We start from the raw sequence: 121,896 nt of genomic DNA, 5'->3' as shown, positions 1-121,896 counted from the left end.
TTTCCCAAACCTAAAAAAAGAATTGAGAAAATTGGCATTGTTCTACATTTTTCAAATTCTTCAATATCTGGCTTAGTAGAAGACAACTGGATTGCCACATCTGCTTCTGATATTCAATCTGTTGAGTTATCACATATCATCACGTAGCCTCTGAAAATTTCTACAACACATTTGGGGAATGAGAGTGAAAAGGGTCACATATTATTATGAAAAGTTTTAATCTCCTGGACCCACTGAAAGAGTCTCTATTTTTAGAATTACTGCTTTAAGAATCCAATAAAAATATTTGAGAATAATGAATTCCCACAAGATAGTTCCCTGCCTTCGGGAAACTTAAGTGTTTCCTTCCACTCTCATTTCCAACCAAATCTCATTGATATTTCAAGACTCAGAGTTGTTCTGCTTCCTCTTTATCTCTGATGACCCCATTAGATGAGTTGATCTTTCTTTTCTAGATGTATGTAGTAATTATCATCTGTGCAATTTACTTGGCATTTTATCATACACTGCAGTAAAACTTCATTTTTTTTTTTTACAGAGACAGAGTTAGAGAGAGGGATAGACAGACAGGAACAAAGAGAGATGAGAAGCATCAATCATCAGTTTTTCTTTGTGACGCCTTAGCTGTTCATTGATTGCTTTCACATATGTGCCTTGACCGTGGGCTACAGCAGTCTGAGTAACCCCTTGCTCAAGCCAGCGACCTTGGGTCCAAGCTGGTGAGCTTTGCTCAAACCAGATGAGCCCATGCTCAAGCTGGTGACCTCGGGGTCTCCAACCTGGGTCCTCCACATCCCAGTCTGATGCTCTATCCATTGCGCCACCGCCTGGTCAGGCCAGTAAGACTTCTTTATTGTTGGTCAAACTGTGACTTATTATTTAATATTTTGTGGTTGTATCTTGTCTTTGTTATTGATGGTAGGCTCTTTGAAGGCACTAACTTATTTTGCTTATAGTGCCCAATGTATGTATTGAAGACTGTAAACCTTAAATATATATATATATACATATGTATATGTAATAATTTGATTTGCAACTTAAGAAGTATAGCAGAGATAATGCTTTGTGTTCACCAATCCTGTTTCCTTTCCCTATCCATGGGCACTCAGGAAGACTCTACTTCCTAATCTCCTCTGCAGTTGGGTTGGGACCTTGGGTTTGGTCAAATGGGTGTCAGTAGAAATAATGTAAGCCACCACCAAAAGCCTGGCCCTTAAAGAGAGCCCTCCTATCTACCTTCCTTTCTGGTAGCAACTATGGTGGTTGGGTGCTGAGCTGGCAGAACCACAGGGTGAAAGCATCTGGACCCCTGAATCAGCACATGAAGGAGAGCACTGGAGAGTAGCCCAGTCCCACACATGGTAAGTTACTGATATCTCAGGCATTATCTATTACTGCAGCAAAGCCTAGTTTACCCTGATACAGGTATACTTTGCAGATATTGTGGGCTGTTTCCAAACCACCACAATAAAAGGAGTTGTAATCTTTTTGCTGCTGGAAGGTCTTGCATTTAATTTGAAAAAAACCACCACCATAAAATCTGTGAAGCACAATAAAGTGAAGAGCAATAAAACAAGGCATGCCAGTACATGAGGAAAGAGAATGTTCACAAATGAAACAGGAAATAATGTGAGATGTAATACCATATGTTAGAAGTCAGAGAGCGCTATGGAAGATGAGAGTGGGGAGGAGCTAAGTCTGGGTTTGTGTGCTGGGAGAGATTTCTGGAGAAGAAGGGGAGAGAGAATAAGTAGAATTTGAATTGGCAGTATAAACTCAGTAAGGTGGGAATGAGCAGGAAACAGTGAAGACAGCCTTGATGTTATTAAGTTAACACGAGGTGAAGCCTGAAAAAGGAGGCTCTACTAAATTATTAAATTGTCCAAAACCTTTTAAGTGGGAATATTACTAAGATTGTGAGGTTTCTTCAAGTCAAACTGTCTGAACCTCAACAGATAACATTCAATGGCTAACATTTGCTGGGTGATTAGCATGTTTTGAACTGTGCTGTGAGTGTCATATCATTGAATCTTCATAGAAATCCTGTGAAGTGTATAATTCCCCTTTTAAAGATGAAGAAACAAAGGTTTAGAGGTTAAGCATCTTGCCCAGTTTTAGTCAGGGTTCTCCAGAGAAAGAGAAGCAAAAGGATATGTGTGTGTGTACATATACATTACATATATAAATACATACTATATTTCCCCATGTAGAAGACGCACCTTAATTTTGGGGCCCAAAATTTGAAAAAAAGACAAGTGCAAAAAAGCGGTAAATGCAAGTAAAAACTACAACCACTGTATAGGACGCACCCAGATTTTAGACCCCAAATTTTTCGAGAAAAAGGTGGATCTTACACATGGGGAAGTACTATAGATCAGTGGTCCCCAAACTTTTTGGGGCTACTGATGTCAGAAAATATTTTCACGGACTGGCCTTTAGGGTGGGACGGATAAATGACCGAGACAAACTTCAAGAGTGAGTCTTATGTAACAGAGGGAATGTGGTCATTTTTTAAAAATAAATCATTCAGACTTAAATATAAATAAATGGAAATAATGTAAGTTATTTATTCTTTCTTTGCGGACCGGTACCAAATGGCCCACGGACTGGTATCGGTCCGCGGCCTGGGGGTTGGGTACCACTGCTGTAGATAGATAGATGTAGGAGGGGTTGATTTACTTTAAGGAATTAACTCATGCAAATGTGGAGGCTGGCTAGTCTAAAATCAAATGGGGAAGGCAGCAGGCTGGGGACTCAGAGAAGAGTTGTAGTTCGAGTCCAAAGACAATCTGCTGGTAGAATTCCTTCTTGTTCAGAGGAGGTCTGTGTTCTATTCATGCTTTCAACTGATTGAATAAACTCCCCCAACACACCCATATAAACTATGGAGAACAACCTGCTTTACTTTATTCATTAAAATGTTAATCTCAAATAAAAATACCCTTGTAAAACACCCAGAAAAAATATGAAGTATCTTAGTACCCTGTGGCCCAGTCAAGTTTGCACATAAAATTAACCATCACAATTATTTTTAAATACATCAGGCTATTCACAATGAATTTTATATGGATACTGATGAAAAGGATCCTTTAGTAATCCAGAGAACTATAATAGACAAACCTTTTTTTTTTTAGTGAAAGAGAGAGAGGGCAGGGGGAGACAGGAAGGGAGAGAGATGAGAAGCATCAAATCATAGTTGCAGCGCTTTAGTTGTTCATTGATTGCTTCTCATACGTGCCTTGATCAGGGGGCTCAAGTCAAGCCAGTGACCCCCTTGCTCAAGTCAGTGACCTGGGCTCAAGCCAGTGACCTTGGGCTTCAAGCCAGCAACTTTTGGCTCAAACCAGTGACCTTGGGATCATGTTGATGATCCTGTGCTCAAGCCAGTGACCCTGCAAGCTGGAAACCTCCAGGTTTCAAACTTGTGACCTCAGCATCCTAGGTTGATGCTACATCCACTGTGCCACCATCGGTCAGGCCAAACATTTTTTTCAAAGCTTACTATACTTATAATAATGAAGCTTTAAAATGGATTTATGTATATTTACATTCTCGTGTCTATATTCTACACATTTAATATTATTCTTCACATTAATAAAATCCAGATATCAGCTGGGGGCCTTACTCCACCCCATTGAGGTCTAAGAAAAAGTGTTTCAAAACCTCCTGGTCCCCAGCCTGCAGAAGTTGAAAGTCTGATTCAATATTTCTGCTAATTTCCAATGCTTATACCAGGGGTCGGGAACCTTTTTGGCTGAGAGAACCATGAACACCACATATTTTAAAATGTAATTCCGTGAGAGCCATACAACGACCTGTGTACATTATGCATTATCTAATAAAAATTTGGTGTTGTCCTGGAGGACAGCTGTGATTGGCTCCAGCCACCTGCAACCATGAACATGAGCGGTAGGAAATGAATGGATTGTAATACATAAGAATGTTTTATATTTTTAACATTATTATTTTTATTAAAGATTTGTCTGTGAGCCAGATGCAGCCATCAAAACAGCCACATCTGGCTTGCGAGCCATAGGTTCCCGACCCCTGGCTTATACTCTCCTAGCCTCTTGTGCTTCTTGAGCTCTGCTGTGGTTCTAGACCAGGGGTCCCCAAACTATGGCCCGCGGGCCACATGCGGCCCCCTGAGGCCATTTATCCGGCCCCCACCGCACTTCTGGAAGGGGCACCTCTTTCATTGGTGGTCAGTGAGAGGAGCCTAGTTCCCATTGAAATACTGGTCAGTTTATTGATTTAAATTTACTTGTTCTGACCTGTGGTGGCGCAGTAGATAAAGCGTCGACCTGGAAATGCTGAGGTCGCCGGTTCGAAACCCTGGGCTTGCCTGGTCAAGGCACATATGGGAGTTGATGCTTCCAGCTCCTACCCCCCCCCCCTGTCTTTCCCTCTCCTCTCTAAAATGAATAAATAAAATAAAATAAAAAAACTTAAAATTTACTTGTTCTTTATTTTAAATATTGTATTTGTTCCCGTTTTGTTTTTTTACTTTAAAATAAGGTATGTGCAGTGTGCATAGGGATTTGTTCATAATTTTTCTTTTATAGTCTGGCCCTCCTATGGTCTGAGGGACAGTGAACTGGCCCCCTGTGTAAAAAGTTTGGGGACCCCTGTTGTAGACCATAGTGACCCAACATGAGACTTTTTTGATCTCCACAACAACAACAAAACCCACACAAAGCCTGAGTCTGGTAGACTTTACTGGAAACATTGGGTTGAGGAAGGTGTCATAATACTTATCCCATATCCTCTTGCCACCTGTCAGGTTCCCTTTCCTTTATACGTTTCACCTTCCCCTTTCCTGAGTGCCTCAAATTATAATTTTTGTACCTCTTTTATGCACAGCAATTTTAGAACCCAGATCAGTTAGCTGTGTACTCGCCAGATTTTGTTACTGGCCTTTTCTGGACTCTCTTTTGCAAGGGAGAGTAATTTGCTCAAACTAGTTAAGGCAAAAGGAGAATTTATTGGCTCACAGAATTAAAAGGCAGGTTTACCAACCAAATTGCAGGAAGAAGGATTTTGCTGTACTCAAACACTACTGAACCAGGGACTTAAATCTGCTTCTCATAGCACACTGGCAACAAGTCCACTCTTGTCTTTCAATTTTTAAACAAACACCTGGGAGGGGCTGGTTTATTTTCCTTATGGTTTGAAGTTCAAAAGGCTGGGCAAGGACTGTCATGGCTCAATGTGCCCAGATGTCCAGCCTTGTACCAACTGTCTATAGAATGTGTGCTCCTATAAAAACACAGCACCTCCCAGGGAGACCAAGCATGTGAGAAGGGGCTGTTTGGCTGTTTCCAGGAGAAATGAGGGAGTATACCATGGATATAATACTCTGAAATAGTTTTCGCTGTCCTTGAGTAAAATATGGGTTAACCATTTCTCTAATTTCCATAACAACAGTTTAAACAAAGTGTCATCAGACCACAGAGGAGAAGGCAATGAATACTGCATGCCAGGTATCATGGAGAAATATTTTCATGGAGGCCTCTTGAGGTGAGCCTTCGGGATTGAGCGTGATTTATCAAGCCAAAAGGGGATTTCAGGGAGATAGACTTCCAGGCTTGAGCAAATGGATATAAATACATTCTTTTCCAGATCTCTCTTTTTATAAGCTGAAATACATATCTGAAGATACCAGAAAACAAAGGATAAAAGTATACTGTTAGTGCAATGACAGGATTAAATGATCTCCACTTGGACTGAACCACTAACTGTGTGAATAAGTGACTTAACTCCCCTACAACTTGGCTCCTCATCAGTTACCTGAAGATAACAGTTCCCTCAGAGGGCTCAAGTGTCGATTACAGGAGACAATTCCTTAGCCAATGCTTTAGCATAGTGTAAGCGCTCAAATGCTGGAGGTTAACATCAGCAATTATTTTATATTCATAAATGTAGCTGGAAGGTTAAATTAAATAATAAATGCCCTCCTAGAGTCCACGTAATAGCTAAAGTTTTTTTATGTAAACCATCCGTCATTAGTGCAAAACTTAAATAACCAGTGATTTTAGATGCTTTAATTCTACTGAATTGAGAAGGATGAGGAAGAGGTCACCAAACCCGCTAGGACAAGCTCCCCAGAGGCCCTCCGGGCGCGCAGATTTCCACCTACGGGAGACCGAGGGCGGGGCGGGGGGCGCCGCACCGGCACCACCGAGATCGCGCGCGCCCACCGAGGCTGGCCCAGCCCTAGTCAAACGCTCCGCCGCCAAGCTCCACCTCGGACAACCCGCGGGGCTGCACTGACACCTCCCTGCCCGGGCCTGAGTCTCCTTCCCAGCTTCCCCGGCGGCGGTGCCCGTGACGTCACTTCCTGTCGCCGGCGCGCACGTGGGAGGAAGTGCTAATGCCCGCGGCGGCTGCTCCTTCTTGTCTCTTGGGCTACGTTAGTCCCGGGCCCGGCCGCTGCCTCCAGCTGGGTCACCGTTATGGGAGTCCCGGCGTTCTTTCGCTGGCTCAGCCGCAAGTACCCGTCCATCATTGTCAACTGCGTGGAAGAGAAGGTGAGGGGGAGCCGAGCGCCCTGGCGCACCTAGACCGCGGCCCTGTGGCCGGCCGCCTGCTCTGGAGCTCCGAGCCGGGGGTCTGCGCCACCCCGTGGGCTCCGTGAGCAGGTGCGGCCAGACAAGCGGGGGAGACACGGTAGTCGCATTCCCGGTTCCCGGAGACCGGCCCTGGGCGGGGCTAGGGCCGAGCAGGCCCTGAACTCGCGGGAGAGGGCCCTCCCTTGCCCGCTTTCTCCAGAACCGGAAAGCCCCGCCCACGGCTTTGTTCCTCCGGGCGCCGCGCAGTTTGGGTTTCCGAAGTGGCACCAAGGCGAAGCCGCCGCGCGGGGCGGGTCCGCGGAGTTAGCTAGTTAGGGACACGGGTGCTGATCCCAGCCTTTAACAACCTTGTGATGTAACCCCCGGCGGCGAGCTCTTTGTTGTTTGCTTGCGGGGCTGAAAGCTTTTTCCCTCCGTGGGGGCCCGTCTGTTGTTGGCAGGTCCTACGGTGGGAGCAGCACCTTGGGAGCAAGAAGAGTATCCCTTCCTAGGTGCCCGACTGCTGGACGACATGCTCGCGGGGAGCACCTGAACGTTACGCTTTTGTTGTTAGTTTGTTAATGTGTATGTAGACTTGTCCATTTTTTACTTTTGTATTTGTCGTCTCCGTGATTTCTTCCCAGTTCGATTTTGTGCTCTAAATTAGAATTTCTGGATTGGGAAGGGTGAGGGGCATATTATGTTCCCCACTCCTTCGTTTTTGAAGGAAGTACCCGTCTGTCACTGTGAACTGATTTTTGCTAAGATTGGTGAGATCTTGACTTTTGTTTATGTCCTATTCAAGGCGGAACCGAAAGCCTGTTTTGATGGCATTCTCAGTATTCCTTGCATTTTTCTTAAAGAGAAACTCAACTGTTACCTGTGCTTTTAAAAACTAACTGGATTGCCTTTACTTAAACTTCATCGCATTTTTACTGTGCAGTGATAACCACTTTTAATTCTTTTGGTTCTGTGTCTAAATATCAGACTTTTGAATCTTTAATTCTAGCGATGATAAAAGAGGTTTTGATCACTTACACAGCCCCCCTTCCCAATCTCCAAATCTCCTAAAAATAGGAGATTTTCTGTTAGTAAACTTTATACTTTTAAGTAATTTGCTTATTTTTTTTTTAAATTCCATCTCGGATACAAAGTACCCCCTGATTTTTCATCACTTTTTGAGGTTAGGTATTACTTTTTCTAGCCTGGTCACCCTTACTCTTCACCCAAAGCTTGTCAGCTGTAGTTTTGTTTTGTTGGCATCTAATACAAAATTGTCAGGGCTTTGGCTATGCAGATTTGTTTTATTTATTTTTTATGTACAGGTTTGTTTTAAAACCTGTTGATTACTGTCATTTTGCAGATTGAGGTTATATACTGTGATTCTGTTTCTTTCCTTAATGCTACTTTTGTCTTTTTCTTGGTGTTGCCTTTCTCTTTTCCTCTTTATGTGGACCCCCCTGCCCCCACAAAAAAAAAACCGCTATATTTTACCAGGTATTCTCCAAGATCGTCTTTGTTTTTTAAAGGCTTCTTGAAGTCGATTTCTGTTGCTCTCACACTTGGTTACTTAGGCTTGCTGGAAAGCTGTTTCTTAAACTTATTTTTAAAATTCCTTTCCTCAGTAGGAGGTTCTGTTTTCTGATCAGCTTTCTGGGCTTACTTAAATTCTTACGTTTTTATTCTCAGTTGAATCCTCAGGAAATGCTATATGGGATATGCGTTTTCTGAGTCAATTCTACCCTTGTACGCATGAACGATCAATAGCTAGGCATAAAGTTTGAGTTTGAAAATTAATTTCCTTCCAACCTTTGAAAGCATTTTTCTTTTGATTATTGTCATGTAGTATTGTTGATGAGAAGTTGAACGTTAATGTGATTTACTTACTTAACCAACACTTAATCTAGTGTTTACCACTTAACCAGACACTGTTCTAGGCATTTTACAAGTTAATTTATTCCTATAACAACAACATGACTACTATTATGAACCTATTATTACTATTATTGATGAAAAAACTTAAATACTTAGGGGTTAAGTAATATACTGAAGCTCACTTGTCTCATACCTGTCAGAGCCAGTGTCAAAACCAGGAAGAACATGCTTTTAATTTCTCTGTTCTAGTTTCATTCTTTTGTAATTGGTCTGTCTTTCTTTCTGAATTTTTAAAAGATCTTTATCCTTGGTAGTGTAAGTTTTCATGAATCTATACTTAAGTATAGATTCTTTTAAACTTTAAATTTATTTTTGGTTAGTACTTGGCTGACTCTCGAGTTTGGAGACTTCTGTTCTTCAGTTCAAGGACTACCCTAATATATAATATAATAAGTATGTAAATAAAATATATATAAGTAAATAAAATGTGTATGTGTATATATATTTACCTCTGTTTTCTTTGTTCTCTCTGAACTCTGGATACTGACCCTCCTGGATTGATTTTACTTATTTTTTTGCTCTTTCTCTCCTCCCCTTTCTCAGCTCCTCCTCTTCCTCTTTTATAGCTTTATTGAGGTATAGTTGATCTACAACAAACTGCACATATTTAACGTATACAATTTAATACATTTAATATGTTATTTGTGAAACCATCACCACAATCAAGATAATGAACATCACCCCTAAAACATTCCTTCTGCCTCTTTGTTATTCCACCCTACCCACCCCTACCTGTCTTTGGTCAACTACTGATTTATTTCTGTCTCTCTGGGTAAGTTCATTTTCTACAATTATATATAAATGAAATTATACAATATCTATACTTTTTTAACCTGACTCCGTTTCATTCAGAAAAATTATTTTGAAATTCGTCCATGTTGTTACATGTATCAATAGTTTCTATTTTTGAATAATATTCTGTGTTGTACATATATCACATTTTGTTTATCCATTCACCAGACTGATGAACATTTGGATTGTTTTCCAGTTTTTGGTTATTAAAAAAAACTTCTATGAACAGTGATGTGCAAGTCTGTGTGTATATGTATGCTTTTATTTTTATTTTTTTATTTTTTAATTCAGTGAGAGGTGGGGAGGCAGATACAGACTGCCACATGTGCCCCTACTGGGATACACCCAGCAAGCCCACTAGTATGTGGTGCTCTGCCCATCTGGGATGTTTCTCCATTGCTTAGCAACCAAGCTCTTCTTAGCAGCTGAGGCAGAGGCCATGGAACTATCCTCGGCGCCTAGGGCCAACTTGCTCCAATTGAGCCATGGCTGCAAGAGGGGAAGAGAGAGAGAGAGAGAGGGAGGGAGGGAGGGAGGGAGGGAGGGAGGGAGAGAGGGAGAGAGAGGGAGGGAGGGAGGGAGAGGCGAGAAGCGAGAAGTGAGAGGGGTAAGGGTGGAAAAACATTTGGGCGTTTCTCCTGTGCGCCCTGAGCAGGAATTGGACCCAGGACATCCACACACTTGGCCTGCTGATGCTTTATCACTGAGCCAACCGGCCAGGGCCACTTTCAGTTTTTTAGAGCAATGATTTTCAACTGGTGTGCTGCTAGAATTTTTAAAATGTAATACCTGACTCAAAGACACTGATCTCCTTTCCCTTAGATCAGCGGTTCTCAACCTGTGGGTTGCGACCCCGGCAGGGGTCAAACGACCAAAACACAGGGGTTGCCTAAAGCAATGAGAATACATTCCGAATCATAACTGTAGCAAAATTACAGTTATGAAGTAGCCACCAAAATTATTTTTTGGTTTGGAGTCACCACAACATGAGGAACTGTATTGCGGGGTCACGGCATTAGAATGGTTGAGAACCACTGCCTTAGATTGTCAAATAAAAAAGTGACAACAGCCAATATAAGAATAGCCATCCAGTATGAATGGATCAAAATTATATCTATTTTAAAATCAGATTGGCAAAATAGATCATCTTATTTGATGTGCTACAAAAAAACAGTTTTAGTTTATGTGTACTATGAGATAACAAAGGTTGAAAATCACTGCTTTAGAGAGAATAGCTAAGAGTTAAAAGTTATATTGTATGGTAGGTGTGTAATTATTAAAAAGAGAAACTTGCCAGAATGTTTTCCAAAGTGCTTGTTATCTTTACTTTGCCACCAGCAGTGTAGAAGAGTTCTAGTTGCTTTGTTTCCTTGCCAACACTTTAGTGTGGTTAATCTTTAGTTTTAGCCATCCCAGTGTAGTGTTGTTATGGTTTTAATTAGTATTTCTGTAGTGATAAATGATGTTGAGCATCTTTTTAGGCACTTACTTGCCTTCCACATATTTTTTTGAGTGAGGTGTCTATTCAGATCTTTTGCCCATTTTTAAGTTGGGTTGCTTTATTGAATTGTAGAGTTTCTTTGATATTGATATATCTTTTGGAAATATTTTTGTTTAATCTGTGGTTCGCCTTTTTACTTACTCGTGCAAAGAAGAGCAAAATATTTTTAATTTTAATGGTCTGATTTATTCTTTTTTTTTTTTATGTTCCTGCTTTTTGTGTTGTATTAAGAAATATTTGCCAAGCACAGGTCATGAAGATTTTCTTTTATGTTTTCTTAGAGCAGTTGTATAGTTTTAGTTCATCCTGTGGTTTTTGCTTTTAGTTTTTTAATATGGTGAATTACATAAATTTTTTTTTTTTTTTGTATTTTTCTGAAGCTGGAAACGGGGAGAGACAGTCAGACAGACTCCCGCATGAGCCCGACCGGGATCCACCCGGCACGCCCACCAGGGGCGATGCTCTGCCCACCAGGGGGCGATGCTCTGCCCCTCTGGGGCGTCGCTCTGCTGCGACCAGAGCCACTCTAGCGCCTGGGGCAGAGGCCAGGGAGCCATCCCCAGCGCCCGGGCCATCTTTGCTCCAATGGAGCTTTGGCTGCGGGAGGGGAAGAGAGAGACAGAGAAGAAGGAGGGGGGGGGTGGAGAAGCAAATGGGCGCTTCTCCTATGTGCCCTGGCCGGGAATCGAACCTGGGTCCCCCGCACGCCAGGCCAACGCTCTACCGCTGAGCCAACTGGCCAGGGCCGAATTACATAAATTTTAAAATGTTAAACCTACCTTGTATTACTTGGGTAGATTCCACTTGATCATGGTGTATTATTTTTATGTGCTGTTGAATTCAATTTGGTGATGCTTTCTTGAGAATTTTTACATTTATGTTCAAAGAGGATATTTGTTTTGGGATTCTTGTTATATTTGTCTAGTTTTGGTATCAGAGTAATGTTGGCCTCAGATTGAGTTTTGAAGTGTATATACCCTCTTTAAATTTCCAGAGTTTGTGTAGGACTGCTATTATTTCTTCTTAAATATTAGTAGAATTCACTAGTGAAGCCCCTGGACCTGAAGTTCTAGGGCAAGGTTTTTAGCTATAATTTTAGTAGATTTAGAGGTATTCAGATTATCTGTCTTTTTGAATGAGCTTTTTGTCCTTCACAGGTTTTGTCCATTTTATCAAAGTAGTCAAATTTGTTGACATAAAGTTGTTTATAGTATTTCTTGTATCCTTTTAATATTGATAGAAAATGTAGTGATGTCACCTTTCTCATCCCTGATACTAATTTTGTCTTTTCTCTTTTGTTTGTTATGTATGGTGTTTTCCATCATCAGTCTCGTTACACTGATCTCAAAAAAGTGGTTTTGGTTTTGTTGATTTCTCTGTTTTCTATCTCATTAGTTTCTGCTGTTTTTATAATTTATTTCTTATGCTCACTTTGAGTTTAGCTTGCGTTTCTCCTCTTTGTTTCGTAAACTGGAAGTCATTGCTTTGGTACATTGCTTCTCTTCAGTGTTGTACCTGTGACTGGTCCTTTCTTTCTTTCACTCCTTTTGGGTTATATACCTATGAGTGGAGTTGCTGAATGATATGGTGATTGTGTTTACTTTTTTGAGGAATTGCCAGACTTTTTCCAGTTTCTGCTTTGTAATTGGAGCAGTTAGAATATTTACATTTAATGTGATTACTGATATGTTTAGATTGAAATTTATCTTATGTTTGTTATATGACTGTCTCATCTGTCCTTTGTTTCCATTTCCAGTTCTTCAGCTTTTTACGGATTGTTTTTTGATGATCTCATTTTATTTCTCCCTCCCTCCCTCCCTCCCTCCCTCCCTCCCTCCCTCCCTCCCTCCCTCCCTCCCTCCCTCTTTGGCTTTTTAAAAATGATAGACACCGCTCTAACGGCAGGGAGTACTCTTTTAAGAGTACTTAAAAAGTATTCATTCAACCATCAGTTTCTTCAGTTTGTGTCCTTGGTTCATCCATCCATTCATTAGCTTTCTGATCTTGGGAAAATGACTTAAGCTCTCTCCAGCTCTCAAGAGCTGGAACTTCGTGATTTACACTGCGCTGCTTCCTGTTGTCTATATATTCTGGTCATTTCTGTATGAAGGCTAAAGTAAAGCAGAGTGTCACCTTGTTTGACCTCAGCTAGGAGTGGTTGTGTATTCTTGGACTGAGATTTTTTACAGCTTTGCTCATGTTTGCGAATGACCTTGAGAGAGCCACAATAATGGTTTTGAGGTTACAGAAAATTTTTTGTAAGTAGGTGAATATGCAGATTTAGAATTTGTGAATAATGAAAATCAGCTGTAAATGTACTAATAATAGGGTGGTTGTGTGGAATAAGTCAGTTAATACAAGTGAAGTGCTTCCAACAGTGCCTTGCACTGAAGTACCTGATATTTCAGAATTTTATTTGGTAGGTTAACTTTCAGTAGTTTATATATCCTGGTAAAAGTGGGGATATTTTTGTATCTATCTCTTGGTAACATTGCGTAGTGTAGAATTGTGCACTGTTTTCATGCAGTGAAATCCAGTTTTCCTACCCTCCCTCTTTCTCTCTCCTATTTCACTGAACATTTTTTGTCTGTCTTTCTTTCTTTTTTTTTTTCCTTTCTGAAGTTGGAAATGGGGAGGCAGTCAGACAGACTCCTGCATGCGCCTGACCGGGATCCACCCAGCACGCCCACCAGGGGGCGATGCTCTGCCCATCTTGGGGCATTGCTCTGTTGCAACCAGAGCCATTCTGGCACCTGAAGCAGAGGCCATGGAGCCATCCCCAGCGCCCGGGCCATCTTTTGCTCCAATGAAGCTTTAGCTGCGGGAGGGGAAGAAAGAGACAGATGAAGGAGAGGGAGAGGGGTGGAGAAGCAGATGGGCACTTCTCCTGTATGCCCTGGCTGGGAATCGAACCCGGGACTCCTGCACGCCAGGCCGATGCTCTACTACTGAGCCAACTGGCCAGTGCTTCACTGAACATTTTTTAAATGATAGGTACTGCTGTAAGGGTAGTGAGGATATAATGAATTGGGGGGTGGGCCCTGAGCTTGCATTTTATTTTCTTAAATATGTTATTTTATGGAGCTGGCTGCTGTATATTTAAGGCATTTTTATTGAGATATGGTCTGCATTTTATACAGTTCACCCATTTAAACTTTATAATTCATTGTTTTTCCATATATTCACAGATGTATGCAACCACCACCACAGTCAATTTTTGAACATTTTCATCACCTCACAAAGAAACCTATACCCTTTTAGTTATCATTCCTTTATCTGCTGTCCCCAATTTATCCCTAAGCAACCACTAATCTACTTTCTGTCTCTGACATTCTTATCAATGGAATCATACAGTATATGGTTTTGGGGTTGGTTTCTTTCACTTGAAAACATTAGATTTTCAAGGTTATATCTATGTTGTAGCCTGTATCAGTACATTTTCTTTCTTTCTTTTTTTTTTTGACAGACAGAATCAGAGAGGGACAGATAGGGACAGAAAGGAAGAGAGATGAGAAGCATTGTTGTGGCATCTTAGTTCAGTGATTGGTTGTTCATTGATTGCTTTCTCGTATGTGCATTGCTGGGGGGGGGGGGCTATAACAGCGACTGACCCCTTGCTCAAGCCAGTGATCTTGGTCTCAAGCCAGCAACCATGGGATCACGTTTATGATCCCACGCTCAAACCAGTGAGCCTGTGCTCAAGCCAGTTGAGCCTGCACTCAAACCTGTGAGCCTGCACTCAAGCCTGCAACCTTGGGGTTTGGAACCTGTGTCATCCACGTCCCAGTCCGACGCTCTATCCACTGCTCCACCGCTTGGTCAGGCAGTACTTCATTTTTTTAATGACCAAATAATATTTCATTGTATGGATATACCCCATTTTGTTTATCCATTTGTGTTTCCATGGACATTTGGGTTGTTTCCAACTTTTGACTATTATGAATATGCTGCTACAGTTAATGTATAAGTGTGTGGACATGTTTTCATTTTATTGGGTGTATACCTAGAAGTGGAATTGCTGAATAACATGGCAACTCTATGTTTAATTATTTGAGGAATTGCCAACTATTTTCCAAAGTGGCTTCAATATATTACATTTCCACCAGCTGTGTTTGAGGGTTCCAGTTTCTCCACATAAGTACTAACACTTGTTTTCTCCCTCCTCCTCCCTTTTTTTTGGCCATCCTGGTGGGTGTGAAGTGTTTCATTATGGTTTTGACTTGCATTTCTTTTCTGGCTAATGATACTGAGCATCTTTTCATGTGCTTATTGTCCCTTTTTGTATCTTTGGAGATAACATTTTTTCAAATACTTTGCCTAATTTTAAATTGGGAGGTTTGTTTGTTTTTTTAATCAAATTGTAGGAGTTTTTGAGTGTGTGTGTGCGTGTGTGTGTTCTGAATATGATTCCCTTGTTAGATACATGATGTGCAGGTGTATTTTCCCTGTTCTGGTTGTTTTTCTACTTTCTTGACAGTGGATGAATACAAGTTTATAATTTTGATGTTGAAGTTAATTTTTGTTGTTGTTGCTTGTGCTTTTGGTATCATAAATAAGAATCTGTTGTTAAATTTATGCCTGTGTTTTCTTCAAAGAGTTTAACAGTTTAAGCTTTTAAATTTAAGTGTATGATCCATTATGAATTAAATTTGTATATGGTGGGAGGTTAGGGGCCAACTTTATTCTTTTGTGTGTACCTCTCCAGTGGTCACAGTATCATTTCTTGAAAACTGTTTTTTTCCTCTTTGAGTGATCTTTGTGCCCTTGTCAACAATCAGTTGACTATAGGTGTATGGGTTTATTTCTGGTATTTCAATTCTATTCCTTTGATCTATATGTTTATCTTTGTACCAGTACCACACGGTTTTGACTGTTGCTTTGTAGTAAGTTTTGAAATTGGGAAGAATGAGTTTTCCTATTTAGACTTCTTTTTCAGGATTATTTTGTCAATTCTTTCTCCCTTGCAATTCCATATGAATTTTAGAATTAGCTTCCAAGTACGTATAGGTTTTTCATTTCTTTGATTAATTATTTTAATAACGAATTATTTTTATTTTGGATAAATTGTGAATGAAATATTTGTAGTTTTATTAGATTGTTTATTGCAAGAAATTAAATTGGTTTTGTATATTGATCTTGTATCTTGCAACCTTGCCAAACTCATATACATGTTTTTATAGTGGATTCCTTAGGATTTCCTACATACAAGAGCATGCCATGCAAAATAGAGATAGTTTTACTTTCTCCTTTCCACTATAGATGCCTTTTACTCTTTCTTTCTTTTTCTTCTTTTTCTTTTTTTCCCCTAATTACCCTAATTGGAACTTTTACTACAGGTTAGAATAGAAATAGCAACACTGGACATCCTTCTCTTACTCCTGATCTTAAAGGGAAGCTTCCATCCATTGTGTTGTCAATAAAAAATTATGTGGACTGTGGGTTTTTTGGTAGGGAAGACTTCCCTTCTATTTCTATCTTCTTCAGTATTTTTTTTTTCTTAAATCATGAAAGGGTGTTGGAATTTGTCCAGTATGTTTTTACATCCATTGAGATGGCCATGTGATTTTTGTTTTTTATTCTATTAATTTGATATATTACATTAATTGATTTTTTTATGTTAAAAAAACTTTTTATTCCTAGGATAAATCTCACTTGGTCATGGTATGTGATTCTTTTTATATATTGCTGAACTCAGTTTACTAGTAGTTCATTGAGGGCTTTTATATCCACGTTCTTAAGAGATATTAATCTATAGTTTTGTTGGCTTGTGATGCCTTTGGTTTTGGTATCAGGGTGGTATTGGCCTAATAATATGTCTTGTAAAGTGTTCCTCTTCTGTTGTTTTGTTTTGTGTTTTCGTTTTTTGGTAAGAATTGATATTCTTCCTTAAATGTTTAATAGAATTTAGAGGTGAAACCTAGGCATGGGCTTTTCTTTGTATGTAGTTATTTGATAACTGATTTACCTCTTCACTTCTTATATTTTTATTTAAGTTATCTTTTGATTCTGTAGTTTGTATCTTTTCTAGTAATTGTCCATTTCATCAAATAAATACATAATTTATTTGTTGATGTATATAATGACGGTGGCCGAGGCCAGAGAGATTCACACTGGATTCAGGCAAATGGAAGAGAAACTGCAGAGCTGGACTGCGGAGCTGGACTGCGGAGCTGGAAAGCTTTGGGCCATTCCCTTTTAATAGCGTCTCACAACAGCGGATAAGTAAACACGGAAAACCACTTCTCATAGCAGCAGGCAAATGAACAACAAAACGGTCCCTCACAGTGGTGGGCAAGTGATTCGCCCCAAAACTGCCTTGAGTCAAAGGACTAGAAACATGATCTGGTTTCTAGACCATGCTCTGCCACATGGTCACACGCTAATCATGCAAAGCTAGGTGAGCAAGCCTAACACTGCTCTTTCCCTACAGTTTATTACTGTAGTATTTCTTTATAATCATTTTTGTATCTGCAAGATTGACAGTAGTGTCCTCTTTTTCTGATGGCTAGTAATTTGAATCCTTTCTTTTCTTTTCTTTTTTTTTTTTTTGGTCAGACTGACCAGAAGTTTGTCAGTTTTTTCAAAGAACCAGCTTTTGGTTCACAGAATTTTTTTTTTTTAAATTTTTTTTGTTGTTTTGTTACCTGTTTTATTGATTTCTGCTGTAATGTTTTTTGTTTCCTTCCTTCTGCTTGCTTTGGATTTAGTTTGCTTTTACTTTTTTAGTGTCTTTTTTTTTTTTGTATTTTTCTGAAGTTGGAAATGGGGAGGCAGTCAGACAGACTCCTGCATGCGCCCGACCGGGATCCACCTGGCACACCCACCAGGGGTGATGCTCTGCCCATCTCGGGTATCGCTCTGTTGCAACCAGAGCCATCCTCAGTGCCCGGGACAACTTTGCTCCAATGGAGCCTTGGCTGCGGGAGGGGAAGAGAGAGACAGAGAGGAAGGAGAGGGGGAGGGGTGGAGAAGCAGATGGGCGCTTCTCCTGTGTGCCCTGGCCGGGAATCGAACCTGGGACTCCTGCACGCCAGGCCGACGCTCTACCACTGAGCCAACCGGCCAGGGCCTACTTTTTTAGTGTCTTAAGGTAGAAGGTTGTGGGAACTATTCCAGTGGAACCTCAGGCATGAATCGTGATTTTTCTAATGTTGTTAAACAAAAATACATGTACTTAGCTGTAAGTAACAGTAGTGGTTTTTGCTTCACATTTGAGGAGCCAGAAAGCTTTATAAAGTTGACTGGAACAGTAGGTTGGTGTATTTTTTTTTTTTTATACAGACTGTATATTTGTACCTTCTTTATCTTGATTCCTTGTTTGTTTGTTTTTTGTTTGTTTGCATAAATAAATTTTCCAACTGCTTATTTGGAATACATACATCCCTCCTTTTTACATGAAATGGAGGAGTGTGCTTCCTGCTGGGCAGAACTACCTGACTGCCAGCCTTCTGGGTAGTCTGGGGAACTGCTAGTAGGTCAAGGTGCTTCATTGCCATTTGTACTCAAGCAGCCATGTTCTCTGGGAACACCTCTCTCAGGCTGCCTTGTTCATGTGGAGCTGGAGGGTGAGGGGAAGGACGTGTGGGGTGATCTACCTGGCTGCTGCTGCTGCTGCTGCTGAATGACCCTCCAGAGGCTGTCCCTCGAGCCCCTCTCTAGGCCTCCGGTTTCTGGCAGGTTGTGCTCCGTCTCATCTGATCCACTAGTTTTCCACAATTCAAGCCTCAGAGGGTTCTGGTTTTCTGGCACACTTAATGCAGTTGTGGGTATTTGTTTGCTTTAGTCTTGTGGTCTTGGGGTAGAAAAGGAAGGCTGCAGTGTGTGCTCACTTTATCATTTGGAAAACCCAGAAAATAATAAAAAAGTTATTTCAAATGAATTTGCTTTAGGGTTCATAGTGGCTTTCCTTTTAGCTGCCCTTTGATTGATTAATGATCTCTCCTTAATCCAGCCACATTGGTATTATTTTTGGCAGGGCTCTTCAGTGAGTTCCTTCATCTAGCATCAAAATCTTCTCTTAAAGAAAGAATGTCTAGATTTATATAATGTGTTAAATATATTTGTAGTACTTCTGAAAGGAAAATATGTTTACTTTTCTTATTGCGAATGCCTGGAGTGCTTATTTATTATTTTTTATTTTTTTTTTGTGACAGAGACAGGGACAGATAGGGACAGAAAGACAGAGAGAGATGAGAAGCATCAGTTCTTCATTGTGGCACTTTAGTTGTTCATTGATTGCTTTCTCATATGTGCCTTGATTTGGGAGGTGCTATAGTAGACTGAGTAACCCCTTGCTCAAGCCAGTGAACCTTGCTCAAACCAGATGAGCCCTCACTCAAGCTGGTGACCTCGAGGTTTCGAACCTGGGTCCTCCGCATCCCAGTCAGTGCTCTATCCACTGTACCACCACCTGGTCAGGCTGGAGCTCTTATTTTAAATTAGGACCCACCTTGACCTCTCCTCCTGCTGTGCTTTCTACATAGTAGAAGTTTTCCTTCAGCAATACTCAACGTTCATTGAGGAGCTGTAATATGCCTCCTGCTGCACTAGGACAGAGTTGAGCAAGCCAGTGACTTCCTTTTGTAAAAGTTTTATGGGAATACAGCCATACTCATTCATGTCCCTGTTGTTCGTGGCTGCTTTTACAAAGGCACATATGAGTTGTAACAGATCATATGACCAACAAGTCTAGAATACTTATTAACAGGCTTGCTGGGGAGCATAAAGAAAGTGGGTCTTGATTCTCTTGAGTGTGGTGTCTTGTCTGCTTGGTGTAGGAGAGAGGAAAATGTGGAGCTGGAGTGTAGAGGTGTAGAGGTTAGAGCAGGGGTCCCCAAACTTTTTACACAGGGGGCCAGTTCACTGTCCCTCAGACCGTTGGAGGGCCGGACTATAAAAAAAACTATGAACAAATCCCTATGCACACTGCACATATCTTATTTAAAGTAAAAAACCAAAACGGGAACAAATACAATATTTAAAATAAAGAACAAGTAAATTTAAATCAACAAACTGACCAGTATTTCAATGGGAACTATGCTCCTCTCACTGACCACCAATGAAAGAGGTGCCCCTTCCAGAAGTGCGGCGGGGGGCGGATAAATGGCCTCAGGGGGCTGCATGCGGCCCGCGGGCTGTAGTTTGGGGACCCCTGGGTTAGAGGGAGTAGTAGCAAGCCTCCTGCCTTCATAGAGTTCGTTTTTGTTTGGGGGTCATCAGGTTATCTTCAATAGACTCCTCAAAATTGACCTGCTTTCCTTACCACTTAACCATTCACTGCTTTTTATTACTCTAATTTTTATTTTTTGATTACACATTACATTCAATAATATTTTGTATTAGTTTCAGGTGTACAGCGTAGTGGTTAGTCATATACATACTTCCATTCACTTCTTTTGATCAAGCCTCTTTTCCTGATCCACAGAATGTTTGTGTAGGACACTGTCTGGTAGCCTTTTCCCCATTTTGCCTTGAAATCCCTTTTGATAGTAGCCTTTTCCCATTTTGTCTTTAAATCCCTTTTGATACCCCTAGTCCCCACTATAAATATAAAATGAAGCCCAGTCTCATTCCTGTCCCTCTCAGAGATACCACTGTCCTGACATTGGTGTTTGTCCCTTCCTTTTCTCTGTGCTTTCATCGTGTGTATTCATTCCTGAACAATACCTCATGCTGTTTTGTCTGTTTTGTACTTTATGTGGTATACTATTTTTTTCTGCATCTTGCATTTTTGGCTCAGCAATATATCTGTGATTATCTTGCTCTATTTCTTTGAATCTCACTTGTTTCTGGCATTTCAGTATATGAACATACCCGAATAATACATTCAGTATTATACAAGGGGTCCTTGGGCTACAAACAGTTCTGTTCCTATGATAGTGACGCAACTTGAATTTTGATATAAGTTGAAACACACCCTAGCCTAAATCACTTACCTATCCTAACACAGTTGTAAAATCATAATCTATAACGTAAAAACAGCTAAGCCAAAAATGGCATAGGTAAGCATACTGGGGGACGCCAGCTCCCTCACTTATACACCATATTACTGCATATTCTGCTGTGCGCAGCCGAACTAGTTTGCCCATCTAATCTGTAAGTACGACACTAATGGTGTAAGCTGAAACACTCACATCTCAATTTTTAAAAAATTTTTATGGGAGTGAGCATTGGAAACTTGAAATGTTGTATGTTGAGACTGTCGTAACCCGAGGACCCCCTGTATTCAGGCTCTTCTTTTGCTAATTAAGTTGACTTTTTCTTTTTTAACAGCTTTGTTAAGATATAATGTATATATTATAAAGTTCATTTAAATTATAAAATTCAAGCCTGACCTGGTGGATAAAGCATTGACCTGGAATGCTGCTGAGGTCGCCAGTTCGAAACCCTGGGCTTGCCTGGTCAAGGCACATATGGGAGTTGATGCTTCCTGTCCCTCCCCCTCTTCTCTTTCTTTCCTCTCCAAAATGAATAAATAAAAAGTTAAAAATTATATAAAATTCAGTGGTTTTTAGTGTATGTGCAGAGTTGTACAACAATTACTATTATTTATTTTTAGAACATTTTATATCACTCCCAAAAGAAATGTTTTACCTTTATCTCCCTTCCCCTTCTCTCACCTTCAGACTGAAGCCAGTCTATTTCTGTTTCTAGATTTGTCTTCTACATCATACAAATGAGATCTTTTATGATCTTTTTTGACTAGCTTTTACTGAGCAGGATGTTTTTGAGGTCCATCAATGATGTAGTATATGCACAATGGCTTTCAGATAGTTGATTTTTTTTTTTTTTTTTGCTATTGCTATTGCAAATGATGCTTTATATCTATTGGGGAACTTACAGTTTTAAGTGACTTATGTTAGTAATGGTAAAAGCCTAATCTCATGTTCTTATCATTTTCTGAAACTCTATAAGAAAAAGACAAAGGTTATGTTTATTACAGAAATCTAACAGTGCCTTTAGGAGTAAGTAAGGCATAGTCCATACCTTTTGAAGAACTTACAGTGTAGTTGGATTAGAATGATAAATTAATTGTAAGACCATGGAAGAGCTACTAGTGAATAAACAATTCTGAGGAAGTGCAGGAGGAGATCCAGTTAGTTTTGGGGGTGGTGTGTACAAAATATTATAAAGTTGAATGACATTTGATTTCAGTTCAGATCTTGGAAAATTAGTAAGATTTTAGGAAATGGGTGTTGACAGGGAAAAAGAAGGAGAAGCAGTATGTACAGGCCTTGAGAAATGAAAGAGTATTTTCCAGGAACTCAGAAGAGGTTAAGTAGACCTGATCGATGGTATGGCAGGATGGGAGATGAGGAAGGCTCCAGGCTCATTGGCTTGCAACTGCTATGGGAATCAATTGGAAAAGTTGGGCAAGCTTACGACACAGCCACATTTATATTTTAGGAAGAAAACTGAGAGCACTGAGGGTGGGCTGGAGATCGAGTCTAGAGGTGGGGCAGCCCATGTGGATGTTGTTTCGATCTTTTAGGTGAGAGATGATACTCAGATGTTGGGAATGGTAGTGAGAATGAGAGAAGATGGAGAGGCATTTTCAGGTTAAATTGACAGGACTCATTGATAATGGATGGTTAAGGAAAATAATTCTAAGATGATTCCTGTTTTCTCACTTGGATAACTGAGTGAATTGAGAATTTGAAAGTATCTCCCAGGTAATTAAGATTAATTTGTTCCTTTGTATAATGCTGGTGGCCAAAGTCAGGCAGGTCCACATTGGATTCGGGCAGATGGTAGAGGAACTGTGGAGCCTGAACGCTTTGGGCCAGTCCCATTTATTAGAATCTCGCAATGGCAGACGAGCAAACAGGCAGGGGAAACCTGCTTCTCATGGCAGCAGATGAATGAACAGCAAAACTGCCCCTCTCAGTGTCGGGCAAGCAATCCCCCAAAAACTGCTCTGAGGAAAGTACCGGTAGCCTTATGTAGGTGTAGGCTACACACATGTGGTTCTGCCAGGTACTCACACACTAATCATGCAAAGTGCAAGGGAACAAACCGAACACAGCTGTTTTCCCAACACTCCACCCCTTTAGAGTTGCTCGCCTCACATTCTACAATACAAGTGTCTTTTATGATGGTTCCTGTGCGAGGAGTGAGGTATATTACATAAACAGTACAAACTGCAGCAACAGCATTACAAAGGCACGAGCTATACCAAGAATGACAATTACAAAGGTGACTTTCACAGTATCTCCCTGAGCACTATATCCAGGGACTTAACTGGAGGCCCACCTCTAGCCCCTTACCCCACGGTAGGTGGGAGAGCCTGTACACTCTAGGGCTATGTTCATTGAAGAAAAGTGTCCTTTGTGCATCTCTGCAACTGGATGGGAGCAGCTTCCTGGTGCAGGAGGGCTTCCACAGGTGCTGCAGCCCCCCATCAGGGTCTCCGACCTATAGGACTGTGCAGAAATGGCATGTCTTTCCAGCAAGGGAGCTGGAATCCCCTCTTGTTGTAGTTACTGTTTCAAGAGTCCATTATATCACTCTGATCAGTCCATGATAGCGCAGCTATTTGAACAAATCACTGAAGGTGAAGGTCCATTATAGGCAACTAGCCACACGGCTCAATGATAATAGACCTCCGCACCTTTCCATAAGCACTCTGTCCATTGCCTTAGGACCTCAGATGCCCAAGCTCACAGGACCTGGCAGGGCCAAATACATTCAAGACCTGTGCCGCCTTGGCAGTTCTCTTAGCTGCTGCAAAAGCACCTTCTGCCTGCTAAGGCCAACACCTGCTGCACATTAGAAGGAGATGAATGGATTGCCAGTTCCACACGGGCTCTCCAGCTCCCTGCTCATCCCTGTTAGACGGGTCCCTTGACCTTCCTCCTATTCAAACTTGGACAACGGGTCTTGGGGCTCTTCCTCTCCCTCAGCTGCCTCCAACGTGTAATTTTGCAACCGTGCAAATTGAGTACCAACTGTTTTCTTGGCAGCTGCTGGGGCTGCCTGCTTTCCTTGCCTTTTTAGCGGCTGGAAACTCTGTTCTGGCTTAAGCTGCCACCAAAGCTCTAACAGAACTTGATCAGACCTGCCATCCTTTCTCTTTGTCTGCCCCAGCCACAAGCGAGTCTACCCATATCTGTGTTCAGGTAACCCTGACAGGTCCACTTCTCTTGTTAATCGGGGTAAGGGCAGTATGGGCAGGAGCCCACACAGCCTTATGGTTCCACACTGCCTCCCTCTTCCCAAAATCTGCCACCATCTGTGTAACAGTGTTGATGGGCTCCCCCACATAGGGGCTTAGGATAGCCACTAGTGACCCATAAATTACTGAAAGGATGCTACAGAGAATAAGGTCCCTCATCCCTGCTGTAAATATTTCCTCATCTGGTCCACGAGACCTCAGGTTGAAAGCAGCATTTCTCATACCTAGTTGCCGTAGGACTTGCTGAAGCTCAGTATACGACTGCCACTGACTCACTGACCCTGTCAAGTCTCCAGCATTCTGCTAGACCATGATGTAATACTGGTGGCCAAGGCCAGGCAGGTTCACACTGGATTTCGTTAAATGGTAGAAGAACTGCGGAGCCGGAAAGCATTGGGCCAGTTCCATTTAATTGAGTCTCACAACAGTGGACGAGCAAACAGGCAGGGGAAAACCACTTCTCACGGCAGCAGGTGAATGAACAGCAAAATGGCCCCTCATAATGGTGGGCAAGTGATTAAAAATTGCCCTGACGGAAAGTATGTATAGCCTTATGTAGGCTACACACACATGGCTTTGCCATGTGCTCACACACTACTCATGCAAAGTGCAAGCAACAAAGTTATTTTCCCAACACTTTGGAAGCTATCGCTTTCTATAGATGAAATATCTGCTTCAGTTTGCTCTAAGGAGTAAAATAACTTCTTATAATCCAATTCAGAAATGAAATAGGTTTATAATATGCGGCTTAAGTGTCTGTTTGTCGCCGATAGCTTATTGGTTGCTTGCGTAACTGTACTAGCCAATGGGGTAAAGTTGCCACGGCTGAACGCCAATTGAGCGGGTCAGGGGGAAGGTGAACATTTGTTTGCATTGGCAATCATCTGCTTTTGAAACAATTTAAGGCTGAATGCAAATTGAGCATGTCAGGGGGAAGGTGAACATTTGTTTGCATTGGCAATCATCTGTTTTACATAAAAACTACGTCTTAACGTAATTTCTTTTAAGAATGCCTCCTAGAAAATACAGCACTGAAGAGGAGAGAAAAGGAGCTAAAGCTGCACAAAAACGGCTTTCTTGACAAAAAGAAACCACTGAGCAGAGAAAGACAAGGCTTGCTTCAGTCGCAGAGCAAATGCGTCTTTCTTGGCAAAATGAGACTGATGAGCATAGAGAAACAAGGCTTGCCTCAGATGCAAGACAAAAAAGCCTGTCTCGACAAAATGAATCCCTTGAACAAAGGCAGGAGAGAAGTGCAAAAAAATGACAGAGTAATGCTGACTGAAACGCAAAAAGGATTAAAACAGTTTCAAACGGAGAAACTTTAATTTTTGAGCATTCCTCTGGTGACATGAATATTAAATGTGAACACTGTCAGTCCTTAAACTTCAAGTTAGAAACTAATCGATTTGACCGTGGCAAGAAAGGATTTTCTCAATGTTGCAAGTACGGAAACATTGTAGTTCCACTAATTGAGAATTATCCACCACTCTTGAATAAATTATTGACTAATCAGCATCCAAATAGTTGGTATTTTTTTACCTGAGCCTGCATTTGGACACGGTCAACTTTATGTTGTCTGTTCAAGAGTTAGTGAAAGAACGGACGTAAAATTAAAAATAATTGATGGTCCTCTGCAAAGCGAGCTTAAAAATGATGGAAAGATCTACACAAGAAATGTTGTGTACAAAGAGATCTTTGACATGTGAATTAACATTTTATTATTTAAATCACCTTTATTTATTGAGCTAGTGGTGGCTCTTAAGAAATGTACCGCCAGTGGTTTCCTTCATTGCACTCTACTTTAAGCAATTAAGCAAGTAGAAGGGGGAAACCCCGTGGGGCACTAAGCAAAGGGGCGTCCTCACCCCCTGCCCTGGGTAATTCAGTTTGAATTAGCAGACACCTTTGCACAAATCATTTTAATTACAGTTTATAATATCTAGAACAGCGGTCATTTTGTATGACCGCCGGGCTTTCTAGTAGGTTTATATTGAGCCTACAATATGTTAATTTAGACTTGAACAAACCACTATTATCACTTCCTCATAGGCAAAAGAATGCAATGGTGTAAAGATTCCTGTTGATGCCAGTAAACCTAACCCAAATGATGTGGAGTTTGATAACCTGTATTTGGATATGAATGGAATCATCCATCCTTGTACTCATCCTGAAGACAAGTACGTAACCCATTTTTGTCAGGGATATCACAAGTTACCGAGCAGTATACAGTATATAGTACAAAAGGGGTCCTCAGGTTATGACATTGTTCCATTCCTACAATAGTGATGTAACCCAAATTTTGGTGTAAGTCGAAACACATCCTAGCGTAAGTCATTTACCTGTCCTAACACAGTTGTAAAATCATAATCTAGAACATAAAAACACAGTTAAGCCACAGAAAAAGAATACTATGTATTCTTCTGGTGTGCGCATCCAAACTAGTTCAGCCACGTAGTTCGTAAGTACAGCGCTGAGGGTGTAAGCCAAAACACTCACGTCTCAATTTTTTAAAGTTTTGTTTTTTTTTTTTTTGCATTTTTCTGAAGCTGGAAACAGGGAGAGACAGTCAGACAGACTCCCGCATGCGCCCGACCGGGATCCACCCGGCACGCCCACCAGGGGGCGACGCTCTGCCCACCAGGGGGCGATGCTCTGCCCATCCTGGGCGTCGCCATGTTGCGACCCTCCTGGGTGTCGCCATGTTGCGACCAGAGCCACTCTAGCGCCTGGGGCAGAGGCCACAGAGCCATCCCCAGCGCCCGGGCCATCTTTGCTCCAATGGAGCCTTGGCTGCGGGAGGGGAAGAGAGAGACAGAGAGGAAGGCGCGGCGGAGGGGTGGAGAAGCAAATGGGCGCTTCTCCTATGTGCCCTGGCCAGGAATCGAACCTGGGTCCTCCGCACGCTAGGCCGACGCTCTACCGCTGAGCCAACTGGCCAGGGCAATTTTTTAAAGTTTTTATAGGAGTGTCATAAACTCGAAACAGTGTATGTTGAGACTGTCCTAACTTGAGGACCCTTTGTATATTGTTACATTATTTGCTTGTTATTACAGACCAGCACCAAAAAACGAAGATGAAATGATGGTTGCAATTTTTGAGTACATCGACAGACTTTTCAACATTGTAAGACCAAGACGACTTCTCTACATGGCAATAGATGGCGTGGTGAGTACTAAATAAATAATTTAAGAGTACTTAATTTTTTATTTTTGCTGTGTTCCCAGTGTCTACAATGAAAGTCAGCTAGGTATTAAGTTCTTTGGATTCATAGGATGTTTGTCTATTTGACTGAGCTCAGCTTTTAGTTAGGTTTTTGGTCCAAATTTGAGTTCTCAGGGTCCGTTATCTGTTATGAATGGATTGTTAGACGTATTACATAACCTTTTGCAGCTTAGTGTATTAGTGTATTATTTTTATAAGAACAACTGATTTGAAATAATGTAAGATTTGGTTGTGAATATTTTGAATAGTATTATTTGAATATGAAATCCATGTTTTCAGGCACCACGTGCTAAAATGAATCAACAGCGTTCTAGGAGGTTTCGAGCATCAAAAGAAGGAATGGAAGCAGCAGTAGAGAAGCAGCGAGTCAGGGAAGAAATACTGGCGAAAGGTAAAGAATATGCCTCTTGAAGTTGGACCTTCTATAATATCTATGGAGAAGGGGTGGGGTGGCAGCTTTTTCTTATGAATAGGCACAGTTAATTTATTTAGGATCCCAGAATATCCAAGGAAAACTTATGTTTATTGTTGAAGAATAGTAGTTCATGGAACCCTTCACTCCCATTAGTAAGTTTATTCATCTCCACACCCTGTAGTCAAAGGGAAGCTTGGAAATTAAAAGGGAATTCTGGTAGGGAGAGTGAGCACATTGGCGACACCTTTCAGGGAGTGTGCGGCTCTTTCACTAACTTATACATCTGTTGAGTGCTTTTTTTTTGGAGGCTATTAGAAAGCTTGCAAAGCTACATTTCTGTAAACATCTTCCTCAGATCAGTCTTCATGGCTTGCTTATTGCTTTCCCTAAGAACTCAGAGGTCTGAGGAGGCCTGGGTGATGTGATCCATACATACAGACTTTCACCAAGTCATACACCTTGTCAGCATAAGTTGATGTAGCAGATCCTGAAGCAGTGAGATAGCCAGGGTTTTCCCATTTGGGGAAATGAACTACAGTCATCTTTGCAGTTCCCCAACGCTTTGCCTTGAAGTTCCTGATAGGTTTATAGGTTGGAGCTGACTAAGTTTCAGAAGGAGGAAGGTCAGGGTCTTGATGCCCACTGGGAATGGTTTTCTCCCAAGATGCCTCTGTGAGATGGTGCGTGATTATAGCAGGATGATTTGTTTGGTGTTTTGATATAAAAGGCAGAATGATAGTCCAGGAAAGCCATAATTTAATGGTGGGAAATACTGCACTTAGCAGTAGAAACAAAAGATACTATAATGTAGTCAGCTCAGGCTTGCGATTATGATTAATTTTTATGTTGTTTTAATTTGCTGAAAGTAAGTATGTAGTTATTTAGCTGCAACTTGTAATTAATACTCTAAAACTTGTTTGCATTTATAACAGATTGTCTTTGATTTTGAAGATGTCTTTCTTGAAGATGTTATGAACTATATTTGTGTCTTGAGATAAACTAATCAGTGATATAGAGGAAAAATAGGATTTTTATAGCTGTCTTGTTGACAGTTTTATTTCTTATCATATAAAGCTGTGATAAAATCAGCATTTTAATTTTGTTTTACTATTTTTCTTCCAAAAGGGAGAATATTATTCCTCTGGTGACAGTACTTCTCTTTCTTTTGTATTTGAACTTTTTGTTATTGTTGTTCTGTCTTAATATTGAGTAATTAACCTCGCTTTTTATGGGGAGAACAAAACATTACCTCTTTTCCTTTAGGTGGCTTTCTTCCTCCAGAAGAAGTAAAAGAAAGATTTGATAGCAACTGTATTACACCAGTAAGTAATCTCATACTTTGCTAGGTATTGCTAACTCTTAGGTGATAGGTTAATTTATTTTCTTTTATCATTTTAGGGAACCGAGTTCATGGACAATCTTGCTAAATGTCTTCGCTATTATATAGCTGATCGTTTAAATAATGATCCCGGGTGGAAAAATTTGACAGTAAGTTTCACATTTTGGCACTTCAAAAAGATTAGGATGATCATTTGAGACTGTACTTTGGTATGATTGATATTATTTGTCCTTTTCCTCCCATAAAATACTAGTTGACTGTCAGAGGAAAGAGAAGTTTCCAGGGTTATTGGAACTGGGATGCCTTCCGTGGTCCAGTTTTACAGTTTTAGATAGCTGAATTTTCTCTCAATGTCAATTTTGTCCTCTTATTATCACTATGAAGTCATCAAATGGCACTTATGATTTTAAGATTGTATGTGTATGTATATATGAAAGTAATTTTTAAATGAAAATTTCTTGTTAGAATTGAATTACAGCAAGATTAAAGTTGCGACTCTGCCTTTAAAGAATGGCTGTGTTCTCTTAAGTATTTAAGTAAAATTTAAATGAGCTTTTATATGTAATTTTAGGTTTATAAACTAGCTTTTCCTTATTAATTAGATACTGCAAATTGTATTTGATGGATATCTTTTATTTATTATCCCCTGGTCTTATATGGTTTGATGCTATCTATATTTTCGGGTAGTCGTGAGAGTAGTAGAAACTTACGAACTGGTCAGATTTTCTCATGACTAAGTTTGACTCAAACATTTAATTTTTGCTATTCCATGTAGTAAGATAATCAACAAAATAGTTAACCCAGATTTTATTAAGAAAAATTTTCAGTTAGTAATACTATCTTATTAGAGCTGTTTCAGTTAATTAATTAATTAAAAATTTTTTTAAGTGAGAAGGAAGGAGGCAGAGACAGACTCCCACATGTTCCCTGACCAGGATCCACCCTGCAAGCATCCTAATGGGCGATGCTCTGCCCATCTGGCGCATTGCTCCTTGCTCCGTTGCTTGGCCACGGAGCTGTATTAGTGCCTGAGGCGAAGCCATGGAAGAGCCATCCTCAGCACCCAGGACCAACTTGATCCAATGGAGACATGGCTGCAGGAGCAGATAAGAGAGAGATAGAGAGAAGGAAGAGGGAAAGGGAGGAGAAGCAGATAGTTACTTCTTCTGTGTGCCCTGAAAATTGAACCTGAGCTATCCGCATGCCAGGCTGACACTCTAGCACTGAGCCAACCTGCCAGGGCCTCAATTTATTTTTAAGATATTAAATTCTGTTGATTTTTTTTGTGTGTATGTGTGCTAGAAAATTGTGGATGAGCTGAAAGTGTTAAAAACTTTATTTTATAGGTTATTTTATCTGATGCTAGTGCTCCTGGTGAAGGAGAACATAAAATCATGGATTACATTAGAAGACAAAGAGGTAAAACTTACTTGTAAATATTCAATTGTATGTTCTATTAGAAAGAAAGATAAGCCATTATATAGAAAATATTGTGGTATAAAATATATTTATATAACTATGCATTTTGCCCTTTTTAGCTCAGCCTAATCATGACCCAAACACGCATCATTGCTTATGTGGAGCAGATGGTAAGTTTCTTTTTGGGGATTTGGTTCTTGATGGGTTGCCTGGAATTCTAAAGTGCCTTGCTTATTTTATGTTTGAGAGGGAACTAGTATTGAATTGTTTAATTTGCTTATGTTTAATTATTTTTTACATTAAAAACTTTAATACTGTTGCACACACCTTTAAAATGGAAGCTCTCCCAAGTGTCCTGAGTGGTTGTCTCGATTCTAGGCCCATGTATCAGGAGGGCATTTTGTTGCCTGAGGACTGCTAGGAAGTGTTGGGCTTTATGGCTTTGCTGCGTTTGTGTGCTCCTTTGGACTTTCCTTTGTGTTGATGTCTTATTTTGGTAAGGTCCTTTGTCTTTCTTTATGATAAGAATCTTCTCAAAGTGCTCACTGTTAAGTATTTTGTCATTGTTGATAGCTGATCTCATCATGCTCGGTCTTGCTACACACGAACCCAACTTTACCATTATTAGAGAAGAATTCAAACCAAACAAACCCAAGCCATGTGGTCTTTGTAATCAGTTTGGACATGAAGTTAAGGACTGTGAAGGCTTGCCAAGAGAAAAGAAGGGAAAGGTAAGAATTTGAGGTGGTAATTGCCTCATTAAAATTTTTATTTAGGCCCTGACCGGTTGGCTCAGTGGTAGAGCGTCAGCCTGGCGTGCAGGAGTCCCGGGTTTGATTCCTGGCCGGGTCACACAGGAGAGGTGCCCATCTGCTTTTCCACCCCTCCTCCTCTCCTTCCTCTCTGTCTCTCTCTTCCCCTCCCGCAGCCAAGGCTCCATGGGAGCTAAGTTGGCCCGGGCACTGAGGATGGCTCTATGGCCTCTGCCTCAGGCGCTAGAATGGCTCTGGTTGCAACAGAGCAACACCCCAGATGGGCAGAGCATCACCCCCTGGTGGGCATGCCAGGAGGATCCCAGTCGGGCGCATGCAGGAGTCTTTCTGACTGCCTCCCCGTTTCCAACTTCAGAAAAATACAAAAAAATATATATATATATATAAAATATATAAAAAATATATAAATAATATTTTTATTATTGTGATAAAATATACACACATTTTTATTTAAACAAAATATAGAATGTTAATCATTTTAAGTGTATAATTTGATGGAAAAACGTATGTTCAGGTTGCCTCGTTTTTAAAATGGAGAGAATTAAAATGGTTCATTAGATTTTTTTTACCTACATCCCTTAAAGAGATGTATCTTTTAAAGCTTTTTATTTAAAAAAATATATTTATTTTTACCTTTCAGTTATAGTTGATGTTCAATATTATTTTGTATTAGGCAGTTATATAATTTATAAACTGATCCCCCAGATTCATTCTGATTACCCAGCTGGCGCCATACATAATTATTACAGTGTTATTGACTATATACTCTATGTTGTACTTCCTATCTGCTGACTGTTTTATAACAACCAATTTGTATTTCTTCACCTCTTTCACTTAGCCTGCCAATCCCTTGCCCATCTGGCAATCCTCAGTTTGTTCTCTGTGTCTATGAGTGTTTCTGTTTTGTTTGTTTGTTTATTTCTTCAGATTTCATATATAAGTGAAATCATATAGACATGTTATAAGTCTGTCTGACTTACTGCATTTCGTGTAATACCCTCTTTGTCCATCTACGTTGTTGCAAATAGTAAGATTTCATTCTTTTTTTTATGCCTGAGTATTGTATGTATGTAGCACTTCTTTTTTATCCATTTGTTTATGGATGAGCACTAGGGTTGCTTCCATATCTTAGCTATTTATTGTAAATAACACTTCAGTGAACATAGGGGTGCATATACTCTTTCAAATTAGTGTTTTGGATTTCTTCAGTAGTTATCCAGAAATTGAGTTGCTGGGTCATAAGGCATTTCTACTTTTTATTTTTTGAGGAACCTCCATACTGTTTCCCATAATGGTTGCACCAATTTGCAATCCCACAAACTGCTTGAGGGTTCCCTTTTCTCCATATCCTCGCCAACACTTGTTTGTTGATTTATTGATGATAGCCATTTTGACAGTTGCAAAGTATTGTCTCAGTGTGATTTTAATTTGCATTTCTCTGATGATGAATGAGTTGAGCATTTAAAAAAAATTTTATTTAGAAAATTAACAGGGTAACATTGATCAATAAGAGCACATAGGTTTCAGGTAGAGCGTCTTTTCATATGTCTATTGGTTATCTATATATCCTCTTTGGAGAAGTGTCTGTTCAGGTCCTCTACTCATTTTTTAATTGTATTGTATTTTGGTGTTGAGTTGCCTGAGTTCTTTATAAATTTTGGAGAGTAACCCCTTATGAAATGTATCATTAGCAGATATCTTCCCCCATAAAGTAGGTTGCCTTTTTGTTTTGTTGATGGTTTTATTTCCTTTACAAAAATGTTACAGTTTGATATAGTCCCACTTTTTCTTTTGCTTCCTTTTCCAGAAGAGATATATCAGAAAAAATATTACTTAGAGCACTGCCAAGAGAGTTTACGGCCTATTTTTTCTCCAAGGGTTTTTATGGTTTTAGATCTAACATTTCAGTGTTTACTCCATTTTGAGAGTTTTTTCTTTTTGTGTGTATATGTGACAGAGACAGAGAGAGGGACAGATAGGGATAGACAGGAAGGGAGAGAGGTAAGCCTCAATTCTTTGTTGTTGCACCTCAGTCATTCATTGATTGCTTTCTCATATGTGGCTTGACTGGGAGGTTATAGCAGAGTGAGTGACTTCTTGCTCAAGCCACCACCTTGGGCTTCAAGCCAGAGACCATGCGGTCATGTCTATGATCACATGCTCAAGCCAGCAATCCTGTGCTCAAGCTGGTGAGCGCACACTCAAGCCTGATAAGCCCACACTCAAACTGGCGACCTTGGGGTTTGAACCTGGGTCCTTGGTGTCCCAGTTCAATGCTCTATTCACTGTATTACTGCCTGGTCAGGCAGAGTTTATTCTTATGCATGGTGTAAGAGGATGCTCTAGTCCGTCCGTCCGTCCGTCCCTCCCCCCTCCCCCTTCTTTCCTTCCTTCCATTTAATTTTACCAACACCATTTATTGAATAGACTGTCTTTACCCCACTGTATGTTTTTGCCTCCTTTGTCATATCTAGTTGACCATATAGGCATGGGTTTATTTCTGGCCTCTCTACTCTGTTCCATTGATCTATGTGTCTTTTTATGCCAGTACAATGTTTTGATTACTATAGCCTTATAGTATATTTTAATAGCTACTAGCATGATTTCTCTCCCACTTTGTTCTTCTTTCTCAAGATCACTGTGGCTATTTGTGGTGTTTTGTGGTTCCATATAAATTTTAGGATTATTTGTTCTATTTCTGTGGAAAATGCTGTTGGTATTTTGATACAGATTATATTGACTCTATATAGAGTTCTTTGAGTAGTATGGACATTTTAACAATGTTGATTCTTTCTGACCGTGAGCATGGTATGTTTCCATTTATTTGTATGTACTTCAATCTCTTTCTTCAGTATCTTATTTTCTTAGTATAGATCTTTTACCTCCTTATTAAGTTTGTTCTTAGGTTTTATATATATATTTTTGATACAAATGTAGATGGGATTGTTGTCTTAATTTCTGTTTCTGATAGTTCATTATTGGTATATAAAAATGCAATTAATTTCTCAATACTAATTTTGTATTCTACTTTACTGAATTTATTAGTTTTAGTAATTTCTTTGGTGTAATCTTTAAGGTTCTTTATATTTGGCATGTCATCTGCAGATAATGACAGTTTAACTTCTTTCCAATTTGGATGCCATTTATCTATCTATCTATCTATCTTGTCTAATTGCTGTGGCTAGGACTTCTAATACCAATATTGAATAAAAGTGGTGAAAGTGGACATCCTGATCTTATGGAAAATTGTTTTAATGTTTTTCTGTTGAGTATGATGTTGGCTGTGAGTTTGTCATATTTGGTCTTTATTATGTTGATGAATGTTTTTGCTATTCTCACTTTGCTGAGAGTTTTTGTCTTAAATGAATGCTGGATATTATCACATGTTTTTGTGCATCTATATATATGATCAGATGTTTTTAAAGTTTTTAAGTAAACAAGCATTCTGAAAGCATGCACACACTCTTTTTCTGTTTGTACTTTCTTTAACATATCTACCTGAGACTTAGAGTTTATAGGTAATAATGCCTGTTGCACATGATTTATTTGTAGGAGTTGTTTTGATAGTCTTCTGAAAAGGAACTGCAAATCAACTTTTAAATATATTAAAGTTAATACTGAACATATTGTATTAACTTTCAAGTTAATTCTTGTTTCTATATATTTTGAGTTACATGATTATATTCAGTCCCCTTTAAAGGGGTTTCTATCTGTTTCAAGATTGTGGAACCTTTCTAAAAGACATGCTGAGTGAAAAAAAGCAGGTAAGAAATAATACTATATATTCACAGAGAAGTATCTGGAAGAATTTACATCAAAATGTTGATATTGGTTGGGTGTAGGCCCTCGGATTTGGCCTGTGAGTTAAGAATGATTTTTACATATTTAATGGGTTGTAAAAACAAAATAAAACAGAGACTGTATGTGACCCCTGCCCCCAGGCTAAAATATTTACTGTCTTCTTTTCAAAAACACTTGCTACTCCCTGGTGTAAGGGTGACTGGGATTATGGATAATTTTTAATTTTAAAATGTTTTGGTGACTTCTTTTTTATTATAAAAATTATGGTGTTAAAATGGTCTTGCTTTAGAAAAAGGTGTACTTGTTCTGTTGAAAAACTTACAGGGTTTACAGTTTGTTCCATCTTGATTCCCTTTCTTGTAGCACGATGAACTTGCAGATAGTCTTCCTTGCGCAGAGGGAGAGTTTATCTTCCTTCGTCTTAATGTTCTTCGTGAGGTATGTAACCATAATCATTGGAATTGGCACTCTAAAACCAGGTGCTTTTTAACAGCTTTAATGGCAGCATTCATTTTTGGTTGTAGTATTTGGAAAGAGAGCTCACCATGGCCAGCCTACCATTCACATTTGATGTTGAGAGGAGCATTGATGACTGGGTCTTCATGTGCTTCTTTGTGGGAAATGACTTTCTTCCTCACCTGCCATCGTTGGAGATTAGGTATGTGTGTTTCTGTGGGGTTCAGACTACGGCTGTAGCCTCCTCACCTGTACAGTGCATGCTGGTCCTAATGCGTACTGTTTGTTTCCTGGTGGCAGGGAAGGTGCAATTGACCGATTGGTTAACATATACAAAAATGTGGTACACAAAACTGGGGTAAGTTCTTTCTTGAATAATTTCAAAACAGAAATATTTGCTTTGATAAGAAGGTCATTTTACATGTATTTTATCACTTACAGGGTTACCTTACAGAAAGTGGTTATGTCAATCTGCAAAGAGTACAGATGATCATGTTAGCAGTTGGTGAAGTTGAAGATAGCATTTTTAAAAAGAGAAAGGATGATGAGGTAAAGTGTTTCTATTGCAGTAGCTAATTGTTCCTGTCTTTAATAGGCTATGATGATCCTTTGATTGTACTTTTAACCTCTTTGAGTGGGTTGATATATCATCATAGTGTACCAAACGTCAGTGTAATCACGAATGGTTAGTGCTTTCATTATTTTATAAAAGTTGTGATGCTTGCTTTGTGGAACTATATATTGTACACTGTGTGAGTCAAATTATAATTTTTTTCTCCCTTCATAATATTAAGATATAAATCCAAACACCTGTCTAATCAATAGAATATGAAATGAGGGTTCCTAGGCTGCAAGAATGCTGGGATTGAGCTAGTAGCTACCATGTTTTTAGGAAATCTGTGTGCTGTGGAAGACAGGTTAAGAGCTAGGAACTTTAGACTCGGGTAGTAGAATGTAGGACATCTGGGATAGATTACATCAGCTAAGGCGGGGTTGCAGCTGTAAGAAATTTAAATGTAAAAAAAGGAAATAAAATAACAAAACTCTTAGAAGTTGATTACATCTGCTAGGTTGAAGGCTTAGGTTAGAAGTCCAGCTTTTTACTTGGGTAATTGGAAGTTTGCTGGTGACATTCACTGAGATAGCAAGTGCTGAGGGTAGAGCGGGGTAGGGTGGTGACAAGGTAGAAATCAGGCTTCATTTGAAAGATTCTGAGTTTGAGGGACACCTCAAGCACTCAGAAACCTGAGAGGAGAAAAGTCCGAGAAGCAATTTGATAGATATGTGTAAAGCTCAAAGCAGAAGGTTTTTGAAAGGAGATTGGAGAAACATTAGCAACTGGGAGATACTTCCAGTTTTGAGTGTGAACTTGAAACCCTGGGAGCTTAAGTGGAGTGAAAGTGCCTCCCACAGAAACCTTAAGAAGCATGGACAGTTAAGGAGAAAGTGGAGCCAGTTCTAGAGAGGTAGGAAATGCCTGAGGAGAGTAGAAACAATCAGTACTGCCTGAAGTGTTGGAGCGATATGGAGAGGCTCCTAGTCTGCATCCAGGGGTCAGAGGCCCTAGGGTGTTGTGCTGGATAAGGGCTGCAACCTGGAGGCTGAGTGGGTTGGAGGGTGCTTGTGGGGGACTGATAAAGGAGGCAAGTAGTGGGTAAAATGAACATAAAATAGTAGCTTCTTAGAGAGTGAAGGAAATCCTTTTGGAAACTGATTTTAGAAAAAGTCATGGCTATTTTGAGCAAATAGCAACATAGTATTGAATTATTGTTTCATAATCTCACAACAGATTAAACCATGTCATTGTATCTGGCAAAATCATATTTTCTTCTAATTTGTATACTGTAGCTAGTGTTTTCTTCTTTTAGAACTGGACTGGAAGCATTCTTTCCAAAGCTTTTAGTAGTTGGTAATCGTACGTGATGGCAAGAGCTTTTCACCTTAAGTTCAAATAACAGAACTAACTTGGGGATATCAAATGTCTACCAGAACAGCCATTTCTAACTAAGTCTTTATCAATTATAGTGGCTCCACTTGAACTGCTGCCATTTATGCTTAAGAAAAAACATATATAACATGTACTACTTGATGTAAAAAGCTCGTGTTAGAATAGTCCTTTTATGTGGCTTTAGCAGCCTCCATAGTATATATTAAATATTAGCAGTATTTGTCATTAGAGATTGTGTGGGATTTGATAGATACCACAGAGCTTCAGATTTAGGTAATAATGGCTTTTAGATGGCATGCAAAAAGGGCATTTTAAAACTTGGGATCCTTTTTGGTGTCCTGGATATCATATGATGTCCATCAGCATGGTTGGGCATGGGAGTGGGATTTCTTATAAACCCTCAGAAATTCAATGTAAAAGTCCATGGTGGTATGTATTTTCCTGGAAAGTGTGTCTACTTTTCACAGATTTCAGAGGAGTTGATGTGTGTTTATGTGTGACTACCATCCTTAGAAGTAGATATTTAACCGATCAGCAAAATGGATAGTAAAAGAATACATCAATATTTGTTATTTAAATTGAGCAGTTAAGTCAGAAGAGTGATGATTTTTATTTTATGAGCTTTGAGGTTTGCCTTTTATCTTGCAAATATTGTTTACTCAACCAATATTTATTGTTACCATGTGCCAGATAGTGTCCCTAGTATTACTGATACAACTAAAACAAAACAGAATAAAAGACACAGTAATTCCCATCCTTGCAGAGCTGACATTTTTCAGGGGGAGATGGATGATAAACACAAAAACTTAGTAAGTAAAGTGTGTAATACATTAGTTGTAAGTGCCATGAAGAAAATTAAAGCAGGTGAGGAAATACCTGGGAAGGTGGTGATAGATAGTTTGCAATTCTAGAAAAGGTTACTAGAAAGGGATGTGCCAACAGATAACTTTGGATAAAGACCTGAAGGTTGTGAGGGAGTAAACCATGCAGATGTTTGCGGGAAGAGCCAGTGGGGAGGCTGTGGGCAGGAGCGTATGGAGATGTTTACTGATCAGCAAGGAGCCAATGTGGCTGGAGAAGAGGTCAGAAGGATGATGGGGGCCACATCTGGTAGGACCCTTTAGGTCATTTTAAAGACTTTGGCTTTTATTCTGGAGGGCTTTGAGTATAAAAGTGATAAGATCTTGCATAGGGTCACTGGCACTGTATGAAGGCAAAGATAGAAACTTTAAGCCCAATTAGAAGTGTAGTATGGAGGCAAATATAGAAGCAGTAAGCCGAGTCCAAGGGTACTATAGTAGTATAGTTGTAGTAATGACGAGAGGAGTTGGATTCTGCATGTTTTGAAGATAGAACCATTGCGATTGGCTAATGGGTTAAATGGTAGGTGTGAAAGAAGGAAAGCTATCAAGGATAACTCTAAGGGCCTGACCAGGCGGTAGCGTAGTGGATGGAGTGTTGGACTGGGATGCGGAGGACCCAGGTTTGAGACCCCAAGGTCACCAGCTTGAGCTCGGGCTCATCTGGTTTGAGCAAAGCTCACCAGCTTGGACCCAAAGTCGCTGGCTTGAGCAAGGGGTTACTTGGTCTGCTGAAGGCCCACGGTCAAGGCACATATGAGAAAGCAATCAGTGAACAACTAAGGTGTCACAATGAAAAACTGATGATTGATGTTTCTCATCTCTCTCCATTGCTGTCTGTCCCTATCTATCCCTCTCTCTGACTCTCTCTCTGTCTCTGTAAAGAAGAGGAAAAAAAAAAAGAATAACTCCAAGACATTTTGTCTGAGCAATTGAAAAATGGTCTGAGCAACTGTGATGAAAAAGCCTGGGAGGTAGAAATCTGGGGATGGGGATTCTATTTTGGAGGATACTGAGTGAGTGGAGGGTGATCCCGATTGGACAGTCATAAGCATATAGGTGGTGTTTAAAGCCTTGAGGCTAGACAATTATTTCCATAGAGTAGAGAAGTAGAGAGATCTAAGTATTGGAATTAGAGGACACCAACATTAAGAGGTTGGGGCGTTGAGGAGCTAGAGGAAGCAGCAAGAGTGAAAGAGGGAACCAGGTGACTAGTGTCCCGGAAGCCAAGTAAAGAGCATGATTCAAGGAAGAGAGTTATAGTCAGATAAGGACTGCAAACTGAGTAGTGGGTTTGGTAGTCTTTAAGTTATTGATGAGTTAGATAAGAGAAGTTTCATTAAAGATGGGGGGGGAGCTTGATTAGATAAATTGCTGGTTTTCGTATCTTAGGAGGTTTTTAAGGTAGTCACTGTATTCAGTATTAAGCTCCTCTCCTGGAAGAAAGCACAAATTTTAAATTTTGTTAATTCATACTGCAGTTGGCAGTACTGACTTGGAAGGGGTAGCTAATAGAATGACAGTATAGTATCAGCTGGTCCCTGTTTTAGGCCACAGTTGCAGTCATGGCCACTTCAGCTGTCATTTCAGTGCCTTGATAGTCATAGAATCTTGGGTATGCCAGAAGTGTTTTCAGGGGTAAAGGAGGCTTTTGACTGGTCCAAATAGTTAGTGAGGAGCAAGATCAACCCCGAATCCTATGCAGTTGAAACCATGGCTGTGTTTTGAAAATTTATCAATACAAATTGGACCCTTTCCTGTGAGTTAAATTGGCCTAATTTAAAGTACTGAGGACATCTGAATTTCCTCTGTCATTGGGTTGACTTTTTAGAACCCCGGGTGTGTAGAGCTCACTTCTTTTTCTACCCATTTGTGTGCTACATGTTGCAGTTAGGAACTGTGAAGCTCTTTTCAGGCAACAAGCTTGTTATTAAATTGTCTCATCAATATTTTTAAAATTCACATCCTGATTATTAACTGAATTCAGCTATAAGTTAAGAGTTCTTTGTTTTCTTACTGATTTGTAGCTTCTGCATACTGGCAGCCTATTTACTCCAGGGCAAAAACCATGGTCTTTGTCATGCATTTTTTCTTCTTTCCTGAAATGATACCAACAACTATCTGAAAAAAAATTAGGAGTAGCAATGAAAGTGTATCTAAACTCAATATAGAATGCTCTCTGCCCATCTAAAGTTCTGATAAGCAGTCCTTGAAGCATATAGTCCTTGCCTAGTTTTTATGTACATAGGTTTATGGGCTCTTCCTTTAAAATTGTAATTGTCTCCGCGGTCATTCCTGGTAATGTTTAACTCTTACATTTTTGTGTAATTATTTGACAGAATATGTGGATTTTATACTTTTAGGACAGTTTTAGAAGACGACAGAAAGAAAAAAGAAAGAGAATGAAGGTGAGTTTTAATTAATTTCATAAGATTGGTATTAGCATAACTTTATAATTTGGGAGGAAGATGTTTGTTACAATAGCTTTTTGTTCCTTATCCAGTAGGAGTTGGTCAGGGACATAGTGCTCACCCAGCTGCCTTCTTACTTGGAGAGGGAATGCTGGTATGGATTTTAAAGAAGTCCTTTTTCAAGTCCAGCATCAGAAGCGATACACTAGATGGGCAGGAAGATGTGGGTGGCACTTAGCTATTTGAAATTTTACACTAATCAGGTCTTGTTTTTGTAATAAAAACAGTTAACTCTTTGTGTTCTCTTGAAAGTTACTATACTTTCTGTTTACATTTCTGTCAGGTTAGTCTTTTCGGACCACGACACTTGAAACTTTGTTGTTTCTCTGCTCAGAAATTACCAGGGACTTCTTAGTCCCCTCAGAATACAATTTTGTCTTCGACTGGCATGAATTCTAGCTGCTCAGCTTTCCCCCTTCTGCCTTCTAATTACACCATGTCCCTCCAGACTCCAAGCAGTGCCTTCATTGGTACCTCCAAATGGATTTTTGACTTCACAGCTGCCTCACATTTACCTTTTCCACAAAGTCTCTGTTGCTTCTCCTCGTAGTCCAGGTTGAGCAGTTCTTTCTTATAACTGGTGCTTCTTGCTGTGATAATTTTTTTTTGATAATTTGTTTTCTTAATTGCATGCTTTAGTCACTTCTTCAGTTCTTGTTTTTCTTGTCTTTCTCATTAGATTTTAAACTCATGGAGTTTAGGGACTGCCTTTTATTATTTTATTTTATTGGAATTGAGCATTTTTAGAAACCTAGAAGAGAGAAAAGTAGAGTTTGTTATTGTAGATAGGTTCAGAGTCACTTAGATTGGGAAGGGCATATTTATTTTTCGCTTTATATATAATTATCTTCCTTCGGTCACTATCTATTTTAAAAATCTCTCTTTTAACCATCAGCTATGACTGTTACCTATTGTAGCTCTAATCATAGCTCTAATTAATTGGAAAGAAAGAGTTAAATTCTAGCAAGGTGAAGAGTAAATAAAAGTTGTACTCCTAAGTATAAATTAAATTCTTGACTTGTTTTTTAGTTATACTTATTTGCCTGAAATTGTGTCTTGAATGTGTTCTGAAATTGTGAGTAAACAGAATAGCCTAAGGAGTCTTGAATAGATTCTCTGTGGACATCAGAACAGTGAATATATGTACTTTAGAGCAGAGTTATTAAATATTACAGGCTGTTGATTATAGGGTAAGTTACAATCAAATCAAAGTGTCAAAAATCCTGTAATGTTAACAGAAATCCATTTTTATTCTTTAAGTGCTTATAGTGGGGACTATTTTGTTTCCCTCTTTTTTCCCCTTATGTATATTGTGGTTTAATTTTAATTTCTATATTTATCTCCATTTATGTTAGAGAGATCAACCAGCTTTCACTCCTGGTGGAATACTAACTCCTCATGCTTTGGGTTCAAGAAATTCACCAGGTTCTCATGTAGCCAGTAATCCGAGACAAGCCGCCTATGAAATGAGGATGCAGAATAACTCTGTAAGTGACTTACTTTTATGTGGCGTTGAAGAGTGGTGATTATCAGATGCACTTTGCAGTTGTTTGTGAATTTTATCACTTAACCTGGAGTTGTTTTATAGTTTTTTTCAACTTATTTTGCCTTGAGATAATTTTAATTGTTAAGTTCATTTTTATCAATATGAAAATACTGAATGATGAGAAAGAAAGAAAATGTATGTAAATATGGATAGCTAAGTGGGCTGCATGCAATGACTCTGTCATGCAGATGGGCCCCAGGTCCTGGGTGGTGATGGTGCTGGAAGCATGATGTGGACATGCAAATGTCTCATAGCTGGGGCAAGAGAGGAGGGTAGGTTTTGCTGCCCGTTTCCCCTTTCCTTCCAGGGATCAGTCATGGTCATTTTGCAGAATAGTACTGCTAAGTCTGTCAAAGACGAGGGCTCTTTACTGCCTAACTTTCACTCTCCAACTCAGCTTCTGTTAATAGTGGCAATAGACCATGAGCTCAGAGCATATGGCAGGGCAGCAGCAGGGGTGACGGAACAGACCATCAACCAACATTCGGAGACAGCGGGTGATCCAAGCTATTGCTTATCATCGCTTAGGTTCCAGAACGTCTTCCTTTAACCAAAAAGAGCTTCATTTTTTTTTTTAGATTTTTATTTATTCAATTTTCAGAGAGGAAAGAGAGAGAGAGAGAGAGAAAATGAAGGGAGGGAGGGAGAATGGAGAGGGGAGAGGAGAGGAGAGGAGAGGGGAGGAAGCATCAACTCCCATATGTGCCTTGACCAGGCAAGCCCAGGGTATCGAACAGGCAACCTCAGCGTCCCAGGTCAACACTTGATCCCACTGCGCCACCACAGGTGAGGCAAAAAAGAGCTTCCTTTTGAACTGCACCGTTACCAGCATATTGAGCTCAATATACAATCAGATTCCTGATGGTAAAATGTGACATCATTATGTAAACAGAGTTACGAACCCTTAAGAAAACACAAGTTAACCCCAAATTTAAAAGTAACTTCAATCATATAGTAACATTAACAGCAAGTCCAACTTAACTGCACATGTACAGGAAATGTTACACTTAGTTAAAACTAAAGATTTACGCTACATTTCACACAATACTTGGAACAAGGTATGTGCGGTATCAGGACCGTTGTCAACCAATATGTGTCCTGTTATGTTTACCCTCAGCCTGGACCAAATTCTAGATAGCTAGCTACAACCTAAATTGAAATACGTACCTTAAAGATGACCCCAGATGTATTTTAACACTGAAATAAAATGTTTTTCTAAGCTTTCCATAATTCTACCCCTAATGTCAAAGGCTGGTAGGCATGAGAGAGAGTGTTATAGAGGCTGGCACAATAGTATGTAAGGTTTTGTAAGGTTTGGTATCTTACACAAACCATTCTATGAAATATCCAAGGAAATGGCCTGAGTTTGAATGTTTAAATCTCATTATTCTGATAGCTATCGTATTGATGCTCAAATCCCTTATTATAGGGCAATCCTATAGGCAGAATTTTTTGCCATATCTAGAGAGTGATTGGATTTATATTGCTGTCATTTTACACCTAGATGTTTTAGGGATCTTAGATTTGGAATTTGAGAACTGAGGTTTTTCACTGCTTGAAAGATGCAGTCTAGGTTTCTGGTGTGTTTTTTGTTCTGTTTGATTTTTGTTTTCTTGTCTTATTCCTTACAACATTAACAGTGGGATGTGGAGAGTTGGTGAAAGGGACACCATGCTGATAGAATATTTTTCTCTTAATTTCATGGAAGCAAGAAGATTTAAACTTTGCCAGCTGTAGTGATTTGAGAATGATTCCACAAGACTAGACCCATTGTTGATTACTAATGTCAGCCGTGGGACTAGGAGTGGGGAGATTGGTGATTAGGTTGTTTATTTGATCCTATCTTAATTCCTGTTGACAGTAATTTCTCTGGGAGTCTTTGCTTAAAGGGATTTTCACCTAGGTAGGATGTCCTAAATTTAAGGAAATCATGAAATGAAATTTTTTTAAATCATGAATTCATTTAAAGGGAGTCTTTAAGATCATGTTTTATTTTTTCTGAATGTTTGGGCATGTTAGTCTCCAGTAGTTGACTAATATCTACTGATAGTCTGCATTATTAATGTTCTATTAGATAAGCTTTTGTTTCCTCATAAATGTTTTATTTATTTACTTAATATAAATAAGTAAAAATGTTGCATTTTGGAGTATAGTTTTATTATATATGTGACCAGTCTCAGTTTAATAATTTTGAGTGTAAAAATAGCTTTCTCAAAAGCAATTGGTAGAACTTGAGAAGAAAGGAGGGCTGAGATTTTATGTTAAAGAGCAAATATCTTTTTTTTAAATTAATTTTAATGGGTGACATTGATAAATCAGGGTACATATGTTCAGAGAAAATGTCTCTTTTTTTTTTTCTCTTGAAGGTATATTATTTTTGTTATCTAAAGGTAGAGTTTGTATTTAGTCTGTCAGTTTGGGAAAATTTGTTTTTTATAACAACTTAGACAATTAATAGGAACATCACTCTCATTTGATCCAAATGGATTAGAATTGAGTTTAAAAAATGATGATAACTTATTGAACGATTACCTTGTGCCAGTCAGGCAGTATGTTATTGATCTTTCACACATATTGTTTTATTTAATTCTTGCAATAACCTGGAAAGAGATAGAACATTATCATCCCCATTAGAAGCTGAGGCTGACAGAAGTTAAATAAATTGCCCAGAGCTATACAGTCAGTAGTAATTGGACTTGAATTTTCAAACTCAGATCTGTCTGACTAAAATACCTATCTTATTTTCTAAGTACAACAGCTCCTTCCTGAGTGTATTTTTATTGGTAGTGTTGTTGTTGTTTTTTGTATAGGGACAGTATTGATCATATAGTATCATGCTAACATTGACATTATGCATTTTAAAAAGAAAAGTATCATAAGCTCTGTGAAATATAGTTTTTCTTTTGCCTATGGTGTGAACTACCTTTATGCCAAGGTTTTATAGTATGAAAAGATCCTCCTCAGCTTTCAACTTAAAAATAATTCAGTTGACTCGAACTATCTAATATACTGCGTATAATAGAAGACACCCTTTATCATGAAAACCTTTTCTGCCACTTAAGTTTTTGGTCATTTAACATAAAACTCAAGTTTCAGAAGATTATACTTTTTAGATTAAATATTAAAATACTTTACGGTGTTCATTGAGTTAGGTACAGAGGTAAGATAATACTGATAATACTTTAAATAATAATTTAAAGGGAACTTAAGTCTGAAATAATAAAATATGCATTTTTGTAAGATGACTAATAAATTTTTATTTGTACATTGAATATTTTTTGTGACAGACAGAGACAGAGAGGGACAGATAGGGACAGACAGACAGAAAGGGAGATTCTTTGTTGTGGCTCCTTAGTCTCCTTAGTTGTTCATTGATTGCTCTCTCATATGTCCCTTGACTGGGGGCTGCAGCAGAGCAAGTGACCCCTTGCTCAAGCCAGCGACCTTGGGTTCAAGCCAGTGACCTTTGGGCTTAAGCCAGCAACCATGGGGTCATGTTTATGATCCCACGCTCAAGCCAGCAACCTCGCGCTCAGACTGTATGAGCCCGCAACCTCGGGGTCTCGACCCTGGGTCCTCCGCATTCCAGTTTGATGCTCTGTTCACTGCACCACTGCCTGGTCAGGCTGTATATTGAATTTTAAAACAGTAGATTTAAAATAATTTAACAGTTATCTGGCAAAGTCTCATTAAACAGTTGCTTTCCAGAGTGGTTGTACTAGGTCAAACAGTTACCATTTAGCTTCAGTCTCACCAGTATTGACTTTCTAATGTATTGTTCACTTACAACTTTGTTATGTAATAGGTGAAAAGTGATCCTGGATTTGTAACATGTGAGAACCACCAAAGGAAAAAATATTCAAGGCCTATAATTTTAAAACTATAAAATTAAAATTTTCTTTTGAAGCAGTTTCTATCCAAGAATGTTCAGTTGTATGTGTAAACATAGGAAGCTTGGTATTTATATTTACTTGTTTGGAGGGGGGGGGAGTAGGCTAAAATTGATCTTTGTACTTTCTAAATATACTTACTGTATCTATTTGATAGCTTTAAAAAATGGCGTATTGTGAAACATGGTAATAGCAGTTTAATGTAACTTCTTGTGTGAAGTGAATAATTAAATCCTTTCTCTGTAATGTAATTTTCTGCAGAGTCCTTCAGTATCTCCTAATACAAGTTTCACTTCTGATGGTTCTCCGTCTCTGTTAGGAGGAATTAAGCGAAAAGCAGAAGACAGTGACAGTGAACCTGAGCCAGAGGATAACGTCAGGTGAAGACATTTTTTTGGTAGCACTTTGTTAGCAAATTGCTGAAATAGTTGTGGATTAATTAATGCTGTTTAGCTTAGAGCCACAGTGCCTTCAGGTGCTTGCCTGTGATCTTTTCATCCGCTAGTAATTAATGTGGAGGGTTAGAATAGTCAGTAAATTGCAGTGAGATGTGTAAGCTATAGCTGTTAAACCTCTAGATTAGTATGCATGCAGCTTTTTGTTCTCCAAACCACTTTTCCCTCTGAGACCAAGCACTAGATCTGGTAGACATGAGGTGTTTAGCTCTGACTATGTGATCTGAATGTTACCATTTTGAGATTAAATTTTCAGGCTGCTTAACCTAGAAAGTTCAGTTACATTTGGATATTTAATATACTTTGCTTTAATCTTCTCATTTGAAAAGATTTTTCAAAATGAAATATTCAAAGGACATTTGATTAAGAGATAAATATGTATATTTTTAAAACCACAAACTTGGATATTCACAGTTATATTTCATGGCAGAGGAGTTTCCCTTTAGCTGTATATTTAAAATTTATAGTAGTAAACTTTGCTTAATTAAGTAATCCAGAAGTTTGGTCATTATAGTAAGATTAACAGCCTCTTGTGTAATAAAATCCAGTTTGAAAGCTTGGGCTCCAAGTACAAAAGACCAACAATCTCAATAATTGTAACTCATCATGAATTTTGAAAAATGATATTTTTATAGGATGTGGTTGGTGTGTTTGTATGTATGATTAGAAAACTACAGGTGTCGTGTATGGTGCATTTTCTTAATGTGCTTTGATGTGAGTGAGATTCAGAGATATGTGGTGACTTGTAATTGAACATTTACCTGATCTGAGTTTTTATTTACTGATTCTGTAACTCTGGACTCTCCTGTAAGAGTTCTTTTTGTTTTACTGTGTAGTATCATGATCAATTCCAGCTTAATAGTTAACTTGATTTATTTAGTACTTTATTTCTAATCCTGTTGCTGAGGGTAATCAAGGTAGAAATGCTACTACCAAGAAATGTTAACCCTGGCCAGTGGCCCAGTGGATAGAGCATCGGTCCTGTTTATGGATATCTCAAATTTGATTCCGGTCAGGGCACATAGGAGAAGTGACCATCTGCTTCTCTCTTCTCTCTCTCCTTTCTCTCCCTCTTATTTTCCTGCAGCCAGTGGCTTGATTGGCACGAGTATTAACCCTGGTCACTGAGGATGGCTCGGTTGGTCTGAGTGCATCTGTTTCAGGCACTAAAAATAGTTTGGTACTTGAGCATTAGGTTTTCCAGGTGGATCCTGGTTGGGGTGCATGCGGGAGTCTGCTTCACTGTCTTCCCTCCGCTCACCTAAAAAAAGAAATGTTTGGAGATTTTATTAGCATTTATTTCATTGATATTATCTGTAAAATAGTAATATAGTGCTAATCTACATTGTGGATAGTGAATATTTCTCCTGCTTGATGTTTTATGAATCCTTTGTGTGTGTGTGAAATTAAAATTAGTATGGTGTGTTTTGAAACATGACTGCAATTGATTCATAAGATCTAGCCCTTTAATGGAGAATCATCTTGATGTCCTGGGTCTTCTGCTCTGGGTTTTTGTTTTTTGTTTTTTAAATCATTTTTGGCTTCTTTGTGTTTCTTCAGTAAAATGTTTAAATCTTTTAGAGAATGAGAAATGAGTATTTTTAAAAATACTTTGGGTGAAGATGGGGTTCTTTACATTGTATTTTTGGTGATTAGTGAGTGATATTTTAGTGAATTGATTGACTTGCTTCTCAGTTTAGTAGAACATATATACCGTACCTTAAGCCAACAGCAACTCTTGTCTGAAAGAGGAATAAGGCAGCCCAACAATAGAGTAGGTATACACATAATTTCTGCTTGGTTCATAGATTATTTTTTAATAACCCATATTCTACCTTTTAAAAAATTAATTGTGCAAGTCAATTTTTAAAAAGTAATTTGACTTTTTTGTATAGTTTAAATATATTTTAACAAACGAGGGGACTTAACAAATGTAAAATTATTTCAGTATTTGAATCTTAAAATACAGTTTTAGAATTGTTCCACAATCAAAAACAGTATTAAAATTTGAGCAAACAAGTATTATTAAAGTAGTTTAGTAAATGGTTATTCTCTTTTTAAAGTGTAGTTTTATAATAGTATTACTAGTTTGTGTTTGGGTTTTTGATGTTTATCTTTAAGTTGATAATAACATGTGGAAGTGGACTTTTTAGAAATAACTAAAGTTGTGTCAGCATTACTGTTTAACTCATTTACCTTTCACCTGGATATTAAATATAAGTGATTTGGGTGATAAATTGATAGACAGTTATTGGCAGTATTTATCCAGCATAAACTGGCTCTGACTGGTTTTAGGCTGTGGGAAGCTGGTTGGAAGCAGCGGTACTACAAGAACAAATTTGATGTTGATGCAGCTGATGAGAAATTTCGTCGTAAAGTTGTACAATCTTACGTTGAAGGGCTCTGCTGGGTTCTTCGATATTATTACCAGGTACAAAAAGAATATTTTCCTTTATATCTCCAGCTAATTATTTTAGGATATAGCAATTTCTATAATAATATGTATGTATTATTGAACTAAATTCTGAAATTAAACCCAGACTCCCTTTTTAAAATTTCCTATTTAGACGTTTATTACCTTAAATAACATTTGTTTATATAGTTCCTTAAATGTTAATATTTAAACAAAGCTAATTTTTGTTGCTTTAAAGGATTTTAGCATTAAGTTTTGTGGTTGAGCATGCTTTGTCTTTCATATGACTAAAGTTTGGCGTTTTTTTTTAATTGAAATAAAAAAATAACTGAGTAACTAATAATAACTAAATGACAGAACAAAAGACAGTGACTGGGAAGTGTCAGTAAGAGGTTGAAAGGAATTTGAGTGATATCATTTCCTCTGTGTAATGTAGTGATGTTACATGAGGTACATTCTAATTGGAGTAATCTCTACCTGACTTAAAGCCTTTGATGATTAAGATGTCAGACGGGTGAGAGATTAGGTAAACACTGTTAGACAATATCTGGTGTTGAGTGTCCCATAATAGAGGATTGAATAAACAAGATGTGGTACATATGCACAATTGAATACTACTCAGCCATAAGAAATGATGACTTAGTGCCATTTACGACAACATAGACAGACTTTGAGAACATTATACTAAGTGAAATACGTAAATCAGAAAAAGCTAAGAACTATATGATTTCACACATACGTGGGATATAAAACTGAGACATAGATTGATTCATGAACATAGATAAAAGTGAAGTGGTTACCTAGGGGGAGGTGAAGGGTTTCCTAGGGGAAAAGGAGTAAAGAGGGACAAATATACCGTGACAGAAAATGATTTGACTTTGGCTGATGAGCATGCAACACAGTTAACAGTTCAGTGCTATAGAGATGTTTACCTAAAACCTTATTAATCAATGTTACCCAAGTTAAATTTAATTTCTAAATAAATAACAACAACAAAAAAGGATAATATCTGGTTTTGTGCTGATAGAGCAAAGCAAGTTAGGTTTGGTGTGACCTGGGAATGGATGAAGTTTGTTGGGAAGTAGAAATTAATTTAATGCAATATTGATTGTCAGATATTCTAATTTCATGGATGTTTGTTTTTTTACTCCTACTCTTAAGATTTTAATTCTCTAGGCACAGAGTCAAAACATATCAGGAATACTCTTCTTTTTTATTAGTATAACTAGCTTTTGTTTTCTTTTTCGTGGATTTACTTAAGTATTTTTATAGTGAAGGGAAAGTTGTCACATGAAAATATAATAGGGAATTGTAAAATGAAACTTCTGGCTGTTTTGCTCTCAATTTCTGTTTCAGCAATGTCCCTTACCCACCTAATAAGCTCAGTGTCAGCTACAGCTGCTCTTCATTATATTTGAAAATGGCAGCTCTTGAGCTGGAGAGAATGTTATGAAACTCATTTTAAGGATAAAAGTTTTGACCAAATTGTATCTTTATAATATAAAGTTTGATGTTAACTAATTATGAAAGATGTTTGCAGAAAATTCAGATTTAATCAAAACAACTTAGGATCCCGGATGAGCCCCCAAAAGAAAATAAACAACAATTTAGGACTGTGGGGAAAAAATTAATATATGGAATATACAGTATACAGAAGTTGTGTGTTTTATAAATAGAATATGGTAATTTAATAGTCTAATTTTTTGGTGTTTTTGTGCTGTGACTATCATTAACATAGATGTTTTTTGTTGTTGTTTTTCATGATTGTAGGGCTGTGCTTCCTGGAAGTGGTATTATCCATTCCATTATGCACCATTTGCTTCAGACTTTGAAGGTATTGCAGACTTGCCTTCTGATTTTGAGAAGGGCACTAAACCGGTAAGCCTGATTATTTAGAGCCATTAAATTCATAGAATTTTGGCTTAGATAAAAATTGTATGTCTTAAATGTTTTTCTTCCTTGCAGTTTAAACCACTGGAACAACTTATGGGAGTTTTTCCAGCTGCAAGTGGTAACTTTCTACCTCCATCATGGCGGAAGCTGATGAGTGACCCAGTGAGTCTTAGTATTTTGAGTGTGTTGGTAACTGGGCTTTTGTCATATGTTTTATTAACATTAGTCACAGTTGCTGTTGCATTTCAGTTGAAATAGTGAAGTATAGAAACAAAGTAAACATGTTTGAGTCTACTGTATATTTTTCACTTTTTTCCCTCTGCTTTCCTTGTCATCAGTACCCTGAATAAAATTGATTTGTGTTTTGGAGAAATTCTTATAACAAGTTGTTTTATTCTCAGCTTGTTTTTACTTGTTCCAGCCCTGGCTGGTGGTGATAAGAGGTCAGAAGACTGACCTACCTGAAATCACCTCTGAGCTTGTTTTGTACGCTTGCTAGCAAGAGGGAGACCAAGCTGCGAAGTAGGAATTATTAGTCAATAAACTTTGCTCACTGTCTTGGGCTCACAGTTGTCAGCTCTACAATTTTATAATGCCTCTTTTTCACCGTTTAAAATAACATTACTAATTTTGTTTTACTAGACCTGGGATTAATGACCTGATAACTTAACAATTTTTAAAAGGAATGAAATGTCATTTCTCATCAGGCTTGATAACTTGAACAAAAATTATATCAAATTCTATATAACAGAAGCATGTAACTTTTGTTTTGAACCTGTACTTTTCTTCCTGATACAGGATTCAAGTATAATTGACTTCTACCCTGAAGATTTTGCTATTGATTTGAATGGGAAGAAATATGCATGGCAAGGTAAAATTTAGACATTTATTTTTGTTAAAATAATTTCAGTTTTTTGGTAAAACTGAGCAAACATGGTTTATGGGATGAAAGAATTTCTGTAAAAGATAAATATTTTAAGAATTATGTGTGAAAATATGCATTTTTTTCATTGAACCTGGGATTAGCAATGATTAATAGTGAATTTAATAGTAACATTCTGATAAGCAGTAAACTGGGTTCAAATAGACTAACCATCATATCTTTTGTCTCCGTTGTGATTAATTTATCAGACTTGGGACTTACTCCTTCTAGTTAGCAGCTCATTGACACCTGGTTAGGTTACTGAGAGACAGTGCCTGTAGAGAGTGACTTGTACTCCACTTTTGGAAAATGTATTAGAAATTTAGTTTAAATACTTGACACTAATTATTATTTAAAAATTTTTTATTTATTCTCATTCCTCTGTTTACAGATTTTGTAAGAATGGTGATTTAAAATTAGCACTAAATTCAAGGTGCTGTTTACCACTCAAATGTGTGATGATGACTGATTGTAAAACACAGTAAAGAGTCTCTCTTTAGTATTGTTTCACAACAAAGCCCTCTTTCAGCAAATCGTTTTAACCTTTCTTTCACCATATATTTTTCTAGGAAATTAGGATGTTTGCTAAAATGTTCTCTCGTTTCCTTTGATTATTCCCTGTGGGATGGATACCAGTAAAATGACTCAAAGAGAGTTATGAGGCAAAGGGAGATAATGATTTACAATTAAAAATCTTTATTTTTTGAGATTTTTAGGGCCGACTTTTAGTTTACGCAGCAACAGAAATTTCATATTACTTGAATGGAATGATGATGGAAAGGCAACGCATTGATTGGGGTTGAGTGCTGTGCTCTGTGGTCATATTTTGTTATATGCAAGTGGGTTGGGGTATTAGGTGGTTTCTGAGGGTGCTTTGTGAAGAGAGCAAAGGTATTAGAGAATATGAAGTGGTAAAGTAAAAATGTACATAAATATATGTTTTAACTAAGTCCTTTTATGGGTTTGTTAAATAAGTAAAATAAGTAAATGTGCAGTTGACTTGCTGATTATACCCTTGTACAATAGTATAAATTGTCTAGGGGAAAAGCAAGGCAGTGCACTGTAGTTAGAAATTCTCCACACCTTGTTAACACTTACTACTTTCCGGGTGTTTGTTTGATAGTAGCCATCCTAATGGGTGTGAAGTATTTTTTACTTTAGTTTTCTTAATCATTATCGATAGTGAGCATTTTTTTTAATATACTTATTGGCTGTTTCTATATCTTCTGTGGAAACATGTTTATTCAAGTCCATTGCCCATTTTTGAATTGGTTTTTTGTTGAAATACTTTATGTATTTGGGATACTGATCTCTTAAATTTGCATATATTTTCTCATATTCTGTGGGTAGTCTTTTCACTCTGTTGATAATGTTCTTTGATGCATAAAAGTTTTTAATTTTAATGAAGTTTAATTTTGTTGGACTATATTACTTTGTTGTTGCCTGTGCTTTTGGTGTCATATCCAAGAGATTATTGCCAGATTCATTGTTACGAAGCTTCTTTATGTTTCCTTATAGTTCTAGCTCTTAAGTCATTGAATTGATCTTTGTATATGGTGTAAGGTAATGGTCCAGTTTCATTCTTTTGCAAGCATTTTCCAAATACAATTTATTGAAAAGACTGCCTTTTGTTCATTGAATGATCTTAAACCCCGTCTTTGAAAATCATGTGACTCCATATGCAAGGGTTTATTTCTGGGCTCTGTTGCCCATTGGTCAACATGTCTGTCCTTATTTCAGTGCCATACTATTTGAATTAGTTTCTGTGCCAGTGTCATACTAATTAATTACTGTAGCTTTATAATAAGTTTTGAAATCAGGAGCTACAAGTCTTCTAACTTGATTTTTCTTCTTGAAGATTATTTTGGCAATTTAGAGTCCCTTGAGATTCCGAATGAATTTTAGGGTGGGTTTAAACTTGGACCTTTAATATTTCTATATTTTTATAATAGTTTATATAAATTAGTTACTAGACTCAGTAGCAAGAGTGCACCTTTCTTGAGGTAAAATTTGGTACTATTAGGAGATATAGTTACTTCTTCATATGTCTTTATAACTTATTGAAAATAATGACAGTACTTGAAGTTCTTGCCTAAGTTGATTACATCTTCAAATGGTAGAAGGTAAAATGTATCTGGGTACTTTTTCCACATTTATTAACGTGTACTTACCAACATTATGTGTAATAATAGCAATATGTTTTTTTTCTTTTTTTTTCTTTTCTTTTTTTGTATTTTTCTGAAGCTGGAAACGGGGAGAGACAGTCAGACTCCCGCATGCGCCCGACCGGGAACCACCCGGTACGCCCACTAGGGGCGACGCTCTGCCCCTCTGGGGCATCGCTCTGTCGCGACTAGAGCCACTCTAGTGCCTGGGGCAGAGGCCAAGGAGCCATCCCCAGCGCCCGGGCCATCCTTGCTCCAATGGAGCCTTGGCTGCGGGAGGGGAAGAGAGAGACAGAGAGGAAGGAGGGGTTGCGGGTGGAGAAGCAAATGGGCGCTTCTCCTATGTGCCCTGGCCGGGAATCGAACCCGGGTCTCCCGCACGCCAGGCCGACGCTCTACCGCTGAGCCAACCGGCCAGGGCAGCAATATGTTTTTATAATATTTACTTAGTATATATAAGTAGGATATAGCATAGACATTTTGAATGTGTATTTTATATATGAACAGAGAATTTAAGTAATTTAACCAATTACACAGTGGCAGAATTAAGATCTAAATCCATACTCTAACCATTGTATGCCTTAGTGTTACCACTAACTGGACTACCTATAGGTTGGTTAGAGGATTAAATGAGCTAATTTATAACATACAAAATAAGTGCTCAGAAAAAAAGTGACTGCTGTTATTTTTATTATCATCAGCTCACTCTCAAGCCACTACCCTTATCACATCTGGCAGTCAGGAAGGCATTCCTTCCTACCCTGGCCAGGAGGGCTGACTTCCTGCTTAGTAACCTTCCTGCTGTCATTAGCACTGCAAGTTGCTTACTGTTTGGAGTTAGCTTCTAGAGTTGGTATTGTAGGGAAGTCTTTCTGATAATTTGTTTAGATTCCGTATCTAGTAGACAGTAAACAAAAGCTAGATAATGTAGTTGTTGTTTTTGGGTTTTTTTTTACAGAGACAGAGAGAGGGATAGACAGGGACAGACAGATAGGAACGGAGAGATGAAAAGCATCAATCAGCCTGACCAGGCGGTGGTGCAGTGGATAGAGCGTCGGACTGGGACACAGAAAAACATCAATCATTAGTTTTTTGTTGCGCATTGCAATACCTTAATTGTTCGTTGATTGCTTTCTCATATGTGCCTTGACCGTGGGCCTTCAGCAGACTGAGTAACCCCTTGCTGGAGCCAGCGACCTTGGGGTCAAGCTGGTGAGCTTTTGCTCAAACCAGATGAGCCCGTGCTCAAGCTGGCGACCTCAGGGTTTCGAACCTGGGTCTTCCACATCCCAGTCTGACGCTCTATCCACTGCGCCTCCGCCCAGTCAGGCGATAATGTAGTTTTTCATGATAAAAATGTTCTTAGGTGTATGACTAAATAAAACTTGAACAACTACTGAGGCTTTTTTCCATGTAAGTGTTTACTGATAATTGAGATAGCCTGACTCTGATGATAGTATTTTTATCCTTGAAATCACTTGTTAGATCTTTCAGAATTCACATAAAAATTTTGTTTCTTTTTAACTTTAGACAATATTTATTCTTCTAGGTAATAAAATTGAACATGTTTTCTGACGTTGAAGATACAGTAGCTAAATAATTACTGACAGCTTTGGAAAGCTTTCATTTCTTATTTAAAGGCAATAATCACAAATATAGCAGTTCTGAGTGACAGTAGTTTCAAAATTATTTAGCTGTATTTAGCATTTTTCTTTACTATTGATCTTAAAATTTTTATTTAACCAAAATACTAGTTATAGTGTATATAGTAGAACATATATAGCTTTAATAACTTTGTATATTTTTCTAATGATAGATACTAGACTACTAGTCTAAATAAAACAATGGCCTTAATTCCAGCACACTTCAGAGGACAGTTTTCAGCCCTAAAATGAATAGCTAGTATTCTGTCTCTCAGCCCCCTGCAGTTATTTAAGCAAGTCTCTAAAATGTTTTGTATATTGTATTTTTAAAAGTATACAATAGTAAACAATTTTAGAACTAGAAGAGATACACAGTATTCTAGTTGAACAGACCTTCACAGTATTTGTTGTGTGGTCTTTCTCTTTTTTTCTCTCTCCTTTTCCAAGTGAGAGGAGGGGAGATAGACAGACTCCCGCATGCATCCCAACTGGGATCCACCAGGCAACCCCGTCTGGGGCAGATGCTCTGCCCATCTGGGGCCCTGCTCTCAACCAAGCCATTTTTAGCACCTGAGGCAGAGTCTCCATGAGCCATCCTCAGCGCCCAGAGCTGATGCCCTTGAATCAATCAAACCATGGCTGCAGGAGGGAAAGGGGGTGGGTGGGGAGCAGATGGTTGCTTCTTCTGTGTACCCGGACCGGGAATAGAACCTGGGACATCCACATGCCAGGCTGATGCTCTACTGCTGAGCCAACCGGCCAAGGCTGTGTGGTCTCTTTTTACAAAAGAAAAAACCAGGTCCTAGAAAGATGAAAAGAGAAGCTTAATCCCTTAGGAGAATAACTGGCTTGCCCAAGATCATCATAGGTAGTAAGGCCAGAACATAGACCAGTGTTCAGGTGGCTACTTGTTCATTCAGAAATTTATCAGAGAGTTAAGATTCATCAGACATGATGAATCTTTCCTTATGAGCCATGTTAAGGATGGAAAATACAAAGAATCTTTTCTTCTACCACCACATCAAAAGTATTTACACCTTAATTTTGGCTAAATGAAGTTCAGTTCCAAAATGTTTTGATATTAGTAGGAATGCCCTACCAGACATGTTTATTGGTAAACTGATAAGTTGGAATTTCGATGATCCTAAATGCTGGGGTGGCTGGTGTGCGTTTGTTTCCCTAGGTGTTGCTCTGCTGCCATTCGTGGATGAGCGAAGGCTGCGAGCTGCCCTAGAAGAGGTATACCCGGACCTCACTCCAGAAGAGAGTAAGAATTATATACTTCCACTTGGTCAGCATTGAGTTTGTATAATGCAGACTTCACATTTTCTTATACAACTCAACCTTTTTGTCATTTGTCCATTTTCCATAAACAGGATGTAATCATTTATTTTACCTCTTTATAACAAAAGTTAACTTCGCATCTTAAAATTTATTATCCATAAATTCAATAGTTAACTAAGTAAAAAATTTTAAGTTATGAGTATTAAATTTATAAGAAAGCACCACCTTAAGAATATCCTTTAACTTTTTGATTATTTTTTTATAAATAAATTTTTATTATAATGGGGTGACATCAATAAATCAGGGTACATATATTCAAAGAAAACATTTCCAGGTTATCTTGTCATTTAGTTCTGTTGCATACCCATCACCCAGAGAGAGATCATCCTCCGTCACCCTCTATCCAGTTTTCTTTGTACCCCTCCCCCTCCCTCCCCCCAACCCCTGTAACCACCCCGCTCCTGTCCATGTCTCTTAGTCTCGTTTTTATGTCCCACCAATGTATGGAATCCTGAAGTTCTTGGTTTTTTTCTGATTCACTTATTTCACTCTGCATACTGTTATCAAGATTCCACCATTCTGCTGTAAGTGATCCGATGTCATCATTTCTTCTAGCTGAATAGTATACCATGGTGTATATGTGCCCCATCTTCTTTATCCAGTCTTCTATTTTTTTTTTTTTACAGTGATTAAAAGCCTTTAAGCAAACTCTTGGCCAATACAGCAAGAATCCCTAAAAGAGTAGTGTCCTTAACATGTTCACCAAGTCCAAGTTGGCCCCATCACCATGCCAAATCCCTGGAAAATGCAACTTTTTGATTCTTATATGACATGCACACACACAAAAGTATTTGTGTGTGTTGGGAGGGTATTGTTTTTATTATTTTTTTTAAGAGAGAGAGATGAGAAGTATCAACTGGTAGTTGCTTCACTGTAAGTTGTTCATTGATTGTTTCTCATATGTGCCTTGACTGTGGGGCTCAAGCCAACCCAGCAACCCCACGCTCAAGGTGGCAAGCCTGCATTCAAGCTGGTGACCTCGGGGCATTGAACCAGGATGTTCAGCATCCCTAGTCAATGCTTTTATCCACTGTGCCACCATGGGTTATGCCAGAAGGGTTTTAATTTCTTCCCTCTCCCTTTTTCCATCATCTCCCCCAAACAACAGTATTTTTGCTTGAGAGGTTAGGTTGAAACAAAAGTGTTTGCCCTCAGAGTGATAACCTTGAAATGTTAGTTTGCACAAAAAGTGGTATTTTGTCATACTACTGACAGTAAAAATATAGGGAAGTTGCAAAGCAGAGCTCTACTGGGAAATTTATATAATATCAGTATGATAAAGCTATAGAAATAATTTATCAACCATCCTTTGAATAACTCTTTGTTATTACATGATACAATTTGTGTTTTCTCAGTGATGTTTATTTCTTATGGTAAGAAATTGAATTCTATATAAATAAGACAGCCTTGTTTCATCTTGTAATGCTATATTCAGTTATCTCTTAGCAATAATTTTTTGTGCTAGTATTGATCTTTAAAAACCTTATTGTCGAATTTCCTTTCTATAGAGATCACACCTAGTAGGTCTTACTGCTTTAAAATTATTCTTTATGAACTTACATGTTTTTAAATTTAGATGCTTTTTTTATTCTTATAAATATTGCTCTTACAGATATAATTGTTTGATCTTGATTCTTTTCTTACTTTCCCCCCAGCTAGAAGAAACAGTCTTGGAGGTGATATCTTATTTGTGGGGAAGCATCACCCACTCCATGACTTCGTTTTGGAGCTGTACCAGACAGGTTCCACCGAGGTATGTGTCTGTGTTCATCATGAACTGTTTTCACACAGTATATTTATTTGGTTAATTAATAGGGAACATTTTCTAAGATTTAGTAAATTATAAGCAAAATTTATTATTTTAACTTAAGATCATATGCTATATTGTGCAACCATAACCAGTATCCATTTCCAGGACATTTTTGTTTTTCCAATTAGAAATTCTGCACCCATTAAACAATATTGATTAACAATGCCTCCCTAGGCTCTAGTAATCTCTCGTTTATGTTTTGTCTCTATGAATTTATCTATTCTTAGTACCTCACATAAATGGAATTATACAATATTTGTTCTTTTGTGTCTGGCTCATTTTACTTAACATATTTTCATAGTTTATCCATGTCATAGCATGTGTCAGAATTTCACTTTTTTGTGGCTATTATAATATTCATTGTATGTGTATATCACGTTTTGTTTATCTATTCATCTGTTGATGGAAACTTGGCTATTAGGAATAATGCTCTATGATTTTGGTGTACAAGTGTATGTTTGAGTCTCTGCTTTCTGTTCTTTTGGAGAATGTAATCAGGAATGCATTTTTCCATAGCCAGTGGATGTGCCACCTGAACTATGTCATGGGATACAAGGAAAATTTTCTTTGGATGAAGAAGCCATTCTTCCAGATCAGTAAGCATTCTTTTGTGTGTAATTGGAGTGGCTGGGATGAAGTTTAGTTAGCATTTTTATCTTGTCATCTAAATGTTTTATTTTCTAGTAATAGAAAGCAAAACAACAGAAAACCAGTTGGGTGAGAAAAGATTTGAGGTCAAAGCCCAGCTCTTTGACAGAATAGCTGTGTCATTTTGTGCAGGGAGCCAGGGGGGGCTCTGCAACCCTTTTAGGAGAGCCATAAGGTAAAAACTATTTCTGTAATAATACAAAGTTATGGTGTTATTTACTGTTGTCACTCTTTCTCTCTTGAGTGTGCAGTGGAGTTTTCCAGAGGCTAAATATAACATGATATCTCAAGAAATTAAATCAGAAGCATACAAGAGAATCCAGCTGTTAGGATAGATATTGAAGAAATTTTCAAAAATGTAAAACAATAATGCTCTTATTTATTCTGGTTTTGCTTTGTAAAATGGTTGTTTTTCATGTTATTTAACTTAACATGTAATAGGTGTATTATTGGTATCTTTAAGTGAATAACTTTTAAATTTCTTAGTTTTAGTTTTTAGTAGGTAAATATTGAAAGCTATAACCACCGTAAAAACTCTTTGGAGTTCTCAGTTTTTCAGTTGTAAAGGGTTCTGAGATCAGAGTTTGAGAACTTGCTCAAGAGCAAATCCAGAAACAGGATTTGCTGGTCATAGGAATGTGCATCTTCATTTTTTCCAAATAATATTGGATGGTCTTCCAAAGTGATTTCACCATTTTAATCTCTATGGCAGTTTGTAAGAGACTTGTCCTCGGAATTGTCACAGCCCTAATTTTTGTTAATCTGATGGATGGTTTACAGTTGCATTTCTCTGATTACTAATGAGAATGGAGCCATGCATTTGGTTTTCCTCATTTATAAAATACCTGTTGTACTTTTCTATTTATCTGTTTCCTCATTTTCCTTTTTGGCTTGTACATATTCTACATATTCTTTATAAATGCTGATATAAGCCCTTTCCTTTCATTGTTGTCTGTTGATGAGATTACAGATAAAAAGACAGGGTCCCTTTTTTAAAGATGTAAATGATTGTATTGTTTTTTTGGTATGTTTTAATGATTTCTCTTTCATAAAGTGTATCAAACATAGCAGCATCTTCCACTTACCTGAAAGGTTACACTTTACAAATAGAGGCTTCTGTTCTTGTTTCTCCATAGAGTAGTATGTTCTCCTGTCCCCATGTTACGGGATCTGACACAGAACACTGCAATCAGGTAAGTTTTCCAAGATTCATAGCATTCAGAACACAGCTCTGAACTTGCAAGTGAGTTTAAGAATTCTGATTTACGAGGAAATGGCAGCTGTTACTCCACCAGTGCTTTGAGAATGGAGAAGTCCCTGTGTTGCAGACTTCAGAGCAGAGCCTCTTGACTTTAAATTAAATACATTGTTAGGTTACTGATTTAACAAGATTGTTTTTCTGCTTTCTGGTTTCCCCTGACAACCTCTAATTCTTCCCAGATTAGGAAAGTGGGAGCCAGAAAGTAGGAGTTTCTAGGAGTAGCGTGCTGTATGGGAGCAGATCTCGGTGTGCCAGAGGTCCATGCAGCTTTACTTTAAATAACAGATGATTTAATTTTATCTGTAATTGTGGCCCTTCAGTGTTGGAAAATACCACTATTGCATACTTTATTTTGAATGAGATGAGATGGAATGAATTTGTGGTCATTCTAATCAATAGTTACTATAAACTTTAATTTCTGCTATTTGGAAAACTTATATGTTATTTCCTCAATGGCGACATTTTTCTGTTGAGTAAAATAATGTAAAATGCAATATGACTGTTTATAATAAAAACAAATTTACTAATTTGTATAATTGTATATAGTTACTAATCTTGATGTCAGGGTGTATGCTGTCATTTTCTTCAGTCTTAGACGGGAGTAAGACACATCCTAGCAGTTCAAGGATTTTGTAAAAGCTATTGCCTAACCTGCTGTCCTACTTGTTTTTACTATTTCTCTCGCTCTCAGGAAATATTTTAGATTTTACTTAGATTTCTCGTTATGAAGTATAAGTGTGTTTATTTTTCTATATTTAATGGATTTAGATAGTAGCTGGCTTTTATTTAGAGAAAACCAGTGTGAATTTGAAAAATCTTCCTAGGTTAGTTGCGTTTGTTTATCTTGACACATAGTTTGTCCTGACATTTTGCTGGGCTCTTTTGTTAAGGGTGAGGTTTAGCATTGTAAGCCATGCTCCTATGCTCATTACAAACAGGCTGGCTCCCACAGACCCAGTGTGGACGTCATGGTAACCCTTAGGGTCTCTGGCTGGTCACAGTGCTTCAGGCAGTTAATCCTACCAGTTCTCTCTGGATTGTCATGTGTTTGCTTGTGCTCCTCAATTTTTGTGCATCTTTTCAAGGGCCTCCCAGCCCAGCCCTCTGAAATAGTTAACTCTCTAATTAGGATAGAATATTGCCCAGTAGAAGAGTTACAGAATTGACAAATCCTAGAGATTTTGTTTGTATGGTGGTGTTGGTTGGTTCTGATCATGAAAGGGGCCGTTGGTATTATTTGGTATCTACTGTGTTCACAAAATTATTGTTTAGTTTATAAAACAAATCTCAGATGCAGGTGCTTACTTTAGTATATGTGGGAAATAACTTCAAAATAAAATTGATTTAAGTGAGTTAATATCCTAGAGATTCTTGAGAAACCAAAAGCCTGAACAAAGTGGAGTGAGTCCGTGGAATCAGTACCAGATTTAATGAGTGGAAACACATGGGAGGGGCTACCTTTCACTGCCTGTCATAGTTCATCGGACACTGCACTAGCTAACCTCTTTTGATAGGCTGTCAGAAAAGATGTTTTAACTCCTTTAAACTCTTAGTTTTAAAATGTCAAGTATATAAATCAGAATTTTCTCTGCAAGAACAGTTTGTATTGGTGTGCTGATTTAGCATTATGAAATGTGTCAGGGAAAGGTAGAATAAAAATTAAACTTGATATTTGGACTTTTCTGCTTTCTTTGTAAAGTGTGCTAGCACTCTCAAATAATAATATTGAAAGTAGCATATCTGAGGACAAGTCTTAATGTGAATTGACTTGGAAAAAGGTGTGCATTCTATTCCTTTTCTGTTGAGACTTTGCTATAGTATTTGCTTGTTACAAATAGTTTTAAAGTATCTGCTTATGGCAAAGATAAAAGCACTATTTCGTTTCCTTCCTTTCAACCACGTTTTAAATTTATATTTATTTTGACTTTGGTGTGTTTATGAAGACAATTAGGTAATTAAAATAATAGGGAGGTTACCTGCCAAGGAAGGACTCCATTCTGATGCACCTGAGTCAGAGCTGACCTTGTGGACAGAACTTTATAGCGGATATGTCAGCACTGTTCCATCTAAAAGAAATGATTAAAAATACTTATGTTTACCGGATTAGATGAGATAATATAAAGCAAGCACAAGTCTTTTACCTCAGCTGGCCAGCCTGCTGGGTCCCTAATCTGTTTAGTGACTCATTTCCTCCCTGAGGGTGCTTCACCTCAGTGTCACTGCTTTCCCTCCCCCAAGAAGTCCTCCAGAACTTTTTGCTTTTGTTTCTGGTGGTAGAAATCGGGTAGTGAGTAATCTGTATTTTTCCCCCTCTATAATTTCCAGTATTTTTATTATTTTTGATCCTCTACCTATTTATGTAAGAATTTGAGTTACATAAATATGAAAAACGAAGGAACTTCCAGAGTTTGGGTCAAATGAAAGTTACCCTTTGGTTTTTGTTCAATGGGTTTCCACTTAGTCTGTCTCTTTCGCTTTTAAGAGGTTTAAGTTGTGGCTTAAATTATCACGTTGGAAAAGTATAGTTGAGCCTGACCTGTGGTGGCGCAGTGGATCAAGCGTCGATCTGGAAAGCTGAGGTCACTGGTTCGAAACCCTGGGCTTGCCTGGTCAAGGCACATATGGGAGTTGATGCTTCCTGCTCCTCCCCTACCCCCCACCCCCGTCTCCTCTAAAATAAATTTTAAAAAAATTTAAAAAGGTACAGTTGAATTGTGCTCTAGCTTTTGTTATTTCTAAAAACAATAATCAGTCTTAGTATATATTTTTGGGAACAAATTAAAATACTAAAAATCTCTAAACTAGTGAAATCTTAACTCATTTTAGTAGAGAATAAGTAAGTCTTCAAATTGTTTGTAAAGATCCAATGGAAAAGAATGCTTTGCGCTTTGGGATCATTAATCATGTTCCTTGTCCCTTCAGTGGGGATCTCCAGACTTATTTTTAGATACTTGTGTCTCCTAATGGTATGTACTATATTAAGTGTATAGGTCACTGTTGAGCATGATTCTGGAGGGAACTAAGGGAGTTCTTAGAGGTTATTTTCTTATTAGCTTAGAAATATTTCTCCTTTCAGAGCATAAGCTTAGATAATTGAATTTTTAAAACAACTGTATTTAGGAATAATTGACATACAGTTAACTGCACAGATTTGACAAATTAATGGATATGTTTTAGCAAACATTAGTTTCAGTTGTCTTATTAAACCTGTTGCTGTAACAATTGTCCTTCAGAGGGACGATCCCTTTGACCCCAGGATCATCTATTTTCGCTGGCAGCTTGTTACTTTGGCTGTTACCTTCATTATCTAGCTCTTTCTGTGTATGTCGTGCGAATCTTCATCTTGAGCCCTCGCCTGCACGTGTCCTTTATTTCATGTCCCAGTCCTGCCGCTTTTGCCCGCCCAGTATTTCCACCTCAGGCACATGTTGAAGCTCCATTTGGTTCTCTGCCCTGTTCTCTTAGTCGCTGCTGTTGCTGGTGGCTCTTTCTGCATTGCATCTTTGATTGCTTTTACTCCCTTATGACATCTTAAAGTGGCTTCACATTGTGGTTAGAACATGGCCTTCATGACAGTATCCCAGTTCAGCCATCCTGTCTTACTGTCCACTTGTCTTCACATGCGTGGGCACTCCAGTCCAGCCCTTCACAACTGGGGTCCCACCTGAGAATTGTCTGAGAACTTAAAGCGTTCACTGTATGTAACAAATCAGTTTGTGTCTTGTGCCTTTAGAATGATACTAGTTATGTATCTTCCTTGGGAGAACTGAGAATGTAGTCAGTCAAATCCTTTTTTGAGGTCTTAATTCTCTCCCAGACCTCTATTAAGAAGGCTACTCTAATTGAACTGAGCTACTGCTTGGTCCTAAGACCCCTTTCTGTGTCCTTGTTCCATTATTTCCTCTGCCGTCCTGTAGCCCTACCTTCTGCGTTAGGATGTTTTCTTGGTTCGAGGTAAAAGAATCCCCTTGTCCCACCCCCTTCCACGCATGCTCTGTAGCCCACACTTAGAAAGGCTTGCGTGGGGAAGGTGTGTGCAAGCAGACACTTTGACACAGCATCGTTTCTGTGCCCATTGTTGCCTTTTCCACTTTATTCCTTATAAAACGAATCAAGCATTTCCTATTCACTGTATTAGAGGGGGAGGCAGGCTTAATGTATTAGACCTCCACTCTCACTGTGGGACCATGTATGTACTGGGCACTCTAAAAGTCTGTTTGGTAAACTGGTAAAAAGCCCTGCTGACACAGATTACTGCTTTGAGGCCCTTTAGGTGCAAGTCTTGCTTTATTACCAGTATTCTCTCTTTACTTTGTGTTTGCAAAGCACTAATGAGCCCATATGCTTAACTGCTGAGTTCTCTATCATGCTCCTAAACCTTTAGCAGTGCCTGTCCTGCTGCCTCAGCCCCCTTGCCCAGTAGAGACATTGGAGATAAAGACAGTTGCCAGTGAAAAGTGAGTTGTAAGAAGAGCAGATTGAGTAAATGAAGTGTTGCTCAGCTGTTTTTGAGCTCATAGCATTTTTATTATAAATGAAGCTATTTTTGTGTGCTTAAAACACAGTTAAATCCTACTACAAGGAAAATTTCTCTATAACAGTGGGCCCTAATAAAGTGTCTGTATTTGAAGAGAAAGAGAAAAGCCATCTAAAATGCCAACTAGTGTATTAAAACCTTTTTAAACTGTAATTTGTAATCATTGGAGGAATTTTGGAAAATATAAAAAGCACAAAGAAAGAAAGGGGATGGTTGATTGTACAAAGAATATCACGGATGACCTTTTCATAAATATATGTCTGGTGTCTTGTAAATACATTTTTCCCCATGCCATTGTTACTAAAATGTTTAAAATACCAGTAAGTATTTAGTATTTAATTTTTTGGAAGAACCATCTTTAACCAGTCCACTGTTATTCACATCCTTGGGTTAGACAGTTTTTCAACATTATGAATATTGATATTATGAGCCTCCCTAAGTATAAATCAGACACATGTCCAGAGTCCTAGAAAGGCATTGCCACGTCAGAAGGAAGACTTGTGTACTTACCAACCCTTGAGGTAGACACATACACGTACCACCAGATAGGAAGTTTGACTCGGCTTGTTTTGTTAGTCTGAATGTACAGCCTTATAAAATAAGTCTGTGTAATTTCTTTCCCCTCCCCTCCCCCTTCCCTCTCTCGCTTTCTCTTTCTCTCACTTCTTTTTTTCTTGCTTTCAAGTGAGAGGAAGGGAGATAGACTCCCACATGTGCCCTGACCTGGATCTACCCAGCAACGCCTTATGTGGCCCATGTTGGAATCAATCAAGCTATTTTTAGTGCCTGAGGCTGACACGCTAGGACCAACCAAGCTATCCTCAGTGTCAGGGGCCAACGCTTAAACGAACTGAGTCACTGGCTGGTGGAGGGGGAAAGGGAGAGAGAAAGGGGAGGTGGAGAAAAGCAGATGGTAGCTTCTTTTATGTACTGTGACAGGGAATTGAACCTGGGACATCCATATGTGTAATTTTCAAATTGACTTTTCCATTATCAAACACACCTAAGTACAGCAGGATACAGGGTTTAACTGGGAAGTTTAGTGTTTTTTTTCTTCCACAATTTGTATACATTTTTTTATTTTGCAAATGTTTCTTTTGGTATTTACATCTTTTCCTTACTGCAACAAGAGCTGGTCTTCCCTAGAATGTTAGAGGGAGAGTCTTTGCCAGGAACTGAACAAAATGAAAGCTGTTTTTTTGTTGAGTTGTAAACCTCTTCAACCTGTCTCTAATATCAGAATTTCTTGAGAGTTGAGGCATTGTCTCCTATATATCTGATCACCCACGATTAGCGAGAACGTGGCTCTTCCCACAGAAAGTTACATGAAAGGGTATATACTAGGAATTAGCAGCAGTTTGATGAGAAAGATAGTCGTTAACTAAAATAATTTTTGGAGAAGACTTTAGACTTTTAGTTAAATACTGTTTTAACGTGAAAAGTAACTTAGTTTATATGGTGGTTAAGTCAGGCTAATCTAATAAAATCATTAAATTGTGTATTGTTCTTTTCTAGTATTAATTTTAAAGACCCACAGTTTGCTGAAGATTACATTTTTAAAGCTGTGATGCTCCCGGGAGCAAGGTAAAAACAATACAATTATAAAATATAAGCAATCTAGATTTGTGCCTTATAAGCAGTTTTATCCCTGTAACCCTTGTATTTTCAAATGGTCAGAAAACCAGCTCCTGTACTGAAACCTGGTGACTGGGAAAAATCCAGCAACGGACGGCAGTGGAAGCCACAGCTCGGCTTTCACCGGGACCGGCGGCCTGTCCACCTGGATCAGGCAGCATTCAGGACTTTGGGGTGAGTGGTGGGTTTCTATCCTTTCTATTAAGTCAGTATTTAAGCCGTAGATACTTAAGAGACTATTCAATACAACTTTTTTTGCAGATATTTTAATGACTTTTATACTTTCTGCTTTTCTTCTGTTTTTAAAATCCACTGCTCTTTTTTTGGGTGTCACTTCATTTGTTGCTTGAGAATTCTGTTTTCTCTTTTAAAGTTTTGCTGTCTTTCTGACAGTTATTTCAAGAGAATAAAATACTCTTAACTCTCAAGAAAGTTTTAGCTAAATTAATGTATGACAGAATTCCTTTAAAGTGTTAACCAGTATCTTACTGCATAGAGCTACCAACCAGTCTCCTAGATGTTTGCTTAACCAGTATTTGAACAGTGATGTTTCATTGTTGCTTGAATTTTCATTTCTTTGCCTCTTAGATTGAGTCTCTTAATATACTGGTAATTTGTATTTCCTCTTCTGTGAATTTCTGATTTTTATCCTTTGCCCTTATTAGCTATTGGATTGTCTTTTTCCTAGCTACAGAGAGAAATATAGAGAAGGGACTTTGAAACAATAACAGGTAAAAAGCTGGCATAAAAAGAACAACAGGCTAGAGGAAATGTCAATGAGCTATTATTTATGAAGTAATGATAACTCATAAATAGATATTTCAAAGTCATAGGAAAATCTTAAGATTAAAAACACGATTTAGGCATTAGGTTGCCATCAGCATGTACTTTATACGGTGAATGGGAAGCGACAGTGAGTGTGGCATACAGTTAAGAGCATGGGTTTTGGATCCTAATTGTCTGGATTCAGATGCCTTTTTTACCACTTGGATTTTTGTACAGATCACTGAACTGCTCTCTTTACCTCTGTTTCCTGTGTGTAGAATGGGACTAATAATTATACCTGCTTTATGGAGTAGTAATGAGGATTAAGTGAACTAATGTCTATCAAGTGCTTAGGATAGTTCCTCAACACTGTGGAAGTGTTAGCTCTTACTGTGGTTGGCTGTTTTGGGAATCTTTATTCCTAATAGTAAAAGAAAGGCAAATTTAAAATACTCTTAAGATGTTTTTTTCTTTTTTGCGTTATTTCACCTGTTTTCTAAAGCAACATAGAAGTACCTCTACATAGTGTTTTGAGTTCTTAAGATACTCTTAACTTTGATCCAAATTTATAATTCTTACAATTTATCCTAAGGAAATAATTTAGATGGGCATAAAGTTATATGCCTAATTATCTCTATAGAGCATTGTTACCTATAATACTAGTACTAAACAAGAGGAATGGTTTAGTAAAATAAAAGACACGATCATCATAAAGTATTCTATAGTTACACGTTTTACAATTGTGAATACTATGAAAGATATAGGGAAATGTTTGTTATAGTACAGGTATATTGGAAATAGTATGATGTAGCGTAGTAGCGTGCACAGTCGGCCCTCAGTATCTACAGGTTCCACATTGATGACCAAAAGTAATTGTGGGGAAAAATGCCCCCATATTCCACAAGGCAAAACTTATTTTTCACATGCTAAGTACTATACTAAATCCATGTGAATGAAGTGATTGAAGGCATACCCTGCTATAGCTTATGTGCAGATATAGGTTTTGTACAGCTGTTACACCATTTTATAGGACTCCTCAGCTTTTGGTATTCCCAGGAGGTCCTGGACCCAACCAATACCCTAGATATCAAGAGACAACTGCACAGTGATAGCAACAGCATAGGTTTTTTAGGACACAACTGAAATATAATGCCAAGAAAAATAGACTGACTTCTTTTTGCTTAAAATAATAAAAATTTAAATGATTATGCATTAAGAATCTTGGTGTGACAAATGAACATTTGCTGTCTCCATTAATATCGGGTACTGTTCAAAACCTTGGGCTTGCCTGGTCAAGGCACATATGGGAGTTGATGCTTCCTGCTCCTCCTCTTTCTCTCTCTCTCTCTGTCCCCCCTCTCTCAAAAAATCAATCAATAAAAAAAAAAAAAAAATCTTTTGGCCTGACCTGTGGTGGCACAGTGGATAAAGCGTCAACCTGGAAACGCTGAGGTCGCCGGTTCAAAACCCTGGGCTTGCCTGGTCGGGGCACATATGGGAGTTGATGCTTCCTGCTCCTCATCCTTCTCTCTCTCTCTCTCTCTCTCTCTCTCTCTCTCTCTAAAAAAAAAAATCAATAAATAAAATATTAAAAAAAAAATATCGGGTACTGTTTTAAACTTTGTTACTAATCTTTTAAATTGGTGTTATCTTCATCAGCTCTGGTAGTACAGAGAAGGCTGCTAGCACTTGTTTACTTAGTGTCAGCTGAGATGTGCTGGATAACTCTAGATTATTTTCTAATTGTTTTCCTGCTTCTGTCCTTACAGCCACGTTATGCCAAGAGGCTCAGGCACTGGGGTTTACAGCAATGCCGCACCACCGCCTGTGACTTACCAGGGAAACTTATACAGGCCGCTGTTGCGAGGACAAGCCCAGATTCCAAAACTTATGTCAAGTACGTTTTTGCTGACTGGTTATTTTTCATGCTAAATTAAATTTTACAGCAAAGGTTGGTTTCTAATCTTCATTGCTAAAGAATTTATTTTATCCATTCAGAGATAGTGGACTTAAAACATATAATTGAGAAGAATTAAAGAGAGTAGTTCATGCAGTCTTCAGATATTTTTACTGTGTATATATAGTTAATTGAATATATGAATTGACTGTCATATGAATTTACTGTCTTAATTTATAAATCTTTTGAGTGAGCACATGCAAAAAGAGGTATGTGAAGTGTGTTGCTGTTTATTCTATTAATACAAGTAGAAGTAGTAGGGCACTTAAATCGTGTGCAGTAGATACATAATTAACAATCACTTAATTGAAAGACAACAGTAACCCTTTCTTGAATAAATTGTATCTCAGAACCACAAAAGATAAAGCCAGGCATTGCTTAGGTAGGAATGAGCCATTAACCCCCTGGTTCTCAGAAGACCATGGTCCTTTCCCTGAACCCTTATAACTTGTTTTGTGAACAGAAGTGGTTCAGAAATGGCAACCATGAAAATAATTACATGGCATTTGGATTGCAGTGAAAAGGGGACAAAATTGTGGAATGTTAGGCTTCATAGACTTTTGCATTAATTTTAAATTTTATCTTCATGTAATGTTTTTTTGGGCTCCATGGCTGTGCTCTTTTATCAAGAAAGTCTACATTATGTGCCAAGTTTTCAGAACCACTTTCTTCATGAAGCCCTTTCTGCTTCATTCCTGGTTGCCTGGTGTCTGGTTGTCTGGACATTAGAATGGCAGGGGAAGAGAGTGTGGCAAAATGCTAACGTTTGTTAAGTATGGTATTTCAATATTTTTCTAAGTCTTTAGAATATTCCATAAATTTTAAAAAAAAGAGGGAGGGCTGTGTTCCCTCCGTTGTACATTACATTCCTGTGACTTATAAACTGGAAGTTTGTACATCTTAATCCCTTTTCTTTTTCTGCCCACGCCTCCACCCCTCACCCCCCAACCCCTACCCCTCTTTTCTCTGGCAACCATTAGATTGTTCTCTGTGTCTGTGAATTTGCTTTGTTTTTTAGATTTCACATGTAAGTAAAATCATACAGTATTTGTCTTTCTCTGTCTGACTTATGTTGCTTAACATCCATGTTGTCTCAAATGGCAAGAGTGTATTCTTATTTATTTATTTATTTATTTATTTATTTTTGTATTTTTCTGAAGCTGGAAACAGGGAGAGACAGTCAGACAGACTCCCGCATGCGCCCGACTGGGATCCACCCAGCACGCCCACCAGGGGCGATGCTCTGCCCACCAGGGGGCAATGCTCTGCCCCTCCGGAGTGTCGCTCTGCTGCGACCAGAGCCACTCTAGCGCCTGGGGCAGAGGCCAAGGAGCCATCCCCAGCGCCCGGGCCATCTTTGCTCCAATAGAGCCTTGGCTGCGGGAGGGGAAGAGAGAGACAGAGAGAAAGGAGGGGCGGGGGTGGAGAAGCAAATGGGCGCTTCTCCTATGTGCCCTGGCCGGGAATCGAACCCGGGTTTCCCGCACGCCAGGCCGACGCTCTACCGCTGAGCCAACCGGCCAGGGCTAGTGTATTCTTTTTTATAGCTGAGTATTATTTGTTGTGTGTGTATGTGTGTGTGTGCCAAGTCCTCTTCCTCTTTATCCATGCATTTATCAATGTATCTCTTGGTTAATGTAAACATTGTTATAGTGAACTTAGTAGTACATATATCTTTTCAAACTATTTTCATTTTAATCAGATAGATACCCAGAAGTGGAATTGCTGGGTCATATGCTATTTCTTTATCTATGCCCTGAGATTTTATCAGTAAATGGTGAAATCCAAAATCCACATTATTGTTAAAGCCATCTGTTTATTGACACAGTCTTTATCAGTTCCTTTTTTCTTATCACTCTCTGACGTTTACTTCTGTCCATAATGGTATCATAACTTCCAAATAGGAAGAAAAATCAAGATGCTGAGTATCAGATACATGTATAATCTCTGTGGGTTGTTTTAGCACACTTTCTCAAGATGATGGTTGTGGAGAATTCCTGAGCATTGAGTACACTGAGGAGAACTGCAGAGAAGTTTGATTAGCAAAGGTGAAAGCAGGCACCCTTTGTTAAGCAGCTTCCTTTCATCTTGTGTTTCCTAATGCCAGCAGCGGGGTAGGAGCTCTGCCACCACAGTCTATCTCAGTGTCACCCAGACAGCTGCTTACTAAATCCTTGACATTTTTTAACTGAAATTAGGCTTTTTAAAAATTATATCAATACTATGACATTATGGATTTGATGTGCTTGTATTTTTTTCAAATATACATCAAAATAAATATAGGTATGAAGGTAAGTTTCATGGCCCATAAGTTTGCTGGACCCCCAGAAAATCATCTTGAGTACCAGCTGTGGTAGGAAGGGCACACTTTGGGAAATTCTGCCTCCATCAGTGGTTTTTACATGTCATCCTTGCGCAGGGGCCATGCTAATATTCTCTGTATCGTTCCAATTTTTAGTATATGTGCTGCCGAAGCGAGCACTCCATCAGTGGTTTTTAGCTTTTAGGGAATCACGGGCCCATTTGAGAATCTAAAAGCCCATGATTTTTTCTGCACTGTGGGGTTCGTATAACTCTGAGTACTTCATTTGAGGTCCCCTTCCAAGCCTGTGGGATCCTGCTCCAATAGTCAGAGAAAGGAAAAAATCAGAAAGTTATTAAGTTTATCAGGATTACACCAGAGGCAAAGAATTTCATGCCTTTATGGGCTTGCAATTCTGTAGTTTTTATTTGCCTTCTTTGGAAAAAGACAATTCCTCTCAGCGTCTGGTATTTCAAAGTGGGGTCCTCCTCTTTTATTATTATGTGTAACTCATTTGCCATTGTTTTAGCTCTTTTTTTTTTTTTTTTTTTTTACAGAGACAGAGTCAGACAAGGATAGACAGACAGAAATGGAGAGATGAGAAGCATCAATCATTAGTTTTTCATTGCGCATTGCATTGCAACACCTTAGTTGTTCATTGATTGCTTTCTCATATGTGCCTTGACCACAGGCCTTCAGCAGACTGAGTAACCCCTTGCTCGATCGAGACAGCGACCTTGGGTCCAAGCTGGTGAGCTTTTGCTCAAACCAAATGAGCTCGCGCTTAAGCTGGTGACCTCGGGGTCTCGAACCTGGGTCCTTGGCATCCTAGTCCTACGCTCTATCTACTGTACCACTGCCTGGTCAGGCTGTTTTAGCTCTTATTAGATATAATTTTTTATACTTAAAAAGAAACTTTGATTAGATTCTCTTTGTTAGAATATCTTTAACTATGTCATTACCAAATAGGAAATGGGTTCTGTAAAGTAGGGATTGACTTAGAGCAAGTGGCCCTCTCTGCCTGGTAACTTGTAAACATTTAGTCACCCAAGGATTAGTACTGCAATTCTAATTATACTTAACATCTGTTCAAAGGAGGTGGAGATGGGAGGAGTAAAAAGTCTATAGAACCACCAACAATAAAACTTCAGAAAATGAACTGAAAAAAAAATTACTTTTACAATTGCCACAAAAAAATAAAATACCTAGGAATAAACTTAATAGAGGATGTGAAAGATTTATATACCGAAACTACAAGATATTGTTGTTATACTTTTTTTAATTTAGTGAGAGGAGGGGAGGCAGAGAGACAGACTCCTGCATGTGCCCTGACTGGGATTCACCCTGCAAGCCCACTAGGGGGATGTTGCTCTGCTCGTCTAGGGCATTATTCTGTTGCTCAGCAAATGAGCTTTTCTTAGTGCCTGAAGTGGAAGCCATGGAGTCATTCTCAGTGCCTGGGGCCAACTCGCTCAAATTGAACCAGAGAGAGAAAGAAGCAAAAGGGGGGAAGTAGAGAAGTAGATGAGCATTTCTGAGTGCCCTGACCAGAAATAGAACTGGGGACATCCACACACAGAGCCTATGCTCTGCCACTGAGCCAACTGGCCAGGGCCCAAAGCATTATTAAAGGAAATTGAAAATGACACAGGTAATTGGAAAAATATTCCATGTTTATGGATCGGAAGAATCAACATAGTTAAAATGGCCATATTACCTAAAGCAGTATACAAATTTAATACAATCCCCATTAAAATCCCAATGTCATTTTTTAAAGAAACAGAACAAAATATCACCAGATTTGTGTGGAGTCATAAAAGACTCCTGTTGCCAAAGCAATCCTGAGAAAAAAGAATGGAACCAGAGTCATCACACTATCTGACTTCAAATTATACTATCTAGTCATAATAATCAAAACATCATGGTATTGGCAGAAAAACTGACATACAGACCAATGGAACAGAATTGAAAGCCCAGAAATAAAACCACATATATATGGACACATCATCTTCAACAAAGGAGCCAAAAACACACAATGTAGAAAAGAAAGCCTCTTTAATAAATGGTGCTGGGAAAATTGGAAAACCACATGCAAAATAATGAAACTTGACTACAGTTTGTCCCCCTCCACAAAACTGAATTCAAAATAGATCAAAGACCTAAATACAGTGTGTCCGTAAAATCATGGTGCACTTTTGACTGGTCACAGGAAAGCAACAAAAGATGATAGAAATGTGAAATCTGCACCAAATAAAAGGAAAACTCTCCCAGTTTCATACCTATTCAGTGCAGTTCGATGTGGGCTCACGCACAGATTTTTTAGGGCTCCTTAAGTAGCTATCCCGTATAGCCTCTACAGACTTGTCACTGACTGATGGCCTACCAGAACGGGGTTTCTCCACCAAACTGCCGGTTTCCTTCAACTGCTTATCCCACCAAGTAATGTTATTCCTATGTGGTGGCGCTTCATTATAAACACGCCAATATTCACGTTGCACTTTGGTCACGGATTTGAATTTAGCAAGCCACAGAACACACTGAACCTCTGTACCGTCCACATCTCGACTGACATGGCTATGGGCTGCTCCGCTGTATACACGGTGTTACATCATCATCTGTGCATGCGCACATGCTGCCACATCATCCTACAGAAACTGGGAGGCTTTTCCTTTTATTTGGTGCAGACTTCACATTTCTATCGTGTCTTGTTGCTTTCCTGTGACCGGTCAAAAGTGCACCATGATTTTACGGACACACTGTATAAGACCTGAAACTATAAATTACATAGAAGGAAACATAGGTACTAAACTTATTAACCTTGATCGTAGAGAACATTTTATGAATTTGGCCCCAAAGGCACGGGAAGTAAAAGCAAAAATAAATGAATGGGACTATATCAAACTAAAAAGCTTCTGCACAGCAAAAGAAACTGACAAAACAAATAGGCAGCCAATTAAATGGGAGATGTTTGCAAACAACAGCTCTGATAAGGGGTTAATATTCAAAATATATAAAGAACTCACAAAGCTCAGCAGCAATCAAGCAAACAATTCAATTAAAAAACAGGATAAGACCTGAGTAGACACTGCTTTCAAGAAGACATACAAATAGCCAACAGATGTTCTTGTCCTTTGCTGATTTATTAATTTGTGCAAATTTTTCTCTATTTGTAAGAGCTTCTCAAGACTTTTTTGAAACAGAAGAGTGCACAATTACAGCTCCTTTCTAGAACCCAAGTCTGTTGGTTATAGAGGAGGCCTGATGGTGTTGTAGGTAGGGAGAGGTGATGGATAGAAGTCAGGAGTGATGTGTGGCAGAGTGGATTCAGAGTGGAGGCGGTGGGAGAGGGGGAACTGAAGGGCTGGATAATTGAATGTGATTAGTGAGGGACACAGAAGGTTCAAGATGAGGCTCACATGTGCACTGTGACACCCTGGTGACTAATGAGGCCTTGAACAGAACTTGGAAACCTGGGAGGGTGAAGGAATATGGAGGAATCTGATGTATCTGGATTTTGTGGAGGTTGAAGTGCTAAGACATTGAAGTCACTGCCAGGAGTTAAATATAGGTCTGATACTTGCTGAAGACAAAAGACAGCTGGAGAGAAAATTGGGAATTACCTGTATATGACCCAGAAATGTAGAAGTTCAAGAAGGATTTGGATAGGTTAATGAATTTTAATTACCCTTGCTAGTAAGAGAACCTAGAAAAACTTGGGGTTGCCAGGTTGCATTTCCTAGAAGGTAACCATGTCTTATATATCAAAGATTATTCCCTGATAACCTTTGTAGGAGAAATGTTGGATAAATAATCGGCCTAATGTGAAATGGCCATTGCCAGTAGCAAATGGTGACAGTTGTGTGATAAGCGCAGACAATGCTGCTGATTATCGAGAAAGGAAATTTTGTTCTGACCAGTAGTGGCACAGTGAATAGAGTGTCAGCCTAGACTGAAGATCCAGGTTCAAAACCCTGAGGTCACTGACTCGAGCATAGACTCAGCCAGCTTGAGCGCAGGGTCACTGACTGGAGCATGGGATCATCGACATGATCCCATGGTCGCTGTCTTGAACCCAAGGTCGCTTAAGCAAGGGGTTACTGGGTCAGGTGGAGCCCCCCATCAAGGCATGTACGAGAAAGCAATCAATGAACAACCAAAAAATACGACGCAACTATAAGTTGATGCTTCTTATCTCTATTCTTGGCTGCTTGTCTGCCTGTCTCTCAAAAAAAAAAAAAAAAAAGAAAATTCCATTATCTGTGATTTTTCTCCTCATTACTTTTTTTTTTTTTTTTAACTGAAGCTGGAAATGGGGAAAGACAGACAGACTCCCACATGCGCCTGACCGGGATCCACTCGGCACGCCCACCAGGGGGCGATGCTCTGCCCATCTGGGGCATTGCTCTGTTGCAACCAGAGCCATTCTAGCGCCTGAGGCAGAGGCCATAGAGCCATCCCTAGTGCCCGGGCCAGCTTTGCTCCAATGGAGCCTTGGCTGCAGGAGGGGAAGAGAGAGATAGAGAGGAAGGAGAGGGAGAGGGGTGGAGAAGCAGATGTGCGCATCTCCTGTGTGCCCTAGCCAGGAATCAACCCCGGGACTTCTGCACACCAGGCCGACGCTCTACCACTGAGCCAACTGGCCAGGGCCTCTCATTACTTTTTATACATAGTCAACATATGATTTGACTTTTGTTTTTATTATTATCATTTCGACTTTTCTGGCGTGTTTCATGGTCTGTTGTGACCTCTGTATTTCATATTTATGCAGGCAGAACTAATCCCTGCCCGTCAGTCAATCTATACATTGATCTATCCATCTATAGCTCTGTGTGTATCTTATAATTTTTATCTGATGCCTTATATTTGTTTTTTTTGAATACTCAGTGTTGTAGGGTAATGTAACCCTTTTAAAAAGGACAGTGATTTCAAATATTTTAACCAAGATCTTTTTTTTTTCCTCCCCACGAATCTGTGTTTGTTAAGGTCCTTTCTACCAAATTGTAGTTAAGAATGTTTATTTTTTCTTTCTGTCTTCATTAGGTATGCATAATAATGTTAATTCCACACTTTTGAAGTATTAAAAGTTTTCAAATTCCTAATGCTGTCTTCTTGAAAAGCCCTAAGCTTCGGAGCCTCCTGATCGAGGAGGGGGTTCTGCTCTGGTCCCTCTGAAATAAAAGAGCGTGAGATGTCGTCCTGTCCAGGAGCACAGTGGAGCAGCAGTGTCCGGGGCAGTGGCTGAGAGCCCATCCTGTGGCTTCCACTCTGCCCCTTAATAGCCTGTGATCTCAGGCAGGTTTCTGTCTGTAACCTTGTTTCCTCATTTCTAAAATGGTACAGAGAATGCCCATCTCACAGAATATTCACAGTAAATGAGTTATCAAGTACTTGAAACATTATCTGGCACATACTAATTACTATAGAATTATTAAATGACAATTAAAAGATCTGGTTTTCTCTTTATTTCAAAGTTTTGAACTTTGAAATATGATGAGAAATGGTTTGTTTTAGTAAAATTGACATCTAAGCCATTTTATTAGTCTTTTGAAATATTTTTAGTATTGTAGCTTTTTTTTTTTTTTCCTGTGATGCAAAATTATGCTCAAGAAGGGCCATTTGGTCCAGCTGCCAGCTCTGTCAAGTGTCTGCTGTAGGTGTTTCTCACTGGTGGTCTTTGATTTATCTGTGATGTGTCAGTTTTGGGCTGATGAGTAATTGTCCAGTCACTGATAGCTTCTTGGAGTCAAGTGCAGACCTGAGTACTCGGTGTGAATAAAGCATTTTATTCCTACAATCCAGAGAACTGATAGGTCTCTTCTCTTAATTTCAGTCGGTAAACTTGTCAATTAGCCCCATTTGAAATGTGATTTTTGATTAGTGCAATCAGTAAACAGGGAAATTTTTCTGTGATTGTCACACTGATTAGGTAAATTGTCACTTGAGTTATTTGCGAAGCCTTGGTTTGTGTGGCCTTAGAAGCTCTAGAAAAGGGATATGTTTTTAAACCAAAGGAAAAATTGTCATTTTTTCCTCTGTTGCCCGTACCTTCTGAAGTGCAGTTCAGTATTTCTAATTTTTTTTCTCCCTCTCAAATGGAACTTTTGTTAGAGCCATACAAATGAAAGATAGTAAGTTTGTTTCACCTTCTACTTTATTACTTACCGGCCAGGAAATACTTCTTTTTTGTGAATACTTGAGGGCTGTCTATAGTTTGTTCAGGGCCACATGAAGATATTTGTTTAAAGGTAGCCTTGATGTTTGTCTTTGATCTTTTCTATTTTTCTTTTTTTGAATTGAAAGCAGGAGATGTTTTAATAATTATGTGACACAATTTTTAAAGTCTTGGAAAATTTTATTAGATTTTAACAAAGAACTGTAGTATTTGCATGTGCTGAGTCTGTTTGCAAAAGATTGTTTGGAGGTGAGAAATATCAAAAGCAAAATAGAATGGAAAGTATGTGGCATACTAGAAGTGATGGAGTGAGGACTTCTGCCATATTCCTGGTGACTTTTAGGTATACAGGCAGATTATTGAAAGGTTCCCCCTCCCCAAGTAAAGCATTTATACTTAATGAACTTGACATTCCAATTCTACCTAGCAATATTGTTGTGTTTAATCTAACATGTAGTATATTTGAACCTAATAAATATGTATTCCTGATGGTAATGACTTTCCCTCTACTTGTACGCTTCCTAGGAGAAAAGATACAAACTTCTTCTGCATTTATGTTTCACAGAATATTAAGATAAGTAGTTCTGAGGGCTATTCTTAATGCAGATGCATTTTTAAAAAAATTATCTTCATTCGATTTTAAAAGTATTGGTGACCCGGTATGGAAGCTTCTGTAAGTGTCATGTAGAGAATGAATCCCTTGGCAATGCCTGTAAAGAGACACTGGGGAGCCAAACTCAAGGTATACAGTCTGAATGGTGAAGGGACATGTACCCGCTGAGCTCCTCAGGGATGGCGACACATGGGAAGTGTAGTGCTAGATATTTGGCTTCTTATATTAGTTAATGTTATGTCTGTATCACACTAAAATAAAATAGTTCTGGGAACATTTTAACCAGTTTTCACTAACCTAATTTTTGTACAATATCTGAATAGACCAGTAGACTTTAACAAAGTAATGGTCAGAAAAAGTAGCCCAGATGTTGATTTTACTTTCAATAAATAGGTTGCTTTCTCATAAATGGTAACTCACTGAAATGATACATGGTGTTTTATAGTAAGTGTACCTGGAGTTTTTCCATAGAAATAAACCACACAGATGAAATAATGGCTGCCTTCTAAGAATTTCTGGGTCTACCTTCTGTAATATGATTTTCAGGTAGTGTATAGTCTGTAGTAGTGAGTCAGAAGTCATTCTGGGGCTAGACTAGAGATCCTTTTTGCCCTGCTTTTATAGATTGTGTGGTGACCAGCTTCCTGAGTCTACTCAGGCTTTGAATATATAATGACCACCTGAAAACTCCTTAGCGTTATTTCCCAGTTTGGCTGCACTAGCTTGGTTTTTAAGAGATTAAAAAGGGACTTAATTCAAATCAACTGGAGATCCCACCTCTTTCAATATAGAATAGGATTCTTCTTGGACATAATGGCGGTGAAGGCAGATGCTGCTTGTCATGGCTCTCCCCACCCCCCAAGAGTGCTTGTCCGTGTTGGACTCTTTGGTCTGCACGGTCAGCTGGGCGGGGGGTGGCGGGAGCCGGGCAGCAGGGGCCAGTGTCTCATGCTGGAACCACTGTGAGCAGTCAGGTGTTTCACTTGTTCCATATTTTCCTTTGCCGGGCTCTTAAAACACAGCTTCACTTTTCTCTCTTTCCTTTTTTAAGTAAACCAGATTGCATTTGGGATGGGGGCAGTTCTAACCAGAGATAAGCTTTCATTTTTTTCTTTCCTTTAAGAAAGTAATTTTGAAAAGCTTGTTTCTAGTTTGTGTTTCCGTTAAAATGTGAGCCTGAATACATTATGGTAAGCCTGTTGTCTTGGGTCTCAGGAGTCTGGAGGAGGTTACTGTCCTCACACAGTGAACTCATTAGACAACTCCTGGAACCAACTGTTTTAATTAGGTCACACACAGACCCTGTTGAAGGGTGGCCAAGGTGATTGCAAGGCTGGAGACCAGAGTGGTGGTGGTTGATACCAGCCTACTGAGCTACTAAGCTCCCCTGCTGCCCAGTGCTATGGAGTGTTCTGTTAAACCCGCATGTGGAGGAGGAGGAGCCATTTAATTGTTTCTTATATTATACTTAGGTGTTGCTAGTTCAGCTTTGTGTTAGAGGAAGAGGTTTGACTATCGGAAAACAACAGAAAAGTAGGTCGTCAATTTATTGACACGTCTTTCTGGCCTGTGTTGGAGAGATTGTATGCTCTCTGCTTTATGTTGTGATAGCTAGGTAGGTGATGGTTCCTTTCCACTTAGGTAGAAAATTTCAGTATTTCTATTATTAAAGTCACCATATGTTAAGTTTGTATTAAGGGGAAAAATCTAATCCCTTCCTTTAGCACAGCACTTAAAATATAACTGTAAAAAGTACATGTACATATCTGCATATACATGCACACATACATAGCGTGCGAGAGAAATGTGTAAGTTTAATGACCAAGCTTACTAAAACTGTTTCATTATCAAAGGAAAACTAATAAAATGAAAAAATTTACTGACCCTGTTGGTTTTGTAAAATCTTTTTGCACCTCCAGTTCGTGTAATTATGCTGGTTTATTTAGTTTATATTGTCTCTTTTTTTTTTTTTGCAAGAATTTTTAACTATAAAATATGTGAGTAACTGAATAGTGATTACTTATTTAAAAACTCCTGTTTAACTCTCCTGTTTTCCAGATATGAGGCCCCAGGACTCCTGGCGAGGGCCTCCTCCCCTTTTCCAGCAGCAACGATTTGACAGGTAATAATAAAGCAAACATCACTTTAAAATCTTTTCCCACATCATTTGAGACATGAGCTTTCTGGCTTGAAATATACTTTCTTCTCTCTTAAAGGTTTTTCAGGTGCCTGTCTTTTGGGAAAATAGATGGTTAACACATTGAAGTAGAAGACTTGTGTTTATATACTTTCCTACTCTTCTTAGTTCTTGGCTTTTATTTTATTGAAGCTTTTGAGCCCTGAAAAATGCAGCACAGAAAGCTTAAAATTGCATTAGGTTTTGGTAAGGCTAAACAAATTTCTTTTTAGAAGGGTTGTGCAACTTAATGAGGCATAACTAATGGTGTTCCACTTTTATCATTTCTGTGCTGGCAACGTAGCATTAGTACAGACCCACCATTGATTCTTGCTACAAACCTCTTGAAGTCCTAATCAGCTTCTTTGGTACAACTTTTTCAGGGCTGACAAGCCTATTGTAGGGCAGTGTCACTGTAGGTCAGTAGTTATTCGTTGCCACTGAAAACAGTTTCTTTAACTACTTAAGACTGAACTGAATTAAACGCAGAAGGGACTCAGAAGAGGATTATGGGATCTGCAGTCTAATAAGTACCAGGGTCTAGGAAGAATGTGACATGGTTTAATAACAAGGGATGTTTGACATGTGTTCTTTCATTGATAAGTTATGTGCTTCTAAGTCAGTTGGCTCTACATGACAAGGCAGCTAGGCATGTTATGAATAATTATATTAACATCTAGAGAATAATTTTTTAAAGGGCAGCTTTAAAATCTATCATTTTATGCTGGTTTTGCTGCTTCAGTTAGTGTTAAAACAAAGTAAGTCCCATCATAGTAAGGCATCCTTCTTTGCCAGCCTAGTGCTAAGCTGTTTTGTTCCCTTCTCCTCCAGTGTTTTAGCAGTCTGATCTGTTCACATCTAAAATGAATCAAGTGTTATGAACAGGGTTATAAAGGCTGCACACCCTTTTAAGAGAATTCATTCTTTAGAGACTATAAAACTTCATTATTTTTTTCAGAAAGATGAATGAAATCATGTTATTCAATTGTTTATTGATAGTCTTAAACTTTTTAATTATACTTAATAATTAATACTTATTGAAAGCTGCATTTTAAATTTAAGACAATTAATGATGCCTGTATTTGTTTTATTTTCCATGTAATTGTTCAGTACACACTGGATGTACTACTGCGACATACTCAGAGTTGCACTATTTCCAAACAAATTAGTAAAGAGTAAATTTTTTCTATATTGCGTATTACCACGTAAGGGTTGATCTCTTTTTAAATAACTGTCTTTCTCAATTACATTTGTCAAGTTTGATTTTAAGACTTAGTTTACACACTTTGTTGCTGTCCTCTTTCCCATATTATTAATTGCTAACATTTATTATCTGCTCACAGTGCCAGCACTATGCTAACATGCTTTTAGAAAATGACTTTGTTAATTCCTCCTAGCAACCCTTTAAAGTGCTGTTATTTTTACAGATGAGGAAACAAAGGCACACAGAAGTTAGTGGCTTATTTAAGGTCTTCCTTTTGTACTGTTCTTTTTTCTTTTTTTTTTGTATTTTTCTGAAGTTGGAAATGGGGAGGCAGTCAGACTCCCGCATGCGCCCGACCAGGATCCACCGGGCATGCCCACCAGGGGGCGATGCTCTGCTGCAACCAGAGCCATTCTAGCGCCTGAGGCAGAGGCCACAGAGCCATCCTGAGCGCCCGGGCCAACTTTGCTCCAATGGAGCCTTGGCTGCGGGAGGGGAAGAGAGACAAAGAGAGGAAGGAGAGGGGGAGGGGTGGAGAAGCAGATGGGTGCTTCTCCTGTGTGCCCTGGCCGGGAATTGAACCCGGGACTCCCACACACCAGGCCAACGCTCTACCACTGAGCCAACCGGCCAGGGCCCTGTACTGTTCTTTACTAAGAAACTTTTCAATTCAGATAAGACTCATCAGAATGCTTCCTCTGAGCATAACATTATAGTGAAGCCATGAGGACTTCAAAGGGTATAAAGAGTCTACTTCCTCTTCTTTCCCTGTAGCTTTCCTTTCTCTTCCTCCACACATTAAAACTTTTCCAAAGATTATCACCATTGTCCTGACATCCATCATATTTTTGCTTTTTCTGCCCTAGTCAGAAATTGGTAATACCCTGACTGACTTTGTGAACTCAGTAGATTAGGGGCAGGTTTTGTGGAGCATTTTTGGTTTAGTTTTAGTCAGAAATTTAAAATCATGCCTTAAAACAAAAATTTAATGTTGAGTGTAATAGAATTCTGTCTTATGTCTTAAATCATGGTCATGTAAGAAATATATCATTTATTCATATACCTAAACTTCAAATCTTAAACTATAGCAAATACAGTGCATCACTTATTTTGGTAGCACTTGTCATTCCAATCATCCTTTTTTTTTTTTTTTTTTTTAATGAAGTTGGAAACAGGGAAGCAGACAGACTCCCGCATGCGCCCGACCGAGATCCACCCAGCATGCCCACCAGGGGGCGATGCTCTGCTGCAACCAGAGCCATTCTAGCGCCTGAGACAGAGGCCACAGAGCCAACCTCAGCGCCCGGGCCAACTTTTGCTCCAATGGAGCCTTGGCTGTGGGAGGGGAAGAGAGAGACAGAGAGGAAGGAGAGGGAGAGAGGTGGAGAAGCAGATGGGCGCTTTTCCTGTGTGCCCTGGCCGGAATTCGAACCCGGGACTCCTGCATGCCAGGCCGATGCTCTACCACTGAGCCAACCAGCCCGGGCCAATCATCCTTTTTTTTTTAAGAGAGAGAGAGAGAGAGAGAGAGAGAGAGAAACACACACAGACAGGAAGAGAGAGAGATCAGAAACATCAACTTATAGTTTCGGTACCTTAATCATTTATTGCATTCCAATCATTCTGACCTTAGAATACATAGAGGACAAAATATTGGTTTAATACTTTTCCACTGCACTGTTTTAAATGTTTGGTTGAGAACCCTATGGAAAAGAAAATTTTCAGTGTACATTTTATTTTCTAAACTATACTTTAAAAAAAAATTATTTTCACCTGACTGGGCGGTGGAGCAGTGGATAGAGCGTCGGACTGGGATGCAGAGGACCCAGGTTCGAGACCCCAAGGTCACCAGCTTGAGTGCGGACTCATCTGGTTTGAGCAAAGCTCACCAGCTTGAGCCTAAGGTCACTGGCTCAAGCAAGGGGCCACTCAGTCTGCTGTAGTCCCCCTCACCCCCCCCCCCATCAAAGCACATATGAGAAAGCAGTGATTGAGCAACTAAGGTGCCACAATGAAGAATTGATACTTCTCATCTCTCTCCCTTCCTAGTCTGTCCCTCTCTCTGACTCACTCTGTCACAAAATAAATAAATAATTAAAATTTTTAAAAATTTTCCTATTTTGAAGTAGTATCTACAATTCATGTTTATTTCACTTAAAAGTACAACAGGAACACACACACACACCACCTCCTTCCTGACACAAAGACAGTCAGTCTAGTGTCACACACGCAGAGATGTGCAGTGCTCTACGCCACTTGAGTTTTGCGCCTTATTTATGTTCTTGCCAGCGGAGGCTGCTGTGCTGCCCATATTCAGAGTGTCCGTTTAGTCTTTTCTTCCAGGTGTTAAACTCAGCCGTGGAAAATCTTTAAAAACTTTGATTTGCTTATGTATAGATTAAAAACATCCAAATTGGAGTCATTACTTTAGGTTCCCAGCCACTTTCCAAAGCAGTGATTTAGCTACTTAAGAATATTGTTGCCATCCATGGTGCCAGATACTTCAGATTAGTTGCCTGAATCAGTAGCTATTCATTTTTAAGTTGAAAGTTGTTAACCTCAACTCTCCCATCCCATGTTTAAAATGTATTTTCCCAAGGCAAATTCAGTTTGTAAGTATTTACAGATTAATGTAACTAGTATAGAAATATAACAAAGCCCTTTCTGTGAGTAAAGGGCAAAAAAAAGAGCATGCATGGCCCTTACTTTGTTCTTTCTCTTTAATTTTAATTAAATTATTTTTATAAAATTTTTCAAAAATACTTTAAATAATCATTTCAAACAAAAAGGAGAACCTTGTGTTTTTGAACTGGAGCTTTGTTTCTAACCTATTTTTAGAACAAAATAATTTAAAATTACATTTGTATGTGTATTATTTATATTATCAGATTTACCTGTAACTCAGTTGAGTGAATTTTATCATTAACACAGAAGAAAATTGATCACAGTCAACACAATGTCTGAGTTGCACTTTTGGTGTGTGGGTTTTGCATTAATTGCCCAGTTTTGATGAGCCTCTTGGGTCACAGCACAAATCTTATCCCCTCACTCCTGCGGAGACCAGAAGAGACCGTTCTTGTCTGCACAAGGAGCTATTATTACTAAACGGATGAGGCAGTCTTGCTACAATATATATGTGTTCATAATGAAGCCCAAAAATAATTCAAGGCCCTAAATATATGGGTATTTTTTCTGAGATGTAGTTTGTTTTTTTAAAAATTTTGATTCACTTATAGTGATTTACATTATTAGAGCTCTGATTTCACCACTGACTGAAGAATAGCATCGGCTTGTTTAGAGTTTTTCAGCGAGCCATCACACAAAAATAATCATCTTTAGTGTTTAAGAAAAATTAAGGCAAGCCCACGTGAAGGAAGGAGATGGGGGGGGTAGAGAGCATGGATTCAGGCTTGAATAGCTGTGAGAAGAATTCATTATCCAATAAGCCCAACTTTGGGCTGTTTTCCTAAGACCCAGGAGGTGAAGTTTGTATACTGATAACAGTTACATAATTCCCGCTTGTCAGTGCTTTAGCAAATTTAAAGATTTATTGTAATTCCTCCTAACATCTTTAATGGCCCCAAAGCCTCTAATGTTAAACTATACTGGAGAATTTTGCTTTTGTTTATTATTTGTAGTGGCTGTTCTATAAAATTGAAGTTGAGGAAAATGCCCTAAGGAGAAAGTTAGGTTTTAAATGTTGATTGCCTATAGAAAGTACATCTTTGCTACGATGTTTATGTGACCGTTTTAAATGAAGTTATGATTTCATAAATCATACCTGTTGCTTTGTATCTGTAAAGTTAAAATAGGCACTTGAAGACAATTAAAACATTTCTTTTGACTAGTAATGCGGGCCGGCAAACTGAGTTGTAATAGCTGTTGAATCTGTGTTCCCATGTAAACTGTACACCAAATGCCAGTCAGCCATGCCAATTAGTGCTCATGTTGCTAGGTCACCGTGGTCAATTGAGAGCTGCATCAATAGAACTTGAAAAGGTTTCCTCCCGATCAGACCTTCTGACATATTGAGCAGAATAATGGATGGGAAAAAACAGCCAAGTCTCCTACCCTAGATTCAAAATACTCAGCAGTAAGAATTCATTTGCAGTCTGCAATTAACTAGAAAGAATGGACTCCAAGAATGAGTCTGGACATTTTAAAAAATAAAGCCTCATTCTCCTGTCTTGTACATGTTTACTCTTTGGATAGCATCTTAAATGTACCCAACTTGGAGATCTTGGGTGCAGATCTTTACATGACTAAAAAGGAATTTTCACAATTGAAGAGGAACAAAATATATATATTTTAAGTCAGGCCTTTCTGAATCAGTTGAGTTTTAAACAATCTTTTTTAATAAATGCTGATACTTCATGATACATTACACTACACTGGATATGTGGGATACAGAGGCCACTTTGATACTATACCCATATGACAGTGCAGCAAACTTGGATTGTCCTGTGTTTAGACATGATACCTGCCAGTGTTAGAATTTGGCTGTGTAACATGCTTGACTTCTGACACACATACGGTGCTTCTCCACAGAGGCGTTGGGGCTGAACCTCTACTGCCATGGAACCGGATGCTCCAAACCCAAAATGCAGCCTTCCAGCCAAACCAATACCAGATGCTCGCCGGGCCTGGCGGGTATCCACCCAGACGCGACGATCGTGGTGGGAGACAGGTGATGTGGCGTGGGCTGTGGGACGAAAAGCACGCTGCTCACTTAGTACTTAGCCATGCCTCTGAGGGCTCCGTATTTTCCTAAAAACATTTCTGGATAAAATATCGATAGAGTAACTCAGCTGAACTTCAGTCCCTCATTAAAAATGTATATAGGGCGAGTTTCTGCCTCATTGAATAGGTTATACCTTGATGATGCTGAACAAGAATTCTAGACCGAAAGCCCTTCAGACAAAGTAATCAGTGACATTTAGCACAAATGTGGTCAGTTACCAAAACACATTGTTTATTCTTTAAGGCTATTGCTTTTTGTTTTACTACAAATTAGTCTCATAATAGATGATAATTTCCTAGAAGATGAAAGCAGGAATACCTTTTCAGTTATCTTTATTTATCTTAGAAGTCTTGTGTCTCGATTGATACGTCTCCTCATGGGAAAAATATCCATAAAAAAATTTTTCACATATTTTCTACCATATTTAAACAGCTAGATGTTGAATGAGTAATATTTTTAGATGCCTTTAGTAGATGTAAGCTTGATTTCCATTTCTTTATAGCATGTAGTTTTTAGCAGTATTTAAGACAGGTCTGTTTGCTTCATTCTATTTGTTCCCTAGCATTTGACGCCTTATTCAGTACTTACATGTACTTTAGTCAGCTCCTTGCCCGTGGACAGGACCAGCCTGGTTCAGAGAGCATAGTGTTTGTGGAGTCCGGCACCTGTTCTGATGTGAAGGGGTTTAAATTGCTTACCTGGTGTTGCCTACAGACCTTTGTTCACTTTTTAAGAAAATATCATAATTATCTTGAGAGAATTTTGTTGCAGTTTATTAGATTCAGTTCATAGAATTGTACTTTGAAAACAGTATCGTATCGTGGCTTGAGACTGTTTATACTACTAGAGTCGGTGATACTAGGCCATCTAAATAACGTTATTGAAATGAGGACATACTTATAACCAGAAGACATATTGGAGAATGTTTAGTCCAGTCACCTCCTTTTCTTAGTCAGGAACTGAAACCCTACAACACCTGCAGTTTGGCAGCAAAGCTGGGAACTTCTCTCTTTCTGACCCCAGTTCATTGTGTCTTCTGCCTCCTTCAGTGGAGGAGAGCTTCCCTTTAAAGGAGCTCTCTGCTGTTATAGGAGGTGAGGTTCTTCCTCATGTAGGAGATCAAAACCACTTGGTAAATCTATAACTCTTTTAGGACCTTTTGGAAATGCATTTCTTTTTCTGTCTCTTTTCCACTGATTTTTATTAAATCACAGTTTTTGAAGTACTACTGAATTTTAGCAATTCATTGTTAAAAACAATATTAATGTGATTTCACTGTATTTTTAGTGAAGTTTATACGACTAAACAAGGCCATGGCCTTACAGTGTCTTTGAAGGATCTACAGGAATGTTATTGGCAAGCATACTAGCTTATGTTATGTCACTAGTAATTGATTATGTAATAACCTAATATCTTACTTAATGCTCTACTATATAAAGCCACCTCTAAAATTAAGTTATTTATGCCTTAACTGACTTCTTGTCTTAGTTAAGCAAATTGACTTTTTAGTGTAAATATATCTAAAGTTGTGGGCACCTTAGCACAATATGGTTTGCTGGGGGCGGTAGGGAAGATAGAGAATTTCAAGGGTTTTACACAAAACACTTAACTAGAATTCATTTGCTTGGATTTTAAGGAATTTTTTAATTGCCTGTTAAGTCATGTTTGGTTAGTTGTCAATAATAGCATCTGTGGTATGATTGATGTCCCACTTTGCAACAAGCTTTGAATGAATAAAGCTACAGACCAAAAAAAAGCACCTGTGAATTTATGAAGACTTTCCATGGTACAGCTCTAAGACATATTTACCTTCTTTTTATGCTGCAGCCTTTCATAGAGATGAAAAATTAATTTCTTTGCCAGGGGTGTTAATCAAGAAAATAAACTCTCTCTTCTGCTTATTTTCAGGGATATCCCAGAGAAGGAAGAAAATACCCTTTGCCGCCACCCTCAGGAAGATACAATTGGAATTAGGCTTTTGTAAAGCTTGCCCAAATCCTTTCATCGGTCTACAGTTTTATGCTATTTGTGGAAAGATTTCTTTCTCAAGTAGTAGTTTTTAAGAAAACTAAAGTACTTTGTGTATTTCTTTTACCTGTATATTTCTACTGATCTGGTCTCACTGTTTTATGTTGCTTTCCAAAGATGTATGTTGCATAATACAGTGGATCTGAATTTATTGTTGCTTGTAAAACACTTTGCTGTAATAGGAATACTGGTTTTTCATTATGGTTAAAAATCAAACCAGCTGTGGATTTCAAAACACAGTGTATATTCTCGATCATCTAAGATCCATGCTGATTTTTAATGCACAAGAATTAGGTATGAACTCTTGAGCTGGAACCTGCAGCCAAGTAGAGTATATATTGTTCAGTATTTCTTTGGAAACATTTCATTAATGTACTTGTCTTATGGAAATTTCTGGACTTTAGTAAAAAAACCCTTAAAACTCTGGTCTCTTGTGTTCTTATAGTTTTACAGTATTTGAACTTTGACAATCCTGGCCAAGCATGTTGGTTTTTTTAAATCAGTTTTTCAGAAAACAGTTTATTTCTACAATTGGATGTCAAAAGAAAATCAGTGAAGTAGCAAGACCACCCAACCAACCCATATATTAGTATGTCTATCTGCTGTTGATTTGGCTAAGTACAAAATCTTTGTGAGAATAAATTATTTACATTTTACAGATTTTATGTAGACTGTACCAGTCTTAAGGACTTTTAAAATTTTTTAAAGAAAAGTTGAAAAGTGAAAAGTTTAATTCATAGCTAAATAGTCTATGCTACTTAGCATATTTTTTGTATTATTTCATAATAGATTCCACTTTGTACTTTTTTTTGTTGCTTCTAAGCACACTATAATTCCTAAAATTGATGCTTGGTGTTCACACACAGCTCTTCCATATGCCTTTTCATTTGATTGCCACAACAAATTTAGATACATTATAAACACTTATTGCTTTGTTTCCTTTCTATTCTAGCCTAAGGTGGTAGGCTAAAATTCTCTTTGACCTTCTGATTTAGGACATTTTTGCTTTAATATTTAACCAAGGCATACTTGTTAATCTTAGTTTAAGTGGAAAAATATCCTGCCTTTAGTAAGATATTTTGAAGCTACTCAGTTCATTGCCAGGATGGGTGAATAAAGCAGGGTTCTTTATTGTTGAGACAAAGTCTCTCCACTGGGAATTAACACCACCACCATTATGTATTACCATCACAATGTATTAAAATGCTAGTGCCTTCTGTTAAATTTCTTTAATTTCTTTTCCAAATATTAAAATGTATAACCACCTAAATCAAGGATTGCATATTCCAAAGGAGCTTATATAAATGTCTTAACTGTGTATAGCTTCATAGGGACCCAAAGCCAACACTGCTGCAGAACCCATGTTTTCTCAGACCTTGAGTTTTGCTTTAATTTAATACAGTTTTATACTATCATGAGTGTCTAATTCCATTTTGACTTGGCTAAACTACAATTGCATATAACTGTTCAAAACAAAAATTTGAACAGTAGTGTTTAAAGTTCTTACAAAGACGCATAAGCAAAAAGCCTGGTGGAAAAGTGAAGACGTGGATTCCACCAAACAGGTGGGTGTCCCTTGAGGGACCCTTCTGCCGCCTTCTCTCCTTACTCTTACCTCCATCTCTTTTAAACTTGTCCCCATCTTTGAGTGTTCCAGAAAATGTCTTATTTCAACAAACGAAAGCATTTGAGAACTTTAAATGGAATGTTTAAAACCATAAATATCCCTCTGCACATTCAGATGTAAATAAAGTTAATTGGCCAATTTTAAATAACTAACTGTAGTCCATTATATAAATATCTTTAGGGCAAAGTTTTTCAGGATCTTTAAAGATGCTTAAAAAATCTTAGATCCTGAAAATGGCCTGACTGTATTGTGGCGTTAAGGACCCTTACCGAGCGGTGGTCTTCCCTTTAAAGGTCAAATTAGGTAATGCACATTAAAATACAAAGCCATTTGCAAATGACTATTAGATTGGCATTTAGCGTTACAACGGCAAATGGGTGTCGAGACCGGTAGGTTAACCCTACTGCGATGACGCAGGGCGTGGTGGGGGGTGGGGGTCCGAGCTCGCGTTTTTATTGGGCGCACTGGAAGTCGGGCGCACCCCTACCGAGGCAAGGGCCCGTCACCCTCCCGGCGCAGGCTGGAAGCTCTCGGCGTATTTGGGGCATGTGTGCGGCGCCCAGGCTCCGTCCTCGCTCCGCTGCCCCGCCCGTCCAGCGTTCGGCCGCAGCCCCAGGAGCCCGCTCGCTACAGTCGTGGAAAAGGGTAGGCGTGGGAAGGCTCAGATCAACTCGGGGTGGTTGTGTCTTGGCTACTGCCGGGTCCAACCGAAACTGCAGCAGCATCCTTTGGTTTTTCCGACACAGCGCCGCAGCTTCTCAATGAGTTTCATCATCTCGACTCTCTGCTCGAATGCACCGAACCTGAAAGGGAAGAGCGGAAATTGTTCTCCCTTCCGAAGCTGCTGTTTTAAGTTCTGAGTCTGAACATAACCGAATTTAGCTATGCTTAAACATCTGAAATATAGACAATCTCGGGGGGGTCCACTAAGATTCTCCATTCCTAGCGAGCAGAGCGGCTGCCTGGCCCAGTTGCGCTTGTCCTGCCCACACCAGAGAGGGTCGTGGAGTTGGGATTCCGCCGGACGCTTTATTCCTCGCGACTGACTGCTCAACTAATTCTAACCAGGAAAAATGTCAGCAAACTAATAAAATAATAAGTGGCACATTCTCGATGAATTTTTCCTCCACTCAGAATCAAACTGAATGTTTGTGCTGCTTGTTTCCCAATACCCTATTAATGGAATGAGGCCAAGATAACATGCTTTGATTTTTGTGTATGAAATGGAATAGAGCTAGCTATTCACTACTGCAAAATAGTTTGCACAACTTAAGAGTTCAGCAAATTAGTGATTAAACTCTTTTTAGAGAGGTCACCTAATTGCTAAACTTAGGTTTCGTGAAATTTACAATACACATTTCGTTCAATTCCAGATAAACAATCCAAATAAAAAATAAATGTAACCAAAAAAACCTCTCCAAGAAACTTTCATTATCTCCTAACTTTAAAATAATAAAATCAAAGTGATCTTGAAATCACAAAGTTACCTCAATATTTGATGAAGAGAGCCAGTTCCTCCTGAACAGATAGATGTACTCTCCTCATCTGAGTATGAAGTCTCACTAATAGTAGAGGGCTATTTCCATAATAAAATCTAGTTTCCTGTCTCATTGGTTTTGAGCATGGCAAGTAATAGTATTTAAAAACACACACAAAAAAACTGGACTGAAATAATTAACATACAGGGCTTTACCCATGTGTTAGAGTTGGCATGCAGGCTTTGAACCATATCTGAAATTTATATTGCCTCTATATAATTCATTGTTTTCTCTTATATGTAAAAGTGCAATCTTTGAGTCTTTAAATGATTATGGTGCACAAATGTATTCTAAAAGTCTAAACATCAGTATTCAATGCAGTTAACAAAGCAAGTGTTTGGAAGGTGCTTGCACTTAGTGAACAGGATTGAGCCTCCTATTTACTTTAAATTGAATGTAAACAGTCGCTAGCAGAATGAGTTCAAACACGACATCAGTTGATAAAAGACTGACTACTTGTTCTGAGCAAAGCCTTAAAGAGAAGACAACTGGGTTACACCACACCCTCCCATACACAAAATACCCTCCTCCTCTACTTCAACACACACTCACACACACACACACACACACACACACACACACTTCAACTTACATCCCAATGTAGATTACAGAAAAGTACCTGCAATCCCTGCTGTTCCTCTCTGCAATTTTGATTCTGGGTTTGGGTTCCTGTTTCAATTGGAAAAGGTAAATTAGATTGCTGTAAAACCCCCAAATATTTAGGTAAATGTCCCATCTGCAGTTAGCATTTCTGAAACTGAGTTTGGCTGTGGCCTCTGCTAAACTTTCAGGGAGCTTTGTTCCACTGAGACCCTGTGCCAACCCTCCCTCTTGGTTGTGAAGACACTTATCCTCCTCTCCAGTTAATGAGTTTCACCTAGTCTGGTTGTGTTTTTACAAAAGATCTGCAAAGCACTAATTGAAAAAGAAAAAGAAAAAATCTTGTTCTGCATTAATCAGAATGTGGAATTCTATAATAAAAACTTTTTAATTTTCATGTTTCAAGAATCAAACCTTATTCTAATTTCAGGATGTACACACATGAACTCAGTAGTGCTGGGTGCAGAATGTTAAGCCCTCTGCAGCAATTACTTGTGGCGTGGCTCCTTTACTACTTAAAAGAATGCTGAAAAGAAAAAGGTATGCCTGTACCAAATACACTTTCAGAAAATATTGTATAAAGAGGCTGTTTATTCTTAATAATCTTTTTGACACAGAGTCTAAGGGGATTCTCTGCTCCAGAAATAAATTATAAAGGAAAAACTATCCATGCAGGTTTACTTTCTAATATGTTTGTTACTTGGAGCCCTTAGTCCATAAGCTATTATTGTGCTTAAGTGTTGGCCTGTTAATATATGTATCTCAAATCATGTGGACTTTTTGTGACATTACTTACTACGAGGGAATCAAATCAATATAAACAGCATTTTGAAATTTGGCACATCAAGAATAGTTCTTACTTTGTTAACATTTTAAAAGTCTATCTACACGCAAAAAAAAATGGGAGAATTTTTTTGGCATATTGCATCACTACATACTTTTTTTTTGCTTAAATTATTTATTTTTACATAAAATGTTTTAAAAATTAGTTCTCATTTTCCAAAAATGCATCCACCGCCGGGTGACAAAGGCCAACTTAACTCCCTTGCTGCTTTGGTGTTTTTCCCCTCTGTGAAAGCACCTGGAGCTTTCTATATTTTTGTTACTTACTATATAAATACAGTTCAGAGGAAGTGCAAGTCTAACTTCTACAACACCTTCCTGAAGATTCACTTAGCGCATTCAGGGGAAAAAAAGCGAAATAAAGTGTTACAAACTCAAACTGTAATTCTTAACATGTAGAAGAGGTTTAGGGTCTCTGGTAACTATTTTGATCATTTATAAATCATGCTTTATCCATGTTACGACTTTCATTTTCCTTAATTTGAAGTTCATGGTTTTTTAACTTTTAGAATTTTTACTCCAACTCCAGTTATTTCAATTATAAGTAAATTGAACTGTCTTGTACATCAAGCCAACTATTATTTTTTTAAAAACCTATAAAACTTAGTGAAAGGAATGACCACTTGACTTTCACAGTAAAATTCTTAAGTTTCTTTTGTTATATTTAAATATCCATTTGAAACATAGGAAATATAAATTGGCATATTAAAGAGTAAATACATTATTTGTAAAATAAAACACCAACAAAATCGGTGTGCAACCTCTATTAAGTTCTAATATGATGGAACATTATAAAAATTTTAGTTACTTAATCTTTACATCCTGACTACAATTCAGTAAGTCACCTTATTCTCTTCCTTCTTTTTGGCGTACTTTCAAATATAGAATGAGTGATATAAATTCTAGCAATTTTGCTTGCTTGTTCTAGAAAAAAAACCACACTTGTTCTATTATCAAGGTATTGAAAATTAGACAAGCAAATACCTTCGAAAGAGTAAATAACGTATCTGCAGAAGAATGGGTGTATTTATTTTATCAATTGATTTTGGGAGACCAGATTCCATATAAAAAGTAGTTTACAACCTTTCTTTCTAACAAGGAATTGCATGGTTGGGGGATCCTCCTTTAGGGTAATATACAAACACTCATTTGCCAAATAATGACCAAAACATTTAAAACTCAGTATTGAATTTAAAAAGCTATATCATTCCATATAAGCAGTATTATGATTAATTTTATTCCGTTTCTCTATTATCTAAATGGCAGTAATTCCTCTGCAATAATGTTGCTATGTGCATGATCCACCAATTTACTTTCAATCAAACATTAATGAAATTGCACTTAAGGGGGGGTGGGATCTTCGAAAATTAATCTCCCAAGATAAATTCCACCTTCAAAAGGATTCATTGTTAAAGCTGGGTTGACTTTTAGAGCTACAAACACCAACAGTTTCCAACGATTAAAACTCAGAGCTTTGGCTAGGAATGTGGTGGACATGGACTCAGCCAGCTTTTCGCATCATTTGGAACTTCTGGAAAGAGGAAATCACCACCTCAAAGCCTCTGGGTTTGTCACAGTAGCTGGTCCTAGGGCTGGTGCTGTCTCCCGCCCCAGCAAAGAGGTTGAAGCCTGTCCCGCTCCGCGACCCGCTTGTTCGCTGTGAGAGCCGCACACACAGAAACCGGCTTGGTTGTATGTTTCCTTCGTCCGTTCTCGCAGTTTCTGCAAACCCTTCGGGCCTCAAGCAGGACACCGCCCCAGGGCACCCACGCGGTCACCACGTCCTGCCATAGAGCAGGTTGGCGCCGAGCACGCCGCCGCCGTAGTCCCCCGCGGCCGCATCCAGGGCGGCCAGGCCGCCCCCCGGGCCGTGCAGCGCGGGCGGGCTGGGCGACAGCTCCTCCAGTTCGGGCGCGGGCGTCGGGGCCGGCGGCTGCGGGCCGGCCTGGCCGGGCGTCGGCGTGCCTGCGCCGTTCTGGCACGGCTTGCCGTCCTTGACCAGCACCGGCACCGCCACGCGGCGCGGGGACGGCGGCGGCGGCGGCGGCGGGGCCAGGCCGGCCTCCTGCTGCAGCTGCTGCGCCGCCTTGTCCTTGGCCTGCCGCTTCATCTTGTAGCGGTGGTTCTGGAACCAGATCTTGACCTGCGTCGGCGTCAGGTGGATCATGCTGGCCAGGTGCTCGCGCTCGGGCGCCGACAGGTACTTCTGCTGCTTGAAGCGCCGCTCCAGCTCGTAGACCTGCGCCTGCGAGAAGAGCACGCGGCGCTTCCTGCGCGGCGCCGCCGCCGCCGCGTGCAACGGCGCCAGCGCCTTGGCGGCGTCCGCGATGCCCGCCAGCGCGCCCATGCCGGCCACGTTCACGCCCGCCGACGGCCCCATGAACCTGGAGACTGGGAGGGGCCGAGGGAAGCCCGTGAGCGCCAGGCCCGCTCCGCCCGCCGCGACCGCGACCGCGACGCCGGGGGGAACCCGCGGACACCCCCCCCAGCACCCGCGCCTGCCCCGACCGTGTCCCGCGACGCCCCGCCGCCCCGCGCCCAGCCCCGCTCACTTGACGAGTAGCGCGGGTCCGGGCTGCCTCCGTACCAGCCGGCGGCCGCGCCGCCCCGCATGCCGTCCGCGTAGGCGGGCAGCTCGCCCACGCCGCCCAGGCCGCCGTTGCAGTAGCCGCCCACCGCGCCGTGCGCGAACTGCGAGACGCCGGGCGGCATGTGGTAGGCGGCGGCCGCCGCGCCGGGCCCCATGGAGTGCGGCGGCTGCACGCCCGCCACGGCCGCCCCCTGCGAGGACGGGCCGGGCGGCGCGCGGTAGGCGCCCGCGGCCCCCAGGGGCGCCCCCAGCCCGTGCGGCGCGCCGTCCATGGCGCCGCCGAACTTCTTGTAGGTCTCCTCGATGGGGCTCAGGATGTCGGACACGGAGAAGGGCGTCGTGTGCTTGGGGCTCAACGACATGGCTCGGCGCGCCGCCGGCTAGTGGGGCCCGGGGCCGGGCGCGGGCGGGATGCGGCGGTCGCCGGTCGCCGCCACCTCGGCCGCGGCCGCAGCGCCCGGGAGCAGGAGTCGGAGGCGCCGCGAGCCGGGGAGCCGCGGACTGGGTTTATTTTAGTCCCGCGCCAGGTTTACGACAGACTCGAGGGGCGGAGCAACATCCCAAACGAGCAAACAATGGTCATTGGCATCTTTTTCTCTCGCCCCCCTCTTCTCATAACGGAGGCAGAAAAGGTAACGGGGGCAGTTGGATGTTTCTTGACAAGATCACCCCCCTTTGCCTTCTCCATGCTCCCGCCTCTGTCCCGGCAGTTACCCCCGGTCCTCGAGCGCCAGACTTAGGAATTCCCAGGCCGGCGTCCAGGGAAGTGAAGGACTGCGAGCTGCTTCCACCCAGGCTCCTGTGTTCCTACAGTGACTTCGTAGCGAAGTCCAGTGTAATTGTGGATGGGGGCTGTGGTGCTGATTTGGGGTCGGGGGCGTGCAGGGCTTGTTTCGCCTCCAGCTACCCGCCCCTCACTCGCTCGATCATCTAAAGTGTTAAAAAAAAAAAAAAAAAAAAAAAAAAAAAAGAAAGAAAGAAAAGGGCCAGCTCTTGGGTCCCACCATAAGAGCGCGTGAAGAGAAGAGGTACAATGACCATCCTTTGCCATTGTAGGGCTCCTAATTTGCATCTTAGACCCTTAAGCATCATTTTGTGGGCAACCAAACGGGCACTTCTAAATTAGCTCAAAGTATCCAAATCCAAAGAAGAGAGAAAACATGCACACAGAGACAGTCACAAATACACAGATGCTAACTTGTAAGTATTCTGTTTTTTTACTCTGTGGGTATGGAGGTTGACACTGGTTAAGGGAAAGAGACTAACCTTTATTTACTAAAATGTTATGCGTTCAGTTTGCAACTGTAAAGTTCTGTAGAGCTTTCTTTCCCTTGCTTTTTCTATTCGCAGCCCTATAATTCTTAGGGATTATTTTCTTATCACTTTCCATGATCTAAAAAAAGAAGAAAAAATCCCTGAAAATGTAAATATTTCTAGCTGTTTAAAACGGGTCTTCTTGTTTTCAGAAAAATATAACTTGTTCAAGGAAGGAATATAAAATGGATGCAGAAATCAGGTGAAATGGTAGTTTCTCTTTAAGAAAGGTAGTTTTTTTTCTTTAAAGTCATCATCTTTGATTTGCAAATATGCCTGCATGGAAAAGAATTTAGGTGAACTCTCCACCAGGTGCTTGAACACGACAAGTAAGACAAAAGAAGTGTGCACAGCATACTTTTGTGACTACATTTTGAAAATAGCCTTACATTTAATGATAAAGGGGACATAAGAATACACTTTTTAAGTTTTTCTGGAGACTGGGATGGGAGAAAGAAACGAGCAAGGAAAGTGCTTTCTAAAGCAAGATTTTATTGTTTAAAAAAGAAGAAAAGGATGTATGCAAGTCATTTCAATTTAACCTAACTGCATGTCTTGAAGACAAGACAGTGTTAACCTCTTCCTTTTCCTGTTTCATTTCCACCCTTTGATTGGAATGTCCTCTGAGATTTTGCTTTTATCATTGTTCCACTCTTCCTTTGTACTTCTGTAAAGAATCTGCCCTTGGGTTGTGGGGGGTGGGACTAGTATAGTCACCTATGGGAAGAAAGTATCAACAAGGCAAACGCACAGAGTAGTACTTTGAGATACTGAAAGAACAAAACACAAGATTACATGAATTCTTTGCAGTCATCAGTTATGACTCTACAAGATTAGTATGGCTTCAATTTTAACATGATGTTGCTTTTACAGGTCTTTCCTGAACTTGAAACATGGGGCTTGTTCTTCATTCTCACCTGCACTGGAATTGCCTAATTATTATTATTACTAATTAGTGATACACAAAGAAGCATTTATGCATGTATTGAAGTGGTTGCTGAAATCCTGAAAACAGTAGTTTGGGTTTTAAGTTTTGATTTAATTCAATATTGTTTACTTGTGTTAGCTTAAATAAAGGGTAGTAGAAAGTCATTTCAGACTTTCCTCACAAGGCAAGTAAAAGTAGTTGTTACATTTGTGGATATAAAAGTCACTTGTAAACCATTATATTTTATTTTTGAAGTTCAAACATGTTTCAGCAATGAAACTCATGATCATAACCTTCATGTTGATTAGTTATTCAAATCGAAAATATGTTTATGATTATAGATTATCCCAGACTATTATTATTTACTGTTTTCAGCTTATACATTTTATCTTATGTAATTTTTAAAAAATAGAACTTAGGGATAGCGGTTTACATAAGTGGTTAGAGCATAAGTTGTTGTTTATTTTGTTTTTCAACACTGTTGGGTCCTGCTGTAGGTACAGACACATCTGGAAGGGTTTGTCTTGAAGTAAAACAGCTCTTTATCATATCTGGAGGCTCTCTGCCGAGAGTTGCCTTTTGACTGCCTGGGAACTTGATACCCTCAATAGTCCTCCCTCAGTGGTGGACCTCAGTGGTGAGCAGTCCTGAAAAAAAATTCACAATTTTTAACATTTCTCCCTATCAATTATTTGGGTCTTATTCTAGAAATTCTATTTCTCCATGCTGGACTATTTGGTTGTATGCAAATGACTCTGCAAACAGATGTCTGGAGAAACATGTACATTTATATATATCCAGACACAAATTAAAATACAGTTAGCATTCTATTAAAGCTTTAATTCAAATTGATTTAATCAGATTATTGTCTGCTTGAATTATGTGTGGAAATTTATACTCAGTAGATTTCTTAAATACTATTGACAAATTAGATTTCATAAGAACTGTATTTCTAAGGAAAGTTTTCTTCCTTAAAAACAATGTTGCCACTCAGCCAAAAAAAAAAAAAAAAAAAAAAGCAAATACTGTCAAAGGGAACACAAAGAGGTTTCCCTCCCACTCCCGTCTCCCATCCTCCCAGCTGCCCTCCTCAGAGACACCCTTACTTACCTGTTTCTTCCGGGATGTCCCGTGCTCTGGGAAGCCTACTGCCATTTTTTACACACAGGGGTAGCACTTTCATATTGTTTGGTACCTTTTCTTATAGTTTAGGTTTTTGTAATTTTATATAACACACTTAGCTCTAAAAACTTAATAAAATGGGTTGTGACACATACAGAAAATGTTCATGATTAAAAAAGATTCAGTAAGATTTCTTGGCTTTCTGGTAAAAATGTGGTATTTGTTGAAAATTTCTGATATTTGTCAAAAAAAATTCTGAAGTAGGAGCCTTCCCTGGATTTGGGAGTTACTGTTGTCAGATAGATGCTCAGAGAAAGAGGTCTGAGGAAACCTTCTGACATACCCAGCCAATACTTAATGGGAAATGTTGTCTTTCTAGGGTAGCAAACATTTATAATGTGTAATGAATTTCTTTATAAAGACAAACTGTGTATGAAAACATAACCTGCTTGATACTAAAGAAGGTAAGTACCTTTTAGAAAAGAGAGACTAGAAATATTTGTGATTAGTTTTAAACAGTTGTAATTTGATTAATAAAATCTTCATTTTAAGTAGCTTTAACTTATCATTTTTGAAGTTGGGAGGGACTAAAGAACTATGTCAGAATACTAGTGTTTTGTAGCAAATTTGAAGATTATAAGGAGGAAACAAAACTGCTATAGAGATGAAACAGTGTAATTATTTTTAAATTTTTTTCTAAATTTCACCAGTTTCTAAAGTCTGGTTCTTATTCCTTTTTAGTTCTCCTAAAGGCTTTATGTTTGAACATTTACTTTAATTACTTTTGAATTTTTTATGATAGTTTTACACATATTTATATTACTTTTGTTATTTCTGTGTGTCATCCTTTCATATTTTCTTCACAAAATGTAATTCTCTTCTTCTACATAATTTAACTCCTGTAAAAACACTCTTGAGTCATCCTTTCCTGAACTTCAGATATTTCAGATTGAAAATAGTTTTCTAGATTTTGTCCAATGAATTTATTTTAAATTAACATGATTTTTAGTATAGTGTAAGAATGAATGCCAGTGTTAAATACATTATAGTTTTTGAAGTCATTATAATAATAAATTCAATTAAGTGATTCTTAAAACACAAAAACTAGAAGGCTCCCCTCCTAGGATGCAGCTGTAATACTGGTTTTTACAGTCCAGTAGAGAATTACATTAGCCTATAACGGGCGTAAACTATAAAAATTGCCCACTTATGTTATAACTCTCTAATTCTAGGATTGTGAGCTTGAGCTAGAAATTTAAGTTTCGTTTTTTAAATTATTTTTTACAGTTATAAAACACAGCATGAAGAACAATGGAAATATTGAAATATATTTTTTATTTATGAATAACAAGTTTACTTGTATATCTTGCTTACACAGAAAGTTGAAAACTTTTTAGACTATAATGGCATTTCTATTGAGCAACATTTCTGACCTTTCTCTCTCTTTTTTTTTTTTTTTTTACATATTTTGGAATGTCACTACATGGCTCTTTTATAGGGAAAAATCCTTTGAATTATAAGCAAAACTGTATTTCTATTGTTTTATATGAAGAGCTAGTCATTCTAAAAGTTCTACCATATCTCTGCACATAGATAATTAGAGTGAATACATAAAGGTTTTAAAAAAATACATACTTTTATAAATTTTTCTCACCTGCTCTTAATTTTTGAAATCTAAGAGGTTCAGTTAAATTAATGTAATGTCTCCCTTCTTTTTACAGTTCCCATTAAAGATATACAACCTTACATTTACCAATTAATTTGTAATTATCAAGGAGGTGTCAGTCTTTACACCTGAAACAGGTAATTGGGTTATATTCATTACTATCACTTACTTGAAGGAGAAACTCCAATTTTTAGTAGTTTGATAAATTGATTATTTGTGTTTACTAATAAAGTTTTACTATATAGATTATAAAAGAAATAACTAGGACAATAATATGATTAGAAAGTAATATGACAAATTTTCTCCTGTGTTGTTGTGTGTAATGTTGAGATATTTGACAGGTGTTTGTATGTATCTGTCTGCATTTCAGGTTGAGAATTGTGCTTGAAGCAGTAAACTATTATGCATCTCATACATCACTATCATTTTTGGTAGTTTTTAAACAACTTAATGATTCAGTATTTTGCATTAAAAATCTTAATATGAAATAACTTCATTAGTTTCCATAGACACTGCATGATAAGGAGAACCAGACTGACACCAGGTGTCTGACACGGCTTCCTTAAAGATAAAACCTAACGAGTCTTGAACCACAACAAACCTGTCAGGTGGATTTGAGCAGTCATCTCAATATATCCAGTTTGTGAAGTAAACTAATCGTGGAATCTGACTCATCAGTAAATCTAGTGTTTATTAAGTTCTTGGAAATGAAGTCCTATATTTAAAAGGTGGTTTGATTTTGTCACTGTCTAGGGAATTGTGTAGGGGTCATACTGAAAAGGTGATTCAGATTGGTTTTGCTTTTAGAAATAGTGGAAATTTCACAACAGTGCCATAAACCACAAACTGTTAGAATTGAACCAAAAGTGCCAGGCTAGAGAAATAAGAATTGCTGGAGAAAATCAATAGTGGCTTGAATGAAAAAGCTTATTATTGGTAGCAGTTTGTGTTTTAAAAAATAATTATCTCAGAAGAAATATGTACCATTTTGAGATCATCCCTTTCAAAATAAAAAGCATTTATATATAAAATAAATGTAAAAATTAACCATGAGAATAAATGACAAACCTTAATGGGTGAAAGGTTTTTAAAAAATTACATAGTAAAACAGATGTACAATTGAATTTATAATTGCCTAAAGTTCATTTTTTAATGGGATAAATAAATCTTGATCTGTGAAGGGTATATTAAGGTCTAATGTTATGCATAAGTTTTTTTTAGGAATTAGATAATGGAATACAAGGTAGTTGTTTTAATATGGTAGTTATATGCTTATTGGAAACAAAGTACTCTGAAAGATCTGAATTAAGCCAGTTACACATATGAAGTTTTATTTTTGCATAAGCAGACTGGTGTGTATGGTGGTTTGTTCTAGAGTTGGTTTTCTTAGATGCAGCATTTCTTTAGGATAATTAGTGATAATGCATATATGATTGGGCTCCCATTGTGAACAAAACTGATGGCAGACTGCCTTCGTGCAGCTCTTACCGATTTGCAGAGATTAAAAGGGTGATGGAAATAGTGGTTTAGGAATTGCTTTCTACAGGCACTGGGGGATCAGGAAGAAAGCTGGGGTTTCCACTGCCCTCTGAAATCATTTTCACATAAAACCTAGCTTTAGTAGGTACAAGTGTTGTTAAGTGCTTTGCTCATGGAAAAAAAAAGTATTTATGTGGCATAAAGAGATTATTTAGTCAGAATTGTAAATGAACAAATCAGAGTGTTCTCTACCCATTTCAAAAAGGTGAATGGAGACTATTCTGAATATTTAGTATCTCATATGTGGTTGTGTTGAGCTACATAGGCAGTCAATGAAGACAGGTGAATACTTATGGAAATCACACACTTACGATACCCGAGAAAGTCTGATCATGAACTGTCCTTAGCTTTCTACGTAAAGATTGCCACCCTTCCGTGTGTTCAAGCAAGCATGTTGTATCTCTCTCATGTAGATGTTTTGACATAGAGCCTCATGAGGAATAAATTATATGAAACAAAAAGAAAAGCTTAATTATACATTTAATCTCTTCTACCTTGATCATAAATGATATGAGGCAGTTTATAAATAAATGTATTTGTGTACTTTAAACACTTAGTAGGAATCAGGACCTCATAAATAAGATTTTATAAAATAGTAGAAAATTAAGATATGGGTAAAAAAAATCAGCTATACAGACCACACAATGCCTACCAAGTTTACATAGTTGAACCTCAAACTTGGCTATAAACTTCCTAAAGGATAACTGAAAAAGCTGGTTATACTTCCATATTTTTAGGAAGGAAAAAACCCCTGATTCCTTATGAAAAGAAGTTTTTCCTAACACTTGGCTCTAAAAGAAATTTCTCATGGATGGTCGGGGTGGGCTTCACATAGTGAGCACTGAATGTAAAGTCCTATAGCAGATGAAGTCACTTCCTAAAGTTGGCTCCTTATACTGGCCATTCCTAAAACATTTGAGACCTCAATATCAAATCAGGTCAATTAAGCTAACTCTGAGGGGTGGGAACAAAATAATAGGGTGCAGGTATGTTGCTTTCTTATATTGCAGGAAAAAACTGTGTACATTTCCAAGATGACTTTATAAACACCACCACATCGTTCTGTAATCTGGTTATTATAAAGTTCTTATACTGAGGCTAAATATGTCACTGTGATTGCAAGTATCAGTCTTTGTTCAGTTTTTCGATGCCAAACTATAATATAACTATAGTCCCTTCCCACAGAGCTCTCTACATATAAAAAAAAAATCCCCGTATTATTGCCATGTTATTCCACTTGTTTTCTGCTTTTCATACAAAAAATCCCCCAGAATGAAAAGCTCTGGAACATATGCAGTTCTGTGAACCAAGAATTTATCAAGTGATTGCTATATGCTTAAGGATGTTCTGAGTGCTTTAGAAAATGGGGAAGGGAGCCCCTCTGACACCAGAGAGGAAGTTTATCCTTGCGATTCATATGCCGACCTTGAAACACTATTTCTAAACTGTATGTATGTATGCGTGTGACTTTGTTTAGTAGTTTAAATTATATGTGTGTATATATGTTTATATATGCATGTGAATGTGTATAAATATCTAATTCTATCTGAGAAAATGCATGCTAGGTTCTAAATAATTTACTTACTAATGAACTTTTTAGAATATATTACATTTACAAGATGGAAATAAAGCTAAAACTACTAATATTTTATATATTAATTGTTTACTAATATACTAGATAATTCATGAGCTTTAGCTGTTTATCTCAGTTAATAGTTACAATAGAAGAGAACTTAAAGTTGATCGACATAGACAGTAAATTCAAGTGAAAAACATTCTGAAAAGCAGTGGGAAAGAGATCTTAAAATTGTTAGTAGGTACTGCTTTCCTACATCTCTGCAAGGTTGATAGATTAGAATTTAAGTGATAGTTGAGTAGTTATTGTTAATGAGACTATTCTTACGTTGTCAGACTATTTTGATCACTGTCTAGACCAGGGGTCTCAAACTCAACTCAGCATGTGGGCCGCAGAGCAAGATCACAGCCGTTGGGCAGGCTGCACTAGGTCTACAAAAGGCAACTGTTACGCAACACTTTTCTCACTGCAGTTGAAAACAGTCTGTGGGCTGCACAAAATTGTTTGGCGGGCCGCATGCGGCCCATGGGCCGCAAGTTTGAGACCCCTGGTCTAGACCAAAGTTTAGAAACTTACTATTCAATTGGATATTTATTTTTCATACATTATAAGGACACCAGAAAGTTTGGAAGTTTCAAGTGGCTATAAGTAGAGTTAATATAGCAGTGATAAAAGGTGTTTTCTTTCCTATAGTTACTACAGTAGTAGAATAATTTCCTTAGAAAAACTGACATTATAATTTCTCAGGTGACAAATTATATTTTTATTTGTAGATCATAAGCATTAATTGATATCAGCTCAATATTAAAATCATTAAAGTAATAAATAGAAGCTATTTATAAAACAATTCAGAATAATATATAAGGATGTAGTGTTTCAATAAAAATGCAATGTGAGCCACATATGTAACTTAAAATTTATACAAAGTGTACATTTTATTAAAGTAAAAAAGTTCAGAATAAATGAAAATAGATTTTATTTAACGCTATATATTTAAATCAATATATAACCAATATAATTTCTTTTGTGTGTGTGTGTGACAGAGACAGAGAGAGACAGGGAGAGGGATAAACAGGAAGGGAGAGAGATGAGAAGCATCAATTCTTTGTTGCGGCACCTTAGTTGTTCATTGCTTGCTTTCTCGTATGTGCCTTGACCAGGGGGCCTAGAGCAGAGCAAGTGACCCCTTGCTCAAGCCAGTGACCTTGGGCTTCAAGCCAGCAACCTTTGGGCTCAAGCCAGCAACCATTGGGTCATGTCTATTATCCCACGCTCAAGCCAGGAACCCTGTGCTCAAGCCGATGAGCCGGCACTCAAGCTGGCAACCTTGGGGTTTCGAACCTGGGTCCTCTGCATCCCAGTCCAATGCTCTATCCACTGTGCCACCGCCTGGTCAGGCCAACATAAAATTTTTTAAGGAGCGTTTTTCTTGTACTAAGCCTTTGTAATTTTACCATTACTCCAGTTCTCACCGTGGACCGTCCATAGTTCAGGCACTGAGTGGTGGTGTGTTGCGTGTGGTGATGGTGTTGAGCACTGTGGCTCTGGAGCAGGATCAGAAAACTGGCCTCCAGGCCAGATTGAACTTGGCCTTGTTTCTGTGCAGCCCAAGAGGTAAGAATTTTTTTTTAACATTTTTAAATGGTTGAAGAAAATCTGATAAATAATATTTTGTGACATGTGAAAATTATATGAAATTCAAATTTCACTGTTCATAATTGAAGCCTTATTGAACATGGACACACTCCTTCTTCAGAGTCAGAGTTAAGCAGTTGTAACAAACCTGAAATATTTACTTGTTAGCCTTTTCACAGAGGTTGGTCAGCCTCTGCTAGAGTAAAGTGAAAGTCACCTTCACAAATACCCACTCCCACACCTGTCTCTAGAAGTAATCACTATTAAGGGTTTTCTGAGTGCTGTTCCATGTTTGTTTTTCTATATATGTCCATATAAATGCATATATTACATGTAATTTATAGTTCTATTTCCTTATATATCTAGAACAGATATTCACACTTTAAATACATATATATATATGTAAAGTAATGGTGTCACTTCATATACTGATTTCCTTTCTTCCCTTAATTATATTTCATATCAGTTTTCACATCAGTGCCCATACACATTTCTTGTAGTGCAAATGGGTATTGTAGCAGTACATGAGGTATTCATCCTTCTTTCTGATGATCACGTTATATTCCATGATATCGTTTTACTACCCATTATTTTATCAGTCCCCCATTAATGAGTTTAGGCCCTTCTCTTCCCTTTTGTTTCTTTCTCTTCCCTCTTTCATTCTCTTTCTTTCTCCCTTTATCCTTCCATTACAGTGTTGCAGTGAACATACACACAGATCTTTATGTACGTGTTCATATATTTCTGCAGGATAGACTTGCAAAGGTAAAATTGGATCAAAGGATGTTTCTTACACATTTTGGTGGAGGTTTACAATTACCCTCTAAAAAGACTGTCAGTTTCCATGTCAGCAGTGTATGATGTACCCTTCCTTCTCTCCCCGCATAGCGCAGCAATGTAATCATTCACTTGTACCAGTCTAGTTCAGTTTGACGTAAATACTTTAGTGTCTTTTAAATATTCTTTTATTTACTGAAGTACTGTTGCTTCTTTATAAAACCTAAATAAATAAATAAATAAATAAATAAATAAATAAATAAAGTTAACCTAGAAATATAACCACTTCGATAAGTACTCAAACTAGAGAGTTGAGTTTAGGACTCGGAAGTTGCCTGTGCATCCTTGTTACTCTTCTTTTAGAGGAATATGGCACAGGTAAAAGCAATTGTGCTTTAGAATTAAAACTTAAGTTGAAAACTAATACAAAATAATATTGAATGTAAACTGCAATTGAAAAAAATGTTTAAAAGATGTCAGTTGAATCCTACTCTCCTAAACTGTAAAGTTTGATGGCAAATTTAATTTAAACTTTGAAATCTCAGTTTTCTCATCGGTGAAAATGTAGAAATTGGATTAATAGTTTTAAGTAATAGATGAACTCACCTATCATAGCTGTTCCATGGAATGTTTGCTTTATTTAATGCTTCCTTTCTTTTACTCTCACTCACTGCTTTCCTTCTGAGAACAACAAAAGGACATATTTCCTACGACATCATGTTTTACTGCAAAACTTGCCAACCCACGTTGTGTCAAAGGAGAAAGCTATAGTAATAGATCTGGACTTGGGGAGAGAAAAGATTATTCCTTGGAGGATTGAGTCTTCTCACCACCCCTGACACCTCCCTTTCACTTAATCTCCTTTTGTTCCATGACCTTCTAAAACCAAAATATTGAATAATAATATCCTCCCTTTTGGAAAAACATGAATCTTCAGGCATAAAGTAAGTACCTTTTTCTTTCCTTTTGTAAGAAAATCAACGGGATAATTCTGGAATCAGTCAAACAGAAAAATTTCTTATGCAGATAATTTGCCTTTGGAAAATTCCATGCCAAGATAGAAGTTTATTTATGTCTTGGAAAATCCTGATGGAGGCTCTTTAATATTGAGTATGTTGAATGCTGCTGAAGGACACCTCTGTAACTAGTATTTTGCATGTAAGTTTATTCCAATATTGTTTGGCTGCCAAACTAATAACTGTAGAATCTGTTTCTAGGGTTAGCCCTTGGAGAAAACACCTGCGTGAATACGTGCTGCATCCACTCGGCCCCTCATCCAGGAAGCATTTGTGAACTGCCCAACTTGCCATGCTCTAGCCACAGAGAGAAGGCCAGGCCAGGCTCCGTCCTCAGGGAAGCCCTCCTGGTGGGAACAAGGACTGGGGGGAGGCAGGGGAGATAAATAAGCCAACATTTACAACTAATTTAAAAAAGTGCTGCAGTAGTTATGCATAAGGAGCTATAGAAGAACAAAGGAGGGACCCCTAACTCAGTCTGGGGAGAGCAGGTGCATTGTGGAGGAGCAAGGCAGGGGACCTGGCTGAAGTTACATACAGGATACATTTTATAGATCAGGGAGCCAGAAGGTAGAAATGAAATTCCAGAAGGAAGAACATGCTCACAGGGAAAGAAGGAGTTTAAGGCAGTGAGTGTTTAGTAAATGTCTACCACATGCCAAGCCCAAGAAAGCATGAATGCGCAGGGAATGGCAAGTGGTTACGTATGACTGGAGCAGAAGATAAAGTGGGAGTGAGTGGAGGGTGAGTGGGGGGTGTTACAAAGTGCTGAGGAACTCTGTAACCCCAAGGCTGGCTTAATGAGTTGTGCTCTGACCAACGAGGGAAGGGTAAGGAACTTAGCTTACTCACTTCATGAGGAAGAGACATGACATGAAGAAACGGGCAGTGGTTTGCCTTCTGGGAGCTGTGCTGGGTACAAGCCTTCAGGGCAAGCTGTCTGCTGGAAAAGAGGGAGCCAGGGCTTTGGCAAGCAGGAAAGCCCTCTTATAGTGAGGGCCACCTGGTGTGAGCCTTAGCAGGTGCAGTGAATATCCCTACCTCTAAGCCCTGCTGCAACTTCCTGCAATCTGGTGTTCAGCCAGGTGCATGGTACAGAGTGGGAGACAGCTATGACCTGTGAGGACCATGTTCACATTTCCCAAGGCTACAAAAAAGCCAACTCAGTGGTAGTTAGAGAATAAGAGTCACTGGGGAAGAGAACAGAATAAAAGGTCAGTGTTCTCTGGGTCACAGCAGAAAAACTTCCCCTCCCATCCTTCTCCCTTCCACTGCCACGGCTGCCCCCGGGGATGCGAGACTAATTTAGGGAGGAGCACAGTCTCTAGTGGTTGGTGCACCCCTTACTCCCTATACTTCACCATCGCAACAATAGAGACAAATACAGCTAAAGCTGGGCTTGGAGAGAACATGAGTACTTTAGAAGCAGAATACCTAGAGGAATACAGCTTTTGTCAAAGGAACCAAAAAAATCTTGCTTTGGATGTAGGCACGGGAAAAGCTGGGCTTCCCAGCCTTGAAGTTCACTCTGCGTTCGGACTCAGGCCAGGCAAGATGAAGTTAGACAAAAGCAAAGAGACTTTTATTAAGAATTCAGGGAAAGAAATATCTCAACTTTCTTAGTAATGTTGAATAATTTTATATTGAATAATTTTAACATTGAAAGAGACTTTCTAGAAAATAGAAAGTAATTATGAAACCAGAGACTACCAGGATTGCATAAATGATTTCATTGTGATATCTGAAGTTTTTCAAGTGACAGGTTTAAACATATTAACATTTTCATTTCATTATACTGGTAACATAATTAGTTTCAGAATGTAAGTACCAAAGGTGTTAATCCAAATGTAAGCTCTGTAATATAAATGTCAATGAGTTATAGTTGCTTAAGACATTTTTAAATGTAAAAACACACACGCATACACGGAGCTTTGCTTTGTGTTTCCCTGGTGTCGCAGCTGAAGTAAGTGGTGAGACGCTGATGGCAGCAAGTGTTAGGTCTTAGCCACATTCATTAATTTCAGACCTCTGAGAATTATAGATACATTGGTCAGTGCAACAGAAGTGAGAGCTCAGAAATTTTAGGTATACACATATATGGAGAATTGATTTGCCACAAAATAAAAAGGCAATTCAACAATTGGTTCTAGAATTAATGGATATTCGCTTGCAAATGGAAGGAGAAAGAGGGAGGGAGAAAAAGGAATTTAAAAAGTAAAATAACTAGATCCATACTTCCTCACAAAAAGTTGGCTGGATATGAATCAGAGAACTAAAAGTTAAAGACAAAACTTTTAAAAGTGAATTTTTTAGGTTAATGGAAATATTTCATATTTTGGTTGGGTTGGTGGTTACATCACTATTTGCATTTGTCAAAGCTCAGAGAACTGAACTTTAATGTATGTATATTATACCTCAATTTAATTTTTTAATAATGAAAGGATCAGAAAGGATCACTTTACATAAAATCTATCTACTCTGCCACTATTTGTCGTACATGACTTGGGCAAAAACTTAATTTTCTGGGCTCAGCTCTTTAATAGGTTTATTGAAGTCAGAATGAGTGGTTCCTGGAACACAAAAAAATATACATTTATAAATACATCTTGATTACAAGGGGAAAAACCAATAAATGATAAAGAGTTCAGAAACCATGAATTATAAAATTCTGAAACATTATTGACACTCTCATCAACATTGTGTCCTTGTAGTCCTATGTTCTCCAACTTTAGATAGAATGCAGATCTTTCTGAGGGAGAAGAATGGCTTCTCAAGGCTGTTTTAATTTGCAAGTCCTTAAAATTACTGGGAAATGAGCACCTTTTCAGGTGGTTGTCAGCCATTTGTGTTATTTCTTTTGTGCATGGTCCATTCCGAACTGGCTTAGGGTTTGAAAGCCCTTTTATAACAGCAGTAGTAATCCTTTGCATATATGTTCACATATTTCCCCAGTTATGTGTCTTTTAGCTTTGCTTGTGATTCGTTTTGTTCCCTAGGGTTGTGAAGTCTTATGGAATCAAATCTCTAATGTTTTCCAGAACCAAGCCAGTGCCCTTCATTCTATACATGTAGAAACCAACTCAAAGAAGTTATCACTTGCCCAATTGTATATTCTTAGCTAATATTAGAGTTGGCCTTAGAATATAGCTCTTTCCACATAATGCTCACCACCACCAACAAAATAACAACAATAAATGATAAATGCAATTATAAATGTAATCATGTAATAGAAACAGTAAGCTGGAGTACAGAGAGAAATCAAAAGGGCTGGAGTAGATGGGAAAATCTTTATGGAAGAGAGAATTTAAGTGGGTCTAGATGCATAGATATTATGTAAATTGTTGGAAGGACAGGAACAAAGGCAGCCACCTGGTCAGGCAGCTTTAAATTTTTTTTTAGAAATTTTAATTTTTTTTTCAGAGAGAGAGAGGGATAGATAGGGACAGACAGACAGGAACAGAGAGAGATGAGAAGCATCAATCATTAGTTTTTCATTGCGACCTCAGCATTTCCAGGTCGACACTTTATCCACTGTGCCACTACAGGTCAGGCTTATGAAAATATTTTAATGTATTTGTTGCTTCTCGTGACTTTCAAAAATCTAAGCATGGAGATCTGTTTTATTAAGGGAAGGAATATTATAGAATGAATTCCCATGCTGAGTGGGGGAGGATATATGAAATCATTTCTTGATGGATCTGTTGAAGTAGGATCTTATGAGTACCATAGAAGTTGAGTAGAATCAAGCACCTAGTTTGATGGTGTTGGTTGTATCTATACAGTTGTTTATACAATTGCCCCAAATATTATATATGTGAATGAAAAGTAGAACCTATGATTCTCTTGTTATTAAGTTGAAAAAATCTTTTGTTTCCAGTCCTGGCCAAATATATAACCAGCTTTATAATTATTAGGCTCCTAACCAGTTGGCCTAGATTTCACTGTAAAGGGAAGGAAGACTGACTAAGCCATATGTTATTAAAACGGAATGGACACTCTCTCAAAATTTGTTTCAAATGTGGAGATTGATGTTGCCACATACAAGAGGATATGAAAAGGTAACAGAGGTCTCTGGGGAGAGCAGGGCAGGCATCTGAGGAAGTCTGAAGTGGCTTAAGAGAGTAAGGAATAGAGACTAGCACATTTATTGTGGTTGGGTGGGTAGGGAGAGGGTTCCTGTGTGGGCAGGGATTGCCTAGTGTGAGTCTTCCTCTGATGTCAAAGAAGGGAGCACCCAGGCTTTCTTATCAGCTTGTCCAGATGTGGAGAAAAGGGGCAGAGGGTGGGGTGTAGTTTAAAAGGTGATTGAAGTCAGATTCCTTATTATAACCACCATCCACTGAACAGTCACAGTTATATATCATTGGGCTCCTAAAAGTGTTGAAATGTGGGAGCACCAGGATATTAAAAAGTTCTTTCCCCCAGTATGCTAGTTTACACCCAAAGGCATTTATGTAGTTGCTAATAGCCAGAGGCAACCAACCAAACACATTAAAAAGATAATACTGGTGTCAGGAACTCTGATTATGGTGTGGGTGTTCACCATACCTAACCTGAGGCTTCTTGACAGTGCAGACATTTGTGCTGAGACAGATTTTAAATGGCTTCCTCAGCCGCATGGGTGTACATATAGTACATGACCTTATATGCCTCTAACAATAATGTGTCAGTCATGAGTTTTTCTGTTAGTGGTAAGTTACTAATGTTCTATGCATCAGCTGTCAGCAGTGCATTTATTTCTACAATAGAATGCTGAGTATCAAAGCTTGGGTAAACTGTGGCTGTTTTCCTTTGTGAAAATTCTATTCATTGATATGTGATTTTCTCATTTCCTCCTGAAATCATTCCATCATTGTCAGTAATTTTGTTCTTTCTCTTTAGGTAGTAGTTACTGCTCTTGACTGCTTGCTTTTCAGATTTTCTGTAATCACTACAAATTGACATAGAGGAGCATTTATTTTTTAGATATTTCTGCTTTTGCTGAGAATATAAATGACCATTTGATTTCATTGGGCTTTTCAACTTAGATTACTTTACATATATCTTTGTGAACATACTGAGTTCTGAGATAACTTGGGCTTTGGTTCAATAGTAAATTTCAAGGACTGAATGATTAGTTGGAAAAACTGAAGAATCAAATATTACTCATTTTTCACCACTTAATACTATGCTGTGTGATTAAATTTTGCATTCTGTAAAAGCCTGTCATAGACCAGGCTCTTGAGTCATAAATTCCACTTGTGCTTATTTGTTTTTGAATAGTTTTATTCTGCTCTTTTGTTTTTATACTACTATATTTATTTTTTCTGTCCATTAAATTTATTTATTTTTTAATGTCTCATGTTTAATTTTTTATTGAATTTATTGGGATGACATTGTTTAATAAAATTTCATAGGTTTCAGGAGTACAGTTTTATAATGCATGATCTGTATATGGTATCGTATGATCACCACCCTCAAGCTACTATGTCTTTTTTAAACCTTTGATCCATGCTTCCTACATGGGTTTTTATTGCAGCTACAAATAGTTTGCTTTCCTTTTCAAGGTATTACTCAAGTATCTTTCACTGCATAAATCCTTTTTATTCCATTTTTTTTTTTTTGCTTGTAATTTCACACCAGGGATTTTTGAAAGATCAACAGGAATTTCACAAGGTCATGGAATTGAGGGATTTCTTTACTAGACATATTTGGCAAATATAAAAAGTATTAATATGGAGCCTTACCAGTGGTAGTGCAGTGGATAGAGTGTTATCCTAGAACGTTGATGTCCCTGGTTTTGAACTCTGAGGTCACCAGCTTGAATGTGGGCTTGTCAGCTTGAGTACAGGCTTGCCAAGTTGAGCCTGGGGTCACTGGCTTGAATATGGGATCATTAACAGGATCCCAAGGTTGCTGGCTCAGCGTGAGGTCCCCCCAACCCCATCAGGGCAGTTGAGAAGCAGCAATCAATAAACAACTAAAGTGAAGCAACTACAAGTGGATGCTTCTCACTCTCTCTCCTCCCTCCCTCCCTCCTCCCTAAAATCAATAAATTAAAAAAATAATAAATTTAAAGTATTAATAAATAAAAATAGGAAAGTAACAGTCCTTGGTCCAACTTACCTGAAAAATGTTGAACACATTTTTACTTAAAATAGGAGCAATAATCTAATCAAAGGAGTGATGTTGGTTCCCTGTATTTAAAACCAGAAATGCGCTAGTACAATAACAAAGGATTGTGCCACTAGTGTTAACATGGATTAGATATGATTCTTAAATCAAGTGAAATTAAATCACTAAACTCCTAACTCAGAAGATTTCAGCAAGTACTGTACAATCCTGACATCACCAATCATTATAATCTATCAAAAATTACATTCGGCATACCTACACATTACTTATTGAAGGGTAACTATATTGTTCCCTATGCAAATAACCATATTGCTAATATAATGATCAAATAATGCTGTGAAAGTTTACTTATTATATTAAATAGCTTTTAAGAAAAGTCTAAAATGTTATAAAGTTTAATACAACATGAATATCCTCCAACATTACTATTAAGGGTTCTTATTCATGCCTAAATTCATAAGGTAGTATGGCAACATCAAGTATTGTCAAATCATTCACCATTATAACCTTTCTATTATCTTTTAAGAGGTCTGAGTAAATCATGGAGCTTTTTTCAAGGGCTGCTGTATTAGTGAAGAATTACGCAGTCTTCATATCAGTGAATTAGGTTCCCCATTGAGAGTCTATGGGACCTTAAGGAATTTGGAGGTGCTTGAATTAGGATTAACATGATGCTTGTATGTTTTTAGTACGGAGAATCCGTACTAAGAATTCTAAAACTCCACTGGTGTGATGGTTAATTTTATATGTCTGTTTGGCTAGGCTATAGTGCTTATTGTTTGGTCAAACACTAGTTAAGGTGTTGCTGAGAAGGTATTTTTAAAGATGTGATTAACATCTAAATCAATAGACTTTGAGTTGAGCATTTTATCCTTTATAATGTGGGTGAGTCTTATCTAATTAATTGGAGGACTTGTGAGTAGACTGAGGTCCCCAAAAGAAGAAGAAATTCTGCCTCCAGACGACCTGTGGGTTCAAGACTATAGCATCAACTCTTCCCTGGGTCTCCAGCCAGCAGCCTGCTCTGAAGATTTAGATTAAGGGGGCACTGGCCAGCCTCCCTCAGTCACGTGAGCCAATTCTTTGGAATCCATCCATCCATCTATCTATCCACCCACCCACCTACCTAATGTTCTGTTTTTCTGAAGAACCCTAATATAACTGGTAACCCTAAAATGAACAACCTAAAATACACTAGACTCCTAACCCCAATATGTAGCAATACCTTCACATTGATTTTCCTCTCAACTCAGCTCAGCCTTTCATATTAACCCAAATGGTATTTTTGAAATTGTTTATTTTTAATTGTTTATTCTTGAATAATTGTTTCTGAGTTTTGGGACCTATAGAATATTGTGTTTCACACTGAAGTTGAAAACTGGCTCTGTGTGTGTGTGTGTGTGTGCGTGCGCGCGTGCATGCAGACATGAATGCATGCGCTATATCATACTGAGAAGAATTATGGTATTAATTTCTTGACTGAAAAGTTAGTTGGCTCTGTTGTCGGCCTTCCCCATGCTTTGGAACACCTTGTTTCACATGTCTCGTGACAAGTTACAAAATGAATGCTTCTGTTGATCTAGGGCTGAGATGAAGAGGAAGTTACTCTTATGCCTTTATGCCCTCTTTCCTTTCCCTTCCATTTCAGTGTCTCTTCTTAAAGGTACAATTGGTTAATCTAGAAGGGGAAAGAAGTCACAGGACGGCTGTGTGATTTGCAGTTTGTGTGTGAAAATGTGAAGACATAGTCATACTCCTCTGGTGGTGGCAGTGGTGGTAGTGTTACAGACCAAACAGGCCTAGAGAGCACCAGCTGACGTGGGACTCTGCTTCTCTTATTCCCATCTACCACTGCATGGCCACCAATTAGTGCAACAGCATAGTAAACCCCAAAACATGTGGTTTCCTGTTATGTCTCCTTGGGGTTTTAGTCATTCATTTGAATATACTGTCAACATTTATTGAGCACCTACATTGTACCAAGGCTTATTTTACCAGCTGGTGTTACGGTGTATGAGTAAAATTCAACTTATGCATCAGGTAGATTATACTCCCATTTGTAGTGCATAATGACAAATAATAGAACAAAGATTTGTAAAAATGAACCATAGAAAGACCATCCTTTTTCCACTTCTTTGCATTGCCTCCTTTGTTAAAAATCTAGGATTGGGTCTCTATAGTTCTATTTTGTGCCATTAGCCCATTTGTCTTTCCATTTACTAATATCATGCTGTCTTATTTACTGCAACATTATAATAAGTTTTGATTTCTGATTAAGATTTTCTTCTCTAGCCTGACCAGGTGGTGGCGCAGTGGATAGAGCATCAGATTGGGATGCTGAGGACCCAGGTTCGAAACTCCAAGGTCGCCAAGTTGAGCGCCGGCTCATCTGGTTTGAGCAAAAGCTCACCAGCTTGAACCCAAGGTCACTGGCTCAAGCAAGGGGTTACTCAGTGTGCTGAAGGCCCACAGTCAAAGCACATATGAGATAGCATCAATGAACAACTAAGGTGTCGCAGTGTGCAACGAAAAACTAATGATTGATGCTTCTCATCTCTCCGTTCCTGTCTGTCTGTCCCTGCCTATTCCCTCTCTCTGACTCTCTGTCTCTGTAAAAAAAAAAAAAAAAAAAAAATTTTTCTCTACTTCTTTTCACAATTGTCTAGACTCCTTGATTGTATACATTTCCATATAAATTTTAGAATCACTTTGTCAATTTCCACAAAGGAGAGTTTTGGGGATTTTATTAGGAACAGAGGTGATTCTACATATAAATCAATTTGAAAGAATTGACTTATTTATGATGTGAATTTTCCAATTCATAAACATGTCTCTTCATTTGTTTATCTCTCCCTTAATGTTTATAGTTTGCTGAGTTGAGCTTAATCATATTTTAAAGATTTATTTCTAGAAAAGTTATTTAAAAATTTTAGTGTATAAGGATATTAAAATTTATTTTCTAATAGTTGCTTGTCTATAGGAATATAGCTGAATAGAAATACTTTAAATCCAGAAAATTAGTTAAATACACCAATTTTAATAATTTATTTGTGGAAATGGAAATTGATGATGTCAGAGTAATGATGGCATGAAAGATACTCCTGATCTCTCCCCTTAAAATTTCAGCAAATTGAACAACTATAGCATAGCAAAGGATTCCTAGCTGGGCTCACAGGTGCCCCTGAAAGATCCATGCACCAAATGGACTGAAGATGGGATGGTGCAAAAAGGGAGGGAGAAGATAAAATGCAATTGTGGTGGGCTTTGGTGAGGAGAGGAGACAAACCTGCAGTGACTTGGTGTTTTTTTTTTGTTCTCCTAGACTACAAGGAGGAGGGAAGCTCAGACTCTTTGGATTTCTTCTGAGGGTTACAGAGAGGGAAACCCGGAGTGACTGAATCTCCTTCTGCTGAGAAGAGCAGTGAGACAGAGGGGCAAAGGGTAAGATAAACCAAAGGGGCCAGAATATGGTGTCATGACCAGTGTTTTCATGGCCTGCCTGCAGCCTACCCTACTCAAAGACAGAGAAAGCTAAAATGTGGTCCCCAGCCTCCCAGATCCCACCTCCCTCACCTCACAGTACAGGAAGTGGGAGAGACAAACCCCACAGCTAGCTCTCCAGAGCTGCTCTCTCCTGAGGAACAGAAGTGCTCCATGTCTAGTCCCCAGGGCTGTTAAAGTGGGAAGGAGCACCCGAAAGCCTGAGATTGCCATTGTTAGAGCTGTAAAGCTCTCACAATAGGCCCCACCCACCAACATGACTGTGGCCTTGTCTACATCATTGCCTACATCTCAGTGGACAGCCCAAGATTTTCACAGAGCTAAAAGTTGTAATACAGCAACACCTACTGGAAGAAACCTCTCAAAATTGAAATTTATTTTTTCTCTTTTACCCTCTTTCTTTTCCTTTTTTCCCTTCCTATACCTTTTTCTCTTTTTCATTTTTGAATTTTACCTTTTTACAATTTTTATTCTTGTATTTTTTGTGGGCATTTTGCTTTTTTTTTTTTTTAATTTCAATATTTTTTTCTGTGGTTTTTCTTAATGTCAAAAATTTTTTAATTTTTTCTTTTTTTAGTTTTTTATTAAGGTTCTTAACAATATCTCAAATGCCATCAAGGAAGAAGAAATAGAATACCATGGCTACACCAGACAGAGATGTATTTCAGAAAAATATGAAAACACTCCAGGAAAAAAATCTCAATCACATGGAAGCCTTGGAGTTAAATGATAGAGAATTCAAAATTGAAGTTCTGAAAATAATGAGATGTGAGAAGACACCAATAGGCAACTTAATAAGCTCAGAAAACAAATGAACAAAAAGAATACCTCACCAAGGAGGTTGAAGCTTTAAAAACAGATGAAAAACTCAATACGGGAATTGAAGACTGAGGTAGCAAGCTTAGCTAATAGAACAATGCAGATAGAGAAAAGAATGAGTGACATTGAAAATAGGCAACTAGAGATGCTACAGAGACGAGAGGAGAAAGATTCGTGAATTTAAAAAACAGATATTTCTACAAGAATTGTCTGACTCCATCAGAAAGAGCCATATAGGAATAGTGGGTATATCAGAAGGAGAAGGGAATGGAGAGCCTATTCAAACAGTTGATGAGAATTTCCTAAGCCTATGGGAAGTTACAGCCTCGAATCCAAGAAGCAAACAGAATGCCAAGTTACTGCAACCCAAACAGACCTACTCCAAAGCACATCATAGTAAAATTGTCAATCTATGACAAAGAATCCTCAAGGCAGGGAAAAGAAGACCATAACATATAAAGGGAGACCCATTAGGTTATCATCATATTTCTCATTGGAAACTCTACAAGCCAAAAGAGAGTGGAATCAAACATTCAAAGCACCAAAAGAGAGGAATTACTAGCCAAGAATACTATATCCATCAAAGTTAGCCTTCAAATATGAAGAAGTAAACACTTTTACAGACATACAGAAGCTGAGGGAATTTATCACAAGATAACCCCCACTGCAGGAAATACTCAAGGAGGTTATTCCACTAAACACAAAGAACAAAACATCAAAAGTACAAGTCAAAGCTGCAACAAGGCCATAATAAAAACAAAGATAATCTGTGACAACAGTAACATAAAACGGGAGAGGATAAATATCTGCAGAAGCACTCATATGACAAAGGACTCTTGTATATGAACATTTTTTCTTAGCCTAATTGTAACCACCCCCGGAAAAGCCACTACTGAAACACACAGCTTAAAGAAGAAGAAATGGTAAAGAAGTATGGAATATGACCAAACAAAAACAACTGACAGAAAAAAAGAAGAACCAAACAAGACACAGCTACCAGAAAACAAAACATAAAATGACTATAGTAAATCCTCAAGTGTCAATAATTACCCTAAATGTAAATGGACCGAACTCACCAATTAAGAGGCACACAGTAGCCGATTGAATCAAAAAGCAAAATCCAACCATATTCTGCCTACAAGAGACACATCTAAGCTGCAAGGAAAAGAAGCTTCAAAGTGAAAGGTTGGAAAATGATTTTTTAAGCAAATAATATCCAGAGAAAAGCAGGTGTAGCCATACTCATATCTGACAATGCTGACTTCAAGATAACAAAGGTAACCAGACAAAGATGGCATTTCACAATGATAAAGGGGACATTGCACCAAGAAAACATAACACTTCTTAGTATATATGCACCAAACCAGAGAGCACCAAAATGTATAAGACATCTGCTAATTGATCTAAAAATAGAAGCAGACAAAAACACAATCATACTTGGATATTTCAACACACCATTGACGGCTTGATAGATCATTTGAACAGAAAGTCAATAAAGCAATATCAACCTTAAACCACACTCTGGACCAAATGGACATAATAGACATTTTTAGGACATTTCATGTCAGATTATTCATTCTTCTCCATTCTTCATGGAACATTCTCAAAGATAGACCATATATATGTTGGGCCACAATATTAACATCGACAAATTCAGGAAGATTAAAATTATACCAAGCATAATTCCTGATCACAGGCTTTGAAATTAGAATTCAACTGTAAAAAGGAAGTAAAGAAACACACAAAAATGTTGAAATTAAACATACTTCTAAAAACTGACTGGGTCAAAGAAGAAATAAAAGCAGAGATCAAAGATGCATACAAAAAATAACAGACAAATAAAAACAACAACACGACATATCAAAATTTCTGGGATGCAACAAAAGCAGTAAAGAGAGAGAAGTTTATATAATTACAGGCTTATATCAAGAAACAAGAGAGATCCCAAGTAAACAACCTAACATCACACCTTAAGGAACTAGAAGAAGAAGAACAAAGACAACCCAAAGTCAGCAGAAGAAAGGAAATACTAAAAAGTCAAGCAGAACTAATCAAAATAGAGAACAAAAAAATTATAGAAAAAATTAATATAATAAAGAGCTGATTCTTTGAAAAGATCAATAAAATTGACAAACCACTGGTTAGACTCACTAAGGAAAAAAGGGGAAGGACTCATGAACAGAATTAAAAGTGAAAGAGAAATTACCACAGACATCATAGATATACAAAAGATCATAGTAGAATATTATGAAAGATTATATGCCACCAAATTCAACAACCTAGAGGAAATGGGTAAATTCCTAAACTATAAAATCTTCCTAGATTGAGCCATGAAGAAGTGGGAAACCTAAATACACCTGTAAGCAGGGAGGAAATAGAAACAACTATCAAAAATCTCCCCCAAAACAAAAGTCCAGGACCAGGTGGTTACACCGGTGATTTCTACCAAACATTCAAAGATGATTTGGTACCTATCCTCAAAATCTTCCAAAAAATAGAAGAAGCAACACTCCCCAACACACTTTATGAGGCTAAAATAGCCCTCATACCAAAGGTTGGCAAGGACAACACACACAAAAACCTACAGACCAATATCTCTAATGAATACAGGTGCAAAAATCTTAAAATACCAGCAAATCAAATACAACAACACATGAAAAATAATATATCATGATCAAGTGGGATTCATTCCAGGAGCACAAGGATGGTTCAACATGGAAATTGATCAACATAATACACCACACCAACAAAACAGAACAAAAAACATATTCTATCGATAGATGCAGAAAAGGCATTCAATAAGATATAACATCCTCTTATTCTTAAAACACTCAAATCAGAATAGAAGGAAAGTACTGCAACATAATAAAGGCCATATATGACAAACCATTTGCTAATAGCATACTAAATGGTAAAAAGTGAAGGCTTCTCCTCTAAAATCAGAAAAAGACAAGGCTATCCACTCTCTCCACTCTTATTCAACACACTTCTGGAAGTTTTAGCCAGAGCAATCAGGCAAGAGGAAAAAATAAAAGGCATTCATATTGGAAAAGAAGATGTAACGGTATCACTTTTTTCAGGTGACACGATCCTGTATATAGAAAACCCCAAAGTCTCCACCTAAAAAGCATTAGAAACAAACCAATACAGTAAAGTCACAGGATACAAAAATAATATACAAAAATCTACTGCTTTTCTATATGCCAACAATGAAACTTTGGAAAATGAACTTAAAAAAACAATTTCTTTTACAATTGCAACAGCAACAAAAATACCTACGAATAAACTTAACAGGATGTGAAGGACCTATATACTGAAAATTACAAAACATTATTGAAAGAAAAAAAAAAGGCACAATGAAATGGAAACATATTCCATGTTCATGGATTGGAAGAATCAACATAATTAAAATTACCATTTTACCTAAAGCAATATACAAATTTAATCCAATCCCCATCAAAATTCCAATGTCATTTTTTAAAGAAATAGGACAAAAAATTACCAGGTTTCTATGGAACCATAATAAAACTCAAATAGCCAAAGCAGTCCCGAGGAAGAAGAATGAAGCCAGAGGTATCGCAATACCTGACTTCAAATTATACTTTAGAGCCATGATAGTTGAAACAGCATGGTATTGCCTGACCAGGCGGTAGTGCAGTGGATAGAACATCGGACTGGGATGTGGAGGACCCAGGTTTGAGACCCTGAGGTTGCCAGCTTGAGCGTGGGCTCATCTGGTTTGAGCAAAGCTCACCAGCTTGGACTCAAGGTCGCTGGCTTGAGCAAGGGGTTACTCGGTCTGCTGAAGGCCCATGGTCAAGGCACATATGAGAAAGTAATCAATGAACAACTAAGGTGTCACAATGAAAAACTGATGAATGATGCTCTCATCTCTCTCCGTTTCTGTCTGT

The 121,896-nt window shown here is 38.5% G+C and overlaps 2 protein-coding genes and 1 non-coding gene across 3 annotated transcripts; 1 reads left to right on the top strand and 2 right to left on the bottom strand.

Annotated features, from left to right (window-relative positions):
* Positions 1–6,022: 6,022 nt before the first annotated feature.
* XRN2 (5'-3' exoribonuclease 2) lies at positions 6,023–89,205 on the top strand. The gene is made up of 30 exons (XM_066237973.1): positions 6,023–6,530; positions 26,006–26,133; positions 27,010–27,121; positions 27,458–27,569; positions 28,857–28,915; positions 28,992–29,081; positions 30,279–30,351; positions 30,471–30,521; positions 30,925–31,082; positions 35,289–35,363; positions 35,450–35,583; positions 35,682–35,739; positions 35,823–35,930; positions 40,553–40,597; positions 42,016–42,147; positions 46,358–46,476; positions 48,847–48,982; positions 50,735–50,842; positions 50,930–51,019; positions 51,656–51,728; positions 56,771–56,854; positions 58,587–58,684; positions 59,258–59,337; positions 60,526–60,582; positions 66,703–66,771; positions 66,865–66,996; positions 69,357–69,484; positions 80,690–80,753; positions 86,560–86,698; positions 88,661–89,205. Exons 1-30 carry the CDS (start codon positions 6,456–6,458, stop codon positions 88,724–88,726), a joined length of 2,853 nt encoding a protein of 950 aa, XP_066094070.1. The 5' UTR covers positions 6,023–6,455; the 3' UTR covers positions 88,727–89,205.
* Positions 71,919–72,026, bottom strand: LOC136309744 (U6 spliceosomal RNA). Its single transcript, XR_010726394.1, has one exon. It is a non-coding gene; the product is annotated as a U6 spliceosomal RNA (small nuclear RNA).
* A 5,957-nt stretch (positions 89,206–95,162) lies between the features above and the next one.
* Positions 95,163–96,340, bottom strand: NKX2-4 (NK2 homeobox 4). The gene is made up of 2 exons (XM_066237605.1): positions 95,941–96,340; positions 95,163–95,779 (listed from the first exon to the last, which is right to left on the bottom strand). The coding sequence occupies exons 1-2, from the start codon at positions 96,338–96,340 to the stop codon at positions 95,163–95,165; spliced, it is 1,017 nt and encodes a 338-aa protein (XP_066093702.1).
* Between the last annotated feature and the right edge of the window lie 25,556 nt (positions 96,341–121,896).

The sequence above is a fragment of the Saccopteryx bilineata genome, chromosome 6, assembly GCF_036850765.1.
Source record: "Saccopteryx bilineata isolate mSacBil1 chromosome 6, mSacBil1_pri_phased_curated, whole genome shotgun sequence".
NCBI lineage: Eukaryota > Metazoa > Chordata > Mammalia > Chiroptera > Emballonuridae > Saccopteryx > Saccopteryx bilineata.
This window is presented reverse-complemented; position numbering and strand designations above follow the sequence as displayed.

Excerpts from the sequence above, each read along its gene's own strand:
- XRN2 (XM_066237973.1), top strand. The coding sequence starts at position 6,456 with ATGGGAGTCCCGGCGTTCTTTCGCTGGCTCAGCCGCAAGTACCCGTCC. Across the intron at positions 6,531-26,005 it reads TCAACTGCGTGGAAGAGAAG|GCAAAAGAATGCAATGGTGT; the intron begins GTGAGGGGGAGC and ends ACTTCCTCATAG. Across the intron at positions 30,522-30,924 it reads TTGCTTATGTGGAGCAGATG|CTGATCTCATCATGCTCGGT; the intron begins GTAAGTTTCTTT and ends CATTGTTGATAG.
- NKX2-4 (XM_066237605.1), bottom strand. The coding sequence starts at position 96,340 with ATGTCGTTGAGCCCCAAGCACACGACGCCCTTCTCCGTGTCCGACATC. Across the intron at positions 95,780-95,940 it reads GGACCCGCGCTACTCGTCAA|TCTCCAGGTTCATGGGGCCG; the intron begins GTGAGCGGGGCT and ends GGCCCCTCCCAG.